Source organism: Apteryx mantelli, chromosome 19, assembly GCF_036417845.1.
Source record: "Apteryx mantelli isolate bAptMan1 chromosome 19, bAptMan1.hap1, whole genome shotgun sequence".
Lineage (NCBI taxonomy): Eukaryota > Metazoa > Chordata > Aves > Apterygiformes > Apterygidae > Apteryx > Apteryx mantelli.
Window position 1 is genome coordinate 10,248,610 of NC_089996.1, and position 110,919 is coordinate 10,359,528.

The 110,919-nt window shown below is 51.3% G+C and overlaps 9 protein-coding genes and 2 long non-coding RNA genes across 14 annotated transcripts; 6 read left to right on the forward strand and 5 right to left on the reverse strand.

The window, feature by feature from the left end:
• Nucleotides 1-498: 498 nt before the first annotated feature.
• On the reverse strand, nucleotides 499-1,511 carry LOC136993686 (uncharacterized). Its single transcript, XR_010886087.1, has 3 exons — nucleotides 1,401-1,511; nucleotides 711-928; nucleotides 499-626 (listed from the first exon to the last, which is right to left on the reverse strand). It is a non-coding gene; the product is annotated as an uncharacterized lncRNA (long non-coding RNA).
• A 2,259-nt stretch (nucleotides 1,512-3,770) lies between these two features.
• Nucleotides 3,771-20,175, forward strand: XYLT2 (xylosyltransferase 2). The gene is made up of 11 exons (XM_067308445.1): nucleotides 3,771-3,945; nucleotides 11,898-12,369; nucleotides 12,860-13,035; nucleotides 14,066-14,268; nucleotides 14,748-14,828; nucleotides 15,097-15,313; nucleotides 15,841-16,017; nucleotides 16,921-17,183; nucleotides 17,296-17,491; nucleotides 17,959-18,292; nucleotides 18,653-20,175. The coding sequence occupies exons 1-11, from the start codon at nucleotides 3,811-3,813 to the stop codon at nucleotides 18,973-18,975; spliced, it is 2,577 nt and encodes an 858-aa protein (XP_067164546.1). The 5' UTR covers nucleotides 3,771-3,810; the 3' UTR covers nucleotides 18,976-20,175.
• A 1,909-nt stretch (nucleotides 20,176-22,084) lies between these two features.
• On the forward strand, nucleotides 22,085-29,448 carry LOC106500041 (uncharacterized). Its single transcript, XM_067308375.1, has 6 exons — nucleotides 22,085-22,188; nucleotides 23,091-23,212; nucleotides 26,160-26,258; nucleotides 26,727-26,891; nucleotides 28,349-28,491; nucleotides 28,572-29,448. The coding sequence occupies exons 1-6, from the start codon at nucleotides 22,101-22,103 to the stop codon at nucleotides 28,717-28,719; spliced, it is 765 nt and encodes a 254-aa protein (XP_067164476.1). The 5' UTR covers nucleotides 22,085-22,100; the 3' UTR covers nucleotides 28,720-29,448.
• Nucleotides 29,449-29,983: 535 nt separating this feature from the next.
• MRPL27 (mitochondrial ribosomal protein L27) lies at nucleotides 29,984-33,800 on the reverse strand. Its single transcript, XM_013961721.2, has 4 exons — nucleotides 33,759-33,800; nucleotides 31,742-31,864; nucleotides 30,885-30,952; nucleotides 29,984-30,409 (listed from the first exon to the last, which is right to left on the reverse strand). The coding sequence occupies exons 1-4, from the start codon at nucleotides 33,778-33,780 to the stop codon at nucleotides 30,203-30,205; spliced, it is 420 nt and encodes a 139-aa protein (XP_013817175.1). The 5' UTR covers nucleotides 33,781-33,800; the 3' UTR covers nucleotides 29,984-30,202.
• A 59-nt stretch (nucleotides 33,801-33,859) lies between these two features.
• On the forward strand, nucleotides 33,860-39,419 carry EME1 (essential meiotic structure-specific endonuclease 1). The gene is made up of 8 exons (XM_067308489.1): nucleotides 33,860-34,706; nucleotides 34,789-34,916; nucleotides 35,106-35,198; nucleotides 35,992-36,113; nucleotides 36,567-36,702; nucleotides 37,254-37,369; nucleotides 38,258-38,447; nucleotides 38,946-39,419. The coding sequence occupies exons 1-8, from the start codon at nucleotides 33,929-33,931 to the stop codon at nucleotides 39,120-39,122; spliced, it is 1,740 nt and encodes a 579-aa protein (XP_067164590.1). The 5' UTR covers nucleotides 33,860-33,928; the 3' UTR covers nucleotides 39,123-39,419.
• A 1,665-nt stretch (nucleotides 39,420-41,084) lies between these two features.
• On the reverse strand, nucleotides 41,085-45,825 carry LRRC59 (leucine rich repeat containing 59). Its single transcript, XM_013961712.2, has 7 exons — nucleotides 45,639-45,825; nucleotides 45,098-45,157; nucleotides 44,387-44,545; nucleotides 43,948-44,052; nucleotides 43,133-43,205; nucleotides 42,533-42,706; nucleotides 41,085-41,907 (listed from the first exon to the last, which is right to left on the reverse strand). The coding sequence occupies exons 1-7, from the start codon at nucleotides 45,750-45,752 to the stop codon at nucleotides 41,663-41,665; spliced, it is 930 nt and encodes a 309-aa protein (XP_013817166.2). The 5' UTR covers nucleotides 45,753-45,825; the 3' UTR covers nucleotides 41,085-41,662.
• Nucleotides 45,826-48,345: 2,520 nt separating this feature from the next.
• Nucleotides 48,346-89,058, forward strand: ACSF2 (acyl-CoA synthetase family member 2). Of its 2 annotated transcripts, XM_067308465.1 has the most exons (16): nucleotides 48,346-48,430; nucleotides 55,717-55,912; nucleotides 57,356-57,484; nucleotides 58,542-58,595; nucleotides 61,595-61,713; nucleotides 62,414-62,576; nucleotides 62,985-63,080; nucleotides 64,212-64,360; nucleotides 64,957-65,048; nucleotides 66,216-66,292; nucleotides 85,823-85,930; nucleotides 86,071-86,222; nucleotides 86,767-86,908; nucleotides 88,328-88,438; nucleotides 88,660-88,728; nucleotides 88,828-89,058. In XM_067308465.1, the coding sequence occupies exons 1-16, from the start codon at nucleotides 48,348-48,350 to the stop codon at nucleotides 88,876-88,878; spliced, it is 1,791 nt and encodes a 596-aa protein (XP_067164566.1). In that variant the 5' UTR covers nucleotides 48,346-48,347; the 3' UTR covers nucleotides 88,879-89,058. The 2 variants fall into 2 exon arrangements, with proteins under 2 accessions (XP_067164566.1, XP_067164567.1); XM_067308466.1 differs by lacking the exons at nucleotides 64,212-64,360; nucleotides 64,957-65,048; nucleotides 66,216-66,292.
• CHAD (chondroadherin) lies at nucleotides 70,945-76,484 on the reverse strand. Its single transcript, XM_013961723.1, has 3 exons — nucleotides 75,705-76,484; nucleotides 71,313-71,476; nucleotides 70,945-71,086 (listed from the first exon to the last, which is right to left on the reverse strand). Exons 1-3 carry the CDS (start codon nucleotides 76,482-76,484, stop codon nucleotides 70,945-70,947), a joined length of 1,086 nt encoding a protein of 361 aa, XP_013817177.1.
• Nucleotides 89,059-89,541: 483 nt separating the features above from the next.
• Nucleotides 89,542-91,509, reverse strand: LOC106500039 (uncharacterized). The gene is made up of 3 exons (XR_001295308.2): nucleotides 91,276-91,509; nucleotides 90,512-90,586; nucleotides 89,542-90,010 (listed from the first exon to the last, which is right to left on the reverse strand). It is a non-coding gene; the product is annotated as an uncharacterized lncRNA (long non-coding RNA).
• A 2,886-nt stretch (nucleotides 91,510-94,395) lies between these two features.
• On the forward strand, nucleotides 94,396-97,313 carry RSAD1 (radical S-adenosyl methionine domain containing 1). The gene is made up of 9 exons (XM_067308195.1): nucleotides 94,396-94,539; nucleotides 95,336-95,469; nucleotides 95,564-95,768; nucleotides 95,843-96,202; nucleotides 96,285-96,348; nucleotides 96,438-96,585; nucleotides 96,698-96,752; nucleotides 96,860-96,963; nucleotides 97,053-97,313. The coding sequence occupies exons 1-9, from the start codon at nucleotides 94,411-94,413 to the stop codon at nucleotides 97,165-97,167; spliced, it is 1,314 nt and encodes a 437-aa protein (XP_067164296.1). The 5' UTR covers nucleotides 94,396-94,410; the 3' UTR covers nucleotides 97,168-97,313.
• A 1,288-nt stretch (nucleotides 97,314-98,601) lies between these two features.
• On the forward strand, nucleotides 98,602-110,611 carry MYCBPAP (MYCBP associated protein). 3 transcript variants are annotated; one of them, XM_067308366.1, is made up of 19 exons: nucleotides 98,602-98,741; nucleotides 99,571-99,698; nucleotides 100,280-100,439; nucleotides 100,527-100,630; nucleotides 101,133-101,304; nucleotides 101,628-101,743; nucleotides 102,483-102,633; nucleotides 103,004-103,119; nucleotides 103,837-103,937; nucleotides 104,593-104,704; nucleotides 105,050-105,236; nucleotides 105,730-105,917; nucleotides 106,495-106,641; nucleotides 106,825-107,112; nucleotides 107,980-108,101; nucleotides 108,872-108,987; nucleotides 109,478-109,608; nucleotides 109,789-109,968; nucleotides 110,454-110,611. In XM_067308366.1, exons 1-19 carry the CDS (start codon nucleotides 98,618-98,620, stop codon nucleotides 110,562-110,564), a joined length of 2,754 nt encoding a protein of 917 aa, XP_067164467.1. In that variant the 5' UTR covers nucleotides 98,602-98,617; the 3' UTR covers nucleotides 110,565-110,611. The 3 variants fall into 3 exon arrangements, with proteins under 3 accessions (XP_067164467.1, XP_067164468.1, XP_067164469.1); XM_067308367.1 differs by having other exon boundaries at nucleotides 104,596-104,704; XM_067308368.1 differs by lacking the exons at nucleotides 109,789-109,968; nucleotides 110,454-110,611 and having other exon boundaries at nucleotides 108,872-108,905; nucleotides 109,478-109,586.
• The last annotated feature ends 308 nt before the right edge of the window (nucleotides 110,612-110,919 follow it).

A 110,919-nucleotide genomic window follows, 5' to 3' on the forward strand; every position in this document is an offset into this window, starting at 1 on the left:
AGCTGGGGCAACGGGAGGCAAAATGCGTTTGCATTGACCCTGCTGCTGCAAAACCCCGGCTCGATCCCACTGCGAACAGCGGAGCCTGGACAGCCCGGTTCAGACAGTACCCGATTTCTCTTGGGTTTGAAGACCCCCCCCCAGGCTCTGTTTCCCTCTGATCTAAAGCAATGAAGTTCTGTGCTGCAAAGAAGCAGAAAACTCAGTCTGCGTCCCACCTGAGGGCAGATTTTTGGGGCAAAAGGCTGGAGTTTGTGCTGCACCTTCCCCTGCTCGCTTTGGCCTGTGTCTCCTGCTTCACAACGTCCATCAGCCCGAGGAGCCAGAACCCCCAATCTGCCCCTATGAGGCCTCCCCTTCCTTATTCATGGAAACGCATGCACAGCCCATACGGCTCTCCCCGGCAGGCCACGTACCACACTTACTACTCTTCCAAGAAGAAAAGCAAAATCCATAGCAGAAATTTTAATTTCCTCTGCTTTTAATTCCTCTGCTGCCACTCCACACCAGGTCCCTGCTGCCGAGAGCCCCCCTGAGCTGCCGGCAGGATTCCGGAGGCCGGGGGTCCCTGTCGCCTCCCAGCTCCAGGGGGTTTCTCCAGGCTTGGCCAGGCTTTCGCACGCTCCCTGCAGGGAGGAGGATAAAGCGGAGCGGTGAGCGGCTGCGCAGGGACGAAGCCGTCCGGCCCCGAGCACCGCGGAGCATCCTACCCGCCGAGAGCCTCATCCACCGGACGCGGGAGCTGCGGGTCCTCTGGCAGGTGCCTCCCGCTGGCTCCGAGCTCGGACAGTGTCCTGGCGATCTACCTTGGGAAGCAGAGGGATGGCAGGGGCTCGGCTCGCGCTCGCCCCGCGGGAGCGGGATCCCGGAGGCCGGAGAGCCTGTGCCACCGCCTGTGCGCAGCTGGGGGAACTCAGCGCTGCGATTTCTGGGGGTTTAGAGGAGGAAAAGTGACTTATCAGCGAAACCACAGCCTGCTTTCGGACCAGGTGATGCTTCGCTTGCAGTTGCCCGTCGAGAGGGCGAGCGGCGGCGCGGCCCCGGCTTTGCCAGCAGCGCCTCGGCGTGCAGCCGCTCCCGCAGCGCCGCCTGCGCCTCGCGCTCCCGCCGCCCCCGGCCGAGGGACTCGCGCCCCGGCAGCCGCAGCAGGTTGGAGCGTCGGCGCGGGCGCGCAGGGCGCCGCCGAGCGCCAGCAGCAAGTCCGCGCTCTGCGCGGGGCCTCCGTCCCGCAGGCGCCCGAGCAGCTCCTCCGCCACCGCCGCCTCCAGGCAGCCTGCGCCGGGGCCGGGGACACCGTGAGGGATAACGCGCCTCGGCCGGCGGAGCCCCCCGGCGCGGGGACCGTGTGGGACGGGACGGGACGGGACGGGACGGGACGGGACAGGACGGGACGGGCTCACCCAGGCGGACGAGGCTCCGGGTGACTTCGTACCGCACCGGCGCTCTGCTGCATCCGCGCAGCTGGAACAGAAACCAACCGGCAGAGCCCGGCGGCACCCAAGCGCCCCGCACTCGGCGGCTCTGCTGCCGCCCCCCGCGCCGCCCCCTTTCCCCCGTAACCCAGCTGCGGGCTGATCCCGCACCCCGGGGTCTCCGCCGGCACCAAGCAGGCGGAACCCCCCCGAAAGCACGTCGGGGCCCGGTGCTGCCGCCAGCGCTACGTACGTGCTCAGGAGAGCGGCCAGGAAGGGCTCCTCCGTGCTCCCGAGGCAGCCGAGGGCCTGGGGGGCAGAGCCTGCAAGAGGGGGGTCGGAGCGGGGCAGGAGGGCGCCGCGGGGCCGGTGCAAAAAGCAAAGCCCGGGCCGGGGCGCCCGGCCGGGGCGGCAGCGGGCGAAGCCCTTCCCTCCTCCCTGTCCCGGCTGCAGAGCGGGGCAGCGCGACCGGGATCTCGCCGCCCCCCGCGATGCTCCGCCGTCCCCTCACCTGCGCCGCGCAGACCTGCGCCTGCTGCGCCGGCGAAGCCAGGCCCTCGGCGAGCTCCTGCGAGGCACAAATTCGCCGGCAGGGACTGGGGGTCCCGGCCAGGCAAAGGGGGCGGCGAAGGCATCGCACCCGACCGAGGACACCCCCCCCCCCGGCTTTAAACCACCCTTCGGGGCGCTCGACCTTCAGCCGCCGCCGCTGCCGCCTCTCGCTTTCGGGCTGCAGCAGGTCGCGACGCGCGGGGGGCTGGCGCCGGGGTCGCCCCGCCGGACGCGGGCCTGGGCCCGGGCAGGGGGAGACGGGCCGCCTTAGCCCCCCGCTAGCCGGGGAAAGAGCCCGCCGGCGGCTCCGCACCTGGTCACCCGCGCCTCCTCTCCGGCGCCTTCCCGCAGCATCCCCGGCGGCGGGACGGGCACCGGCGGCGGCTGCGCGGCGGCGCCCCGGGGGGCAGGTTTCCGCCCCGTGGGGTCTGAAAGGGGAGAAAAGAGCCCAGTAAAATCCCGAGCGGCTGCGGGCAGCGGCGGGGCGCCGGCCCCGGGGTGCGTCGCGGGGGCCGGCCGGCGTTTCGGGCTCCCGCCCCGTGCCGGGGAGCCCGGGGGCTCCGGGCAGCGCTCGGCGGGCAGCACCTCGAGGTGCCGCTGCGCCCTGAGGCGCGCCCCGGCGCGGAAGCCGGGAGCAGAACCGGGCTGACGTCAGAAGGAGCGGCTATGATGATGTCAGAACCCCGATGACATCGTGTTCCCCCTCAGCAGGAGCGGAGGGAGGCAGGGTCCCCGGTGCACCCAGGGAGCGCGCCGAGCCCCGCACGCCGCCCCGGCGGCCCCACGCGCAACGCGTGTGCCCGTGTATCGCCCCCATGCACACACGCACGTGCCCAGGCCCCCCCACACCAATGCACGTGCACAAACACCAGTTCGCACGTAGTCCCGCACCCCAGCGCACACGTCCATGTACCTGCTCATGCACACACCCACCCCTGTGCATGTGCTTATGTGCACATGCACACACACACACTCCAGCGCACACAGGCATGTGCACGGCCCCCTCTGTGCACACACGCATGTGCACACACGCATGCCAGTGCATACATGCACACCCCTATGCACATATAGACATGCCTGCTCGCATCCCACACACCCCCAGTGCACACGTGCATGCACATACGTACACGGTGCACACATCCACATACGTATGCACGTGCACACCCCTGCGCACATGTGCACCCCAGCACACACATGCACATGAAAGCATACGCTGCAATGCACACATGTACAGGCACACGCACGCACCAGCACACATGTGCACCCTAGCACACATGTGCACATGCACATGCAGGCTCACGCCCCAGTATGCACAAGCACATGCACAGCCCAGCACACACATGCAGCAAATGCACATGCCAGTGCACACATGCACACGAACATGCACACCCCAGCAGACACAGGCACATACAAAACACAGCACACACATGCTCCCACCCCAGCACACATATACACATGCATGCATGCACAGACACTCCAGTGCACACATGCACATGCACACACACACGCACACCCCATCATGCATTTGCACACACACACACTCTGGTGCACACATGCACACGCCTGCATATAACACAGCACACACATGCACACACACGCACACCCCAGCACACACATGCACATGCACTTGCACACACGCAGCTCAGCACACACACACACACACGCACACACGCGCACACGCGCGCCGCCCCCCCGGCGGGTCTCGGCCCCGCCCCGCCCCGCCTCGCCCCGCCCCGCGCGTGCGCGCGCGCCCCCGCCCCGCCCCGCGCCGCCGCCGCCGCCGCCGCCGCGCGCGCCCCCCGCGCGCCCCCCGCGCGCCCCGCCCGGCGGCGCTGCGGCCGTGACGATGGTGGCGAGCGCGCGGGTGCGGAAGCTGGCGCGGCGGTACCGGCTGGCCGTGGCCACGGCCCTCGCCATCCTGCTGCTGCAGGGGCTCGTGCTCTGGAGCTCCGCCGGCCTCGACGAGGAGGGCCCGGCCGAGGTGCGCCGGGGGGCGGCGAGGGGGCGCCGGGCCTGGGCCCGGGGGGCGGCGGGGGGGGCTGATGAGGGGCCTGGGGGGCTGTGGGGCGGCAGGGGCTCCTGGGGGTGCGGGGTGGCGGTGAGGGTCCTGGGCGTGGGGGGTGCTGAGGGGCCTAGGGGGAGGTGTGGGGTCCTGGGGGGCGGGGGGCAGTGAGGGGGCCCGGGGGGGGTCGGGGGGGTGGGATGAGGGGCGTCCGAGGAGACCGTGGGGGCCCTGAGGGGGTCTGGGGTCTTAGGGGTGTGGAATGAAGGTAATGGGCCTGGGGGCGTGATGAGGGGGGCTGGGCAGGAGGGTCCTAGGGGAGCGTGGGGGTGGCGAGGGGCTCCCAGAGGGAGTGGGGGGTCCTTGGGGTGGGGGTGAGGGTCCTGGGGGTCCCAAGGGAGTGCAGGTCTCTAGGGAGTTAGGGTGAGGGGGTCCTGGGGGTGGCGGGGGGGGGCTGGAGGTGTGGGGTGCTGCTGGGGGGGTCCGAGGGGGGTGGGAGTGATACGTTACACCGGGATGGGGTCCCAGGGAGGGAGGTGGGACCTGCGGACACCCAGCTGTGGGGTGTGCGGTCTGGGGAGGGGAAGGGCAGCACCGGGATCGGGATCGGGCTGTTGGGGAAACGATGGCTGTGGGATGGGCAGCGGGACGTGTGGGGGCTTCCACTGCAGTGTTTTAGGACCACGGCATGTGAGAAGGGGGTTTCGTGCCCCAGGAGGTATTGGTTGGGGCCTGGTATGGGGTTGGGTCCTGGGGGTCTCAGCCTTCTCTGTGGTTTGGGAAACGTTGCAAGAAGTTGAAGATACCTGAGGTAGAGAAATATTTAAGCATACTGCAATTCAGAGGGCTTGTGAGAGCGCGCGCACCAGCGTTCAGGAAGCTCGGGGAGACTCCTGTTCGGCTGGTCCCATCTGGGATACCTATGTAAAGCGCAAGGGTAGAAGGACTTTCTGCAGTTGTGCGTTGTCTTCTGTGTTGAAATGCTTTGCTAAGGCAAAAGATGCCACCTCTTTTCTTTTACCTTTGGGGCAACTGAGTCATGGGCTGGTGACAGTATTTGTCCAAGGTCACGGACAGAGTAGGTATTGAGGAGGACCTGGGTCTTTGGACCATAGTGCTTCCACCTTCAAGCGAAGCTCTTGACCTCTGGGTTGCTTCTTTGAATGTATTTATTTGTTATGAGCTGCTTGGACTGCATCCAGGCCTGCTGCATCTGGGCGAACCAGTGGCTGAAACTCGTTTCTCCCAGAGCGCTGGCTCCCCTGGTGAAAGTCTGCACAGCGCCACGACTCCTCTTCTCGGGCAGGATGCCCAAACTCCAGGGACCGTGGAGAGCTGCTCGCCCTCCCTGAGCTGTGCAGGGCCACAGACCCGAGGCTCAGGCATGTTTATGTGTCAGTCCGAGGGATCCTGGTGCTTCTGCAGCTCCTGTGGAGCTGGGCGGAGGGAAGCTGTGTCTGTCCATCCTTGACAAACCCAAGGTGATGAGGAACGCGGGTTTGGCAGGAAGGGAGACGGTGTGCACCGAGAGCTGGGAAGAGCACATGGAGGAGCTGTGTGGGTGCGGATCTGAGCTGCCGAGTGGGGTGAGCGAGGTACGTGCGGCATCCCAAAGCTGCAGGTCATGCTGTGAGAAGTGGGGATCTCTGGAGGGGTCGGGGCTCCGCTTTCGCTTTGTGGGGTGCCTCTCTGGATCACCTCTTGTTGCTAAGGGTGGTCTAGCAGTCGGCAGGTCTTTTCTTGGGGCTAGAAAGTTTCCCCCCAAAGCAAAGAGGTAAGAACAGGAACTGGGAGGCCCCTTGCGAGGAAGCATTTGGAAGGTCTCTAAGGTGATCACTCACTCAGCACATTAATCCCCAAGCCCAGGCCTCCTGGGGACGGGGACAGGCAGTGAGGTTCTGCACCCTCGTCCACTGCTGCCATACAGCCAGCAGGAAAAAGCCAAGGAATACGTGTAGCAAGGAGAGGGGGTGCAGAGTCACCCCGGATCGTAAGACCTTGGGAGTGGGAGAGCAGGGAGAGATCTGGGAGCCAGGAGTGCCTAACTCTGCCCCTTCCGCTTTTCCGTGACCTTGATGAGATCACTTCACCAGCCTCTGCTTCCCCTTCCCTCGCTGCACAGTCCAGCACCGCTCGTGTGCTGTTAACGCTCAGGATCACAACCTCTGGTGTTACCGCCGTCTCTTCTAGCCACTCTTCTCTATCCCTTCCTTGTGCAGCCCCCTCATTCTGTGCTAGTCCTCACCTGATTCCTCATGTCCCTTCCTAAAACTGAACTGGGCAGCTGACAGGTTTGGCTGTGAAATGTCCCCCCTCATCTGGAGGTGGGGATGTTTCACCACCTGCGGTCCCTGCTTCTCTCTGGGGCTTGGGAATGAACTAGCCTCATCAAAGAAGGCAGGAATCATCCTGAGCTTTACTGACAGCCCAGACACATTAGCAAGCTGGGAAAAGTCCAGTTAACTTTTCTTTCTTAAAACACAGCAAAGCTCTTCATTTCCATGCCCTTCTGCAGTTCCTGATTTTGCCCAGACCTGGAGAAGCCACCATTCCCCAGGATATTTGTGGTAAAGCTGAGGGCAGGAGAACTTTCCTGGGAGAAGCCGACCTTGCAGGCTTGGAATAATTTGGGAAATCTTGGAATCTCCTAATTGCTTGAGTAAATGGCTCCTTCCTGCTATTGGACACTGTTCTAACCAGGCTCGTCCCCACCACAAACCAGCTGTGACTTTCCATAGAGAGCACAAAGGAGACGTGAGTCCTCCAAATGCCTTGGAGCATCTGGAGTCGGGCGAGCCCTCCAGATCAGCCCGTTGGGCTGTGGCATCTGCAGAGCTCAGAGGTTGCTCTGCAGCTGCGGGTCAGAGCTGTGAGCCCCAGCAGCCCGGGTCGCCCAGCACTCGCCTTGCTTTGTGCCCTGGGCCGGCAGCCGCAGCTGCCTGTGCTGCTTAGGCGCTCCCAGAAGAGCTGCTCTGGTCTCCTTTTCTTGCTGGTCAGTTCTTGAAATTCTGCTGATTTTCTTTTCTTTCCTTGTCTTCGTAGGAAGCGGCCCAGAGAACAGAGCAGGCCAGACACTGAGGTGATGGGGTGTCCGGCCGGGGAGCGCACACCCAGGCTGAGCTGGGCCGGGGTGCTGGCGGAGGGAGGCAGTTGCAGCTGTGCAGGAGCAAGGGAAGGAGGGTAGTACTGACCTCAGCAGGGCCTGTACAAGACAGAAGAGGCCCGTGTAGCTTCTCGTGAGGCGCATCACATCCATCTCCAGGAGTGACAGGTTGGGAACAGCTCTGTGGTGCCTGTGTCTTGCTGGCTGATAGGACAGCCGGCTCCGTTTTTATGTACCACTTTGCTTGGCAGGCTCCATCCCAGTGGCTTCCCGCTCTGAGCTTAGCAGAGGCTGAGTGAGGATTTGCTGAACTTTGGGCTTTGCCCCTTCATGTGAGCACATTATAAAATCATCTCACACCAGCTGCACCTGCTCTCTGCCCCGTAAGAGGCCTGAGCACAGCTGAGCCACCACCCCAGCCCCCTTGAGACGTGCTGCTTGGATCGTTTCGCTTCTCTTTGCAAACCTGCACGTTCAGGATGGCTCATTTTCTTGGCCTTTGAGCCCATCCACACAGCTGCCCTGGATCTGCCTGTCCCACTGTTTGCCTGGGGTTAGTTGCATTTGTGGATGGTGCTGATTTCAGAGTCCTAAAGGCTCCCTTTTTTTTTTTTTTTTTTTACTGAGCAGATGTTTTATGGTGTACAGAACAGAAGTTGGATCAGTCTCCATCCACCCAGGTCAGCACTAAGCTTTGTGGTACCCCTGCAATGGCAGTTGGTGTGCTGGGAACTTGTCCTACCTCCAAGAAGCCAAACTGCTTTGATTCCACCAGGATTAAATAACACGATCTCTATCCAGACTGAGAGCTTGGAGAGGAAAGTCCCTCATCTGTATCTAGCCCTTTGCGAGCTCCTGGTGTTTATTCGCATCCCACACTGATAGCATCCCTATTGCAGACACTCTGAGCTTCTCTGGGTAATGGCATAAAGGTGGGAGCTGTGGATGCTTCAGTCCGAGTTGGTCAGAATGATCCTGCGTCCATCAGTCATGGTGGCACCGACTGCTGCTGAACGAGTGCACGAGCTTCGCGAGGTGTTTGGGGGGGGGGGGTGTATGTGCAGGTCTGTGGTGGAGTTTGGCTCCCTGAGCAGCGCAGACTGGAACATGCAAACTGCAGAACATCCTTGTGGGTGGAGGAGAGGATCTGCCACTTGGGAAAAGTGTTTTAGCCCAGTCACGTCTTTATTCTCCCACTTCGTCTTCTATCTTCCTCCTTCCAAGCAGAAGGAGGCAACTCTGAGGGCCTGTATGTTGGTACGGTCCGTGTGCAGCAGTCTCTAGAGACGCTTCCTACAAAACAGTCTCTTCCAGCCTTGCTGAGAATGCTTGAATGTTTTTCCCCAAATAACTTATCTTTAGGGGGATATGACTGAGTCCATTTTAAATGTGAGATTTAAGGATGAATTAATGGCAACTGAGTGTCTGGATTCCTCTGGTGACTTTGGAACGTTTTGACGTTGGTGTTGCCTGATGAGAGCTTGTGTTTGGCAGACACCAAAGTCAACCAACCACAGGACAGAATCTTGTAGGACGCCAGATGTCATTAGTTCCACTCATCACAATAGTCTCCTCTCTCTTTCTCCACTGATATTTTTGTTTCCCGATTTGTATTTGAACTTCCTCCACAGCATCCATGTCCCAAAGGCGGGGGCCCAGGTGGATGTGCCCTCTCTGTTCTGCACAGACAGGAAGAGCTAGAGAGGGGGTGGTTGTGCTGGGGACTGTCTTTACAGGTTCACCTGCCAGTCTCTAAAAGTGTCTCAGGGCAGCCTCTCTCCCTCCCCTTTCCCAGGAGTTTGGAGTACAAGCGTGTGAGATGGACAGAGGGAGGAGGGAGAGATGGGGTTCACATGGGTCAGAGAAGCATCCTAGTGTCGTTCTGGAGGAGAGGAGGGAAGGTCCCCTGGGGACAATTGCCATGTCACTCTGGATTTCAGGTGTGACGCTTCAGTCCCGAGGTGGCAGGCAGCTTGGAGATGTGTCGGAGGGCAGGGGCAGCGGTTGAACTTGTGCTGGGGATAGGATGCAGATAGGGGCCTGGCCCACAGCTCCATGGCCTTGCGGGGGCTGTGGCACGGCATCAGGCAGAGGAGAGACAAGGCTGGAGAAGTGACCTCCAGCAGGCGCCGGGAGTCATCTGCGCATTTCGGGAGAAGGGGGGCGGGCAGCCGCTGGCTCTCCTGGGAATCTTGCCAAAAGTCCTGCACACAAGTCTTAAATACAGCAGAGCAACGTGGCCGGAGTTGTTCCCTGCCTGACTGGGGTGGAGGGATTGCTCTGCTTTGGTGCAGTAATTAGAAGCCATTGAGTTCATTAACTGGCAGCTCTGGAAAGGCTGCCGATGTTTCTAATGATTTTCCCTGTTGAGAAGGGCAGCTGGGTGTGCTTGCGAGCTGTGGCCGGGAACCAGCCTCCTTCCAAGGAGACAAATAGGACTGCAACCAAGCGGGGGCATCGCACGGGGCTGCGCTGCGAGCCAGGCGTGTTGCAGGAGCAGAGGGTGTAAAAGGAGGCCAGTGGGTCTCGCCTCCTCGCGGGGAGGGGGCTGAGCCCATGGAAGAGACTCGCTCTTCGCTTGTCAGTCACCTCCCGGCTCCCTGCTCCGTGACGCTGTACGGAGAAAACAGGTTTATAACTCTCCGAACAGATGGTCCTGCGTGGTGACTAATGAACTGTTCGCTGCCTGTCTCGGGCTCTCTGCGACGCCTGTCTGGGTGGAAGAGGGCTCGTCTGATCCTTGCTGATGCCAGCCGCTCGGAAGTAAAGCAGTTGCTCAGCCCCTTCTCGGGTGACCGTGGGTTGCAGGCCATGGGGAGGCTGTCTCACCCCAGCATGGGTAGTTCGGGGACGCTTTGCCGGCTCTGCCTTTCGGCTGCTACACGGGGTGGCTGGACGAGGCAGATCTTGCCAGATGCTTTCCAGCCTTTGCACAGCATGGTTTCTGCTGGCTGTGACCTTCCCAGCAGCTACGCCCACGGGGAAGCTTGTTCAGGGAGTTAATTCGGTCCCTCCATCCTCCTGAGGCATCCGTGTGTCCTCGGAGGATGCTGCCGCCCATGGAGAGCACCTGACACATCTTGCTCCGTGTCCCGGGGTGGCTGCGCAGCGGCGGCCAGGCACGTTTCTTGAGTGCATTATGGGAGAGCCCTGGGAGGCCTGGCCGAAACTGGGGCAGCTGCTGCGCTTGCTGCCTGTCCCTTGGCTGGGAGCGCGGCCAGGCGCACGTACTCCTCGTGGTGGGGTGGGGACGGGGGGCCTCGGCCGGCCCCTCACGCACGACTCGCTGGCAGAGTGTGAGTGCGGCTCTCGCAGCACGTATGAAGGGAGCGTTTGATGGCTCCAGCCGCAGTCCGACAGCCCCCCGCACTAAGCAGTGCCCTTGGGAAGGAAGCAGTTCCTTCCCTCTCTCTTGGCATCTTCCGCCTTTGTTTTACCAGTCAGGTCAGTTCGGCTGTTTGTGGCACCGCCAGCCGAAGCCCTTCCCCAGCCCCAGGCATCCCTGGCTGTACCTCTAGCTGTCCAGCTCGGTGGCACGTTGTTCAGGTCTGCTTCTCCCGACGCATTTGCGCGGGATCGCTCTGAGCAGAGCAGCCCTCGGGGCTCGTGTCCTGTCTCTGATAGCAGTCCGTCCCGCAAAGCTGAGGGGCTGCGACCCGCTCAGCGACTCGGCCCCGCGGCTTCCTCCCCCGTTCCTGCCATCCAAACTTCCCGTGTGTCCGAGAACAACCCTCTGCTCCCCCCAAGGCTAACTCATTTCTGCTAATCAGCCAGCCTGGCAGAGGTAACGAAGCGTAATTAACTGCTCCCTTTACACACAAACTTGGCTCTGTGGGAGGGTTTGTTAAAGGGATTTCTAGAGAAGCTGGCGATTGCAGTGCCTGTTCCAGACCAGTGCTGGGAGCCAGAGTCTAGGGAAGGGAGCACAGGCAGGTTGGGCAGTATCCTGCCCAAAGCCTGGTGGCCTCAGAGAGTGCAGCTGCCGCTGTCTGGGGCCCCATCTCTGAGAAAGATGTGCCTGGCCTCAGCGCCGGCTTGGGCTCCCAGCATGATCGCGACGGTGAGAAACTGCTCCATTTGCCTGCGGGTGAAACTACTACCCACAGCCAGAACAGTCCCGTGTCCGTCCCCGCCGTGCTGTGATGCCCTGGCCCATGTGGGACTGTGGAGGGTGGCTGGAGGGCAGGCAGGGAGGGCTGCCTGGGTGCAGGGACAGCTGACCCTGGCCTTTCAGTCTCGCTGTGAGCCAGGGAGCAGTGAGCAATGTCCCCCTTGTGCGTCTTGGGTGCTGTGACTGCAGGTCTGCAAAGCGGGGTCTCCCCGTGGTGGCTCAGAGGGGGCTGGAGGCTCTCGCCGTGCGAGGGGCGCAGAGCAGTGCAGGGAGGTGCTTTGGGGTCTGAGTCAGCAGAGGGCTGGTCTGACACCCTCCTTTGCTGCGCGACTGCTGCTCCCGAGTGGACGTGCAACTCCTGACACGCTGCAGCCCTCGGCTGTCGTGCTTGTGGCTAATTCAAACCCGTTCGGAGCAGGAGCTTCAAATTCATTGCTCCTCTGGGCTCGGTGCTGACTTGCTGCTCTGGGGAGACTGATTGCAGGGAAGGATGCAGCAGCCAAGGCTGCCGTGCCTCAGTTTCCCCTGAGATTGGCAGAGAAGAGTGTTGATCAGTGAGCTCCATGGGGACACAGGCATCAAGTGCTCCTGGGTGGCCAGGAACAGGGTCTAGGAACAAGGATGCTCCAAGGAGTGTGTCTGTAGGGACAGGAGTGGGAGCAGGCCCAACTTAATGCTGTCTGTCCTCTCTTCTGTGTCCGTCTGGAACTGGGGAAGGAGCGGCAGAAAAAAGCCAGGTTGCTCGAGAACAGCGATGGCTCCAAGGACTCGGACAGCTCTGCAGGACGCCGGGGCAGCGCAAGCCGGAAGCACGGGCGATGGCGGGGACGGCCGGACAGCCCTGGCGTGCTGGTGTCCAAGGTGGTGAGAGCCGTCACAGCGAAACACAAAGCGGGGCGGAGGCTGCCGGCTGCGCCGGACTCCTCCAGCCGGAGGAACCTGACGGAGCGGCGTGGGGACGCCCAGCTGGCCGTCTTCCAGCAGGGCGACACGGGCAGCGTGGAGGGAGCCCCCCAGCCCACGGAGAACAGCTTCACCCCCAAGTGCGAGATCACGGGCAAAGATGCTCTCTCAGCGCTGGCGCGGGCCAGCAGCAAACAGTGCCAACAGGAGATCGCCAATGTGGTGTGTCTGCACCGGGCCGGCAACCTCATGCCACAGGCTGTGCCCCGCCACTGCCAGCTTTCGGGTGAGTCCTGCTGGGGTGCCGGGCACGTGGGCCACCCACCTTGTGTGACCAAACTCTTCCACCTTGCAAAAAACTGCCTCAGTCTGTCACTGATTCCCAGATTATGGCAGCCTCTGTAATTCAATCAAAGCTGTGCTGGCCTCCTTTAAGCTGGGCTGCTTCATCCGGCCCAGCCCAGTGAGGGCTGCAGGGATCAGAGCCAAGCGCAGCTGCACCCTTCTGTTTCGAGGGGCTGGAGGGGGCATCCCCCCCCTTCCCAACGTGTCCCTGTCGACGTGGAAGCAATTGCAAAGGGCTGCGTGCGCCGCCGTGCCCTGCCCCGTGTGCCCTGGCTGTGTGATGAGGTTTGCCCTGGCCATGCTGGGCCCTGTGATCCCACCTTGATCAGATCCCCCCAGTTTATCGGGAGCTGTGTGCGGTGGGGCGGTGGGGTGCCCCGTGGTGTCCCGAGGCCGGCGGGGGGCTGATGGCCGTGTCCCTCCCCACGCAGGGAAGGTCAGCCCTGTGATCCAGTGGGACGAGAGCCGGCTGCAGCAGGCACCCCCCAGCAAGCCGGTGCGCATCGCGTACATGCTGGTCGTGCACGGCAGGGCCATTCGCCAGCTGAAGCGGCTCATCAAGGCGGTGTACCACCAGCAGCACTTCTTCTACATCCACGTCGACAAGGTCTGCGGGAGGGGTGGTCGCTCCCAGCTGGCTGGCAAGAGGGGAGGGGATGCTAAGGGTGCCCGGTTTAATAACCCAGACGGGCAGTGAGTGAAGTCAGCATCCCCTGCGGGGCCTCAGTGCTGGAGGAAGAGGCTGGGTAGGACTTGCCTGGGAGCTGTGTCCCTCCCTGGATGGGGGCAGCTGCGATCTATCCCCCCTGCCCAGAGCAGTCTTGTCTCGCTGCTCTCCTCCCTGCAGAGGCGGCTGTGCGAGCTGGAGCTTAGCCCCTTGGGCACGTCCCCCTGCACAAGCAGCAAACGGAGCCTCCCCTCAACGCTGCTGCTTTCTCATTTGGGCAGGGCTCAGGCTGTTTGCCCTCCCCCAGCCCACGGAGTGTAACATCTGCATTCTGCTGCTTCTGCACCCCGCTCCTCCTTGTTTCTGTGTGCTGGCAGCAGCCAAGAAAGAGCCCAAAGGCTTGGCTAGCAGCCAAACACCACCCATCCCAAAGATCACAAGATCCCAGAGAGATGTGTGGATCTGTCTGGCAGAGCTCATTGGAAGGAAAAGAGTGGCTGGGTCAGATACTCTGCTCTGTCCTGGTTGCCTGCTTTTTCTCTCAGCCACATGAGTTGCCCTGAGCAGGCAGAGGCAGGTTGTAGGATTGCTACCGCATGGAGCTGCCTCTGCTGCTCCTCGGGGCCCCTTCGGAGATGGGCTGGGGTGTCTGGCCAGCCTGCAGGCTGGCTGGAAGCACGGCAAAGTGGGACCCAGTGGGCATGGAGGGATGTCTCAGCCGTTCCGGGCAATGGACAGAGCCTGGCTGCATTATCGCCCTTCCACAGCTCCGGTTCAGCCCATGACAGCAGCGGCCCGAGGTTTACCTCCAGCGCAGGCTCGGTAGCTGACACTACCCAGCAAGGCAGGCAGGGAAATAAGAAAGACAGCGAGGCACACGCAGAGCAGGGCTGACTCAGAGCAGGTAGCGAGGAAGGCAGGACCCCGGGAAGATGACTCCCTGCTGATCAAGAGTCTCATTCCCTGGCAGCGCTCCAACTACCTCCATCGGGAGGCATTGGAGCTGGCCCAGCACTACCCCAACATCCGCGTGACGCCCTGGCGCATGGTGACCATCTGGGGAGGCGCCAGCCTGCTGAAGATGTACCTGCGTAGCATGAAGGACCTGCTGGAGCTGGCCGAGTGGCCCTGGGACTTCTTCATCAACCTGAGTGCCACCGATTACCCCACGAGGTGAGGACCCTGCTGGGTCAGGGGAGGACGATGGAGGGGTGAGGGCTGCTTGGTGCCGCAGCAGCCCTGGGAGCAACGCTGCTGGGAAGTGTAAGGAGGAGCAGGGAGCTCAGGGCAGATGGGGTTGGAGATTGCACCCACGTGCTGGTGATGATGCTCCAGGGCCAGGCTGGTCCCATCTCTGCTGGGGATCCCAGCCAGTACCTCGGAGGCTGTTTTTTCCTGTGGTCTGGGTGCTGCAGGGCGAATGCACGTGTGAGTACATGTGAATGCACAGGCGTGCACCACCTCACACACCCTTACCAGGCGCCAGACAGCAGAGGGGCCGAGTCTGTGTCTCCCCAGCAATGTGATAAGGATTTGAGTCAGTGCCTATGAAGCAGCTTAGGCTCCCTGTGTTTGGTGGCTGTTTGCAGCTTGAATATTTTCTGGGCTGCTTTACTTCAGGGGTTATTAACCCTTTCTATTTTGCATCTCAGGACCAATGAGGAGCTGGTGATGTTCCTGTCCAAATACCGAGATAAGAACTTCCTGAAGTCTCATGGCAGAGACAACGCCAGGTAACTGTGACTGGGGGCAGGGCCGAGCTGCACGAACAGAAAGGGGAGGATTTCTGAGAACTAAAAGAGTCAGGGCCGGGGGCTGTTCTGGCTGTGGCTGCCAGGAGCATAGCGGTGCTGGTGTGGGGCCAGGTCTTTCCCGGGTGTCACCCCATTGGCTTTACGCTGTTGGAGATCCACCCTGTGTCCCAGCAGAGCGGGTGGCACCCTTAGCTCCGCTTGCAGCTGTAGGAGGACTCTCATACTCAGCCCTTGTCCCCATGCCCAGGTTTATCAAGAAGCAGGGCCTGGACCGCCTGTTCCACGAGTGCGACTCCCACATGTGGCGGCTGGGCGAGCGCCACATCCCCGACGGCATTGTGGTGGATGGGGGCTCTGACTGGTTCTCGCTGACACGCAGCTTCGTGGAGTACGTGGTCTATGCGAACGACCAGCTGGTGTCCCAGCTGCGGCAGTTCTACACCTACACGCTCCTGCCTGCCGAGGTGGGTGCTGGGTGAGGGGAACAGGCAAGGACAGCTCAGAGCCACCTTCGTTGTGAGTGCTGGTGTGTTCCCATCTTGGCTGTATTCGTTTTCCCTAAGACACAAAAAGAATGATGCTGGATCTTCTTCCTGCTGCACTTAATGTTTCTGTCCCAATTCATCCATGCCCCGGATAGCTGTTAAGGGCAGTGCAAAACATTCCTGTTCTGCTCTGGCAGCTTTGTGCCTCTGCTTTGCCCAGGCCTGGGAGAGAGGGGCAGATGGGCCAAGGGTCGTGTTTGTATCCAGCCTGCTTTAGCTCCAGACACCCCTCTGGGCTGGATAAGGACCAATCTGGGTACACAGCCTGTTCCGTTACGGGTTACCCTGTGCTGGGAACTGGGATGGATTTACATTCAGGATCTATCGCAGATTTTTGCTCATTTATTTAAACTTCCTGTTGCTGTGTGAGTGAGGACCGGGGGGCTACGTTAGCTTCCCAGCCTCCATCCCCACTGGGCCTCATGTCTGTTCTCTGCCGTGCACAGTCCTTCTTCCACACGGTCCTGGAGAACAGTCATGCCTGCGAGACACTGGTCGATAACAACCTCCGAGTGACCAACTGGAACCGGAAGCTGGGCTGTAAGTGCCAATATAAACACATAGTCGACTGGTGCGGATGCTCCCCAAATGACTTCAAACCCCAGGACTTCCTACGGCTACAGGTGAAAAAGATCCTCCTTTCTCCTCCTGCTCTCTCCCCTCCTCTCTGTCTCTCTCCCCGGTGCTCTCCCCTCTGAGCTCCCTTGCGGACGTGTCCCTGGGTACAGTGCCAGCTGGTCTGCACGTCTGCAGGGCTGGCTGTCCGGCTGTGGTGGGGCTCAGCACAGAGCTGTCTGTAAATGTTTGGGCCGTGGGATTGCACTGAGTATCCTGCCCCGCAGCCAGGCTTCTGCTTGCAATGTTGTTCCCCTTCCCAGACTTTCTCTCCTGTTCTCCTGCTCTCTCCCTGCAGACTTATGACTTAGGGCAAATGTCTTCTCAGTAAAACCACTTCAGAGAGCTGTCCTCCCTGGCAAGTCAAAATGCCTTGTGATGAACCGTCTTTTTATAACCATGCTCTAGCGAGCAGAGGCTTGGCCTGAGCGAGGCAGGTTTGGGAAAAGATGCCTCCAGCCCCAAAAAGTGAAGTTTGCAGGATTTCCTTGCCAGAGGCTACAGTCTTGGGCTTATATAGTGCAGGGCCCTGATTCTGCAAGCTGCGCTGTATAGCCAGGCCCTGTGCTCTGCAGAGGCTCTGGGAGGGTGGGGGCCTGTCTATATAGAGATTCCAGCTAAGGAGCTGGATGACACATGGCTGCTTCTGAGCACAGAAAGGGGGAGGCAGTGGGAGAGATGGGAACCTGACTGCGTTACCAGTAACCATGCTGTGTGCTACCACTGATCCTGCCATAGAGGATCCCACGTAGAAGCTGTTTGTGCTTTGCTGCTCCCTGGCCTGTGCCATCGAAGGGGACAGGATGGGTCCCAGCATGTTTCCCAGTCTGTCTCATCCCCAGCTTTCATGTTGAGGCGGGAGGGCAGAACGGGTGTAACCAACACTGTTAGAAACACCTTTGCTTTTCCAGCAACTCTCCAGACCCACCTTCTTCGCCCGCAAGTTTGAGTCAACAGTGAATCAGGAAGTGCTGGAGATCCTGGACACGCACCTCTATGGCAACTACCCCCCCAACACACCGGCTCTCAAGGCGTACTGGGAGAACGTCTACGACCGCATCGATGGGCTCAGCGGCCTCAGCGATGTCACCCTGACCTTCTACACGGCCTTCTCCAGGCTGGGGCTCCGCAAAGCCGCATCTGCACCAGCACTGAAGGCAGAGAAGCTCTGCAGGTGGGACGTTCACTGCAGCTCCATCCAAGCTCCGAGTGTGACCTGCATCTTGCACTGGGAGGATGCTGAGGGTCACATGTGCAACCTCTCTCGCTCTTCTCTGTCTCTCCAGATTTGAGCCCCGGGGTTTCCCATCCAGTGTGCACTTATATTTCTATGACGACCGTTTCCAGGGTTATCTGGTGATGCAGGAGGTGCAGAACTCAGCAACCGGGCAAGCAGAGTCCCTGGAGGTGTGGATGATGCCCCAAGGAGCTTTGAAGCTGGCAGGTCACGGAGGGCAGACAAATAGGTTACAAAACCTTGAGGTAAATGGGGAAAGTTCCCCTCACAACACCCACTTTCCTCCACTGCTTCTCCAGACCACCCTGCCCTTCCTCCTCTCCCCCGCTTGCGCATTGAGAGGGACAGAGAGATGTGGTCCCTTCATTATGTCTGAGGACAAACCTTTGTCCAGGACGTTTGCTCTGATTTCTACATGCGGGGAGGTGTTACAGGGTGGGATATGGAGTCGGTTGGTGGGGAGAAAGCCTGAATGGATCTTGGGGAAGAGCTGAGGCTGTTGATGCCATGGCTGCCTGTGGCAGCAGTAGACATCAAACACAGCTGGATTGGTACTGGCGGGCAGGCAGGAGAGCAGCGGAGGGGGGGTGTGCATTGCACTGGGATGAGAGTTCAGACCCTGCCCAGCTCGGGGGGGGGTGAAACACAACACCAGATCTGGTAGCATCTCCCAGCCCAGTGTCCCACTGCTGTGCACCTCCTGTTCTTGCAGGTGGGCACAGAGTGGGATCCCAAGGAAAGGCTCTTCCGCAATTTTGGAGGCCTGATGGGGCCTTTCGACGAGCCAGTGGCCATGCAGAAGTGGTCGCGGGGGCCCAACCTGACAGCCACAGTGGTGTGGATTGACCCCACGTACATCATTGCCACTTCCTACGACATCACGGTGGACGCCGAGGCAGAGTTCACCCAGTACAAGCCTCCCCTCAACCGGCCCCTGCGCCCCGGCATCTGGACCATCCGCCTCCTCCAGTTCTGGGAGCCCCTGGGGGAGAGCCAGTTCCTGGTGGTGCCGCAGACCTTCAACCGCAAGCAGCCTCTCAGGAAGGGTGAGGATGCTCTGGAGATCGGGGCTGGGCCTCTCCCTGCAGGCGGTCCCAAGCACTTGCCCCGGTGCTGGCCTCCCCGGGCTGCAGCTGATGACAAAACGGGAGCCACCCTTCCCGGTGGTGTCCCCTTGCCCACATGAGTCCTCAAACCAGGCCACTGGGCAGCCATGGATGGCCCATTCGCAGGTCAATTAGATCCCTTCTCCCTCCATCCGACGGCAGCATCCCCATTCCTGGGTGCGGGCTGGGGGCTGCGAGGGAACAGGATGCTGAGCCCCGCTGGGAGGGTGGCGGTAGGAAGAGCAGGGAGCTGGGACGTTGCCGCGGTGCTGACACCCTCTCTCTCCCCGTCCTGCCCAGACGATAGCGGCTGGCTGCACGGCGGGCCCCCCCGCAACGAGTACATGGAGCAGAGCTTCCAGGGCCTGGGGGGGATCTTGAACTTGCCGCACGCGGACGAGGCGGAGAAGGACGCGGTGCGGAAGACGCAGCTGACGGGCAGAGCGCTGGACGACTGGGCAGACGGCACCATCAGCACCTTCTGGTCCGTGGCGGACGTCTGCGTGAGCAGCCCCTCTGCCTGCTCCGCCCTGGAAACCTGCAGCAAAACCTCCTGGAGCTCGCTGTCCCCAGACCCCAAATCAGAACTGGGACCCGTCAAACCCGACGGGCGGCTGAGGTAGCAGGACCAGCCGGGGGGCGGCGCTGGGAGCAAGGAGCATCCTCCGTCACTGGCGTGGTGGGGGGGTTCTCTGGACTACATCACCCCGTGAGATTTACACTGTAGTCGCTCGGGGAGGAGAGTGTGGGAACCTCCGGGCCGGGGAAAACCTTCTCCTGTGGGTTTTTTTGGGGGTGGAGGGGAAGGTGCAAGCCTGGGACCTTGCCCACCTTGCCCAGGAACGGGCACTCGCTGGCCAGAGGAGAGCGTGCGGGGGCGCCCGTCGCCATGGGGCGCGATGGCATCGGCGGCTGGGGAGAGCAGTGTATTTATTGCTCCGGGCCTTGGAGCCTCGGGAAGGGGTGATGGGGGAGGGAAGAGAAGGGAGGCTGGCAGGCGGGTAGGCTCTGGGCCGGCTCAGCACCCTGCCCAGCCCCGGGCTGGGTCTCTGCAGGATCAGGCCCTGTGCCACTGGCCGTTCCCCTGGGAGAGCTGGCAAAGGGCTCTGGGGACAGGGCGCACAGGGACGGGCAGGAGCAGAACGGGTCAACGCCTGCTGTGCGCATGGAGCTGCTGCTGGCCCAAGGCCTGCATCTCATCCCCTCCACCCCAGCCCTTTAGTTTGTATTTTTATAAATATAGAAATATATATGATGCAAAGTGCAATAGAGACGAGACCCCCGCATTGGCCGGGAAGTCCTTGTGTCTCCGTCTCCCCTCAGACTGTAACAGAACTTGTTCTCTTGGGTGTCCTGGAGCTACAGGACAGGGTGCTGGGTCATTGTGGTTTCTGTTTTGTTTTGTTTTTTATTGTTTTGCTGTTTCCCTGTTTCCTGCTGGGGGAATCGTATCCTGCTGCCTCTCGGGTAGGGCTGCCCTGCGGTCGCAGGGTGCTGCCCGCCCTCCGGGGCGGCTGCCCGACCGTGCCAAATGTTTGGACCTGCTGCTGTTTCTTGTGCAACAGCCACAGCTGGGCAATTCGGGGGAGCACTTCTCTATTCACCGTTGGAGATCAATAAGCCGCTGTGGACTCTGCATCCCCTGTCTTCACTTTAGGGGAGGCTTTGGGAACTGAGCACCAGGACACCTGAGTCCCCTGCCAAAATGCCACCCGCATGGCTGATTTCTTGGTCCGAGTGAGACAGCAGTTTCCCTTGCTGGAGGGCTGCCTTGTGCCACGGCTGGTCGGCACAGCCTTTTCTTTTCTCCTGGGTCAGCAGAAGCTCTCGGCATCTAGTGTACTTCCCTGGCCAAAAGCCAAGAGGTGAGACAAGGTCTGGCCAGCTCTGTCCCTTCTCCACTGTTTTTGCTTCCCCCCTTTTCTGGAGGGAACGGATGCCACCTCCTCCAGGGAAGGGGTGTAGCGGAGCACCCTCCTCCCGCCCGTCCCCCCAGGCCTTGGGGGCTCCCTGCAGTTTTCCTTCTCTGCACGGAGAAGTCCGAGTTTGTTTTTTCCACCCCGGGAAGATGTTTTGCGTGCCATACTGAACTGCAGCGGGACCGCGGGCCCAGCCTGGGAGCGGCTACGGCCAGCGCAGAGGGGCTGCCGGGGCCGGGACCGGTGCCAGGCTCCAGGGAGGGTGGGGATGGATCTCACGGACCCCTGCTCAAGGTGAGGGCAGCCGGAGCAGCTTGCTCAGGGTCATGTGCAGTCGGGTTTTGAATATCTCCAAGGATCTGTGCCGTCCTTCACGTCTCTCCAAAGCCCAGGGCTTTCCTGGCTGACAGCGCTGCGCTCGGGCTGCCTTTTGGTTTGCGCTCACAGTCTCCTTTTCTGGTTTAAGGACACTGGTGCTGAAGGAGCTGGTGTTGTAAAATCAGCTCTTCTGCACACTAAGGGGGGATGGAGACCTTAGTGGGCAGGGGCAGCTACCTGCTGGCACCCGAGCCCGCTCCCTCCTTGCTAGCCGGGTGCCCGAGGGGCTGGGGCTGGGGAGGACGTGGGGTGAGAAGTGCTCGGTGCTCTCAGACACGCTGTGCAGGGCCTGGCCCCGGGCCAGGGGAGGACGCCAAAACTCTGTGTCAGAAGCATTATGTAAAGTTGTCTTAAATATGCAACATCACCACAAATATATCTATATCTCTACAGTGCGGTGTGTCGGGTTTTTGCCACGTATGCTGGAAATGCGGGGGGAGGAGGGGGGAGCAGCTCTGTGTTTCAAAAGGAAACGCTAGAGAGGGGCTTTGCTGCTGCAAATCCTATGGCGAAGGGGCAAACCTGACCCAGATGCCGCTGCTACGAGTGTCCCTGCGGAGCGTGGAGTCTTGGGACCTTCTGGGCATGCTTTGCCCCAGCTAAGCTGTGGGGCTTCCCGAATGCATCTGCGTCCCCTGGGCACCAAAATGGGCCGAGAAAACTGTTTGGGGAGGGATGTTTGGGGGGGGGGGCTCAGTCCGGTGGTTTTTGTGAGACTCACATTGCAGAAAGCAAGTTACTACTATTATTTTCCCTTAGCCTGTGGCCAGAGGGCGGAGAGCTCGGGTCTCCGGGCAGGTTAAGGTAACGCGTTTTAGCTTCCTGACGAACGGGCCCGGCCCGGGGCTCTCGCGGTGCTGGAGGAGGTCAGGCCGGGGGAAGCCCGTGGGCGCCGCCTGATCGGATTACTGAGCGTTTAGATTGCGTTTAGCGTTCAAATGCTAATTAACTAATTAGCGGCACGTCCTGTCGCGGCCCCGGGGGGCTGCTCGCTGCGCGGGGGCTCCGCTCCGCTCGGCGGGGCCGGGGCTGCGGCTGCCCCGGGGCGGCGGCGGCGCGCGCTACGGCCGCGGGGCCGCGCGCGGCTCCTCTCCCCCCCCCCCCGCCCCCCCGTCCCGAGCGCGCCACCCCCGCGCCACGTGCGCGTCGCCGCGGCAACCGCCGGCGCCGCGTTCCGCCGGCGCATGTGGCCACCCCGCCTCCCCCGCCTGCGGACCAATGGGGGGCGGCGGGGGGCGGGGCGGCGGCCAATGAGGGGCGGCGGCGCGGACGCCGGCGGCGGCGGCGCGGGGCCGCCCGGTGTTGCCGAGCGCCGCCGGGCCGCGGGGCAGGGGCAGGGCGGCGCTCGCCGCGCCCGGGAGCGGATCGCACCGCAGCGCAGCGCTCCGGCGGAGTCCGCACCAGTCCGGCGCGGCGAGGCGAGCGGGGGCGGGCGGCGAGGCAGCGCCGGGATGGCGCAGGCCGGCGAGGCGCTGACGCGCGCCCCGGCCGCCGGCGCGGCCATGGACAGCAACGTCTTGGCCATCGTGGTGGCGGCGAGTGAGTGGCGGGGCCCGGGCGGGCGGCGCGGGGCGCGGGGAGGCGCGGGCAGGTTGCGCCGCTCGGCGCCCGGGCGCGGGGCTGGGGGCGGCCGCTCCGGTCGCTGGAGACCTGGCGCTGGAGACCCTCGGAGGGGCCGCGCAGTGCGGGGCTCTTGCCGTAACCCCGTCGCGTAGCTTTGGGAGGCAGCGAACGGTGGTCGAGGGGGGAACCAAGGGCGAGAGGTTCTCCGCAGCGCTCCAGCCGAGTCCCTAAACGAGGGCTTTACCCGCAAGGAGCGCGAAGGCTTGCAGGTTCTTCTGAAAACGTGGTGCCCTAAGCGCAAGGGAAACGCAAGGCTTTGTGCTCTGAGCGTGGGGTTTGCTTCTCGCTGCCTGCCCTCAGCAGATCTTCGCTTCTGCCTTTCCCTGCGTGGCAGTGCCGAGCTGGATAACGAGCAGAGGCTTTGCAGAGCAGAGCGTGGCCTGACTAGGAGTCAAAAGTTCCTCGTATACAAAAGGACTTGCAAATAAGACCCTGTCTTGAGGTGCTGGGAGTCTGAGCAGAGTGCTTTGCAAGCCCAAATGGGAAGGCACTTGCTTGTTGGAGGTCCCGATCAGTGCTAGGGCCGGTCCCAGTGCGCTTGCTTAACTTGTACGGGGTTTGCTTTGGATTCAGGATTGGCTGGAACCCCTGTGGCTTTGTGGTTTGTTCCTGATCTTTTTAGGGAGAGAGAGATGTCAGGGGCAATGGGGCTTTCAGCGTCCTTGGGATGGAGAGCAGGGGAGCCAGTCTGTCTGTGCTTGTCTAAGCCTGCTCTTTCCTTAGAGACCCAGGGGGATGAAGGGAGGAGGTTGCTGGAAGGCTCTGCCAGGCACAGCAGGCTACTGGCTCCATTCATTTCTTCTCCCTTCTCCTGGCAGCGGTGTCCACGTCTGTGTTCATCGTGGCGATTCTGGTCCTGCTGCTGCTCTTGTATCACCGGGACCCCATGTGTTGCCAGTTTCTCTGCTCGTGCCGCTTCTTCCAGAGTCCTAGCCAGTATGTGAGTATCCTCCCCTCGCTTCTGCCTGCCGGCAAGTCCCACACCATCAAAGCTGCTGGTCACATCCCTCGTTTCTTTGTGCTGTGGTCTCCGGGGTCGGATCACAGGTCGCAAGCTGAAGAGCAGCCTGGCTCCCCTTTTGCACGGGGGCAGCGCGTGACGCTGCTCGCCCACCGACACAGAGCGGCTCTGTCTCCCATCCCTCACGCTTCCCTCCTTGGTGTTCCCACTCTATCCAAGAGGTCCGTCCACCCAAACGCGCCTGGCTGTAGAGGCGGGGGTCGAAAGCAGGCTGTTGGGGGCAATATCCTCCAGGCCCGAGACGAGCAGGTTCCCCTGGCTCCACCGGCAGCATGCAGGGGGGTCTCCTCCCCCAGCACGTGCGTGTTCAGAGCAGGCTCCTCCATGCCGCCCTGCTTTCCAGGAAAGGGGCACAGCGGGGAAGGGGGCTGGAAAGCTCAGTGCAAGGCAGACAATGCCGCTCTCCAGCGCCTGCATCCCGGCAACTAGCTCTGTTGTGCGCAGATCCCGGGCGCGGAGCAGCGCGACACAAAGCCCTTTCACTTGCGTCTGCAATTTCCTGGGGCTTTCGAGTGGGGAAGCTGGTGAGGGGAAAAGAGCAGTATGTTCAGCCAGCGCAGCCTTTGTGGTAGCTTCTGCCTGGGGAAAGTTTGGCCTCCACAGGCCACGGTGACGGTGGTTCGGGAGGAGGATCGAGAGTCCCCTGGAGCAGAGGGGACGCTCACCTTCAGCCTCAGCTAGCAGGGGAGGGAGAACTTTGTTCAGTGAAAGGCAAATCTAATAGTCCCGCTGGTACCCCAGGCTGAGAAACCCCCAGCAGAAATCACAGCGGAAACAGGCTGCCCTGCTGGTGTCCCCTGCACGCTTCGCTGGATCTGCTCCTTTCCCCCCCTTGCTCTCTGCAGCCTGCTTGTCCGTGGCACGCGCAAGGGAGAGAGCTCTCACTGCTCGGCTGCACTTCTCGCTCTGCAGAGCTGCTCTCGGAGGCCGTGCAAAGTCCTCACTTCTGGCCACCCACCCCTTTCCCCCCTCGTAGGGGCTGGGGACGTGTAGTTGTCCCCCAAAGGGGGCATCTTGGCTCTAGGGCCGTTTGCTCGGGTGAGGTGCTCGCGTTTGGTGAGGAAGGGGGCTGGAGCAGGTGACTGGGCAGGTCGGTTGAGAGCGTGATCTGGGCGCTGGCCCGGCTTGTGTCGCGTGAGCACTGTCCCCTGCCTGGTGGCGGTGCTGGTTTGGGGTAACTGTGCTGCTGCGCCAGCCCCAGAGAAACCGCAGTGAGCTACAGAGCCTTTGCAGTGGTCGGGCTTGGCTCTTGGGTGGGTGGTAAAGGAGAAGGCATCTTGCCTTTAGCAAGGGGGAGTGTGGATAGAGGGATGTGGATGTGAATAGATATATATGGGACAAGGAATATATATAGATAGATAGGTCTTTTCCCGTAGGAGTAAGACTGGATCCTCTTGGGGGGAGGGGCTGGTAACTACTTCTGCTGTTTCAGCTGTCTGCAGGGTCCCTGTCAGTACGTGCCCGTACATAGGATGCATTTCTGTAAGAAAAAGTGAAGCAGCTGTACTGGTGTGAGGCAGCTTTCAAGCTGGTATAGCTGCACTGGTTGTACTGGTTTTGCTAATCAATATTAAAACAAAGAACAATTATACGCACGGCCAACCTATTTTTCCCTATGGCTTCTGTAACTGTGCGGTAGGGCTGAGACAAATGTTTCCTAAGCTGTTAATAGCAAAAGCAAATCTTTCGTTTGTAGTTCACACTTCAGATCCCTGGTTGCTCTTGAAGGGCCCCCAGTTAGGGAGGGGAGTGCAAAGAGGAGCTGGGTGGGATTTGCTCTGAAGCCAGAGAGACAACAAGAGCCCGCTTGGGCCTAAACTGCTTCCGCAGGCTGAGCCTCCGGCTGCCGAGAGGTATAAGCTTGCCGATGCCACGGGGGCAGAACTAGACCAGCTGGAACATAAAACCCTCTGTGCCTGAGAAAGGCGCACGTGGATTTTTGCGCTCATGGGCACTAGACGTGACTGTCCTGACCGAGCCCCGGATGGCAATCTGCCACCTCACTTTCTCTGCAGATAACATGGTGATGCTGGGCTATTTACTGCTGGCAGAAGTGGGGCTTTTGGGGAACAAAGAAGTTCCTAGAACTTGAGTCCTGGCTCTCACACGAGGGACTCCTCCCCACAAGAGGGGTCTCTGCTTGCTGTTGCTCAGCACCTTGGCAGGGAACTCAGTTTAACTGGGGCAAGTCTATTCACTCAGGAACAGAACGGCTACTGTTCTTTGAATTTGCTTGCCACATTATCCTGAAATGACTTCCTTTAGATAAGCATTTACAAATTCTGTCACCTTGAGCATATGACTGAGCTCTTATCTTTATTAGTGGAATAGTTGGGCGGTTGTTGTCCTCCATCCCCCAGACGATGATGATTCTGCTGAGCTTGAGTGAAGCTCTGCCTTTGGGGCCAGGCTGCTCTCTGCTCGCTGTGCCAGGCGGAGGTGTCGGTGGCTCCGGGGCTCGGAGGGCCCTGCGCTCCATGGTGAGGAGGTGCCCATAGCAGTCGGCATCGGTAACTGGTCAGGCCGCAGGCTGGCTGCCAGGGGTGGGAGCCTTGTGTGCCAGGCAGGCAGAGCTAGCGGCTCTCCACCCAGAGCTAAAGCAGCACGGCGGGGGGCTGCCAAAGCCGAGCACAGCGAGGAAACCGAAGGGAGAGCACTGAGCCCTGCTAGGGTGACGAATGCACCCGTTGGGTGCGAAGAGCAGCCGAGCAGGCTCGTTTCCAGGTGCTCTCACCAGCGGCGAGCCACTCCAGCTCGCGCTTCCCGGGCTGTCCCGTGCAGGCTGCCTGAGCGCTGCTTGCTGTCGGGCAGGATGTTGGGGATTTCTGCTTGCACTCACGTTCTCCTCCCTAACCCCTTGTTACAGGACTGCCCCCCTCCATACTTCAGCAGCAGCCAGCGGCTGGTGGGACCCCAGCATGGAGCGTCGCGACTGGAGAGCGCTGCCGAGAATCCTGGCATGCAGGTGACGTTGGCTGACACCGTCTTCCCTAACAGGAGCCGGGGGCGGGGGAAATGGTAGCAAAGATCCTGATGAACTTGGGAAGGGGCTTTGGTTATGGGTGCCTGGGAGGCTCTTGGGTACTACAGTATCTAGAGCAACTTTGAGAAGTGCTGTCTGCATGTTATAGCCCTTTGAGGAGGGCCACAGGGTGCTACATCCCCCTGCCATGAGATGTTTTGGCATTTAGTGCCAGGCAGATCCCTCTTGGCCTGGGATCTTGCAAAGCAGGTCTGCATCATGAGACTGTGGTGTAATTACCTCCAAGATCAGGCTCCAGGGAGGGTTTGCAGATTTCCTCCTTCAGGATCCAAGGAAGGGCACTCATGACTCCACACTCTGAAGTAACTTGAGGTGACACCAGGCCATGAACTTCCAACTAAGACAGAGACCAGTGCACTGAGGTTTCTCTTCTGGGCTGGGTATTTCTAGGGAGATGAGCTATTCTGCGTTGGAACCCCGAGCAGCTACCAACTCCCTTCCTGGGAACAGTCTCACTTGCCAAGCTATGAGAGCGTGCGGAAGAAAGATCGCCAGCGGGAAATCCATCAGATGATTGCCGAGAGGTTTGGGCTGTGGGCAGACCCTTCCCAGGAGGTAAGCTGTCCTGTGCACAAGGCTGTTCTCAGCTGGCAGGGGCCCAGGAGCAGTCTTCCTCCGCTCTGTATCTAGGTCTTGCTTCAGCAATTTGCAGTAGCAAAGGACTCTGTTCTCTGCAATTGTCTTTCTCTGATAGCCTTTATCTCTGGCAAAGGCACACAGCGTTCCAGGAGGCTCCGGCTGTGTACATCTGTGCCGGTTAATGATTGATCTCGCCTGGTGCATTTGCAGCAATGCCTGTGCAGGGAGGAAGGGCAGAGCTGCTGATGAAAGGGCAGGCCCTCTGGATCATCTGCTCGGTAGAAGTCCAAGCTGGGAATGTTATTTTTAGATCTGTAAGGCTTCCAAGGTCTCTCGCTCCCTTCTCCCTACGGGGCATCTCTGACAGGCCCCTCACTGTTATCTTGAAATGCTTATGGCTTATTTATGAGCTGGAGGTTTTTGCTTGTTAGGATGTTTAAGACTTGCACCTCCCCCAACAGAACAAAGAAAAGCAAGTGCGTCTGCCAAGAGACTCCTGTAGGACAAAAAGGCCTTATTGACTAAAGCAGAATAGAAACATTTGAAACCTGTAGTAGGGCACTAAAAGGCTCAGTCGTTTACCTGGATTTTGAGCTCTTAAAGCTGCATCAAAAAGTTTGCCATGGTCAGCACTCCGCTAACTTGGCACTTGCCCCCTTTGGCACTCAGTGTTTGGAGTCATAACTAATGATACCTGCCCTGAAAACCAGAGCGCTAAAGGCACGGGAGAGTAAGGCCCAGACTCCCCAAGGATGATGAGCCGGGCACTTAAAATTTCTTGATCCAAGCCCAGGTGACTTGCCCAGAAGAGGGGGGCAGGGTAATGCCATTTACAGTTAGGAGGGGTGATCACAGCACTCGCTGGTATTAGCACAGCTAGCTTCAGCAGCCATGGCAGCAGTGAGTACCACGCGCTGCAGTGGGAGCTCTTCAACAACATCCCCTGTGCCACTGCTGTCATTCTCTGTGGGAAGAGAGAAAGCTAGCCCAGCTCTGCCAAAACATAAAGTAACTACAGCTCAGAATTCCCCTGTTGCCGCTATGCAGTGAGACTCCCTATCAAAATCTGGATAAAGTCTGGTTTCTAGGTGCTTATATAAACAACTGTACAGCAATTTATACTTGGTCAAAAGCAAGCAAGCAACAACCCTCTTTCAACAAAAGGGAAGAACAGCAGTTTGGCACAGAGAGTGTGTGAAGCGGGAGCAGGTGGAATATACGGTAGCTGCTCCAGTAGACTTCTGCCCTCCATGTTACAAACTGGTGCTATGCGCTGATCTTCCAGGTGTTCATCTAGCCAGCAGCATGTTAAGGATTACAGGAATTTAATTTCAGGGATGTGGTGGCTGTGAGTCTTGTGTTGCATGCTCTAGGAAGAAGTGGGATAATCTCTGTTATTTCTGATCAGCTGTAATACTCTTTCTCTTTTATAGATGCCACCTCCCTACGAGCATGCTCTAAGGCATCCTCCAGCTTTCTCAGGAACAGTAGTAAGCTCAGAGACCTTGGACAGACATGGCATGCCAGACCCTTTCCAGGCCCCTGTCAGCTACCAAACTCAGAGGAACACAGCAGTGTAAGGACTCAACCTCAAGATACTCCATCTTCCTGTGGTGTCAATGATGGAAGTGCCTGTGACATTGTTCTTGTCTGCAGGGAACAGCCAAACCTGAGACCTTCACCCAGATTTGCAATCAGCCGAGAAACACACAGGCAAGTCGGACCCAGCCAGTGGAGACTTCCATCCTGCAGCACAAGGATAAAAGCAGAGCCACCACCAAATATTGCTCTTTCTCCAGAATAACCAGGGATGTCTGCTTGCTCTGCTCTCTGCCAAATGTACTGTTACCAGAGGCGAGCTACTTTGTTCTACACAGGGAGCAAAGCAAAGGTCTGCTCAGCCAGAGCCTGTTGAGGCAGCTGAGCGTAACATACCTCTGTGAGGCTGTGGCAAGTACTGCCAAGCATACCAAGTATTAGACCTCAGAAGGTGGTCATCTTCTACTACTTCACTTATTTCTTAGGTTATAAAATGGCTTTCTTTATCAGCATATCAGGTACCAGGTGGGAATCCTGACCTGAGAGTAACAGAATGAATCTGCATCAGAGCATCACTATGTGCTCTCACAGCAACATTCCTCTGGGATTTAGAGCAATTTTGTACGAACTTGAGATAAAGATTCAGGTGTCCAGGAGATTCCAGATTCAAGATCCAGGAGTTTGTGTTACTTGAAGTGCTGAATGCAAATAGAGACCAACAAGACAAACTGAGCGACTGGACATGCAGCTGGGAAAGGATAGAAGCATGGAGGGAATAGCTGGTGGTCTCTATGAAGGACATAAAGAAGCAAATGTGGAAATATGTGGTTAACCCAGTTTACTTAGTCTTCTTTTGCAGAGCAGACAATCTAGTAATGTCAAGCCTGGTGTCATTACACCACCAATTTTGATACCATTTTCTACTGCAAAACAATTGTTTTAAAAATTGTTTACAAAGCTGTAGATAAAGTGAGATCAGTTTGGCCACCAGGCATTTGGGCTCCTGTCTCTTTGAGCAACATAAGCAACCATGGAATGACTCAGAAAAAATAAAAGGATAGTCTGGATTATGGCTTTATGATACACCTCATGGCCTCCAGCAGCTGAGTTTCAAATACCATCCCAGACTTGTGCACTCCCAGGCACTCTAAAATTAGTCATGAGTTAGTCTTAGGAATGTAAACTTACCTCACATGGCTAGTAAATGGAACACTTTCAGGGATAGTATTGGAGTTAATCAGTGAGATGAGTTAGTTATTAAGAAAAAAAACTAGCTTCCTGGGATGCAGAGTTAGGTGCTAGTGGAAGAGGATCTGTCCTCTTCTGCAGTATCTAGAATTAATACACAAATATAACAGTAATGTCTAAAGATGATTAAAACTTGACAGGAAATTATTAGTGGGAAAAGAACTGATGTAAGAGTGATTCTGAAGTTAACTAATCCAAGGAAACAGTGGAACAGGTTCTCCAGAGAGAGACAGCTGCATAAATGAGCATAAGCACCATATATTCTGTGAACAGTCAAGACACTCAAGAAACCCATAGCATTTATTAAACCCTCTTATAAATGCCAGCAGGTGATTCCAGTGTCCAAGTACCAACCATATGTGCTTTAGAAGCAAGAAGAGTCCTACGCAAATATCTTCAGAGCTAGAATATTCTTCCAGGCACACGGCATCCTAGGATGCCAGACCAGCTATAGTGATCTGTCCCAGCAGTTCCTGCTGCTCCTACATGATGTAGGAAGCTCAAAGCATGTTGACCAGTTTGAAGCTTCCTACTTCCGTGGTAGGGATAACACTGATGAAGGTTTTGTAAAGAATTGCTCCTTTCGGTAGTTGACAGATCACCTCCCTGCTCTCACTGCTGCGGGGCGGAGGTACGTAGACCTCTTTGGTGTATCTCACAATCCCATCCTCCAGAGCGTAAAGTGTCTTGTTACGGCCTATCCCCACCTGGAAGAGGACAAGCACACTGTTAGAAAGGAAAGGTTGGAAGTACACCACTAAAGCAGATCTGATCATCAGTCTGCCTTGTTTGATATCCTGGCTTCAAAAGCAGCTGCTGTTTTGTATTTTAGAATGAAAAAAACCCCACATTACTTGCTTCCAGCAAACAGTATGTAATGTTTTTCATTACAAGGGAGGAGATACTAATTCCACCCTGAAGTACAAGAGCCCAGTTAGGTTACAGAAGTCTTTCAGGATATTCATAACTCTCAGTACTTTCCCAAGTCACATGGGAACAGATAATTCTAAGCAGGCTTTGTGACTAAGAAATAGCAGGTAATGAAACCAAATTTCAGGATTATATGGAATACTGGGGAAGAAATTAAGAAACAGCTTGTAAGAGAAGAGGCATTGACTGTGGGACCCTGTTGTGGGCTGCTGTTCTCTTGAGAACTGAAGAAGAGATGGAAAAGCAACTTACATGAGCCCCTGGATGCCAGCGTATCAACCGCTGTGTAGCCAAAATGTTGCCTGCGTGCACAAATGTACCTGCAACAGAGTTACACAGTCAGACTGCAGAGGAATGGAGGTCCCTCAAGCCCTAGAGCTGGCAGAATACGGACAGTTCTAGGACTTACAAAACCAGCTTTCTGTGAGATTTTGTAAGGAAAAATGACTTCAAATTCTAAAAGCATCTAAACACAAATGCTATTGGCAAGAAATAGAGGGCAATTGATGCACAATGGCAAAAAGCAATTCTAATCTTTGAAAAGATTACTTGCAGGGTACAGGGCATTTTCTGTTTGCTAACGGCATTTGTTTTATTACCTTTTTACATTGATTTGTTTTCATCAGCAAACCTACTAATTATTAAGCACTCAACTGCATGAATCTGTACTTTGGCTTCTGCTAAGCCTCATAATTCTCCCCTTTGTAAACATCTAAGATGCCCAGCTTTTGAAAACAGCATGGGGTGAAAGTGCATTTGAGTTATCAGGTGCCCCAGAGTGTACCCCTCCTCCCAGACTCTCCAGAGAGAGGTAAAGTTAGACCTCAAAGCATGTTTTCTATAGGTAATTTCAGCTGGCTGCATGGAGGCCCATCTGAGAGGGAGGCTGACTCACCCTGCCCTCCTGCTGGTGACTGGTGTGACTGTTGATGGTGAGGTTTTGCTGAACCTCCTGTTTCCTTTCTCTTGAAAGTGAGCCCAGGCCACCCCCTTCCGAAACACTCGGCAGTTAAAATCTAACACCCGTAGCAGGGGATAACCTGTGGAGTTGCAACACAGTACACACCCTGCAACACAGATAAGACTACTAAACAGATGCCTTTACTTACCATCTACTTTTTTTGCTCCATAGCGTTTCCCAGGGCTGCGACCACCTAAATTTTTTGAGCTGCCCCCAGCTTTCTTAGAAGCACATCTCACAGCAACCAGGCTTGTTCGCGGAGCAGCTAGAACTAGATTCGGAGTGAGAACAACAACAAAAAAAATCTCGGCTGAAAAAAAAATTAATACTCTTCCTTTAAACTTGAAAAAAAGACTATCAGTCAATATAAATTTTAAAGGTAAAGACAAAAGAAAGCCCTGAGGAAAAATATTACTACAAAATTAAATCATGGTTAGACCACTGTGGACCAAATCTTCTGCAAAGAGGCCACATCTCAAGAACTGCTGCTACCCAGGGGAGAATAAAATTCTCAGCAATGGTGTTAAGGTACATATACAAATTCATATTTCAGTAACACCTTGAAAATCTATGAGCTACTTAAGCTACTGGTTGCTATGTATTGGCCTAATATAGCTTTGAGAAAAGACAAATTGTGATCTGTGTTTTGGTCTCCCCTTCAACTGAATTGGATTTATTTAAATAGTCTCATCTGTAAGACTACAAAATGTTAAGACTTCCATTCAGGAAAGTATAAAAGCGCAGATATAATTACCACCCTGAACAAAAACTAATTTAAGCATTTTATGCAGCTCCTTGAGTTACAATCAGGACAAGTCAAGGAAAAAGAAAGCAGTTATTACAGTAACCGATGTCTCTGGAACACAAAATATCATTCACACCACAAAGTTCTTTCTTCAGAAAAGAAAAGACACTTTGAGTGAATACACTGATTTTCTTATCAAGAAAGCTGACTCTTCAGTGAACTTCTCTCTGTAAAAAAATGACTGAGATATAATTACTTCTTTTTACAAATCTCTTTAGTTCTTTTTTTGTGCAGTCAGCAGCCATACCCAATTTTTTCTAAATCGAGGGATTTAACCTCTTTAGCATTTAACCTCTTCAGCAGCAAGTTAGTAAAGAAGAGTGGCTATCATAACATTCTTGTTTCCTTATTCAAAGTAGAAGCACTGAGTTACTTTAATCTTAATTAAATTATCATAGATACTCAGTGAGCTAAAATATCATAGAGAGGAGGGAAGCAGCTCTACAAAGAATGGTCAACTTCAATGTTTGATACTCTTTAAGTATAAAAAGGGAGCTGAGACTTAACAAACTACAGAGAAACGAAGAAAGATGAATGGGGTTTACAAAGTTTCATATACACAAATTCTACTAAGTTAGAATCTAGTTAACTTTTACCCAAGAAAAGAACTGCTGCTGATTCCAAAGTTATATTTTGTGTTGTATGAAAAAAGCTGGCTAACAAAAAGTAAACTTCAATGCATCAAATATGGGGGAAAAGCAGTCTATCTGTAGAGTGAAATACCAAGAGACAGAATTTGCAATTTGATAGAAGTCACACTAAATATCAATGCTAAAACTTCAAAACGCTGACCTCCATGCAGAAATTATGGCAATATTCCCGAATATAACACTTCCGGATAACAAAAGGGATTTTTAGGCCTCCTAGCTATTGCATTGAACAGGGACAGAGCGCCCCCGCCTTGCTGTTTGATCTCTATGTAATGCACATGAAGAGTGTTTTTCCAAAATTGACTTTTTTTTCCCTTGAGCACAGTCAAGCAGTGGAACAAGCTGCCTAGAGAAGCTCGTGCAAGTCTCCATCGTGAAGGGGGTTTGAGACAGAACGATAAAGCCCTGAGCAACGTGGTCCGAGCTCAGAGTTGGCCTTACTTTGAGCAGGGCAGACCAGAGACCTCCCGAGGTCCTCAATCACCGGGGAGGATCACTCCGTGACGGGGCAGCCGCACGGCTCCAGAGACTCGGGCCCGACACCCTCCCCTGTCAGCGCCGGCGGCCTGAGGAGAGGCGAGGCCTCAGGACCGGCGGCGCCGAGCCGCGAGAACGGGCCTACCCTCGGGCAAACCCCCTTCCCTTCCCTTCCCTCCTCTCCCCGCCCGGGCGCAGGTTCCCGCCCGCGGCCGCCTCAGCGCCTCACTCACGCAGCTGCCTCAGCGCCGCCATCTTCCCCCGGCGTTGCGTCGCCTCCGCTTCCGGCGCGCGCGGGTGGCGGTTGGTCCGAACGCGCGCGCACGCGCGCGTTCGGCCAACCGCCACCCGCGCGCGCACGAGCGTTCGGACCAACCGCCACCCGGAGGGAAGGCCGCTGAGGATGGCGGCGGAGAGCGACGAGGAGGTGCTGCCCACCTTCGCCTTCCTGCAGCAGCCGCCTCCAGGGCGGGCGCAGCGGGCCGTGGTGGCCTGTAGCTCGGACTCCGAGCGCTCCTCGCTCCCTTCCCCGAGGCGCCGAAGGGCTCCCGGCAGCCAGGCTGCCAGCCCGGGCGTGGAAGCGGTTGTGATGCTGAGCAGTGACAGCGAGAGTGAGGTAGAGATCGTCCCGCTGTCGGAGAGGCTAAAGGGGAAACTGCACGACAGCGGGCTCTGCAAAACGAGCGTTGTGCCTTTCGAGGCCCCCCAGCCGGGCAGCGGGGATGCTGCAAGCAGAGCTGGGGGGACTGGGCTCTGCCAGAGCACTGACCAGTTGGCTCCTGACAGCAGAGGACAGTCTCTTCCAAAGTCTTCCGAGGTCCCGAGAGCCCTGGCACCGTCTGGAGAAGTGTCTTGTAGTAGCCAAAACGATGACGTGTGCAGTTCTGGGAGACCACCTTTGTGCCCGCTGCCAGACTGTTCGTCTGATTCTGCAGCCCGAAGTAGCAGGTTCTTGGGAAAAGAAGCAAGTCTGGAAACATCTCCCCCTCCAAAGAAGTCAAAATATAGTCAGAAAGAAAGGGAGACGGTCTCTCAGGCTGCATGGCAGAGGAGGAAGGAGCGCGAAGCACGGAAGAGGCAACAGGAGCAGGAAAAAGAAAGGAAGAAGGCTCTTGCCAATATGTTGAAAGCTCAGCGACCAGGGGAATGCCAGAAATACATAACGGTGGTGCTAGATCCAGGTACTTTTCCTCACATCCTGCATCTGCCTTATATTAATTATCAGCTCTTGCTATGGAAGCCTGACCCTTGCACCAATTTCAGTTCTCTTACAGGTAGAAGGTGGTGGACAGGTCCTCAGTGCTTTGCAGTCCGGGAATTATTCCTGTGTGATTGAGAGTCAGACTGTTCCCTGCAGCATCACTTGGAGAAGAAGGGCTGTGTCATCTCAGGTGTGGGAGCAAAATCTTGATATTCTTGCCTTTTTCTTCCTCTCCTATTTGCACTAGATAGCAGTAGTCATTAGCAACCCAAGTAACTGTCTTCTAAACTTCTTCCTACCCCAGAGCTCTGAGTGGGAGCACCAGTTTGAGTGAGTTGTTAGACTATTGGTTTGTTTTTTTGTTTTTGTATCTGGGCAGATTGAAGAAGAAAGTGGATGGACAGAAGAACCAAATGTTCTGGTTCTGCTTCGCTTGGAGGAGTTTTTGTCCATGGTTCACAACTACAAACAAGTGAGACTGCTTATGACTTTTTTGTACTCTCTGAATATGCCTTGCTGAAAGGGTGGTATTTGTCATCTCTTTTCATGGCAGGAAGGTTTTAATGTGAGAAGGAAGTGATGGTTCCAGTAAACTAAAACTCTGGTTTTAGAAGCCAGTACTGGATCAAAAACAAGGTCGTATAATGCAAAGCTATTATCTGGTACAAGCTGTCTCTTCATAGATTTTTGAAGAGGTAACATTGTCCTAGTAGATGTTGACAGATCAAGGGTGGTCTTTGCTGCTGTAGCTTTATACTAGATCAGCTATTGTCTGTGTACAACCAATATACAGCCAGTATAAACACAACTTTGTGTACTTTTGTTAATGAGACAGGTATGCATTTTTGTGCTCATGCTTGTTCTCAAATTAAATTTGTTTTTCAAGAATATCAGATAGTACACAGATATGATACTGATAACGATGGAATCTAGAGCTCAGTACAAAGAGAAAAACCCTAATTCAAAACTCTATAAATATCCAGCATTGACAATCTTTTCGAATTGACATGAATAGAACTCCTTTTCTGCTGTGTTGGAAGGAGGCTTGAGACACACACAAGCTTCTTTGCTTATTGGCAGGCTCGGTGTCCTTTCAGAGTAGGAAACTAAACCTTAGTCCAGCAGGAGGAGATATGTGAGCAGACCTTTTCTTCTGCAAAGATCCAGTTGCAGAATTGGGGCCGTAGGTTGTTCTGTCCTAGAGCTGGGCTGCCCTGTATAACTCAAATTGTTTAACTCCTTTTTTTTTCTGTTGATCTTTGCAGGAAGTCCAGGGCTGCACAGAAGGACAGAAGGAGACATTACAGAGCTTTGTTGCTCGTGTGATAGAGAAAATGCCTGGGAAGATTCTAGCACTGGCAGTAGTTGAAGTAGAAAATTATTTCAGGTTAGGCTTTTTTCCCTGCAAAGGTTTTTATGTTGTCTCTGGCATTGAAAAATATCATAGGTATTTACATTAATTCCTTCTAGCAAAGACTGGAACATAAAACATATTCCTACCAGAACTACTCTACTATTTGTTATATAAAAACAGAAACAAAGGTCCATCTAGCCTATCACCATGAGTGACCAACACCAAATATCTAGGACAGAGCATGAGAAGAGGCAGAAAGTTTAGGATACTTTCTTTGAACACTTTCCTAGTTCCCCCAAATTTGCTGCTGAGGAATTTTCATAATCAGATGTAATGTTTTTGTATTTAATAGTCCTTGACAGTTTCTTCTATTTGGCATCTCCTAGTAGGGGTGTTGGTACTGAATCGTTAGGCACTTCACAGCAGCCTGGTCTTCTGTGCTATTTGTGCTGACGTGAACTCCTGATCTTATTTTCTTCTTCTTAGATCTCTCAGAGCTCAGTCAAAAAAGAGACTGCAACAGGCAGTAGTGAATGGAGACCAAGCAGAGGAACAGGGAAAACGGCGAAAAAAGAAAGCTAAGGATTCTGGCCCAGATGTGTCCAGACTGGATGTGGAAGACGTGAGTACCTTTAGAACAGGCATGCAGCAGTTGCCTCTGTTCCTGTCTGCCATTGATTGAGCATTTGACCCAGTCATGCTTTTTCTTAGGTGGGGGAATTCAATTTTTGTTAGTCTGTGGGTAGAGCTCTTTGGATTTAGTTCTCCACTATTCAGTTACATATCTGCTCCCCCAGGGACTGACATGTCTCATTCATCTTGATTCCCAACAGTGAAATATGAATCTCTGAGTTAATATCTCTCACCCTTCATAGCCCACTAGTTAAACGTGCAAATCAGCACTGTCCTGGAATGGGTGGCTGGCATGTAACAAGAGCCTTCCACTGAGGAGCTGTCAGCTGAAGTGGCACTAAGCTGCTATTCCGCAAGCTGGAGACAGGCTGCCCCTGCGCACCTGAGTGCCTCAAGCCAGCCGTTCGCATAACAGGGAGAGCGTGGGTGGTTTTGTCCTATTGCAGATGTGATGAACCCTTTTCTGTTTCAGACAGGAGCAGAGTTTGATGGGATAAGAGGATGAATTGTTCCATTTATTGTTTCCACTGCTGTTTACAGGCATTAGTGGATCTGCAGCTGCAAACGCAAGTCCAAGTCAGACTTGCTGAGAGCTGGGAGGAGCTTGGAGAGTTTGTCAGTATGTTCACTAAAGCAGTAGCTGAAGCACCATACAAGTGAGTAAGCAGATGAGATTTTTTTTAATATCTTCTTGGGAGAGGCTTTACTTTCAAGATTACTGGGAGGGAATAACAGGTATACAGCTGTACTGAAGTGCGACACGGTATAATGCATCTTAAAGGAGCAGGCAATGCAGAGCAACTGTTGATGCCACTTCTTCAAAATAGGGTTAGTTCTTAGAAACTGATGTCATGCCTGGGGAGGGTTGAGGACAGACCTTGATTTCAAGTTGGACTCTCACTTCATGTCAAGTAAAGGTCCTGTTTTGAGTCTGCATTCAGGAGTGGGAAGGGAATGCAAATAAGGTTGGGCTCTTACAGCACCAGTTTTTATTCTTCAATATGTAACCAAGACAGACACTACTGAGAATGAACCATTTATCTGCTTCCATTGATAAGGACAGCAGCATGTTATGCAGTGCTAGCTTGGAAAGCCATCTTGTGTGGTCTTATGCAATCCTAGCATTCCTGTCACAGCAGCTGTAGTATTTTATGTCTCAGACATGAAAAGAGATGTCTTTAAAAATGGCATGTAAAAGCATTCTATTATCTTTGACAGCCTGAAAGTGAATTCTTTTTCCCACTTTGTATACACATTGGTTTGTATCAGGATTGCTTCCAAATACAGGACTGGTTCTTTTCCTTTTTCAACAGGCCAGATTGTCTGGGCTTTTTCATCCTTATACAAGAAATTGGTAATATATATAGAGAAAATATGGTCACATTTTTAGCATTTACTTCAACACCAATGGTATCTATAACAGTGCAGAGTGAGAAATGGTTCTCTATCTTTCTCTCTCTGGCCATATGACAAGAGATGCAAGAATCGGATTTTTTTCATAGCTTCATCGTCTCATTCATCTTCCCATCCTTTGTTGTCCATAGGCGAGAGCGGGAAAAGACAGGATTCTCTTTCTACTTAGAGAATGAGTGGTGCAGAGGTGTGAAAGTGGATCCTTCTGGAAAGGGTCTCTTAGAAGTTTGGAAAAGGCAGATACAACAGTTTAATCGGGTCAGCTTGGAGATGGCTGAAGCCATTGTGTCTGCGTACCCTTCTCCTCAGCTTCTGGATCAGGTAAGGATACCTCGCAAATACTGAGCACTGTGCATACAGCCAACTAACGTAAGGACTGGAAGAAATCATTTAATTGGTATTAATTCTGACACATCAATTCCGTATGAACTGTTTAATAAGGTACTGAAGAAACTGATTTATTTGCACCCATTGCTTTGGTTTTACAGAGCAGGTTACTGAGGAGCTTAAGGGTTTCCCTTCAGTAAGAAAAGCCAACAGAGTCTACCATTGTACTGCAGTAACACAGCCCAAGTTGACATGTTCACTCCTTTCTATTGCAGCTGCATGCCTAGCAATCTTAAGTGAGTCTGTTCTGTTTTAATGAAGCAGTATGGGTTCTGCATCTGCCTCTAATCTCACATTTGAAATTTGAAGAGAGACCAGGTGAAAAATGAGTGCAAATTGTGAAAGAGAGCAGTCACAAGTGCATAGCTTTGATGTTTTTTTGAACAGTGGATGCAAGTGGATGATACCGTCATTCTTTTGTACTGCTTTTAGGCCTACTGTAAATGTTCCTCAGAGGAGGAGCGGGAAAACATGCTGGCTAATATCCTTGTGCGCCGTGGCGATGGTGTGACAGCCACCTCCCGGCGGATTGGACCAGAACTCTCCAGACGAGTCTACCTGCAGATGACTTCCCACGATCCTGATCTCTGTTTGGATTTCACTGAATAACCCAAGGGAATGAGGATTTTTCTGGTTGCCTGGATTAAATATTCATCTTCCTTCTGGGAAGAAGCGCTTCAATAACAAATGGAGTCATGACTCCTAGTTTAAAGACTTAAAAACTCAGTCTTTATCATGGTAAAAGAAAGTTGGATAAAATTGCTAATTGGCTAGAGTTTACACAAGAAAGATGGTGAACATCTTCCATGGGAGCATGATTTTGACATGGCTACGGCACTGATAGTACCTTCCTATTTGTAAAAAGCTGCTTTCTCTTCCTAGGAAATAAATTGTCTTGTATAATAACATTCACTACTTCTTAACATGCAGTCTTGACTAAAGACAGATATGTCTTCTAAAGAAATGATATTTTTCCACTTGTATCCTAAACTGAAAGTAGTTACCTTTGCTCTCCAGTGTGAAAAATGTTAATGCAAGAAGCAACATGCTGCTGCCCCATCATCCACTATGTTAAGATGGAAGAACTTTATCTCACGAAATAACCTTGTTTCTATTTTCCACTGTGGCAGATGGGAATGAGTAAGACTAATTTTCAGATATAAATTTAGACTGTCCTGATTCAGTCTCCAGACAGATTAATCTATAGAGGGTCTTGAAATCTGATTATATGGGCTGGAATTATGAGGTCTAAACAGTTGGCAGAAAAATCTTTCTTTTAATTAGACTGGGGAACATGCTTGACTGTCCCTGAAGCCATCAGCACTTATGTGCATACAGAAGAACAGCTGAGGTCTTTCACTACAAAAGTACTTATTGAGATGAGTGCTGAGAGTAAATTAAACTGCATACAATGCATGGAATTTACCCACTGGCATTGTCCTAACTCCGATGAAAAAAATATCCAACAGATATGCTAGCTTCACACATTCAGCAGGTGTCTTTGCCTTGCCATGCTTTTGACCTGAATTAATAAGTCTTATTACATTGGCATTTGCTAACTTTGCTGACTTAAGCAGTACTGTCTCCTAGATGGCACACAAAGCGGAAGATTCTTGCCAGGCAGCGTTTCTGCCGAGAGGAAATGTTGCTTTGAATGTTGTTTGCCATATTTTCAAACACTTCTGGATAATAAGCAAGAACCTTTTTAAGGATGTGGTAAGTTAGATACCAAAAGCAAAGACTACAGCTGTTTCAGGGAAACTTACAAAGAAATATGTACATCTAAGCCAAAGGGATGCACAGTTATTCCTTCCCTTTATCTTAAATTCTTGCTGTTGCTTTTCTCTGTAAGGTAGTCCAGGAGCCACTGCTTTATCATTAGACTATGCAAGGGTGAAGGCTTACTGCTTCTATGATGGCCTTGATATAAAATGATATAGATTATTCAATCATGGCATTGCTCTTACCAGCAATAATCAGGAGCAATTCTGATGACTAATGTATGCACGTCTCAGTGGAGTCTGCAGTGTGGTTATTCTCTGGAACCTGCACTTAGACCATTACATGTACAAATACTTCCAATTCGTTTTAGTGTTCAATTCTTCCAAGGCTATGAAAAGCTTCCATTTGTTTTTCTCGGCAGGTAAACTGTAAATAATTCATAGGTCTTTGCCCACTGTTTTCTTCTCTAGCTACAAAAGGCCACACTTCCCAGCCCTTCCAAAAGTCCCAAGGTGAAGCCCATTTCTACCAGACTGCCTTAGTATGTGATGCTTCAACAGTGCCACCCAGTGTTGTATACTGCTGCTACAACCAGAAGCCAGGAACAGGCAGTCACTCACCCACCACCATCTTTCTGCAATCTCTCAGACCTCCTCTTTTTACACACAAAAAACCAGTCTGTAGAATTAGAAGTCCTTCTTAAGCTGTAGCTGCCTTGTTGGCACTGGCTGGCTAAAGTGAATAGTTACTGTATTTAGCCAGGAAGTGTTTTATAGTGGTTTCCTTTAAAAAAAATAAAATAAAATAAAATTGAAGCAAGGTAAGCATGTTCCACATTAGCAACATAAGCATCCAGTCAAGACAAATTGCTGCGAAAATTGTTGTATTGAAAATTTTCATCTCCTTTCAATAGTACATCAGCTTCTTCACTCCAACATATGGATGCACAGCCATCCTACAAACTTGTAACTGGTCCTGGAGTAGGCCTACATATATTATCCCCATACAGCCATACCACCAATTTTAGCATGAATAGAAATGGCAGGAAGAAATGGATATGCATTAAAAAAAACCTTCTACCTCCCTTATAGAGCTATAGCTATGTAGATAAATGAAGGATTTTTTTTTTCCCCCCACTCCTGTAAATTGGCAGCTTGCTATATATTATGATCTAGGTAAAAATCCCTTGGAGGTAAGAAGTGTTAACAAGTTTAAGTTAATGTGGGCAAACAATGGGAATTACAGGCCAGCTGAGAAACATGCACAGCAAAGATGATCTGAACAATAATTCTGCTCTGTGCAGAGTGGACCAGCAAATCAGTGCTGACTGATTAAAAGCAGTTTCATCAGAACACAATTCCATAGGAATTCTGGCTGCGTAGATGGTGGAAGGAGATGCTGACAAAGCAAGTGCCCATCCAGGAGAATCACTGCTGTGAGTTCTGGTGAAGCATATTTTGCAGGGTTTTGTGGTTTTGCAGAGCAGCTACCACATCCTCATAGAGAGTGTTCACACTGATGCACAGAGGTTGATGTTGCAGCTCTGTCAGCTTGCAGACAGCCAAAGTACAGAGAACGCACAGCAGCATGAAGAGCAGGAGCCTCAACACTGACCGGGACCAGGAGTGCTTGTGCCTCGGTGGTTGAGGTGGACGAGAGTTGGAGGAGGGCTCTGCAACAAGAACAATTCCATGACAGATGTGAGGAATGAATCAGAAATACCTTTGAACAGTCTATATTGAGAAAATAGAAGCCCAGGTAAGATACTATAGCTTGTGCTATAGCTGTCTTTTGTCATGAATTCTCATCCCTTACACTGGTCAATAAATAGATGCAGAGGATCTATCCATCTAGGATGAAAGTTTCAGATTTATTTTTTCAGGCAGCAATGAACAGGATGTAAGGCATCTCTCTTACACAAGTTCGGTTTTTGCACATATATCGCAGTACCTTCAAAAGGAATTGAATGGAGGGAAGTTCTGCTTAGGAACAGCTGAAGAATTTTCTGAATCTTGTAGTTCAGCAATCTGTCAGGAACAAAGATGCTGAAATTTTGTTTTTCTCTCCTACAGCTGTCCAACCGTTAGATTTCTAATAAATTCTACTACTGTGCTGTTTCCCCGCCATTCTGACCATCCCCTACCATAAAAATCTGATGAAGGTTGATGCAGTCTCTAGGGCAGTGGTCTTGTTCCTTCTCTTCCACTTATTTTTCCTATGCTGCGCTCAAGTCACAGATTAAAATATTACATTATTGTCTCTAGAGTATACCTGGACCCACTGTGGATGCAACTTACTTCGAGTCTGAACAGTTTCTTTTTTAGTTTGCTTTTCCATCTCCTGTTTTGCAGCTCTCAGAGCATCATACTCTCGTCTTCTGCGTTCCTTTTCTTCTGCCTTCTCTCGCTTCCGCAGTTCCCTCTCTTGAGCCTCCCTTGCTCGCTGTTCTGCTTCACGTTTCTTCTCCATTTCTGAGGATTAATACAAGTTTTTTTTCCCTTTATGTTATCATTGCCTTGTTCCTTATTACATGCTTACCTGTTCCCCACTGGAATAGGGAAACAATCAAATAAGTACCCTGGATTATTCTTCTAAAATATTACATACCTTCCATCTTGCTCCCTCAGGTTTAGGCTTCCCTTAAAATAAATCCTATGTACTTCCTTCATACTATACCTATAGCACATTTCATCTAGGGATCTGACTGTTTTCCAGGCAAGAAACCACATAGTTATCCCAAGCTATCTTTCTCCCTCCTTCCCAAGTACTCCTTGGGTCCTCAGAACTGTGATGGTTACAGATATTTGTTAGATGGCAATCAGTGCATTTGGATATATAATCAAAAGAGATCAGGAACAGTCCTCAGCAGAGAGCGCGTGAGGGCTCTTTGTGCCTACCTCGCTCTGCTTGGAGCTTCCGTTGCCTTTCTCGATCCTGCTCAGATTGGATTGCTCTCATATGCTGCAGTACCTTCAAGGTCCAAGAAAACAATATGGGACGAATGCAGAAGGTTCTTTGCATAGTCATTTCAAAACAGAACAGTTAGAGCAGAGCTGAAGACTGGCAGAAGACAGTCAGCAGGGACTGATTACTAATCCGATAAATTTGCACACAGCTGATTTAGCCTTACAGGTATGGCTCCAAAGAGAACTCTCTGACTTTCCTGTTTTAATCTTTGCAGTTAAGAAAAAGATATTTTCATTAAAAAACAAACAAGGCAAACTGGTGCTAGCTAATACAGAGGATCACAGAACACTTGTTCTTTTATGAGACTGAATTCTTTCAAGTAATAGCATGACAAGGCAGCAACACAGACCCAGACTTTAACTATTCTTGCTCCACAGCTCCCAGCAACAACTATTCAAGTGAGCTTATAGTTTGCCAGAACTTTGTGAGAGATTTTTGCACTCTGGAGTGTAAGCCTGGACATGGATTATTTTGCCTAAACACACCTCCACTTTCCTAGCAACCAGCATTTAATACTCTTAACTCCATTAATGAAAAAGAATCCTGCTTAGCTCAGTCTTTGCTCACTACAGGCATGGAAGCAATGAAGTCACTGCATGTTTACCAATGAACCAGCTCCTCACTGACTGAAGAAATTTCAAATTGCTGCAGTAGCAGCCCAGCCTGCTAAGCAATAGGAGAAAAAACAGCAACCAGCAAATCCAAGAATGGAAAAAAAGAAAAAAATAGCAAGTAAATTCCTTACCTTGACAGCAGCCTGTTTACACTGCTTCTCATCCAGACAGTCTCCTGCTACTTTAGCAAGAACAGGATCCAGGGGATTGTCCTTCAGATCCAGCCACTTCAGATTCTGCAGAAAAGAACGATAAAAGGGGGGCTGAAAGAGCGCACACACAGAGCACGGTAGTCTTGTGATTATTCAAGAGATACAAAGCAGTAGCAAAGAGCTACTTAATTTTCACATAAATGAAGCAGGTACAAAAGACAAGTAGAAAGCTCAGGCAGAAGTTGCTTCAATAGAAATGAGATAATTTCCACTGAGCTGTGGTGCAGAGCCCAGATGAATTTTGAAACGGGTAGCCAGCAGGACCGATGCTTTACCAGAGAAAACAACTTGAGAAGAATCACAAGACCCTGGACTGCCTCCCAAGGCTTTACGTAACTGCCTAGCAAATGGGTTTTACCTTGAGCTGTGCAAAGCTGACTGGCAGGGTGACTAAACGGTTGTTCAGAAGGTCCAGGTGCTGCAGATTGACCAGGCGGCCAAAGTCCAAGGGCAGTTGTTGAAGCCGATTTTTACTCAAATCCAGTTTCACCAGATGCATCAAACTACAGAAGTCCGACTAAAACCCAGACACAAAAAAAAAAAAGCAGAAGCAGCTTGGCAGCATCTTTACAAAGGGAGTATGTTTACGGCTGGGAGTATGTTGAAATATCCTTCACATTATGTGATAAAGCCACAATCTTTAACACAAAACTGCTTGTGTGGTGGAGGAAAATCACCCTCTTCCTCTGCCTTGGAAGACAGAGGTAGAAAACAGTGGACACCCCTGTTGCGTAGACAAGGTGATATGCAGCAATATATTTGAAACAAAACTGAGCCTCTATTGCTGATGAAAGTGGTTTGTAAAGTTGCAGGGATCCTTTGGCAGGGAAGATGCTACAATCTTCACTGAGTACAAACCTTTCCTCTCTTACTGCATTATGCCTGCCTCAATAAAAACTGCCATTAGTACTACCCCTTAATTGATAGCATTGTCATTCAGCCAACCCAAGAATGAGAGAAGTGCTAGTTCCAAACCTCCTACTGAATCTCTGTTGAGGGACCTGTTATTTGTTCTAAATATTTCCTAACAGACTGGCCTCATATCCACAAAGGATCTCTAGCACCTTACCGGCAGAGAAATGAGGTTATTACAGGACAAATCCAATATAGTAGCTTTCGGAAGGGCAGCCTGAAAGAGAAACAAAGAACTAAATCAACCTATATATATACACACACACGCACACATATACATATGCATACATACATACATACATATAGAGACACACACACACACCACCAACAACGTTCTACTGTGCTGGTTTTGTTTTAGTCGCTTTGTTCCGTGCCAGTTTGTGAATTCCTCAGCAGTTGCCACCGAGATTACATTTTATCTTAATCGAGCTCTGATTCCAAATTCTGGTTTTAAAGATACTGCTTCTTCTGAAACAGAGCAGACGCTGCTGCTACGCATCCAGCTCACAGAGCACGAACATCCTCGTCTCAGGTATTTTAAACGCCTGCAGTCCAGGTGACAACTCCTGCTGACGTACGCATGTTTTTTCGCTAAGGCAGGAGACGCTCAGAGCGCATCTTCAGGCGCAGGGCGGCACAAAGCGGCGGGCAGGCAGGGGGGCAGGCAGGGAGGCGGCGCGGGCCGCGCGGGTGCTCACCAGCTCGCGCACCGGCACCTCGCTGAGGTCGCACAGGCTCAGGTCCAGCTCGTTGCCGTCCAGCTTGTCCTTCAGGTTCACCCCCCTGCCGCCGCCGCCGCCGCCGCGCGCCATGGCCTCGCGGCACCGCCCTCGGCGGCGACAGGGCCCGGGCAGGCGGCTGCTGGCGGCTGCTGGCGGCGCGGCCCCCGCCAGCCACTTCCGCGTCCACGTCCGCGCTCGGCCCGCCAGCGCCGCCGAGCCGCCCCGCAGCGCGCCCCCTGCCGGCCCGGAGCGCCCCCGCCGCGGCACCGGCCTCCGCCCGCCCGCGCCGCCGGCCCGGGCCCGTCGCGCCTCCGGAGCGTCCCCCCGCGGGGCGCGCAGCCGCTTCGCCTCTCCCGGTTCCTGCCCCGCTCACTGGGTGACTGAAAGGGCTTCGTCTGCCCGGCGGCCCTCAGCTGGAAACCTTCCTGTGAAGAGAACAAGGCGTCTCGCTCCTACCCCGCAGGCCCGCCAGATGTACACCCTGTCATGTCACTGTTCACGCAGCGTCCCATGAAAAACTAACCCTTTAACGAGCAGTAATCCCAGTATGAGCACAGAAACCAAGTCATGCATACTGTCTTTACAAATACTAGATATTGTTGCTTCTTTCTCCTCATAGCCTCCATAATTACTGAGTGCGGAATTCACTTTTCGTTGGGTTATACCAACATGTCTCTCTTTACCAGGAGGAATTCGCAGTTAATGTTCCTGCTTTGATCTGGAAGCTCCAATACTGCACAATCGAAATGTTCTTTCACCTTGACTGACCCACTGTTGAGAAAGGCAGTGAAAGAGAAAAGAAGGCTGGGACAAAGCCAAATTAGTATTATCCAGTAATGGGATTACAGCGAATGCTAACCTTGAATTTTTTGGCCCCTATGCAAAATGTGATGCACTGGGCCTTACAAAGACGTTTCTAACAACTTCAGCACAAAGTACCCCATGGGTACTTTTGAATAGGGTATTTAAGCTGTTGCTAGGTGTCTTAACAACACTGAGATAATCAAGAGCTCTGGAGTCTCTGAGCAAAGGCACCACAAAACAGCAAACAAGGATGTGCCTCAGAGAGAGTATAATAAAGGCTGCCTAAGATCAATGCACTCTCATTCAGGAGATTAAAGAAGTTGCTAGGAGCAGATTATTCTGCCTCCCACTGGTGACTGAAATTACAAAACCCACATTTGAGAAAAGCAAGGTCTAGTTATGCAAGAACATCTCCATCTCTCAGCTTTTCACAGCAAGATTTGAAGGGCTGGAGGAAGATCTGAGCCAGGGACAGATGAGGAAATCTCCCATTTCCAGATCTCCCACTGTGGACAACCAAACAAGGCAGTCAATTGCCTGACCTCCATGTTAGCTATAGTCAACGTGTGACTCACATGTCTCCTGCTCCCTTCTCAACCTGATAGGCACCATGGCCATCTTGGCAGGGGCATGTACAGTCCTGCTCCTGAGGGCAAAACTCACAGGTGCTTTGAGGAGACCTGATGCAGATCTTGTACCTGTATGGAGAATGTGCAATGTATGTGCAATGCTGCAGATGACTGGGAATGTCTGAAATCTGGACCCTTGCAACTTCTGCATCATTCTTGGTTTAATATGTAACCAGGATTCACCCCATAGGCTAATCATCTATATGTGGGAAGATCAAACTGAAACTCAGCTTTATTTTTGTTTATTAAAGGTGATTTTTTTGGATCACTTTTTTTTTTTCTCTGTGGTTATACAACACTGAGCACACTTTGATGCTGTTGCAATACAAATAAATATAACTGTGCTGTGCTTCGCTGAAATAGTGAAAGGATGACTTTTGGCCATGAATGTCATACGGCCTTACATCATGTACACAAATCCATAAACTGTCCTGTCTATTGATTTTAGTGGGACTGGCACACGTGAAAACAGTTAGTTACCCGTGCATGTCTAAAAAGACTTGGAACCTAAATGAGACAGAGAAATCAGGACATATTTGTTCACTTTGCAAGAGGAAGGATAGAGGGACATTTAACAAGAAGAAGGGAGAGGAATTGCTGGATGAAGCTGAATGAATACTACCAATCTAATTCTGATCTGATGATCCTTATTATTGGCCCTGAGTGCATGAGCAAGACACACCAGATAGGGACTGGATACACCAGTTCTGAGGCCAAAATTGATGTCCTTGTTCATTAGCTCCAGTTAGTGATTCACAGGGCTCAGGCATCAGGCAGTAAAGGTGAAGGAAAGCAGAGGCGACGGTGTTGGTTGCCTTGACACGGAGCCCATTCCATTCCTCACACCAAAGTCCATGTCACCCGGGGTGACGGGGTTCATTTGGGCCGCACGGAAAGGCCGTGGTTGGGGTGCAGCATTTGGGGTTGGGCAGAAGCAGGCTGATGGGGCGGCGTGGAAAGAAAGCGAAGCGGGGACAGGCGGTGGGGCGCAGGCGAGGTGCGCAGGGGGCCGGCAGCGGCTCTGCGCGGCCCCGCCGTGAGGGCCCCCCGCCCCCTCCCGCCGCGGCCGGGGCCGGGGCCGGGGCCGGGGCCGGGGCCGAGCCCGGGCCGGGGCGGGCCGCGGAGCGCACCGCCCCCGCCGCGCCGTATAGGGCGGTGCGGAAGCCGGCCGGGCCCCGCCGCCGCCGCCGCCGCCGCCGCCGCCGCCGCTGCACCCGCTGCCGCCGCTGCACCCGCTGCCGCCGCCGCACGCATGGCCGCCGCGGCGCGGCTCGCTGCGCTGCCCCGCCGCCGGCTGCCCCTGCTGCGCGGGCCGCGGGGAGCCCGGCCCGGCAGGTAGGGCGGGGGCTGCGGGCACGGCGGCTATAGGGCACGGGGAGCGTGGGCGCAGGGGATGGGCGGCCCTGGGGGTGGGGGTCTATAGGGAGTGGAGGCCGTATGTGATGGGACGGGGGGCTCTAGGGGAGGGGGTCTATGGGGGACAGGGGCTGTGGGAGCAGGGATGGGGGGCTATAGGGAGGGGAGGCTGTGTGTGGTGGGGTGGAAGGCCGTGGGTAACCGTGAATGGGGGGCGATAGGGGACAGAGGCTGTGGGAACAGGGGGTGGGGGGCTCCGGGGTCAGGGGTTGGGGGACTATGGGGAACAGAGGCTATGTGTGATGGGATGGAGGGCTGTGGGGACAGGAGATAGAGGGCTGTGGGGGACTGGGGATGGGGAGCTATAGGGCATATGGGTCTACAGGGCAGGTTCAGAGTGATGTGGGTGCCCAGCCATGTGGGTGCCAGGTGCAAACAGGCCAAAATCAGCTCAGGGGTGCTAGAGGCTTTGCTCTTTGCATGTGTTGCTGCCCCTTGGCTCCCATAAAATCCCTCCAAAGTGGTAGGAGACAGGCTGCATCCCTTGGTCTGACCCCTGGTCTGGTGGGGCAGGGACCAGGATTGGGGACAATTCCTGTGTAACACACAGAGGGGACGCAAACGTGTGCCCCAGGCTGAACTTTCCTTGTGTGACAGCTTCATCCCAACTGCAGTCATGTGAAGCATACTGAATAGCTTTTCCTCCTCCCTTTGCCGCTCTGACTTGTGGGCTTCTTCTGGCATTGTCACTGTCCTCGCTGTGGCCATGCAGAGGCTCCCTGGGGTGCAGCTGGCTGTCAGGTGATGCAGGTCACTGGGGTGGGAGCAGGTCTTGGGTGCTGAGGAGCCGCAGAGCTCTTGGGTTCGTTGGTTCCAGCCAGCTCTTTGCCTTGCCTTTGTTCAACGTGGCCTCTTGGGAGAAGCTGGTGGGAAAGGACAGTAATAGAAAAATGCCTAGGTTGGGATGGGAGAGGCTTTGGAGGATTAACTGGCACTCCGAGGTTGCTCCGTACAGGGAGGTATGGTTTCCAGGGAGTAACTCTGCAAAAACTGTAAGGAGCAAATCCTGTTTTTCAGATGCAACATCTAGGTGCTTATTTTCAGCTGGGGTTGAGATGAGGAGTGAGGTGGTTGGTGCCCATGTGGAGCCAAGACTGTGGGCCCAAAATCTGTTCTTATGAAACTGTATCAAGAAGCAAGATGTTAAATTCATTGTAGTTTGGACTCCAGGCCAGAACTGTAAGAAACTGAGGAGCAGAACACATAGCATTTGCATTAAAAAATCAAATGGGGGGAGGGGGAACGCTAAACTCTTGCTCTTTCTAATAACAAAAAAGTTTTTTAAATTCTGCTCTTAGCAGCAAGCAGCTTATCATTTTGGCAGGAGGAGTGCAGAAGGGAAAGGGGCATAGTGGAAAATAAAACCAAAAAGTCAGGGGAATCCAGCATCTGAAAGCTCTGTTAAAGCTCTGGGAAATCTACTATTCCTCAAACCAAAGCAAAGAAAACCAAACTAGTAATTAAAATCTGGTTAACACTTTACTACAAAGGGTTGTTTTAAAGAGTAAAAAAAAGGTAGAGATAGAGCTGAGCAGGGTTAATTTCTGCCACCCTTTTATTGCAGTTGTGTTATATGAAAGACCCAAAGCTTGTTGCTTTAGGGAGATAAGGTCCTGGTAAACTTCCCTGAACAAAGGGAACTGGTGGAGGAGTGCGTGAGCCTCTCCTAATAGGAACTTTGTAGTCAGGCTTGTTCCCAAGCCATGGCTGGGCAGGGCCTTTTACACATGTGAACTGGGGATGGCACAGGTCAGGGCCTTTTACACATGTGAAGAGGGGATGGCACAGGTCAGGTCAATGTCCTTCACAGTTGCCAAGCAGGAGCCTTCTTGTGTGCTCACTGTAGGGGCACAGAAGGTTACACCGATGCCTTGCTTCTGAGCAGCCTGGGGCACTGCCCTGTGCTCTTCTCCCTTCCCTTGTGATAATTTCTGTAGAGACAGGTGCAAAATTAAAGGTGGAAAATAAAGCTAGCTATCTTAAATCCACAACTATAAAATGGTAGCTGAGGCTATTCAGAGATAAATACACATAGCTCCTAGGATTGGTCAAGAGTGCTTGTTAAGTCTGGTGGTTTCTGCTTGTCACAATCAGGCAGGAGAGATTTCTGGGCCTTTGAGGATCCAGCTGCCTTCCTTTCACAGGAGACAAGGAGAGGATTGCTTTTTCCCCCCCAGGTCTCTGATGTTTCTCCGTTCAGTTACGCTGCTAAACTCTAAGGTGTGAAAGTTTTGCAGGAGAGGTGAGCGATGGGGTTGGCTTGTTTGCAGGCACTGCAGACTGTTTTGCTGCTGGAATGCGTTGCTAAGAGAAAGCAAATGCTCTCAGGGAGAGTTACATTTAATGGTCTACACTGATATCCAAGGGTGAGTATAGTTTTATTTGCTATCCTCTAGCTGAAGCAGGAAAATAAGAACTGTCATAAGATCAGACCAGGGGGTCACCAGTTTTGTTCCACCTCCAGCAGTACTGATACTGTAACAAAGATGACCAAACAAATTGTTTCCCAATATTATGGACCCTTTCTTTGCAGAGGTCTCTTGAAACATTCTTTCAGGTCAGGTATACTTGCTGTTGGCTAGAGGCAGGAGCGAGACAGACCGTACATTATTTTCAGCATGCTGTTACTGATAACGCATGCTTTATGTGTCTGCTTAGTTCCTTCCGTGCTAGACTCTCAAAGTGCTTCCAAGACAGTTTTGTTTTTTCCTACAACTTACATTTTTACCATGGCTAGGAAATGTGATACAGAAAGGCTGAACCGCATGCAAGCACAAGACTAGAATTCAGGGAGGTCTAGTTTGATGACAGCTGTGAATTCTGCTTCCTTAATGTATTTGAGGAAACCATGTGAGGAAGCACTTTGAGAAGAGTTAGTGCATGAGATGTCTTAGGCCCTAATTTCAAAGATGCTGATGTCCTCATTTAGAGGTGTGAATGCTTGGGACTTTTGATAGTAAGCTATGCATGTTTTTGTGCAAGGGGGGGTAACCATCAGTCCTTTCACAGAGGTGTTGGGGTGCAGCATTACAGGGCTTCTTAAAGAAATATTTCACTGTTCTTTGTTGTTCTTTCATTCCCATATTTGGGGATAGGGAGGGAGCCATTGCCATGAAGACAGGAGGAGGAACTATCATTTGGCTCTGGATTTGCATGTGCTGAGTGAGGATCAGGCCCTTACACTTTCCTGCAGGAGAGACTTTGTTTAGGACCATGTGAAGAACTCTTGTGTTGTCAAATAAAAAGCCCTCATGCATTTACTGTGAAATTCTGACTCCTCTGAGGTCAGTGAAACCCTTTGGCTCTTCAGGCCTGGAAAATATTGAGAGAGTAAGACTAGAAAGCATGAACAGTCTAGCTGCTTTGCCAAGTTGTGACTGTCAAATATCGCCCCTTTCATTGGCAGTGGTAGCCAACTCTTGAGAGGAAGAAGATTGAGTGCAGGGTGTTGGCAGAGAGCAGCAGTCTGGTTTAACTGGACAGTCTGGATTTTGATTGAATTATCTCACAATTTTTCCTCCTCTCTGCAGTGTCCTCTTGTTTTTTGCAGCCACATAGTGGGGAAATGTGTCAGACCAAATTTTTTACCCATTAGTAGCGGTTCCCCTGGGCGTGAGTCCCCAGAGAAACTGTGCAGGACATGAAATGCTTCTGTTTCCTTGCTTCTGATGCAGCAAAGCACTGAGCCTGCTCAGCTCTCGGTGACCTCAGAGAGTGGCACTCGGGGAAAGTGCTCTTGTGCAACTAGGTCAGCAGTTGCTCTCTGACTGCTCCAGCCTTTTCTTCCCTTCTCAAGCCCTGCAGTGAACTCAGCGTGGGAAGAAGCAGAGGCTTTTTTTCTCTTTCTAAGTTGGTTGATGGGGAGAAATGTGCAGTATTTAGGGACAGATTCTGCTTCCACTGAAACTGGTGGTGACTTGGCCTTTGCTTTGGAGGGGTGAGAATGTGCCACTCTCTGCTGACCATCTTTGCAAAGTTGGTGGCATTGCCAGTTTCCTCACCTGCCTTGGCGCTGAGTGCCAATGTGAGTGACTGGAACTGCTTCTTCAGAGCCACCCTACAGCCTTCTGACAGCGACTTGTCTGGTCACAATTTCAAACAGTGTAGGGCCATGTCAGTGCAAGACTGCACTGGTTTTTGTTGCTTTCCTGGGGTCATTCTTCCTTCCCTCAGGTCAGGGAGAGCTTTTTCAACCTTCATAAAAGACTTTTCTTCTGCAGAGCGTTGTTTCATCTCCTAGTTTATTTATGTGCCCTGCCCAGAAACTTTCAAACAATAAAAGATAATTCTGTTTAACGCTTGTCTGATTTTTGTCCTCTCTCCTCCTTCTCTGGCAATACTTCCAACCTCAGTGTAAATTACCCCACAGACTGATATAATAAGTGACTGCATGAATAGAATGAGTGGGAGTTGCACAGCCCTCTGCCATCTGCTGAAAAGGAGTGGGGAAAGAAGGTCTGGTCATCTGCTCAGTTCTTTGAGTAAAACTCCCTCTCAGCAGGTAAAAGCTTGTTTTATGTTTATCACAAGGAAGAACTTGGCCCTTTAGAGCAGGAAGCAACTTGATGCTAGTTTTTGTTTCTTACTGGCAGGACAACAAGTCTTTTGTGATAAATGTCACAAAGATTTTGCAGAATATTAATCCCCTAATGAATGGGAAAAAATTAAGCTCAGGCTGATCTGTTTTTTCTCCCTGGGGGCATGGATCCCCTTCTGTTATACAATGGATCTGCACACAACAAGTTGTCTTCTGAGCTAACGCACCTCAGAAATGATGCTTAACCCTGCCCTTCTTGGTCGTTTCTTAAGTCAAGAATGGAGAGTCTGAGGACGTGGAGGAAAGTGGGGAGAAAGCAGAGGCCTGCAGTCTAGCAGTGCTGGCTGGCTGCTTGAGCAGAGAAGGGATCAGGGGAGGCACAAGTGAAGAGAGAAACTGGGGAGAAGAACTGCGGCACTATGACCATTGAGAGCTGTGATCTGAGGGGAGGTTGCAGCTCTTCCACTGAGTGAGATATCTGATGGTCAGACTTCAGTGAAAGCTTTAATGATTTTAAAATGTTCTTCCCCACTTCTCTGCCCACATCCTCTCCTTGCTACCTCTCTTAACTGCGTACTTCCTCTCCAGTTTGGCCTCAGATGCAATTTCTTTGAGCTCCTTTCAAGTGCTCTTGTGGTGCCATTTCTGCCTAGGTTGTTCACCCTCCTGAAATGTCTCTCCTGCTCTCCTTCTTCCGTTGTGTCTCAATGCGTGCAGTAGGTGTAGCCTCCTACTCCACCTTGTAAGCCTGCTTTATTGGCTCTGCACTTCTCTCCCTCATCTCTCTGGTAGCTCCTCATTTTACTGTTGCTGTCTTCAGTGCTATAAACTCTTTGCGGTCTAACTTACAGAGATAGTAAAGCATGTACTGCACGCTTAGTGTTGTATGCACAGACCATTACTTTGCAAATGCATCTCAATTGCAGCTCAACTTCTTTGAACTCTCTTCTTAACAGTTTTTACTCTGCAAGATTAGAACCTCCTATTCCCTGCAGACCTACTTAGAGACAGATAAAATGACAGAACTCTGGCTTTATTTTAACTTTCTTTTTCTGTGTCCCAGTCATCTAATCTTTCCAGTACAGAGAAGCCAATCTAGGGAATTTCCCTAGAAACTGTTTTTATTGTGTACCTTCCAAGCTATTTGCACCTTCTAGCATTGCAGAAAGATCAGAAACTATTACAGTCTCACAGACTGCAAAGTCCATGATCTGTCCAAACAGCCAGAAATATTTGAGGTAGTTTTCACACCAGATGAGTGACTGCAGCGCAGGAAACATTAGGTCTTGCTGGTCCCTTGGGGCTGGTGTGGACTCCTTTACCATCAGTGAGCAGAGCTTGGATTTTGAGGGAAGTGATGGAGGCTTGGCACCCTCTGGATCCACCCGTGCTGCCAGGTAATGTGGACATGTCCAAGTGGGTCAAGTGCTGGGGCTGCTTTGGGGTTATCGAGGAAGTCTATCTGCCCCAGGGCCCTCTGGGCCATAGTAGGTGCTTTCAAAGTGCTTTTGGAGGTCTTTCTGATCTTGTCCTACTGAGGTGGCTGCCTGTGGTTCCCACTAGTGTACTTGAGTCCTGCTGAAGCTCGCTGATGTTGTCTTGGTTTGTTATCAGGCTTCCTGGCAGAGCAGTGTTTGTAGTAAAGTGTCCCTGACATGCAGAGGTAAACGAGAGCACACATGTCTGTCCCTGTGTGTGTCCTTGGTTCTTTCAGGTAGCGTCTATTCTCTCGAAATCTAGAAAAGATGATACCAGCTCTGATGTCTGTGAGCCCTGGAGGGTAGGTCCTGTCCCAAATAGGATGCATTGAGCCATCTTCCTCAGTTTAATGCAGTGTCCCATAGGAAGAGTGGTCATGCTCCATTGTAGTCATGTTTCTGTGGATACAGTTTGTAGGAGGACTTCAGCTCTGTGGTGAGTGTGGCAGATCTCAGCGACTCCTCTTCCCCTGGGTATGGTCCCTTTCTTCAGGGTGTGCCAAGAGGGAGGTGGTAACATGGTATGCTAAGGGCTGCTGGTGGGGAGTGCCAAGTCGGGTGACTCAGCACTGTTTGAAGTGCAGGCTGTTCGTTTGTGTTGGTTTTTGGTTGTACTATCTGACTGCTGAAACACTCGTTGCACTGATGCAAAGCAAGAGCTCTGCTGACTTCAGGCGGGCTGCTCTGCTTACGCCTGCTGGGAGCGAGCCCTTTGATTCCTGAGGGAAACCCCCTCCGCCTTTGTTTGGCCCGTTCAGCTTGCCATTTTACAGCGCAGTCTTAATTCTGGTTAGAGCTCAAGACAGAGGATTTCAGACTAGAACAGCTTAAGGAGAGGCTACAAGGATGACCCAGGGTTGAATTGTCAAGAATTTCAAATCACATGCATTATTCCTGGTACTATAGGCCGATTGATAATCCCTCCTGGGATTATTAGGCTGGAAGGATTGTATTGGTGGGTTATATTAAAAATATACTGTCTTGTAACCAGACTCCTGATCTGAACCTCGTGGCTTGGGTTTGGCATTTGGATCTTACATTACAGTGCAGCAAAGTCAGTGAGGTAAGGTAGGATGACATCCTAAATAAGGATTCAAAATAAAGTGGGATGGTCACCTGAGGAGTGGGTCTGGGACAGCAGAGAGAACCCTTCCGGCATCTGTCTCACAGCTTATTCTTTTCTTTTACAGTGCCCTACACACGAGGATATCCTCTACGACCCCTAGAGTGACCAACAGCTATGTCCAAGGCACCTTAGACGTCCCACTTCTCACCAAAACTGTGGGCCAGTGCCTGGATGAGACAGTCCAGCGGTTTCCCGACCGTGATGCCTTGGTGTTCTCCCGGGACGGGGTTCGGAAAACGTTTGCTCAGCTCAAAGAGGAAGTGAGTGCCAAGTTTGTCTGTCAGACAATGCATGCCAATAGGTAATAGCAGTAACAGGCATAACTGAGAAGTCCGACGTGACTTCATCAGTCAGCTGAGCAAACACTTAAGCTTGTCCTATCCGGATCTTCATCCTGGTTCTGAGCGCCTCGAGTAAACGTCTAATGAGTGTGTGCTATGCTTGTCTTCCTTATGAGTCGTGAGGTCAGAGGGAGAAGACAGAGTATATGCAACATGCTTGCTGCATATCACAGGTTGAACTCTCATACTTAATAAATCAGATAGTGGTGATAATTTTATGAGAGTGGAGTCATGATGTTTTTTCAGCTGGGGTCAGCTCTAGCTCTTGTATTAGTCAAGACTTTGACTTGAGAAAACCTGAGCATGTAAAAGTTTCTAGTTCTGGTGCAAGTGAAACTGTAAGCAAAGTCAGGGATTTGATCTCAATACACAGCGTGTGGGTATATCTGTGCGTATGTCTGTATGTGTTCGTGTACATACAAATGCATGTTTATATGCATTCTGAATGGAGGGACAAATTTGCAAAGATAACCAGATGGAAAGTTTCTATTAAATATATAATATGATCTTGAATAGGAAGAATTGGTTTGTGTTTTTTGTTTTTGTTTTTAGATTTACTAGCCTTTTGTTTAAATCCATGCAGATAGATAAAATTAGCAAAGTTCACCGTAATTTAGAAAAGTAAACTATAACTCAAAACTAAGCTGGAGAATAGCTATTCCTTGAATTCATACCTCCTGCAAGGTAGATTTCATAATGATAATTTCATAAATTCATTTGAAAACATCATGAGAAAATATAAGAACTATCCTGAATACCTCGGAATGTTTATATACGTGCACACACACCTGAAACATACTTGCCATCTTGCAAAATAAAGTAGTGATATTAATGTAGTGGCTGAATTCAAATTCATGGGGATAGGAACTCAAATACAGGCTGGTCAAAAGTCTCTTGATACTATTCCCTTCATCTGAGTTGTTTTAGAAGTAAGCAATATTTGCAGAATGGAGGCAGATCCATCTTTGTACGTGGGCCCAGCACACAAATAAAGCTTAGTCCTGTTTCAAGTTTAACGAGAAGCTAGACATTAAATAGCCTTTGACTGGGCAAGAATTAATTTGCAAATACTTGTAGATATTTGCCTATTGTGGATTCCTTCCTGCTTTTCTTTATTGTTCCAAGTTTGCTACTTTTATGCTTTCAGTCAACTTGCTGAATAGGGGCTGATCTGTCCTCTGTCGCTCAGAAGCACTGCAGCAATAAGCTGACAGACTGTGCTGTAGAGGTACATTCTGTCTGATTTCAGTTGTTAAGATTATGCTTTTCTCCCAGAAAGTATTGCTGGAAATGTATATCCCCTGATGGAGACTGTCTGTGATCTTCCTACCAAGCCCCAGGCATTTGTCTTGTATTTTACAGGTAGACCAAGCAGCAGCTGGACTTCTGGCTCTTGGCCTGAAGAAAGGAGACCGGTTAGGAATGTGGGGTCCCAATAAATACGAGTGGGCTCTCATGCAGTTTGCAACTGCTCAGGCAGGAATCATCCTGGTAAGGAACTTGCTGTGTCTGAGTGTCTGGGTCTTTAGCTGTGGCCTGGGAAAGGAGATGTAAACAAAGATATAAATGGAGATCTCAGAGAATAAAATTTGTTTGACTCTTTTTCCACCATAATGTTACTGAGGTCAGTATTTAAACAAGACCTATGTAGCCCTCTGAGTCTTTATCCTGCAGTACCTAGGAAGGCAGACTGCAGAGCTAAGATGAAGGAGCAGCAAGAAATGGATTGCTGTGAAATGTCTTTCAGCCACTGATGATAGATGGAAACATCCTAGCCTACAGGCTAGGGTCATTTTTGTGTAACATGCTGCTGTCCTAAACAGTTGTTATCAGTTATTTAGCTCCCTCCTCAATATGATCCCAATTGCTTCATGATGCAAAATGCTCTTTTAATAACCTGTTCCAAGCTGCATATTCCAGAAAGCCATTTTTCCTGTGATAGTATCACCTAGCAATTCACTGAAATGTATCTTGTTTAGACAGTGTCCTGTGGGAAGGACTGTGCTGTACCTTCCAGGATATTTTCTTCATCATTTTTCATCCCAGTGTCTGACAAGGGACAGTGACAGAGTGGATGAGCATGGCTCAATATAAACCTGATAGTTTAACTCAGCTCCTGTGGCCAAAACTGCTTCTGCTGAGAGCTGTGCTGGAGGAAGCTGGTATTTTGCTTGTTGTCCATTAGGAAACCTAGCTTGCCCTTGAGTTTTGAATGTCTTCAGTTTCATTGATTGAATGTCTGCCTGGGAAAAAGGAGGCCTGGTTTCTGTTCCCATGTTCCCACCTCTCTTGTGGCTCTCTGTCTCATGCAAATCTCTTCCCTTTTTTGCTTTTTTTTTTTTTTTTTTTTTTTTTGCAGTCTTTTGTGCAAAAATGGGAGTTAGAGAACATTTCTTGTGGTGGTGACCTTAGTTCTGCATGTCAGACAGTGAGAGGTTTTGAATACAGCTCGTCCCCGGGAGAACTTTTCACCTGGAATGTGTGTTAGGAGAGAGAGTTTTCAAGGCAGCATCAACTCTGATTAACCCTCTTGTTTCTCTCTATTTAGGTATCTGTGAATCCAGCGTATCAGGCCCGTGAGCTGGAGTTTGTGATCAGGAAGGTTTGTATGGCAGTCTGTTTATGCTACTTGATTTCTTGTGAGAACCCTTAAAAGCAGCAGTCTGCTAAAGGCAGAGGATAGTTGGGGCATGATACAGAGAGATGAACTTCTGCTTGAACACTTGGGTGCATCACAGAGGTGGGGAGAGATGGCTGGAGAGCAAGGACTGGTGGTGACCATATAACGGGAACACCACCACACAGTGACCGTGTGTGCGAAACTACAGTTAAATGGTCACTAGTTGCTGTTTCCAGTGGCTGCCACTCCACCATTTGACAGAGAGGCTTCTCCATCCTTCACATTCCTCTCTCTCTCTCCCTCTCTCTCTGCCAAACATCATTTACTGCCAATATTATGCCAATAATAATAATAATCATACATGCCGGTAATCATTTACTAGGGAAAGAGGAAAACCACAGGAGCTAAATATCTAACGCAGGGACCTTTCTACCCAAGAAGCTGCCGGTCAGGATAGCAGAGGCTATGTAGTAACACAGTATGACTGCAATCTCTTGGGGCAGCATCTATTTTAGATCAGTTCTAACTTGTCCACACCCATACCCTGACTCCAGCTGTGCTTTGTCTGTTCTGGAGCGAGAACACAAGCTGACCCCGAGGGAACCAGGTGGGGCCATCCTGCCTTCCCTGAAGTCTGGAACAGATATCACAGTCTGCGATTTTACTCTTAAAAGTGCAAAGGAGGAAGGCTCACAAAGTACCGGCCTACTGGCAGCTAGATTTCTCCTCCCCAGCTATGTCCTAGGTTTTGTTGGCCTGGTATGAGTCTTACATTTTTGTCACTGTTTGACATCTTGCTGCTGTCTGATTGTCACTGCCTCTGCTACTCTCGTATACCTGCCTGGGTTTCAGAGTTCGGTGGCAATGTGCAGAGCACCAATCAATTTGAACCATTACAGAATTTTTAGCTCCAGTAATGAGGAATTCAGGCTATTAAACATTTAACCCCAGGGTTAATTTTTAGTCAAATTAAGAGGCTAACCTGCACTTGTCTGGCTTGTTCAGCTTTAAATCAAAAGTCAATATTAAAGAGCTGGGACCACATCTGGGTCCTTCAGCACCATCCTTATTTGTGCCTTATTTGAGCTAAACAGAAGTGCAAAGTTTCTAGCAACTAAGAGATTTTTCTCTTGCGTCAGGGCCTCTGGAATTTGGTTGTTGGGCTGCAGTTTGAACTCCCATTTCATCCTTCATTTAATCCTCCTATTGCAGCCTCACCATTGTCCCTCCTGTTTTCATGCATTAAAACTGGACATGCTGTGGTGAACCGCTTTCTCTTCCTGTCATGGTGTCTCCCTGCTTCTCATACGAGGTGGAAATGTAGGCTCAGATGTCACAGAGTCAAAGTGAAGGTGGTAACATCTACCTGCGTCTAGGATAGCTGACAATGGACAGTTTTCATAATGACATTGCACTTCCTGTTTGTATTTGGAATACAAGTCTTTCCCGTCTCTGTTCATGACTTTCATTCTGTACATCACTCTTGAGACAACAGTAGTTTGCTTTTCTTCCAGTGGGACTTGGCTTTTGTTTTCATTTCCACATTTTTATGTCAGATTTTGCTCTGATTTTCTGCTCTAGTGTAAACGTAGAGTGACCCCACCAGAGCTGCTGCTTACTGATGGAGTACAAGCTAAGAACAGAATGTGCTTCAGCTTCTTTGGGAATTACACGTAGCTCACCCTCCCTGGTTCTCTAGTGTTCTCGAATTCCCTTGTACCTTTGGCACTGGGATCTCTTTTTTTCCCTCATCCCTCCCTAATTCTTTTTCTCAGATGATCATATTTGCCTATCACACAACTAAAACCCTGCAGACTTCAGGGCTTTGCCTGTTGGAACCTGTCAGCCTGGCCAGTCCCTTTTCTGCCACAGCAGCTTGCCTTCCTCCACTGTATACAGCAGTAAATACTGAATATTCATTCTTCCTCCATTTCTGCTGTTGTATTTCCAGGGCTTTGTAAAAGCAAACTGATCGTGACTTTTGTATTACAGGTCCTTTGAAGAAGGGTCTACTGCCAATCAGGTTGACACAATATAGAAAATGCCTGGCTAGAGAACCTTTTCTCATGTAGCATCTGCCTTGCAAACTCCTCTCCTCACGTAGCATCTGTTTTGCAAAGCTAGTTAAATAAGAATTGTAGTTTGAGGTGACTAACAGTGAAAAGTTACAAAGCCCCAAATAGCCCAGAACAGACATGGTCCCCTGGGTTCCTGGCATACTGTTCCAGAAAACAGAGCAAATGTTTGTCTTCCCTTCTGACAAACCCCAGAGAGTACTTAAAAATAATTTATTGTTGCAGCCTTGGACTCCTTATTTCATGGACTCTGGGAAAATAAAGAAAACATACGAGTAAATCATTTCTGTAAATAGTTAATGTGACAAGAATGCACTTTTAGAAGATGAAAGCAATTTGCAAATCTGGATCAAATTCAGCCTATCGGCTCTGCTGAAAAGTATAAAGAAATCCTTGGAAAAATTAACATGCTTTGTTTCAGTATTATGTAAATGAAAAGTTGAATGAAAAATGTTTTACTTTTCAGAATTGCAACACTTTTAAAAGAGGTGGAAAAAGCTTAGGAAATTGTACTACAGAAGGCTTGGTTTGTCATGAGAGGCAGTCTTTAGGTTATTATGCTGAGGTTCCTCAAACATTCTCATTTCAGATTAACTCAAATTAAAACTTTTTCATATTTTTTTACTGGCCTTTGTGTTAGTGGTGAGGATCTTTGAACTGCTGTGCACCATGGCTCCTGCAAGACAGGTGTTAAAAAGCTTAGCCGGGAGAGAGGTCATTGTATCAGGTGTTCACAGAAACAGGTCATGGAGAAAATTCCCCTGAAGCGTTAGTGGCTAACCCTTGGTGTGTGGGGTCACAGGGCTGCACGCATTCCTGTGTCAGCAATGACATGACTGCTAGTGCCGGAGAATCCTGAGCATCAACCCAGTGTGACTTCTGATGAATTTCTGTCTCCCTTCACAGGTTGGCTGTAAGGCACTGGTGTTTCCCACTCAATTTAAAACACAGAAATACTATGATATCCTAAAGCAGGCATGTCCTGAGCTAGAGAAATCCAGTCCGGGGGGAATAAAGAGCAAAAGGTGAGTTAGGAACATCTGGTTATCTTTTCACTGATCTCACGGCTGGGTCCTGCCTCACGTCCCCTCAGCTGCATATCTCAGGCTAGTCGATTCTAGTGAAGGAGGGACCCACACAGATACCTCTGTATGTAGGATTTTATTCCCTGACGAGGGAAGCTTGCAGTCACTTTGTGGACCTTAGACAGGGCCAAGAAGGATGCAGGTAACATCTCCTCAAACCCATGATCTACTGCAGATACTTTATCAGGCAGTGCTAATGCAGTTCCTAGAGCTCCTAGTAAATCCAGCTCCTCCTGCTACTGCAGCAGAGTGCCAGCTGAGCACCTGGAGACACCCCAAGCTGCTGCCTGATAACATCTGGGCATCACTGCTCTTTCCCTGCTTGGGATTCAGCCATCACCCCCTTCAACTAAAGGGGCCTTCATGGATGTTCAGCTCAGCTGAACATTTTGGATAAAAGCACACAATTCCCCTGCTGTAACGTGGATTCCAGATTTGGAAACAGAGGTAAGACGAATCCTTGGATGTGTGTGCCCTGTGTAAACTGTCATAATCTACTTTTTCTTGTGCTTAGGTAGTTGGGTCTCATCTGAGGAGAACAGGTTTGCTGTCCTGGAGGTTTGCCCTGACCAGTGCACAGCTATCCAGGCAAGTTCTCTGCTTGCACTGTTATTGCTGATGGTATTTTTCTTCCTACCAGGCTACCTGACTTATCCATTGTCATTATGGTGGACTCCAAGCTGCCTGGCACCTTCCACATGAGCGAGGTGATGCAGGCTGGGGACAGCAGCCATATCAAGCAGCTAAGAGCCCTGCAGCAGACCCTGTCCTGCAATGAGCCCATCAACATCCAGTTCACTTCAGTAGGTGCTCCTGCCTGCTCCGGGCCTTGGGGTTGGGTCCCTCACAGTGGGTGCAGGGTAGGACAGCAGTGCAGAGCATCCCTTTCCCTTTGCCTTCTGCCTTCTGAGACCAAATCCTGGTTCTATCCTCTTTCAGCCTTCTGGTGTAGGATGGAGAAAGTGTTTTAGGATTTCTCCCTTACTTTTTCCCTTCTTTCTGCTCAGCCCTTTGTCAAGGGCTGATGAAGATGAGAGGCTGTTATGTGGAGGGGAGGGAAAAAAAAAAAAAAAGACTAAGACTCCCAGGTCTGAAGGGAGAATTAAGCACAAGATTGCACCAAAATCTTTGCCTGGGAAATTGTGCCAAAGAACCGTGTACCTCATCCTCTGAAAGGATGGCGTTATCCCAGAATGGCCTGTGTCTTGCAGGGGACAACAGGAAGCCCTAAAGGAGCCACCCTCTCTCATAGAAACATTGTGAATAATGCCAATCTGATCGGCCTGAGACTGGGGATCTCGGAGCAGGTGGGTCTTTCGGTGAGAACCCGGGGCTGGGGTAGTCTCTCTAGCGCCTCAGTGAGACCAAATATTTGGAGAAAGCTGATGCTTGCTCAGTGGAAAGGCAGGATGTTTTGCTGCAAATGGTATGGAGGGATACTGAGTGCATTAAAGAGGAGCTGTGTGAATGTAGAGAAACAGGAACTCTCAGGAGGCTGAGGTTGGTTGGTTGGGTTTTTTTGTACCAAACAGCTCGAGCCTTGCAAGTAGCAAATTTCTCCAGATCAACACTTCCATAGCCTACAGATGGCAGGACCTCTAGTCCAAAAGTTTCTCTGTGTCTTCCATCATAATGTTTTTATTTTTACTGAAACTGAAGTGTTTTGAATAAAAAAAATAAAAACCTCATTTATGATACCTTTTTATGGGAAAAAGATTGTGGATCACTTTCCATTTTGGTGAATATTCATTTCAGACAGTTATGGGACTCTAAAGGTTAGCTTTGAATTCTATTGAATGAAGTTTTAAAATTTATTTTGCATAACTTCATTTCATGTCATGTACGCAGTCTTGTTAATCTTATCAGGATATATATGACCTAGTTGCTGAAGTTTTCTATTTTTAGTTCCTTTTAAAAATCATTAGGAGCAAATATTTTCTTTTGAAGTTTCAGAGTAGTTTATTATAACACAACTGCCTTGATCCAGAAAAAAACATGGGTTGTTTCAATCAGTCTTCAGAGCCTTTAGTGTTTTTTTTTTTTTAAAACAAAGTAATATCAATAGCATGTGTCAGGTCCTGCATGGTATATATTTCATACCTGTTGTAGCATTGCTGCTCTTCTCTTCTGGCATGTCATGAAATAATGTGGAAGTAAAATCAGACTGAAAAGTCCAACATGGAAATGAAATTGCAGAATTCCAGAATGAAATTTTGACATGAAAAATTTCCTAAGCTGGTTTTTACTAAATGCAAGAATTGCCAGCAGTAGTGTTTCCACCTAATGGGAACAAAGACGAATGTCAAATTTCCAGCAGGTTTTAAATGAAACAGGGAAACTGCTCTGTTCAGATCTGTGTGCTCCAGCTGTGAGGTGTACTAGCCATGGACTGGAAGATCTCATCTCCTCACTATTGTCTTTGTTTGGCTTGATCCCAGGACTATCGTGTTGGCCTCCCTGCACCCCTCTATCATTGTCTGGGGTCTGTAGGAGGCTGCATGGTGACGGCTCTGCATGGCTCCTCCACCATCTTCTCATCTCCAAGTTTTGAGGGAAAGGCTGCACTGGAGGCAGTGTCGAGAGAGAAGTGAGCATTTTTGTGTCTTCTTGCTGTAGAAGAATTCAACATCACGTGGTGGTGCTTTCTTACCTTGTCTCAGCTGGCAGGCCATTGCTCACATCCTCTTCCTTCCCACTATGGCAGAGGCATGTTGTCTGGGATATATTTGCAAAGGCACTTTAGGAGCCTAAGTCACTTCTCTGAGTCCTGTCTTCTCCAACTATGCTTAGGAGTTTGTTATACTTCTCTTTTCCCAAGAATAAAGGGATCCTTCTGGTCCCTGCTAAAGGTAGGGACTTGCCTGGGATGCATAGCGTCTTCTTAGTCTTCCTGTTATGGCTGGTGTCTTTTACATCTAGCCGCCTGCCCTCTTCCTCTAAATCTAGTTCTGATGCTGAAGTAGCTGCATTTCCAGGTTGCTCTCCACATGTAGCTTGTAAAACAAAGGTGCTACAGTTGTGTATGCACACACGCACGCATATATTGATGAGCAACACCTCTGTTACCCCTGCCTCTGTGCCCCTGCCTCGGTGGCACCAAGTACAGTGAGAAGCAGGGTATTAAGTCGTTACTGAACCAGGTTCTAACTCTTCAGCTTTGCCTTTTCTCTTCCCTTCTTTAAGATGCTCCTTTTTGCATGGCACTCCAACCATGTTTATAGACATGCTCTCCCAGCCAGACTTTGACTCCTACGACCTGTCATCCCTCCGGGGAGGTAAGTCTGACAACCCAAAGAGAAAATGGCAAAACCCTGAGCAATTGGATATTACTGGCTCCCCGCTGGGAGGGAGGTCAGCAGTGGGTTGTTCATTCATTAAGCTTTGTGAGCAAATCCCTCTTCCGGAGGGAAGAGTTATGTTGCATGAACTTTGTGTTTCTCTATTAATTTGATGCCACATTTCCTTTCCTTGGGGTTTTTTGATTAATTCCATATTTTTAACACTCTTCTCTGTCTTGAGGCAGTCTGGAGAAGGACCCTTCTGTTTTATTTGCTAGAGGGTGCTGGGAAGCCTGCTTTTGCTCGACTCCTATACCACCAGCAACCACCATGTGGCAGCAGGCACCTTGTGTGCTTTAGGGAATGCACACAGCCTAAAGCAGAGCTGTGCTGTGATGGGCAGCAGAGTGCCCTGACCTAAAGTGTCCTGCCTGTTTTTAAAATCATTCATATAAGTGATTGAAAACGTGTGATAAAGTGTGCTGGAGCTTTCTCTCTTATCTTGGACAGCCTCAGATATAGCTGAGCACAACAGCTGAAGCAGGGAGACCCCTTGCCCTTTTGAGGCATCAGCAGCACTGAGAAAGATGGTGCTGGAACACAAAGAAGCACCTAGACAGATTATCTGATCATCTCTGTTATGTGAGAAATGATCCTGTCTTCTCTCATTCCTCAGAAAAGCCTGTTTAGCACTCTGCTGTCTTCCTCTGTCATCCTAGGTCATATTTGAACAGGGGAAAATGTGTTCTGGCCTTTCCCTAAAGGACTGGTCTCCTCAAGGTAGAGGGAAAGCTTTTTATTTCTGTGGTGGTGATGGTCTGTGGGAGTGTTTTTGTCCTGCTAAGAGTCTGTGCCTGTTTCTGCTCTGAATCTTTCCTTTTCTGGAACTGCAGCTTGGACTGGGTTTGTGCTATAGAGTTTATTTTCCTGACGAGTGAACTCTGCCAACCCTTAATTCATACAGGCAAACTGGCCTTACTGCTGCAGTGTTTGCTTCTAGAATAACTAGGACCTGTATCCATAAAAATAGAAAGTATTTTGACAGGAACCGGTGTATCCCAAAGGTCTTGCCAGCATTTAGATCTGGGAGTGCAGAACCTCCTGAAGGAGTGCTTCTGTGGATAGATGGTCTCCAAGACAGTCATCTTTCCCTCTTTCTTCCAGGAATCATTGCAGGTTCCCCTGTTCCTCCCGAGATCATGAAGATGATTATGACGAAGATGCACATGCCAGAGCTTGTGGTGAGTCACAGTTGCTGTGACTAGAGCTACCTGTGTTGTTTGTCATGCTGAGACCCTGCATTTGTGCACTTCTGCACCACAGTGGTGCCAAACATTTCCTGAGCTGCAATGTTCAGGGATGGTGGGAACATGGGCTTGAGGCTGGGCTGAGCAGGTGAAGATGGAGTAAAGCTGGAAGGACGAAGTGGGATTGCTTGGTAGCTGGTGGGGTGTCTGGAGAGGAAGCCTTATAAGAAGGGAAGATGCTGCATTCAGTGTTGTAAGCTGAGCTTCTGCTGATGTATTTCAAAGTTTGTAAACCCTTCTGTTTCCTCATTGTACATGCTGCAAGGATGAATTATTATGGAAGAGGCATTTCTGGTCTGTATTGGTGTGGGTGGATGCACACGCTCGTTTTGCTGCGGAACTGGCAGGTTTCTTTCACCATCTTGGATTGCACGCAGATGTTAAACCTTGTGCACGTTACGCATCTGAGACCCTGAGCATGAGAACAGTAAGAGCATCACCAACCCTTGCGTTGTCATAGCTGCAGTGTGTGCCAGAGCCGGAGTGCTTGTACTCCATGGCATGTCTGTGCACCCTCAACCCTGGGCATGTCCTGCATGTGGCGGGGGGACAGGACATCAGTGAGCAGGTCCCTGGGACTCTGGGTGACACATTTTGTAGGGAGGTGCAGAAGAGCTGGAGTGTGTCACAGATGCCTGCTCATTTGATGTCTGACAAACAGATTTTACTCTTAAGGAGCGTGTGAGTGTGTGTCTGTGCGAGCGTGTGCCTGTGCATGAATGAGCAAGCCAAAAACGGCTTTTTTGTTTCGCTTTAAAGGAAATAACTTCTGCCTCAGTGCCATGCTGTTTGTGAATGCTGAGGAAGCAGACTGTTGTGATGGATAAACACATGGCGCTAGGAGTCAGATTACGCCTGTTATTGTTGGCAGATCTGGACCTTGCCAGTACCAGGAGTTTTCCAAGGATGACTGTGTGCTGTGGAATGGACTGGGGCAGTCCAGGGCATCTGTGCTGGAGCAGTCTCAGGGACAGCCAGGGGTTTTTCCTAGACATGAAGCACTTGATGCTGATTTCAAAACACCAGGGACAGCCCTGGTACCATTCCCTGGACTCAGTCAGATGACAGCCACCTATTTTTATAGTAGGCCTAAGTTTGGCCTCACAAAATATTTTCAGACATTACTACAGTGGCCAGGATTCATTAGGTGTCTCACATGTTCCTGCTTTGCAGAAGGCAAAATAACAACTCTCCTCTCCCAAGCAATCACCCTGCCTGTAGGATAAAGGAGAATAAGTCTATATTTGTACCACCACTCTCACGTTACTTCTGATCCACCAGCCATCAGACAGAGTCATGGAGACTTGTTGAATTCATCTTTGCAGCAAGAGCTTTATACAGAAGATGTACATAAGAAAATATACAATTTGATTTCTATATAGGAGACAGAGGAGTTTTCATCCTCTTAAAGGTCATTTACACTCAGTTACAGAGGAATAAATATATATATATTTATATAACTCTTTAGGATAAAAAACGCAGTTAAGTTGCAACTGTGGTATTGTAATAGCCATGACAATAAACCACAGTCATCCTGGTGTGTCCTGCTAGATCCTCTGGAGTATGGGCAGAGAGAGGAGGAGGGGTGCACAAGCAAGGCCACATGGTGCACACCTTCTCCTCTTGGACATCTATGCATCTTGGTGGACCCACATCGAGTGGGAAGGGAATCCAATCTTCAGATCGCTTCCGTTTCAGGGTTTCCCAGTACTGCTTCACTTAAAGATTTCTGGCTGACCGAGAGAGATTGCTCCCTTTTGGAACAAAAGGGCAGCTCTCTCTCAGGGCCACTGTTTCTTGGACATTGCTTCGCCTATCATCCTCAGCCCTGACCTGCAAGGATCCCCTCCGTGGGTAGGCAGAGGAGTCTCTTTGCATGGGTTGAGACTGGTTTTCCTGATCAAGCAGCTGGGGTTGAGCTGTGGGGGAATGCTCTTACCTTCCTACTTGCTTCCACTCCGTTGGAAGGGGAGAGAGAGACAAACGGGCTGATCAGGGATGCGGGTTAGGTTGCCTCTGGGAAAGATGACTGTGTTTTACCGGCATTCTCTAGGTTAGCTTGTCTTAGTATGGTCATGCATAGTTTAGTTTTAAAAAATGCCTCTTTTAAAATATATAGATGTCGAAAAAGATTGAAAAGGTGGATTCCATCCTGCAATCAGCAGAGAAGCGGGGATTCGGAGGAGGCTGGAGGTGTTTGGATATATCAGAAATGTATCCTGACATGTAGGAGAAGCTTAAGGAAGGACTCAGAAGAAGTCAGTAGTTTTCTGATGGTTGAAGTGACCGGTCACCAGGACAGGCCATACCAGGACCTGCTAGGAAAAAAGATCACATTTAACATGTTTAAGGTTTGTTGGGGGTTTTTTTACCCCCAAGGAGATAGTAGACACTTTTTTTAACTCTGGGTGAATGAATGAAGCCCAGGATTGAAAGTGAAGAGTTAGGGAGTCATTAAGAGTTCCCATTGTAAAGGAGATGGGTAAGTTCTGTCTCTGACCTCTTCTGCCATCTTGCTGTGTGACTCTTGCGTGTCTTATGCAAAGTGTTCACAATCAGTTACCTAAAGGAAGGAACCCAAGAGCTACATTTTCCAGAGCAGTGAATTGTTTTGGTGCCCAGGTTCTAAAACTCCAGAGCGGGTAGATTTCAGAAACTGCCAAACAGCCTTTCACCTAAAAGGTGGTCCCTGTACGGTGACCCAAGTCACTGGTTGTCCCTGAAATACATATCCCAATAACTGACATCTGAGAAAACTGCCTGGCTCTGAGATGCCTGAGTGAAGTTAGAGAGGCCAGAGGTACTTCATATTCCTTAGAATCGTGTCACTGCACTGGAGTGGGTTTCCATGCCTGCATTTTGGTACTCACACCTGAAGGTACTTAGCTTTGCCTTCTGTAAAATGAATAGTTTACTGTTTCATTAAAATTTGTAAACTTATTTGAGAGTGTTGCATGGAAGGTGCTATAGGAAAGCCAGGGTTTTTTTGTTGTTGTTTTTACTCTCATAATGGAGGAGTGAACTGGGATTGAGTTTAGGCAGGGACAGAAGAAAGTTAAGAAGGGCCAGGGCTGTAAATAAAATATATTTAAGTATTGTGGTTTAGAAGATTGAAGTTTTTCCATCGTTAGTGCGGAACTTTACCCGCCCTGTATGTAATGACTGGTATTTCCATTTCTAATCCATAAAACCTCTGGCACTACAAGAGAAATAACCACTTTAGGAAGACGCACAGCAGCTGGCATCATCCCTGACATTTTGGGCATAAATTTACTTTCTCCATCCTGTTATGCATATTCTTAATGAATTGGGGAGCAAATGGCCATAAATGGACTTCAGGCTTCTGTCTAGTCCTTTCTATTAGGAAATTGCATAGTGACAACTCTTGTTCATACAGTGCAAATGCAGGGTCATTGCACTTTGCCTTACCAATAAGCAAAGGTCCCTTTCCCAAGAGCATACAAGCTTAGAGGCTCATCCCAAGCTCTCTGGAATACATGCAAGCTTCAGATCTAGTTCTGGGATGGGAAAAAGCAAAATGCTTGGAGTAGAGTGAAGGCAGTTGTGGGCTTCTTGCTATTCAGTGTTCTGGATTTAATACTCCTAGTAGCTTTCAGTTGTTGAAGGTGTTTGTGTGGTATTCTTGCACAGCTGGTGTCTGGACTGAGAGATGTCAGCAAGCTCATCGCTCAGAGGAGAGTCAGCCCTTTCTCCTGAATTGCCTTCTGGCCCAGAACACCTTATTCAAATAGTATTTGCTGTCTCAAACCTCCCTCTTCTGGGACACTCATTTCAAGGCACCAGCCCTTGTTTTTAAATACCTGAGTGTCTTGGATGGGAACTTGTAGTTGTTGACAGGTAGGTGCTGGACTGAGAACGGCTCCTTATGGAAGACATCTATTTTCATATGGAAGGTACGGCCTGCAGCCAGATTTCCCTGCTGTGTCCTGCCCTGGATTTCAGGCCAGACCTGGGAGGACCTTTACAAGGGCCCAAGAGCATCCTAAGCACTGCAGCCTAAGCTCTTCCTGGCCAGGACTGGTGTTGATGCCCCCTTCCCTGGAAACAGAGCTGTGGCCATCAGTTTCTGCAGACGGCCGGCTGTACTCTGGCATGGCAGGTGTCTTTTGGTCATTATGGCCTGCACCAGGTTTAAATGAGGGGCAAAAGACTGAACATCTCCAATTTGTTAGAAAATTGTGTGTGTGATCCCAGCTCAGGATAGGAGTGGGCCAAATCCACCCTTGTTTTGACATCTAATTACAAGTTGCACCCTTACTTGCTGCCCAAGGCTTGTCTTTCATTCTGTGTTTGTTTTATGGGATTGACTTCATCCCTCTTGCTCCAGGCAGATTCTCTGCCTGCAAGCCTGTGGTGTTATCCACCATTGCCAAGGAGACGGAGCAGCTCTGAGTGAAGGCCTCAGCAGGTAAACGGATGGACTGTTTTGAGCCAAACCCTAGTGTCACTGAAGTCCGAGACAAAAGTCCCGCTAACTTAGGTGACATCAGGGTTTGCTATAGGTGTGTGTAAAAAGTGACTGAAAGCTATTGCTAGGAAGCGGTTCTGTGAACCATCTTACATGTTTAATGGCGGCTTCCCTTCTTGGACCTCTTGGTGGGGAGCTTGCAGGTGCGGAGTGCAGGGGTGTCTCTGATCGACTGCCCCCGGTACTGCGCTGGTGTGGAGCAGGTCTCCTCAGTGCGGGTGCGGTTGCCTTTCAGCCACCTGGGACACAGGGAGAAAGAAGGTCGAGAGCTTACAAGGGGTGCAAACTACCAGAGACGGCACTCGTGCTGCAAGCAGAGAGAGCAGACTGGAGAGGGAATTGCTGAGCGCGGGTGCAGTTTTCAAGGGTCTCCTCTTGCCCACTCGGCTCAAGGGGGCCTCCCTTGAGTGGGCCCCAAGGGAGACCCTGAGCAAGAAGGAGGGATAGGTGTGAGAGGTCTCTTACTTGCGCAGATGTGCTAGCTGGCAGTTGCAGTGCCAGGCGTTTTTGGAGAGCGTCAGAGTCTCCATTTTGTCGAAGGGGAAGTTGCGGGGCAGCTGGCTGAGCCGGTTGTTCTCGAGGTGAGCAGTCTTCAGTGCAGTCACACCAGCAAATGCGTTGTCTGCAAACTAAAGCACGAAGGTTTATGGCTGAGCAACACTGAATTAGGGAAGGGGAGATGTTTTCCCAGGTTAAAAACTTTGGTTCCTCTGCTCAAGACTTTTAGTGACATAAATGTGGAGAGAGCAAGAGAGAATGAAAAGGGAAGGGGAAGTCCTGGTCCCTGGAAGCTCTGAGACAGTGATGGAGATCAGACAGGTGGATTCTTGGGTGGCGGAGTCTCTTATCTGAGGAGATCTACATACCAAAACCATGCAGGATTGTTCTTTGCAACGACATCCCTAAATAAAGTGAAGTCTGGCAGCCCTCTTTGTTTGTGAACCATACTTCTCCTTTCTAAATGAGGATATTTTATAGGTATAATCCTTTCCAGGGCTGGAGCTCCTCCCAGTGCCTGTTGCTTTCTCTCTCCTGGAACTGTTGAAGGAGGGAATGTTTGTGGCGTCTGAAGGGCCTGTAGATTTTGGCAATGCCCAGTGGGCTCTGAGCGGAAAGTTACGCTTGGCGTCAGAGTGAGGTAGAAATAGCAAGGCAGGTTTCCAGCGCCTCAACCTCTCCATTCTCCCTCTTTCCTTCCCTGTGATTTTTGGGTTGTATGCTGCAAGATCTGTTTTTTCACAGTTAATGGGTAGGTTTTAAGGGAGAGCCTCTCCTGCTTCACGCACTCAGAACAGAACCTTTGTGCACCAAAGAAAGAAAATTGGCTGTAAGCCCTACTTTGTAGCCCTCTGCTCTCTTCCTTAGGCCTCATATCTAGCATTTCTCGGTCAATAGTTGCTTAGGTTGGAAAGTCTCCTCTTGAAAGCATCAACACAAACTTCCTTGGATGTGATGAATTAGAGAGAGGGTTGTTGACAAAACACAAGCTTCTCTTGGCCATGGCAAACCATTCCTCCCCCTTCTCAAAGCGGGGGAAAGCTTTCTCAACATTGTAGAGAGGAGATTCACTAGATCTACCAGAAAACCCTCTGAGTAAGAACCTGCATTTTCATTTCTGGCCAGAAGCTCACACATTCAATCACACTTCAGACATGACCATCAGGGTGTGTTCAGGCTCTTTTTAAGCTAAAAAGCTTGACAGAGGAAATGTACTATTTTAAGCTGTGAACTTCTGTGATCTTCCAAATTAAGCAATGTTGGATAGGATTATAGCTTTTTTAAGAGACTCCCAGAGTACTCTACAGTTACTGTTGGAAAGGGAGCAGTGCTGTCCTCTGTGGTCCAAATCTAAGCTGACCTTGGTAGGTTTTACTGTGCTGATAGTGGAGCTGCCTCTTAAATGAGATATGAGTCTTGTCTTATCCTTGGCTGCCTACATTGTCCAGGGAGACCCTGCCACTTCTTACAAGGGTGTTAGCCTGAACACCCTGGCCACGTTCTGGTTTGGATAGTGGCATACTGTCTCAGCTTCTTCTACCTCCCCCATCTCATGAGAAGAGTTGGTATCTGCTGGTAACAGCTGCAGTGCTTCTTCCCAGAGTATGTATTTATAAAGAATGTGGGGAATTTCCCAAGTGAAAATCACTATTTAAATGGAGGATTACTGTTGTTCTTTGCTTTCTCTGGCAAAGCCTGAATTTCTTTTGCAGCAGATGTGTAGTGAGGGATGTACTTGCAACTTCCAAGGACTTAATTTCCTTGTTTCCTGTTGATTTACACAGTGGGTCTTGCTCCATGAGAGGTACTCCTATAGGTGACTAGTACAAGTCTGTGATGCTAACAGGGAAGATTGTGCATGAGGGAAACTATGTAGTTCTGGAGTTGCAGAATGGCCTAAGAACTCTTCTTGTTCTGCATGAGTGTGATTTAAACTGGGATAGCTTCATGTGGAATAGTTCTGTACTTGATCAGCTCTAAAATCTTGCAGCCATATAGGGAACAGCTAAGGACCAGATTTTTATGAAGGAAAAATAGCTGCAGTCAAGATATCAGCAGCATTTAGAGTATTCAATAGTGATTTCCTAGGTCATACGGCTTCTATGATTATGTGTCTTCTAGCAGTGCAAAGTTCACTTATTGGTCATTTGGATACGAGACCTTCTGAAGATTTGAAGAGAAAACTGAGCTGGTATGGGAGCTTTTTTTTTCTGTGGGAGAAAAAAAAAAAAGTAAGCCCTAAAGCTGTAAAGGCCACCTCTGTCAGAGTTGATCCAGTAAACTGGTGTCTTACTGAGCTATAGGGGAGGAAAGGAGGTTCCCAGCTGCAGAAGAGCCTTTAAAGGCCCCATCTATAGGTAGTCACCATAGAGAAGGCAGCCTTTTTTTCTGGCTAGAATTGTTAACACTAGCTTTTTGACCAATCCTTATAAATCTCTATGCAAACCCCTGCAGTTTTGTTGGGGTATTAGGATCCTTTCCACTGTCTCATACAGAGAAACACTTAACTGGCTGCCTTTTAATGTTGTGTTGAGTTCCTCAAACTCTGATGATCCTGGAGTTTATTTCGGATTAGAAGATTAGGAAAGAAGAAAGGTATTTTGCTTGACTGGGCAGAAGCTGCATACACCATCAAAAAGAATCGTGTACATCTAGCTAGAAGTCTTGATGTACAGAATAAGGATTGATAGATACTAATGCAGTACCTCAAACTCTGTTCTTATATGAATGTGGGAGATCTTCTAGTTGACCAGATCATTCCTACCTAAGACTGGATTCAGAGATGTCAAGTCTTTGAGGTGCTTCTTTAATGGAATTAAGGACACTTCTCTGGAGCATCCCAGCATCACAGATTAGTCAAATTTCTTCAACACAAGATGTGGGACTCTGATGCCTCTACATCTTGTACCACATTTAAACTGTAAACTTCTGACTTGTGTGTGATGTGAGTGCCTAAAAGCTGAGTCTCACAAAAGTGATGTGATATCATGTCTAAGTATCCAATGTATAAAGGTCTTCCTTAGGGAGGTCAGCACGTAGTTTATAAATATTGAATTTGGCTATTCCAATCCTGAAGAGGATATTGCTGAGAATGGACAAGGGCTCAAGTATTGACTGGGTTGTACCAGACTGTTTTAGATAGTATCATTCTACACCTGGGCTGCGGAGCCGTAATTCTGGTTTCTGAGCCTGGCATTTTGGGATGCTGCGTTCCCCTCGAAAATGCCATGCTCTGTTACTGGCATTTTTCAACAGGTCTGTCCTTTTCTTTACAGGTGCTCTGCTTATCCCTGTGAGGTCTTCTGAGTTGCTCTTTGTTGCTAAGAAATTCCCTTTTCATCACATCTTCCTGGCCCATGGTGGGTTTTGCTTTGCTGTGAAGTGCTATCCTGCCTTACCTGGATGTGCTTCGTCTCTGCACTTTTAGCAAAGGATCATCCCAGGGAGAACTGTTCTACTTCACCTGTGAAAGCACCCTCCTTTTCCAGCCCCGTAGGGTACATGTAGGACATGAGGCTGCCATAAGATGTTGCCCTTCTTGTACTGCACTTGTTTCTGTGCTTGCACTGCTGCCTAGTATTTCAGGGGTCCTACTTCAAGTGGCTCTCTGAGCGTGATGTTCCTGCCTGTGGATCATGCTTTCTCCCAGAAAAAGAAGGGGGTTGTTTTGCCAGGATACCTGAATGTCCCTCCTCCTCTCTGGTAGGAACAGGGCCCCTTTGTAAGATGCTGCAAGAGTTCCTCTTGAGAGAGCATCAATAAACAAACCTTTCTTTATAATGTGTAAAGTTGGAAGGCATGGGGGAGGTGAAGGTTCATATGCCTACCTGTCTGAAAGGCATGAGTAAGAAACTGCTGCTATTCATAGTCCCTCCAGAGGAATCTCTTCCTCCTAACTAGCAACAGGTACCAAGGCTGAATTAAGGAGGAAGAACAGTTCAGCTCTGCAAGGTGGCAGTGCCCTTCAACGCCTTATGTACAAAGCAGATGCTTGCCTCTCATCCCATGTCATGTGCGTGGGATGCTGGAAGGTTGCTAATTGTCCTGGAGCACCCCAAATACCTTTTTCAATGACTGGTGTAACCTCAGCTTGGGAGGGAACCTGGTGCTTTCCAAGGAGTTTGATCAGCCCCAGATAATTTGGTTTTGCATAAAGCAACCCAGCTGAAGGGTGGAGTACCTCTCTCTCTCATCCCTCACTTGGACCCTGTCAGAGGTTATCAGCTGGCTAGTGAGGCCAACCGGCAGGCCTGGATCCCCTCTTCTCCTCTTGGGGAGGAACAGTGAACTGAGGGCTCTGTAAAGGAGAAGAAAATCAAGCCCTGTGTTACTTATCTGAAACAAAGGGAAAGGACTCACCTTTTGCAGTTTCATGTTGTCCAGGTTGAGTGTCTGCAGGTAACGCCCAAAGGACTGGAAGGCATTGTCAGGGATGACCTCAATCGGGTTATGAGAAAGCTTCAGTTCCTCCAGCACTCTCAGCTTACTCATTGCGTTCACAGGGTAGCTGCTCAGCTGGTTCTTGTCCAGGTGGAGGACAGCGAGGTTTTCTACATCTTCCAGCGCCCCAGGCAGGAGGTTGGTGAGGGAGTTGTCGGAGAGGAAGAGCCAGCGCAGGTCTTTAGCACCACTGAAGACCCCTGGTTTCAGCTCCTGGATTTTATTGCTGCCTAAGTGCAGGATGAAAAGGTTGACCAGAGGGGAGAGGAGCCCTTTGGGCAAGTCTGGGATCTTGTTCTGGTCCAGGTACAGGTAGGTGAGCTCAGACAGGTCATCAAAGGCTCCTGGCTTTATGACACTGATCTGGTTGTCAGTGAGATAGAGGTAGACCAGGTTCTTGAGCCCCCGGAAGGCTCCAGTTGAGATCTCCTTGATACGCGAGCTCTGGAGGTGAAGGGACACCAGCTTTTTCAACTCCCGGAAGCCATTGGTTGGCAGGACGGGGAAGTTGTTCTTCTGCAGGTTGAGAAGCCGCGTTTGCTCAGGCACCTTGGGGATCTTCCGCAGCCCAGCATTGTCGCAGATGACATGCTGCAGGTCTCCGCCGTGACAGTGGCAGCTTGGGGGACATGCCTGCAGGATAGAGGCAAGGCATGCCAGTAGGCTGAGGATACTGAGGAAGAAACCTGACCGATGCATGGTCAGATCTGGAATTAGTGTGGCAGGAAGAGAAGAAGCAGGAGGAGGAGGGAGATGGTTGGGAGAGAGAGAGTGACTGGGTTTGCAGCATGCTGAACACAGCCCTATTTATAATGTTATTAAAAAACAAAATCCCTTCCCACAAACCGCAGGCAGCAGCCAGTTGGAAGCAACTGACTTTGGGAACTTACTGTGAGCTTAACCCCTTGGCACCAGGCAGTGGAGTGTCCTCGGTCCTGCCTGGCCCTGCTGCAGAAGTGGCTGTGCAAGGGTACTTTTCCTCTCTACAGCAAGGATGTAAATGGTCAGGAAGAAGAAATGCAAACTTGCTCTTTGGGGAATCTCTTCAATGCCTGCTGAGCAGAGTGTGCCCAGATTTATCAGTGAGGATGGAAGAGCCTGTTCCTCTTGAATGGCAGCCTTGGGATGGCATAGCAGGGACCACTGCTGCACTTCCCAGCTACCTTGTGCCGAAGCTTTTGGCAGGCTCCTGGGCTGTACGTTACCCTAGGTTTGGGAGAAGCATCTCTTCCTGTTTTCAGAGGAACGGTTCCTGGGGGCTCTGTCTCTTGCTGGCTTTGAAGGAGTTTGCCTGAGCAGGGACTGGGGAGGATGGGAGCAATATGGGGTCATGCCAATGGTTGCCAGCACCGTAGCTGTTCTTGCAATGCAAAATCATAGCTGAAGTTTTCCAGATCTGGATTGTACCTAGGAGTTGACCAAGAAAATGCAAAGATATTCTTAATTTTTATTGTGCCTTTCCTATGAACAGTAGATGGTGAGACATCTGGAGCTGGCCACAGGCTGGGGACCTGTGGGTGGGGAGAGTTCCTAGGCCGAAGAGGAGAGACTGTATGCAAGGCCCGTCTGTGTGAGGGAGCTCTTCTCAGCCCATGGCGCTACGGAGCAGTGGCCGCTGCCTTGGACGGTGGCATGGGCAATGGCAGAGCCTGCAGGGATGCGATGGGGCACAGGCTGGTGGATGCACGGCTGGGGGAAGAGCAGCCGGGAGGACAGTGGTGCACTGCTTCATGCCTGGCTCAGATGTGGTGGCTGGTAATGCCTGTGGCTCCCGGGGTGAGGCTGGGGACGGGGAAAGGCATGGGCGTTGGTAGCAAAGCAATGAAATCGCTGTCAGAGAGGGGACTGGGGCCTGCGCTGGTGCCTGTCTCAGAGCAGCAGTTGCCGGAGTCATTATGCAGAGGCGAGTTAACCGCAGGGGTGTCCCTTGCTCTCCCCATAGCAATGGATAAAGCAAAGCAGTTAATAGCCTGGGTGCCCACTTTTGTGAGCGTGAAGGGAGCGATCCAGGAGGAGTTGTGGGGTGGGGTTTGGAAGTGGAACATTTTGAACTGGTTTCCAGCCAGTTCCTGGCTGCAGCAACAGCTGAGAGCCGAGCACATAACTGTGAGCTTGTTGAATTTTCTGCTCCTGAGGCTGGCTACAAAGCCCCAGTGGAGCTTTTGCAGAGGCGAGACAGTCTCAAGAAAGGGAGGAAATCCAAGGGCTGACTTAGGACACAGACTGACTTATTCACAGAGATTTCTGGGTTTTTCCATTGTTGCAAGGAGGAATTAGCCAGCGCCACTGAGCATGCTCCAGACGGTGTTATGCAAACTGCCTGGCAGCCCATGCGCCTCGGCAGATGTCGGTTTGAATGGTCTCCTTATTGCATGACTAATTTGGGGGAGAGAGGGCTTCTGGGGTGTGAATTTAGGTTCTGATGAGCCTGTGGGGCAGATGGGATTGGCTGAATGATGATGTAATGCGGGACCTTGGTGCAAACCAGGCCATGTCAGTCCTCCAATATTTGTCAGTCCTGACATGCAACGCCCTGCTAGTGAACAGCTGGGGCTTCGCCGCTCACTTCAGCATGAAGTGATCCTCCCTGCCTTGTCTCCTGAGACGTACTGTTACTGTAGGACCTACAGGCTCATCCTGTATGGACCTGCTGCAGCGCTTACTACTGTCGTTACTGTAGTCTTCAAAACTCTTTGGTCAAAATAATGCTGCCAGACATTTTTGCTTATGCCTGACCAATAGATTCAGCAGCCACCCCAATGGTCAGGTGTGGTGGCTCCCAAACCTCCCTGTTTTCCTTCTTTGTCACTCCAGGCTGATCAGGACTCAGTGCCCTGTCAGTGTAGATTGTTAGTAAGACTCAGACCAGCAGCTGGGTGAATGACGGGAAAAGAAAAAACAAAATCATCCCCCCAAATCATCTTTTTCTTTCCACTGACTGATTTTTCTTGAGCAGGTTTGACTGCCTTAGTCTCGCTCAAAATCATCTGTTGAGCAATTCCTGAAAGTTATCTGAGAGCCGTACTTGTGCAGGAGTAATGCATTGGTAAGATTTAAAAGTCAGCCTGTTTTTGTTGGACACTGAATCTAGGTAGCATATCTGTGCTCCCTCGCTGAGTGCGCTTGATGCTTGATACTCTGATACTTGCTTTTGCCATCCCCATATAAAAAGTATTGGCTAACAGCTTACTATTTCTGCAGAGATTTCTTCCAGTGTGAGTCAGAGTGGAGCAAAAAGGTAGTGAGGGCCTTGCAGACTCCATCCATAAATAGATCTAATAGACCGCGTGTGTTTCTGGAACAAGACCCCTTTTGGAGTTAAACTGTACAAACTTCAAACCATCCTCTCTCCTTTCATTCTCTAAGGATGTGCTTCCCTTTCCTCCACCCTTTATATGATTGCTGGCTGAGATTGCAGGTTTTGGGGGACAGGGACCATCCCCCTGCATGGATATGGTGTGGCCGGAGTAGTCACGCTCTGAACTCGGGTAAGGCCTGTACTTTTTGGGTGAAGATGCTGTGATTTAGTTGCTACAACGCTCTGCTAGTGCAAGGTGGGAAGATGTGTTTCTGCCCTGGAGGGCTCCCAGCCAGCCTGTTCGGTGCAGCACAGGTTAAGTGGATGCTGTGTCATTTTTGGTCCTGCTGTGCGATGGCAGCAGGGCAGTGCTCCTGAGCTACTGAGTGTCTGCTTTTCAGCTCCGTTCCTCCAGGCACAAATGTTTAATAAAAGGAAGTTCTTTCTCCTAATGTTTTTGATTTCTATGCCTCGGTGAGCACATTCCTGTGGCAGGAGCCAGTTGGCACCTTCCACAACTGGCACCTCGCCTGGCTCTGGGAGAGGCCCCTGGGCTCCCAGCTGTTTGTGTTTTGAGCCACTCGCTGGCAGGGTCTGGCATTCCCTCCCCGGGTTTCGCAGGCCTTGACTGGGGATGAGTAAGGCTGGCCAGCAAACGCGCAGCGATCCTCAAAAGTTCCCAGCGTGCCTGGTCCCTGCTCATGTCTCGTGGGTGGCTTGCAGTCCGGTGGTGACAATGGGAGCAGTGTCGGTGTTCCCTCTGCCGGGGCAGGAGACCACAGCGAGCTGAGCCCCGGCCAGCCCGTCGCCTCGCACACCCCCCGGGAGCAGAGCTGCTGGGACATCTCAGAAGAGGCAGGATTATCCTACGATCCTCTCTTTCTTAATTGATTAACAGTTCTGCAAACATTCACGGTGCCTAGTAATTTGCAAATGCTTGGCTCCCCTCCTCTCCTTCTCGGAGGCCCTTGTGGGCTAAGCAAATAAATACACTGTTTTTAAAAAAAACAGTATGAATATAGATTTGGGGTGTTGCTTTGGTGCTGCAGGTCAGAGCTGTTTTGATACAACACTGGAGATGGTCTTTTCCATGTTTCGTCTTTATTTTTGTTAGTATTAGCAATTCTGTTGCATGAAGACAGCAGCACATGAAATATTCCATGTTTGAAATATTCCATTGTCCACTCAAGCCTAATTTTGTAATTTTGCGGGGAATCGAGATCTGGTCTGTAGGTCAGCGCACACTGGCAATGACCTCACTGAAGCCAGCGGAGCAACGCTAGTGTAGCTGGCCTTGGGGACCAGGCCTTTTTGTTGCCTGGCGGAGAGGGCTCAGACCAGCTTGGGGAGGTGCCCTGGGCGCCCATGGCATCCCGCTCGGGACGAGCCCTTGCAGAACGGAGGTTCTGCCGCTCCCTGGCACCGGGTGGTGGGGAGGGAGCAGGACAGGGAGAGGCGCAAGCGAGGCCACGTGGCCCTGAGTGTCCCAGGAGGGCTGTTTGTGGTGCAGAGAACCCTCCAGACAGTGTTTGGGGGGCCCTGGTGAGCAACAGGGAGCCCCAGAGGGAGTCCAGGGTCCCCCTTCTTCCAGACAGTACCTGAGAAATCCCTGGCCTTCAGCAACCTGCAAGCATCCCAGCAGTTGTGTTTGGGGCTCTGAGCTCAGACGCGGCTTACCGTTTCTTTTTCACATGCTTGAAGGGTGCCTTGCACTGAGCAGCGAGGGCGCAGGCTGTCTGCAGCGCGTGGCGAGGTGGTGGTGGGTGCACCTCCTTCCTTTCGACTGCTTTCTTCCAGGGCAGCATGGCCTGGGCCCAGTGACATGGTGCCACTTTGGCTCCCCGTTGATGTCTGCCCGCTCTGCTCCCACCCCCTTTCTGATCCCTGGGAGACTTCTGACTTTCCCAAATGCCCCCAGCCATGAGTCCTCTCTCTTCCCAAAATGGAAAATCAGCCCCACTCGGTGACAGCTTCCCTACTTATCCTTAGCCAAAGTGAGACCTACCCATCCCATCTCATTGCTAGGTAGGCTCTGATGAGGAGGTGGTTTCACTAGCTGCACAAGCTATGGGAACATGCTATGAAAACATTTAAAATGGTAGTTTATCATACAGCATGGAAACATCAAGATACTGGACTTTTAGACATGTCTGCAGTGGGGGCTGAGCTCTCCAAGTCTGTGGGAATACTACCTTTGTGCCTAGGGTTTTGCCGGGTTTCCTTCTCCAGCAGCTTGGAGCTTTCAGATGCCCCAAACCAGTATTTTTCCACCTTTCCAAAGCACTCTGTCGCTGCAAATTCCCTCTCTCTTTTTGCTTTTTATTCTACTTCTCCCAAACATATTGCCACCCCAGTACCAGGGAGAATAATTGCAGAGCAAAAAACATTTATCAAGCTGCTGATAAAATAGCAAGTAACTGCACATGCCTTTGCTGGTTGCCACTGGGCAGCATTTCTGAAATGTTGGCAGGGCTGGGCAAATACTTGCGAGCCTCAAGACAGCTACTCAGCCTGGAAAGAAGAGAGGCAGCTTTAATTCCGGGCCATGAGGAGCAGTTTGTCCTGGCTGTACAGTAACAGGAGGCCAGTTTTCAGCAGCAGTCTTCTGGACTGGGCAGGCTGGGTTGCCATTTTCGCAGCGGCCTCCTCCCGAGGCAAAGCCATTGCGTGTTACAACACAAAGACAGTGCTTTGGGCACCTGATATTTTTGGGAACATTTTAAGCCCCATCCAAACTGGGACTGTCTGGCAGCTCTCCGCATGGGGAGAAATGCCAGCAGGGTGGCCGCCCTTGGAGGTTTGTCCTACAAAACCTGCTTGTTTGTGTCCTGATGTTTTGACACAAAGATGGTACTGTTGCTGTAGAAGGAAATGAAATCGCAGTGTGACATAGGGCTAGTGTGATCAGAAGTTGTTTTTGCAGCAGTAAAGATGACCTGAGGGTTCAGGAATATTCCAATACAATTTGGGCTAGCAGAACAGCTCCAAAGCAACAAGACACATCCCCAGAGGACAGGAAAACTTGGGGTGATCTTTGTAGTGAATGATTGAATGAGGAAGGATCATTGCTGAGCTAAGAACAATTTGGAGCTGGCTGCCAAGGGAAGGGCTGGAATTGACTTCAGTGGAGATATTTGAGGCAGACAAAACACTCAGCATGGGCTTAGAGATAATTAAATCCATCCGACATGTTACAGTGAGAGGGGTTCAAAGAGCCAGCTAGAGGTCCCTTAGCACATCTCTTGGGTTGCTTGTCTGCTTTCTGTTGTTCATTACACCCTCTTTGAAGTCTGAAAATCCCTATTATTTCACAGTCAATTTGCGTCTCTTCTCCGAGGCCAGTATTGTCTTCAGTGAAGCTCAGTTTCTCTACATTTTAGTTTGGTGGTTCAAATCTTGGCATCATTCTCCAGTGCAACAGAACCAGAGGGGGGTGAAGAGGGGCATCCCTGCCCACCATTTGCGGCTGGTGGGTTTTCCTCTAAGGATCTCATGCCCTTCTGTGGACCTGATCTTCCACTCCAACTCTACCCCATGTAACCCTACATGGCGTAATGTAGTTCTAAAGTCAGCCTTTTCATTGCAACCTCCTAATAGCAGTTGAATGCAGAGAGAAATTAATGTTTTTATTGCCATTGAACAGTTGGGAAAACAGGAACACAGAGCTGATGTGACTTGTTCCAAGTGATGCAGTAAATAAGTGGCGCAGGTGGGGAAGAACCCAGGGTCTTCAGAATCCCAGTTCTACCCACCAGATCAGGCTGCTTCCCAAATGTTTACCAAAGAGGCTGGAGTCTCATTGTTTTTACTTTATTTTTAATTTTTAGACGCTGCCTTCTTCAAGCTGTTTTGCCTGTTCCACAGTGGCCGGTGTTTAAACAGCATTAGCAGGAAATGTTTTTAAAATGTGCTTTAAAAAACACACAGTTCTATTAAGATGTTCTTTTTATTTCCAGCTTAGACAGAGGCTTAGGATTCACAAAGAATGAAACTCTTGTCACCAGGAATAAGTTAGGAAGCAGTTTGTTTTGGAGCTATCCTTGTCATCCCTGATGGCAGGACTGATCAACTTGCTGGGCATTGGTAGGTCATTTGTGGCCCTCATAGTGAAAGAGGACTTACAGTCAGTTATATTCTGTACTCTCCATAGCTCCTCTCAAAGCCAAGAGTCCTAGCTGGACTCCTTGCCTCTTAAAATCTTTGCCTTGACACTAGATATGGCTCCAGTGGAAATTATGGATCTGATGCAGAAATTACTGGGTGAGGCTCTTTGGACTGAATTATACAGGATGACAAGACTAGATGATCCAAAATGTCCCTTTGGGTCTTGAAAACTATGAATCTTCATGGATATCTCCAACCTTAAATTGGTGCATGGGGTTTTGTGCAAGCATTGTTTCATCCCGTGCTGACTTGAGCTGTGGCTGGGCTGGAAAGCAGGAGCTATTACAGAAAACGCCACGTGTCAGATGAGGGAAAAGAAAGGACAGCATAACTGACACGATGCTTGCCTTAGCCACTGCCTAGATCCAAAGCACGCAAGTGAGGAAAATAATATCTAAAGAGAGAAGAAATCCTATGCTGGAAAAATCAGGAGCAACATCCTAGTTGCTGGCTGTAGGGAGGACGGCTGGCCCCAGGCAGCCGAGGAGGGGCAGGCAGAGCTCGGGCAGCAGTCCCCACGGGAGGCTAAAGGTGAGAGGTTCGGACCTCGTTGCTCTTTGGGCTGAGCTGGGAAGCACTGGTTTCGCTGAGGTTGTTCAAACTATGCCGCTCGCAGTGCTTCGACGTGGTGCTTCTGGCAACCCTGGCCATGCTATCTCTCTTACTGAGGGTGTTTATGGGACATCTAGTGCTCGAGGTATGCAGCTGAGCTTGTGGTACACAGCATGTTACCAGGTGTCTGGGGGAGACTGGTGTGCCACAGCACCCACAGCAACATCCTGCAGCGGAGCTGCGTACTGCTGCGTCCAATTAAACTGCTAGAGCAATTTGGAGAGACAGAAAGGATTGACTCAGGATTTGGCCAGGATCCTGGGACTGATACTCCAGTTCCTCCACCAGAATAAAACAAAAAAACACATGCATTGGGATTTTTTAAATATGTGTTTAAGACCTTGGATTTGTGTCTCATCAGTCATTTGATCCAGCCACAGGACTCTTATTAGCAGGTGGGAAAGAAATCCTTTCTGAGCATTAAACACTGTAGGTTTCCTCCCCGACTGCTAAGCTATCATTATGTCTGGCTGGAGAAGCCTGTTTACAGTCGCTACTTTGGGTTGCCAGGCTACTAGTAGCATAGTTTTTCACCAGATGGTCCCTGCAGCACCCTGGAGACAATCTCCTCCAGATCCCTGGCTAGGAAGAGGCTCCCCCAAATCACCCGTTCAGATTCAGGCTGACCCCAGTGTAGTCAAACAAGAGCACCAAAAGTTACAACAGACCCTGTGCCCAACATGAGATCCTTCTGCTGCTGCAGGCTGCTGAAAGCTCTGAGCCCTCCCACCAGTCCCCAGGCCTGCTCAGGATGCCTCAGCATGGTCCTTTGCAAAGTTTGCTTCTAAAGGCAGAAGCCGGATCTGTGTGCCAAGGCTGTAGGAAGATGGTCAACCTCTGTCTGATTTGACGGTTCACAGAGACTCATGTATCTGTCTTTGAAGATGCAGAGGAGAAAGGAGCAAATACTTCCTGCTTCGGTCCCTTCCCAGCCATGCTCCCCCAGCAAAGCAGCCACTAGTGACAGCACGTGGTGTACTGAGAGGACTGCAGAGATCAGAAAAGCACTCTGGCATGTCCCAGTACTGGAATGCAGCTCCCAGGAATGGGAGATGAAGCAGCTGTTGCAGGAACAGCACTGTGAACCGCAGCCCAGAGCTTCCCAGAGCACCTCATTCCTGGCTTCTGGTGTCTCTGACTTGGTGAACTCGGCAGACCACTGAGTTGGGCTTAAAGAGCTGGAATTTTCCTCCGAGGAGAAGTGACCTTCAGCTGAAGTAACTCAGAGCCTGCTGTTGGGATTAGCAGTGAAAGAGTTTTAGCAGTGAGAAGCCTTTGTCCTGCTGTGATGCTTTTGGTTCGTAAAAGTAGCTGCACTGAGCACTGTGCAGCCTCGTGATGCCTTTACAAGGGTTACAGGAGCTGATGTCTGCACAAAGGGAATTGGAGCAAACAGCCCTGTGGTGGGGGACTTGTCTCCCACAGGAGCCCGCTACTGGCTCCAGGATTTTTTCCAAGGTTGATGTCCAATGTACCCCAAGCTATAGAAGATGCAAGGTGAACTGAGCACAGCTTGAGTAGATGGCTGCAAGGGCATAAAGGCAGAACCAATATCTGGCAGAGATGGTAGGGAGTAAACAGGAGAGGGCTCGGGGAGATGTGCAGAGGTAAAAAAAGAGTAGGGCAAACCCTGGGGTTCTCTAGGAAAAGCAGGTGGGTTATCAAGAGTAAATGACACCCAAAGTGCCTTGGATGGTGGGAGGTCGGAGAGCAAAGCTGTGCCATTCAGGCGCTTGAGCCTCCTGTCTGCCTGACAAGTTTTTCATGCTGGTAGGAGTATCTGGAAATCCCCTTTAGAGGGCCAAGAGAGCAAAGTGTTTGCCTGTGATGTGAATGACTTGTGGAAACATCCTCCTTCCACCCCAGTTCTCACTTGTGCTCATCGCTAGCTTCATCTTTCCCAGACCTAGATCTGTGCTGTCTCCTTTCCCCTTGAGGAATGTTTCTCTTCTTGTATTTGCAGGTTGCCTATGGGACCACAGAAAACAGCCCTGTCACCTTCATGGGATTCCCCAATGACAGCTTTGCCAGAAGAACTGAGACTGTGGGATGCATCTTCCCCCACACAGAGGTGAACGTGACCCTCCCACCTGCTCCACATTCTCTGCTCACAGCAGACCTCAGCTCATCCTCCCTTTCTGCTGCTGGAGCTGGTCTGTGTCATAACGCTTGGCTTAGCTTCCTGAAGGCCCTGGCTCTCTTCCATTGCAGGCAAAGATTGAGGATTCAGCAACAGGGGAGTCTGTACCTCTAAACACTCCTGGGGAACTTCAGATCCGCGGCTACTGCGTCATGCTGGGGTACTGGGATGACCCTGCCAAAACAAGTGAAGTGGTCTCTGATGATAGGTGGTACAAGACTGGGTGAGTCTGGAAACATCCCTTCTCTTCTAAGCCTGTCCTGTAGGGTGTCAATGGATGGGGACATATACGTACATGAGTGGTTTGGCAGTGATTTCCGAAGTAGGGAAAATAGAACAAATTTAGCTCTCTGATCCATCAGTCCATCTCCATGAACTTCAGAAGAGCCTTTAGCACATAGCCCTCAGTGTGAACTGCCTCTGGAGATGGGGATATTTGCTTCACTGTTGGTGCAATTGTGCCCTTCCTCTGAGAGGGGAAGGACTGCGGGGATATATGCTGGAGATAGGGTCGACCATGGAAGGAATCCTCTTCCCCAAACCAGATGTTTTGCTGCTGATGACAGTGTCTGGCTGTAACAGAAACTCTCTGATCTCCACAGGAGTTTTCTTTTCAGGGTTCAGAAAGCACAGTACATCCATGGGCAGGGGACATCTCAGCTTTCCCCTCCAGATGCTCTGACCTGGCCTTCAGATCAGACTGGCTGGGTGGATCAGTCATTCTTCCACCTAGCTGGGATAGGAGCAGGATTGTGGTGTTGTTGCAGGGACCTTGCGAGTTTGGATGAGCACGGCTACTGCAAAATTATAGGTCGCTGCAAGGACATGATTATTCGGGGAGGAGAGAACATCTACCCAGCGGAAATTGAGCAGTTTCTCCACACTCATCCCAAAGTTGAGGAGGTCCAGGTGAGTGGGAGGGAGGGCGGTGGGCAAGCAGCGATGGTTAATGCAGTGGAAAACCTGTACACAAAGCCACCCGTGATGGCTGCTTGGGACCTGCTTGTCTTCACCTGTTTTCAGCTTCTCCTTTCTTGTAATCTTAGTTGGTAACCAGGAGGGAAAGGCTCATGGCATGGAAAGGGCAAGCAGAGCTCCTGGGTCTGTTCCTATATTTGGCATAGGGCACATAGACATGGGCAAACTCCTGGTGCATCAGCTTCACACCTGCGAAGTGGCAGCCATCACTCTGCTTTGATTTTTTGATTCCCCATCCACTTTCATAACTCTCTCTAAAATTCTTATCTAGAAAGCACTCTAAAAGGACAGTTTTTACTGATAATTAATTACTGAGCTCTGAAATCAAAAAAGACTCCTCCAATGAGCCCCTGAAGATGAGGAGTTAGACTTAGTTTCATCTGTTCACAAGAAAGAAATGATTTGTGGCATTTAGCAGCTGCTCCCAATCTGCTGGGATTGTTCTCCTCCAGGTTTTGTGCCAGACAAGTCTCCCCATAAATAAACCAGTTATTAAATAAGTGTTGCGCCTGCGCCAGGCTAGCATCTCTCCTTGGAATATTCCCAGTGCAGATGGGTTGCAAACCAGACCTGTTTATGTAGTTTCTAGGGCTTTATGTCACTGCCCTGGATTCAAAAGGACTGACGTGTCTCTAGGATTTTGAGATACCAGTTCAAGGCGGGGAATGACAGTAGAGGACTCTTGAGAAATTGTGCAAGCAAACTTGAGAGAGATCAGGCTTGGGAAGCCTGACTCCCGCATCAAATGATCTGATCTCCTGATAACACAGGGAAAGATCCACTAAGATCTGCCATTAGAAGGGTTATTCTACTTCATCCCTCTCCTGCAATTTCCTCTGGAGATCTCAAAGTATTTTGAATAAGCTTCCCAGGTCGTCTTGTCAGCCGTGAAACCTATTGCCCCATTTTTACAGTTGGAGAAGCAAAGTCACAAAGAAAGATGACGACAGGCCCACGTTATACCTGAGATGACATCATGCCTAGCTGGTCTGACTCAGCCCTCACTCCAGTGACTAATCCACAGTGATTTTGCAGAGAAAAGAAAGATGCTACAGTCTGTGGGAGAGAGCAGCCCTGAATGCCCACACTGCTCTGCCATGTATCTTCTGACAAGCAGTAGGGAGGTCCTCCTGGGAGGAAGGTGTCACGTGGAAAGCTCCCGTGAGATGATGAAGCAGCTCAGACTGCCTTTACAGCAGTGCAGCCCCATCCCAAGCCACAGAGCTCCTACATCCAGCGACGCGGGTCAGGGCCTGTGCCGTGGGCCAGTGCGGGTGCCCTGCAGGCACAGCCAGCGTGTGCGAGGAGATGGGTGTCTCCTAGGGCTCACCGTCCTTCTGTCCCAACCAGGTGGTTGGCGTGAAGGATTCGCGGATGGGAGAAGAGATCTGTGCCTGCATCCGAGTGAGGGTTGGGCAGAAATGCACGGAGGAAGACATTAAAGCGTTCTGCAAAGGGAAGGTAGGTCTTCCACTCGTGTGCCCAGTAATTCAGTACCCTGCCGGACCAGCCCACCCAGCAGCTGCTGTAAATTTGCAGAGGAAATTGCCGTGGTTTAGAGCAGCTTGGGATCCAGCCCTCATAGCCCTGGCTCAGCACCGAGCGGTAGGTACCGCAAGCAGCATATGTGCTGGATGTGCTGTTCCTTGCAGGCTGTGGAGCTGTTGTTTTTCTCTTTCCAGATCTCTCATTTCAAGATCCCCCGGTACGTTGTGTTTGTGAATCAGTATCCGCTCACAGTCTCAGGCAAGGTATGAGACAGGCTGGGGCAGGGCAGGCATGATGGGCAGAATTTGTTTTTGCTGTCTCTTCTCTGATTCTCTCCTCCTTTTCTCTGCACTTTGTTCCAGATTCAGAAATACAAGTTGAGAGAGCAGATGGAGAAGCATCTTGAGCTCTGAGCTCAGGAAGACAGAACCAAGAGAGGGATAAATTGGACCCACCCCAGCCAGGTTTGCATCTCCTTTTCACCTGTGCCAAGCAGCGGAGAAGGTCTCTCTCTGACACAGTGCTTATGGCACTTTTAGTTATTAAAAGTTATTAGTTATTTAAATCTATTAAAACAAAGAGACTTTGTTTCACCACTTGGGTTTGTTTCTTTGCCAGAAGAAATACTGGGGTATGAGGAAGGGATGCTTATTTCTAGAATTCTGTCCTGTTACTCTAAGAGCTTATGAAAGTTTTAAAATCTTTTGTCTATTTAACCAGTTTGGCTGCAGCCATTTCAGAGGACTTTGTGGCCCTGAAAAGACACTCCAGAAGAGCACAACTGACATTTTAAGTCATAATAGCCTTGCCTGGCTTCCCAAGATAGGGGAAGTCTTCTCTGCTTGGATTCTCAGGTCTCTTAGGTCATATAAAACAGCCCAGTGAAGTGACACAGCTGATATGAAACTCTTGAAATAAAGAGCAGGAGCTTTACAGCATGAGGCTTTGAATGGGAAATGGCTCCCAGCAGCTGTCTGGAAAAAGGTAGCGCTGTTCCCAGGGCTCTCATAGGCGTTCTGAACCGCAAAAAGAAACTTTTCCAAAATATATTTAGCGTTCTTTATTTTGTTGTTTTGGACAAGATAAGACAGCAAGCATATTACAGGAATACCAAACTTCCTGTCCCATCAGAAGTATAAAGCAGAACATACCTGGGACAGTGTTTTTACGGGAGTTATTTGGTACCTCCCAACCATGAAACACTGCATCGAGAAGGTGAGGAGCAGAGCTCCCTTGCCTGCCCGGCTGCAGTGTCCCACTCCAGCTGGAGAGCGGATAACATTGCTGCTCATGCTGTGTCACGGACTCTCCCGTCTGTCTCCCCTGCTGCTTTCTTGTTCTCAACGCTTCCCAAGCACTGCTAGCAGCTGGGCCTTGACATTCAGGGTGGTGCTTTCTTCAGTAAACGGGGAGAAATGGTGTAAAAGGGAGAGAGACAAAGTGTCAGCAAGGCCGCTGCTGATATCAGGTCTTCCAGCTGGGCCGTGGGCTCTACCCATGGAAGCAGACCAGTTGGGAAAAAGACCCATGGCTCGTGTTTGGATTCTGAAAGAAAAAAACATGAGACTGTTAGCGTCAGACCCTGAAGATTTGGGCCCACCCTGAAGTGCTGTCGCCTTTTCGTAGCGTCTTTCCAGATAGTACCTCCACCTTGCCCAAACTGCTGTTGGGGCTGGTGTCAGCATGTGCACTGGCTTCTTTCTGCCCTGCGGGGCATCACCTTGGGGGTAAGTCTGATGTATGCAAGCAAAACTTGAGTCTACTCACTGCCCTGGTTTTAGGATTCCTTTTAAATCTTCCTTTTTAGAGGAAGAACTGTTGTGCTGGATTACAGTAATTGCAGTCAGTGATCTCCTTGGAGATGCAATGGATCTCTAGTCCTGATGTCTAAGAAAGGACTTTTTACCTTCCTTTGGCTCTCACAGTATGAACCCCTGTGTGGGATAGGATGTCTTTCAGTAAGGGGAGTTTCTCCTCTGGTTCCTATCTGATACCTTTATCCTTTGTACAGTCTTTGCGTTCTCCGGAAGTGCGCTGTGTACTCACTCGAATTTGGAGTCCCTGCAGCTCGCATGTAGGAAGCGAAGGTGAAGTCTGCTCTAGTTTGCATCGGTAGACACACTGCCAATGAACACACCAAGAACTGGGTTACAAACAGCACCCCGAGATACAGACACACCGCTCAGCCCCCGTCTGCGCTGCTGCAGCTCCCAGCCGTGCAGCCCAGCTGAAGACTCGCTCAGGAGGAGTTGCTCTGCGTGTGCTTTTCGGCCAAAACCAAAATCCAGGAGCCCCGCTCCTTAGAGCAGAGCGTTTCTCCCGGAGGTGGTACTGTACTGTCCGCAGTTACAAGCCACAGCAGAACGTCTTTGCCAAAGAAGTGCCCTGCAAGCCGAGGGGCTCGGCGCCGGCGCTCTCCCTCTCCGCAAAACGGTCGGCAGCTGAACCCCTTTCCCCGCGCCATCCCCATGCTGCTGCTCTGCTGCCCTGGACTCATTCAGCCCTTGCCTACCAGGAGGCCTTTCACGAAGGCTCATGGCCATGTTGGAGGCTTTTTGAGATAGATGTGCTCCAGGAAACTGAAAGCTCTAGCCATCCTTGCCCTCCCATCGTGCGTGGCAAGGTAGCAGCGTCCTGTTGCTAATTCCCTAACCCTGATGCGAAGCAGTAAGCTAAACGCTCTATTACCATCCTATTGCCAGGGTCCTGAGCTCTCCTCCCCATCAAGCACTTTGAAGGAGAAGCTTGACTACTGAAACCCCAGTGGGATGTTGTCCTCCCCAGCAGCCCAGCTCTCTGCAAATACTCACAGGGAGTGAAAGGATGAGCATCGCAGCTAGCAGCATAGCCTCAGGGTGCGAGGCCATGTGCAGGCTCCAGGACTACGGTTCCCCAGACCTGCATCTCGCTCTTATAGAGCTCGCTGCAAGCTCGGAAACTACCGGCGGACGGGGTGGGATCTTCCAGGCAGGCAAAGCAAGGAGAGGGTGACGTCAGAGGTGCCTTCTAGTCACCCATGCTCCAGCCTGGAAACAGGAAGCTGCGGCATGGGTTTCTCCCTCCCTTTGTCGTAGATAGTTTTCACTTCTCCATTTACATTAATAGAGCAAATAATAAAAAAAAAAATCTTTGAATGCCAATACCGGCTTTGCAGAACCCTGAGCTGAGCTGAGGCGCGACTGTGGCTCTGTTCTCAGAAACGCCGAGCAGGCAATACCCTGGAAAACCCTCCTCCCGCACCAACCCTTGAGAAAGAGCCAGATTTCCTGGGGGCAGGCGGGAACTGCTATGCCAGTGAGTAACCGTGGGATCCCGGGGCTGCGGGGGCTGCAGTGCCCTTCGCCCCGCACCCAGCAGTGCCAGGAGTCACTTTGGGGCAAGGCAGGTGGGGACAGCGGTCAGGAAAGGACGTTGTCCCCAGGATCTAGCATCCTCACAGTGACTTGGGGCATGTCCAGCCCAGCAGAGCCACCGGCATGGCAAAGGGACGACGTTTGGGCTTTTCCCTCACTGCACCCCAGCGCGGGCCCGGCGAACGGAGAGCACCACGTGTAGGCACGCACAGGAGATGGAGATGGAATCAAATGTAGGAGGCGATCCTGGAAGTGCCCAGTGCAATTGTGATGGGCTGCCAAGTGGGTATTCCCCCGGCACGCTGCTTGTGGACAAGGAGCACGTGCAAAACCTCCTTCCCGGGGCACCAGGAGCAAATAGCACTTTCCTTTCTTGCTCTCCTCTTTTCCTTTCTCTTCCTTTCCCAATTGCCACCCTGTCCCCTAGCACTGCCGTATCTCCCCGGCCCTGCTCGCACCCACCACCCTGCCAAGCACCCAGTTTAGCCCTGACCGCCTTTGGGGACAGTTGGCTCTGCGGTGGTTTCTCCCTCCGGAAGGGGAGCTAATTGCTCCGGCTTGCTGACGCCGGGCGAGGGCTGGGGACGCTCCCCTCGGCCGCGGAGGCTGCCGCTGCGGAGGCGGCTGGGAACCCTTGTTTCCTGCCCCGGACCTGCGGTGCTGCTGCCACGAGCAGAGACGCTCTCAGCGAGAGGTGGAAACGCTTCATACATTTAGGAGAGCACTTTGGGATGAAAGACACCATATAAATTTAAGTTCTTAATAAGAACAACCTGGAGCAGCTCCAAATTTAGCTTAAAGCAGGAGAGAAGATTCCCCCAGCAAAGGAAACCCAGGACGACACAGCTGCGGTCATGCCAGGACGTGCTGGCTCCTGTACCAGCATCAGGCCAAACGCGGTGCTGCATGTGGCCTTCCTCCCCAAACCCACCGGCTTCAGCTAAGCTGCCGAGAAAATGGGATTTTAAAGGGCAGGAGGCTGAGGCTTTGCTGCACCAAGCTCCGCTTTCCAGCCAAAGCCCGGCTCCAGAGGCCAAATCGAGGCGTTCAGCACGTGCAGCCCAGCCCAGTCCCAAAGGACTCGAGCGGCCGCAGCAAACGCCGCTGCGCTGGCGAGAGCTGGGAGCAGCCGTGGGCTGCGTGGCGCGAGGAGCAGTGCCAGGAGCAGGATCCTGCCGCCCTGCACCCCGGGGTGGCCCCGGGGCCAAGCAGCACTGGCTGCTTGCACTGAAAAACACACCTGGGACCAGTGGGCTCCGGCGCAGCCGCGCTCGCACCCAGTGCACGGGGCCTGCGCACACGAGTGCCTTTGAGCACCACCCCTGCCCCATGCTAGCCGGGGTGTCACTGCCGGGGGTGCACGAGGGCCACGGGTGCAGGGTGCAAGGAGCCAGTGCAGGGCTGGGTGCAGGGTACACAGAGGGTCCAGGGCTGGGTGCACACAGGGGTACAGGGACAGGCACAGGATGCACAGAGGGTGCAGGGCTGGGTGCACGCAGAGGCCATGGATGCAGGGCTGGGTGCACGCAGGGGTTATGGGTGCAGGGCTGGGTGCACGCAGGGGTGCACGGAGGGTGCAGGGTGCACGCAGGGGTTATGGGTGCAGGGCTGGGTGCACACAGGGGTGCACAGAGGGTGCAGGGCTGGGTGCAGGGTGCACGCAGGGGTTATGGGTGCAGAGCTGCATGCACACGGGTTATGGGTGCAGGGCTGGGTGCACGCAGGGGTGCACAGAGGGTGCAGGGCTGGGTGCAAGGTGCGCACAGGGGTTATGGGTGCAGGGCTGGGTGCACAGAGGGGTGCACAGAGGGTGCAGGGCTGGGTGCAAGGTGCACGCAGGGGTTATGGGTGCAGGGCTGGGTGCACAGAGGGGTGCACAGAGGGTGCAGGGCTGGGTGCAGGGTGCACGCAGAGGCCATGGATGCAGGGCTGGGTGCACGCAGGGGTTATGGGTGCAGGGCTGGGTGCACGCAGGGGTGCACGGAGGGTGCAGGGTGCACGCAGGGGTTATGGGTGCAGGGCTGGGTGCACGCAGGGGTGCACAGAGGGTGCAGGGCTGGGTGCAAGGTGCGCACAGGGGTTATCGGTACAGGGCTGGGTGCAAGGTGCACGCAGGGGTTATGGGTGCAGGGCTGGGTGCACAGAGGGGTGCACAGAGGGTGCAGGGCTGGGTGCAGGGTGCACGCAGAGGCCATGGATGCAGGGCTGGGTGCACGCAGGGGTTATGGGTGCAGGGCTGGGTGCACGCAGGGGTGCACGGAGGGTGCAGGGTGCACGCAGGGGTTATGGGTGCAGGGCTGGGTGCACGCAGGGGTGCACAGAGGGTGCAGGGCTGGGTGCAAGGTGCGCACAGGGGTTATCGGTACAGGGCTGGGTGCAAGGTGCACGCAGGGGTTATGGGTGCAGGGCTGGGTGCACAGAGGGGTGCACAGAGGGTGCAGGGCTGGGTGCAGGGTGCACGCAGAGGTCATGGTGCAGGGCTGGGCGCAGCGCAGGGAGGCGGCGCGGGGGCGGGACACCGGCCGGGGCGGAGCGGAGCGGAGCGCGGTCGGTGCCGGTGCCGGTGCCGCCCCCCCGTGTCCGCGGTGCCCCATGGCGGCGCGGGGCTGGCGCTGGCCGGCGGCGGCGCTCGCTGCGGCCCGGCCCGGCGGGGAGACCCCGGCGCCCCCGGCCCCGGCCCCGGCCCCGGCGGAGCCCACGGCGGCCGCGGTCTACGTGCACGTGAGCGGGGCCGAGCCGCGCCCGCGGGGCCCGGGGCTTGCACACGCGCGGGGGGTTGCACGTGGGGAGAGCACACGTGGGGGGGGTGCTCCTGCCTTGCACACGTGGGGGGGGGTGCACGTGGGGAGAGCACACGTGGGGGGGCTGCTCCTGCCTTGCACACGTGGGGGGGGTGCACGTGGGAGCCCCCGTGCCTTGCGCACGTGGAGGGAGCACACGCGGGGTCCCTGTCTCCTACACTGGTGTTGAGGTTGCACATGGGAGTCCCCGTGCCTTGCACAGCTGGGGGGGGCACGCGTGGGGTTCCCCGGGCCTTGCACATGTTAGGGGGGTGCACGAGGAGCCCCTGGGCCTTGCGAAAGCCTGGGGAGTGCATGTGGGGCCCCGGGGCCTTGCACACGTGTGGGGGATTTAGGTGGGGCCCCGGGGCCTTGCACACGTGTCGGGGGCACAGGTAGGGGGCCCTGGGGCCTTGCACGTGCAGGGGGTGCAGGTGGGGGCCCTGCCTTGCACACGTGGGGGGAGTGCACATGGGCTTCGCCGGGCCTTGCACATGTTAGAGGGCTGCACGAGGAGCCCCTGAGCATTGCACACGGGTGGGGGGGTGCAGGCGGGGGCCCTGGGGCCTTGCACACGGGTGTGGGGCACAGATGGGGACCGAGGGCCATGCACATGCGTGCGGGGGGCGCAGGCGGGGGACCTGCCTCGCCCACACGGTCACCCTGATGCCGGGGCGCCCCGGGGAGCGGGGGCACGTCCGCTGCCCAGGGGGCTCCGCCGCTCCTCCGCCCCGCAGTGGCCCTACTGCCGGAAGCTCTGCACCTACTGCAACTTCAACAAGTACGTGCCGCGGGCCGTGGACGAGGCGGCCGTGCGGGCCTGCCTGGAGCGCGAGGCCCGCACCCTGCTCCGCCTGGGCCAGGTGCAGAGGTGGGTGCGCGCTGCGCCGGGACAGCACGGCACGGCACGGCGCAGGGGTCTGGCCTCCGCGGCTGCCTGAAGCTCCCCATCCTCCGCCCGGCAGCGTCACCTCCGTCTTCTTCGGCGGCGGCACCCCCAGCCTGGCCAGCGCCGGCACCGTGGCCGCCGTGCTGGAGGCCATCGCCGGGGCGGCCCACCTGCCCGCCGACGCCGAGGTCACCCTGGAGGCCAACCCCAGCTCCGCCGGCGCCCGCCGCCTCGCCGCCTTCAAGGCGGCCGGCGTCAACCGCCTCTCGCTGGGCGTGCAGGTGAGAGCGGCCCCGGCGCCCCGCGGCCCCGCGCCCCGCACCCCACTCCCTCCCTCTCCGCCGCTTCCCCGCAGTCGCTGGACGACGCCGAGCTGCGGCTCCTGGGCCGGGACCACACGGCGGCCGAGGCGCGGGCGGCCCTGGCGGCGGCCCGCGGGCTCTTCCCCGGCCGCACCTCGCTGGACCTCATCTTCGGGCTGCCGCGGCAGAGCCCGGCGGGCTGGGCCCGGCGGCTGGCGGCGGCGCTGGAGCTCTGCGACGACCACGTGGCGCTGTACCAGCTGACGCTGGAGCCCGGCACGCCGCTGCGGGCCCGGGTGCGCCGCGGCCTGCTGCCCGCGCCCCGCCGCCTGGCCGCCATGTACGAGGCCGCCCGGGCGGCCATGGCGGCCGCCGGCTTCCGCCACTACGAGGTCTCCAACTTCGCCCGCCAGGTGAGGCCGGCGCCGCTCGGCCCCGCGGCCGGCCCTGCGCCCACCTCGCCCCCACGCCGCCGTCTTTCCTCCCCGCGCGCAGGGCGCCCTCAGCACCCACAACCTCTCCTACTGGCGGGCCCGGCCCTACGTGGGCGTGGGGCCAGGTAAGCGGCGGCGTGACACGGCATGGCGGCGCGGTGCGGCACGGCGTGGCACGGCGGGAGGCCGACGCAGCCCGCCCTGCCGCCCGCAGGGGCCCACGGGCGGTTCGTGCCGCGGGCCGAGGGCCGCACGCAGCGGGAGGCCAGGACGCAGACGCCGGAGCCGGACGCCTGGATGCGGGAGGTGCGGGCGGCGGGGCACGGCACCCGGCGGCGGGCGCCGCTGAGCCCGCTCCAGCTGTGAGTACGGCGGCGGCGGCGGCGGCGGGGATGGCGGCGGCGGGGATGGCGGTGGCGGCGGCGGGGGGCGCCCGGCCCTCGCCGCCCCCCTCCAGCCTCTCCTGCCTCGCAGCCTGGAGGAGGTGCTCATCCTGGGGCTGCGCACCGACGTGGGCATCACGCACCAGGTGAGGACCCCGCGCCGCCCGCGACTCTGCACACGCCGCGTCTCGTTTATTTATTTATCTTTAAAAAATTTTAAATTTTTAAAATTTTTTATATTTTTTCCGGGCAGCACTGGCAGGAGTTCTCCCCGCACCTGAGCCTCTGGGACGTGTTCGGGGCGCCGGGGGAGGCGAGGGAGCTGGCGGAGCAGGGCTGGCTCGTCCTGGACGGCAGGTGAGCGGGGCAGTGGGGCCGGGATCCCCCGCGCGGCGCTGCCGGCACTGCCGCCGCCACCGCTGGGGGCTGAGCCGTCTCGTCCGCAGCGGCCTGCGGTGCTCCTGGGAAGGGCTGGCCGTGCTGGACTCGCTGCTGCCGGCCCTGCTGTGCCAGCTGCAGCGGCGCTGGGCCTGCAACGCCACCCCGGCACCCCCGTCCTAGTGGTGACGGCGGGACCCGGCCCCCAAGGAGGCGATGGAGGCGCCAGCTCTCGAGGTCGATCCCCGGGGCCGGCCAGGCGCGGGTGCACGAGCAGCGTTTGCAGGCCTGCAGAGAAGAAAAAGCAAATAAACTGTTTTAGCATTGCAGCGGATGTCGGTGCGTGCCCGCGGTGCATGAATTGGTTTTAACGTTAATTGGTTTTAACATCAGCTCCTCGTCGGAGCGGTGCGGCTCTGCTCTGCCAGCGCCGGACGCATCTCTCCCTATTCCTAATGCGGGCAAAAAGCCCTTTTCAGAGCATCGCCGCCCAGCCGGGGGTCGCGCGGCCGAGATGTGTCAGCTCCTGGGCTCAGCCCGGCCGTTTTGCCCAGCTCTGCAGGACGCTGCTGCCCACGGCCGCCCGCCGCAGTGAACCCTGCCGCACGGGCCTATGTCAGCCAGGGACCTGCCGCAGGTTGCACAGCAGAAGGGATTTTGGGGTATTTTGGAAAGCACTGGGCCATGCACCCACGAGTTTGCAGCATCTTTCCAGGCGCCTCTTTAAGAGGATTTTGGGAACTTGGGTGTGTGCCTGCTCCTGGGGTGGGGGACTGGCGGTGCTGGGGCAGCCTGCGGCTAGGGCCCCCCGCGACCGCACCGACGCTGGGGAGCATGGGGACAGTGTGGCGCTAGCAGAGCTGCTGCCGCTTGCTGCATGCCGCCGGGGATGGGGGTACCGAAACGCTCTCTGATAGGAGTCTGCATTGCAGGTCCTTGCAACACGATGGAGGGAGGGATGAGGCAGCGCAGCAACAGGGACCAGTTGAAGGATCCAAAACCCCGAAATGGCTTAACTTGTCCTTGGGGTTTCCCATTGCTCCGGAAATTCAACGTGGCCAATCCTTTGGGCTGAACCAACAGCAACATGCTGGTGTGTGGGTGGTACAGGAGCTGTGCGCTAGGCCCAGGGAAACGAACCTCAGTGAGGGACTGTCCAGGGCATTGCACAGTCCTGCCCCACGCATTGCACAACCGTCCCCTGTGCGTTGCACAAGTTTCTGCTGTGCATTGCACAGCCCTGCCTTGTTTATTGCACAGCCTCCCCCGTGCATTGCACGCCCCTGTCCCTTGCATTGCACAGCCCTGCCTCACACATTGCACAGCCTTCCCCTGTGCATTGCATAACCGTTCCCGTGCGTTGCACGGCCCTGCCCCGTGCAGGGTGCTACAGCGCCCAGCGCTCGGCGCTGCAGGCACGGCCCGGCGCCCTTTCGCACTGCGCACGCGCAGGACATAAAGTCTTGGGGCGGGGCTTGCTGTCGGCCGGGCGGCGGGCGCATGCGTGCAGCGGGGGCCCTGCTACCGCCCTCCGGAAGTGGTAGCATAGAGTCCGGGCGGCGACTCTCTAGTCGCGCGGCGGTGTCTCGGTGGTGTCCTGCCGCCGTTGCCATGGCGCCCGGCGGCCTGCGGGATGCTGCTGCCGCCAGGCCGCGGCCCGAGGAAGGAGGCGCGGGGCCTCCGGGCGCTCTCGGCCGCCTCGGCCTCCGACTCGGCCCAGCCGAACAAGAAGGAGCCTCGCGTCAGAACCCCCCCGGGTAGGGGCCGGCCGGGCCCGGGGGCTGCGCCGCGGGGAGGCCCTGGGGCGCCGCGAGCCCGGGTCGGGCCGGGCCGCCGCGGCTGAGGCCCAGCCCCGACCCCGCCGTGGGGTGGCCGCGCCCGGCCCGGGGGCGCCCACCGGGCCGCAGGACTAACTCGGTGGTCCCTGCCGTTCCGAACACATGCACCATATGTATCAAAGACAGTTATAAGTAGCCACTTATCAGCACGGTCGGCATTCTCTTACTTATTTATGTTTTAACTGTAAAGACTACGTGTTGTGTCTCTCAAAAAGGTGGTCCTAGCTGGAAGGATCTACAGGTTTAGAGTTATGGGAGAAACAAAACTGATACAAGATTGCCTCCAGCCCGTTCCCTGAGTTGTGGTTGTCCATGCTGATGGCAATCACTAAATGGTTCTGAAGGTCTTTTCGCTATTTAGGGTATACTGAAGAGCTGGTTGTTTTTTATATGTAACTGGGTTTTGCTTAGTGACCATAATGTAGTACAACTCTGCACTGAAGCTGTGTGCTTGCATTTGCAACCAGAGTAGGAAATTTTGGAATTCATTCTGCTCCACATAGCTGTACTGGTTGCATCTAATTCATTGCCTCTTATCTAGACATAAGACAGCTGAATCCCAGTGACTCACTTTGGTTCTTGTAGCGTCTCAGAATCTGATTTTCTAAGTAAAAGGGATGCTGAATCTGATTGTTCCACGAAACCTTGAAAAAGTAGTTCAGCTGAAAATGACTTGAAGCCAGACTGAAAGAGGAAGATTGGGTTTCCTTGGGAGACTGAGGAAGAGGTCCTTTCACTTGTATTTCAGACAAGAAAAAGGTGAAAACATTTGAAGTGTCCTCTCCAACAATTGCAGAGGAGCCTGAGCCTGTTCCGTGTGTTCTGCAAGGAGATGAAATCCAAGCGCTTGCAATTAAGGTGGAGGACCTGGAGAAAGTATGTATTTTTACTGATAGAAACAGCTACCTTCACTGAAACTTTCCTTTTGTTGTGTGTAACAGAGAATCCTGAACATTCATTTGAACCAAAAAGAACGCTTGGAGTTCATTCCATTTTGTCTGTCCTGCTTTTTATGACTTGTCAGATCATCAAGCTCAGTTCTTAAGCATAAAGGAATACTAAATGATCTTTTAAAAGGGAAGAACAAGTTGCCTGTCCCTTCAAAATTACATTTCCAGTGTTCTTATCTCATGAGAAGCATATGTTGTTTAGTAACTATCACCTGTGTGAGTAGACACATTTGACACCAAGAGATACAGCAGAAAATCCTTGAGAAAGCCATTTAAAACTCTTTTCCCTGCCCCCATTTTACAGCAGTCAGGAGGATTAAGATAGTAACTGAATTGGTATCTATACAGTCCGTAGCACATCTCTTTGAGGAGGAACAAAGTGTACAGATAGGGCTCCCCAGATCATGTGTGAGTCATGTAGTTTCTGTGCTTATCCCCAAAAGATCTGAAGGAATGGAGATGGGTCAGTGTATGCCTAATTACACTGTGATTGTTTATTCTCTGTAGCTCCATCCTCCACGCCTTCCCTGTGATGATGAGAGAATTCCAGTTAGCAGGAAATTCCTTGTTCGAAAACATCAACCCAAAGACACAAAGAAGAAGATGCAACTCCTAGTAGCATATCCTGCTATTCCAGAGGCTTCTGGGGAACCACTGAGTTTTTTTGGTAGGATTAAGCTTCATGTCTTACCTTTGACTTTTGGTTTTGTCAAACCTACCTTTAGCGACCTGAGTCTGGCTTTTTATTTTGTAGGACCAGGACTATTTGGTGATGGCTATGAAGAGCTTCTCCCTCATCACATTTTAGGAAGTCTCCAGGAGTTCAAGAGGGAAGCCTTAGCCAGAGGAAACACTCAGGTTGGTTTGTCAAGTGATGAAAATGCTGCCATGCAACACTTTTCTAGAGGTGGAGTGCAGTGTGTACAGTACCTTTTGATTTAATTCAGCACCTGTCAGGAACAGGTCAGGCCTGAGAGGTGGTTTTCCCAACCTCGTTATGCCACGTGGGGAGCGCTTGCTTCAGAGAAACTGCACCAGCAGGTTTAGAAGCCCTGTGTGCAGAAGGAGGTCATGGAAGAAAGAGTTACAGAAGCTTCCTCTTCCTTTTGTGCTTCTGCTGACAGCGTCAGGCTAGCGTGGGAAGAACTGGTGATGCAGCAACACCATTGCCTGAGTCCAGTTACTCAGACAGACTTCCACTGTCTGTGTGTGCTCATAATGCGCTATTTCTGTTCCCCTTAGAGTGATTAGGTAAAGGTACTGTCAGTCTGAAGAATTCTTTTCTCCTTCCCTCTCCCATTTTTATCGTGGTGGTAGTGTGTGCTTCGGGAGGTTAATCTAACGTTTCCTTTCTCTTCAGATAGCAGAATTTATTGAGGATTCTCCTCAAGATGTTATAGCAGTAGCTTTGAAAGAGAAATGGGGAGGAGAGAAGAAAAAGGTTCATCAGACCCCACCATCACAGCACAAAGCTCTCCGAAATTGGCATCGTCATATGGAAATCAGGAAAAAGCAGGAGAAATATCTGGGAAGTGAGTAAAGCTGAGACCTTGTTGTATGAAATTTTGTGTGGAAATGGGGGAGCTAGATGGCATCACAACAAGTTGTAATGGTCATAGCAGACTGGGGTTGATGCTGTTGCAGTCTACCCCCATGTTCCCAGAGCTCCCTGTGCTGCTAGTGCCTCTAGAGAGTCTTGGAGGCTGCGGGGACGTGAGCTGGTGGCTCTGGCTGCGGGTAGGACAGTAGATTTGGTGAGGGTGGTTCTAGGGAGGTTACAAGGGAACAATAGTAATGGCAAGGGGTGCCTCCAGGAGAGGGGCAGCGCTGATGATTTGGCTTTCCTTTTTTTTAGAAATTCTGCAGAAGCCAGAGAATGAGTTGTTGATGAACATCTCAGATGATTACAGGCAAATCCAGGAAGAACGTGAGCTCATTGACCGTAGTCTCCCTGCCCTGCTTCCTGGGAAGGTGAGAGCCTCGCTTCCCCTGGGTCCTGCTTACGTTGCCCTTGTGAAATGGCTAAGCTATTAGTGCTGTGAATAACATCTCTGAAGAGCTGTCATTAGATATTTATCAAAGTCACTCTAAGTCTTTCAGCCTAGAATGTAAGTAAAGCTTTCAATGATTTTAAAAATAAAAACATTAACTGTGCTGTATCTATTAGTCGAGGAAAGCAATGCTGTGTTTTGGCTCCTTACTAATGAACTGCAGTTTGTGGGCAAGTGCCATGTCTTGATTCTTACCATGGGCTGACATGCACCAGAGAGATGGCATGGGGATGTGCTGGAATTACTATTCCAGGGCCAGAAAGATCTGACGGCTTCAGGCTTGAATTTTAGGGATGCTCATTGAGAAAGGTGTGGGGGTAAGTCAGGAGGATTATGGGCATATACTATGGTTAAATTTTTATATTTATAGCACTTTCAGAGGATCTGCATCTATGTGATGCATTATTTTATATCATTAGGCCTTCATTTAGCCAATATTTCCCTTGTACTAGGTAGGAGGAGGTCTTATTTTGTCTTTGACAGCAGCCTAACAGAAATTTTGGCTTATTCTGCAGAAAGTGATTAATTTATGGACTTTTAAAATATCCCTATAAACAGAGTGAGACACTTTCTGCTTTTTAGCATCCAGTCCCTGGGAAACTAACAGGCAGGCTGTGTGTATCTGAAAGCATCAGTAGGAGGCTTGTTTTGCACACTAGGGCTACCGAAGGGGGAGCGAGTTCTGGAGCCAACCTGAGCGTATTGGAGATGAACTCACTGGCCTGATGATGACGCTGCCTCAAAGAGAACGTGGCTACCCGGAGCCAATCACTCGTGTGGGGAAACCTCAGACTGTCCGGATGGAAACAAGTAAGGGAATGTCAGAGTGGTGATACCACAGAAATGGGGTATGAGTGTGGAACAACAGAATGACATAGTGGCTCCTACTAGCACAGAAGCTCGCGTTACCGTTTCCCTTTTGATAGCTGCAGCACAAGGTACTTCCCAGTCATCCTCAGTTGGGCCCCCAGTCACTACAGGGGTAGACTTACTTCATGGAAGACTGTATTACTGTAACTTCTGCAACTTGCCCAGGGTATTGCTACAGTAAAGTTCATAAAAGTTCAGGCTAATGGGGCTGAATCTTTAAAGCACTGTGAGACCAAAGTTATGGCAGAGGATGAAATAAACAGGTGTTTGGGGGTGTAGACAGTGAACTCTTGTATGGGTATTTCCACAGGTTTGAAGTCTCCAAAGAAGGCCCCTTTCCGTCTAACCTGGGATAAGAGTCTTTTCTTGAAACATCGACGGCAAGAGCTAAAATCCATCCTAGAGGAGCTGGATTTTTATGAGCCGGTAAGACTGGAGGAGCAAGCACATTTTATCGCTCTTCTCATGTCACAGGCTATAGAGTAACATAAAATTGACGAGGGACTGGATCTGAAAAAAGATTAAAAATCTAGAACTTAGCCATGCAGTACTTATCTTGGAAGCCCTCACATTCCAGAGGGGAATCACAGCCATGAAAAGGGATGTTTAGCCTCCCAAAGTGATGCATGGAATGGGCTAGGTGCCTCAGAATAGGACCCCAAACCAGCAGTATGCAGCTGCCAAGACCTAGGCAATAAAAAATATACTGAACACTGGTATAGGACTTTGATTTAGTGCCTCAAGCAGAAGGAAGACATCTTTACCCACCTGAAAGACTCTCATCCAAAATCTTCTCTCCTGAAGACAGGTAGCCCCTCCTCTTAAAAAAAAAGAGCAAGCCTCATCTTTTCTTTCTGAAACCTGGTGGTGGGGATGAGAACGATGTGGAGAAGGGAGCTTTTCCATGCTGGCAGCATTTGTAGTGGGGAATGCAGTCATCTATGATTCTCAGAAGACCCAGAATTGATTCCTTCCTCTGTCTCTTAAACATTCATTGTCTACATCTAGAAACAGTTCTAGGAGCAAGACACCTGAACTTCACTTTACTTGTTCTTGATTGAATTGGTATATTAGTCTAATATTCTAACTTTCTTTCTGTATAAAAAGGAAAATTGTGAGTTGGTCATTTTTCTTTATGTCCAGGATTTGGATGGACTGGAGGTGATTGGTAAAGGCCAGCCTTTCACATCTGTCTCAACACAGCCTTTTCCACATTCCACCACCTCTGAAGAGTCTGAGAACCTGTAAGTTGTATTTCATAATAGAAATAAGGAATTTTGGATATGCACCATCAGTCTGTAAGGGTGTCCTTAGCTTTCCTTATCTGGAATGGAGAGGAGTCTCAACTGGGGCCTGATAAAAGGCATGTTTTAACTTTAAAATCACCAGATTTAGGGATAAAGCAGTTTCTTTGTGCCTTGGGGCCTAGCAATTAAAGAGCAAGAATCAGAGAAAAGGTTGTTTTTTTTTTTTTAAGGCTGTTCTTCCAGTCTTTTCTCTGTGTGGCTCCAGAGCTTATTTTAGACAGGATGGAGATTCTGCTCCAAATTGTCTCCATCTGGTCGTCTTTTTCCAGCCTTCCACATCCATGCCCCCCCACCACAGTACAACCCTAGGGCCATTTCTCCTTATTCAGTCATGTGCCCTCAGCCTTCCTGAGGCAGGTATCGTTCTTCTTTGTATTGTTCTGGCTGTCCTGTCCTCCTTGATGGTGACAAGTCTCTAACGGGAGTTTGTTTACCTATGGGGAACCCGATCTGCAGGGCTCTGTCCATAAAGAGAGGACTGGGCAGAAGCACTAGTCAGGCGGTTATTTCTTACACAGCAACAGCCCTTTGATTCTTCCCTATATTAAAATGAATTTTTGCTCCACAAAACACTGGCTATTATTTTGTTTAGCAGAGACCCCTTTACAGACTATCCCGATGTGGTTCCAGAATCAGTCCTGGGTCCATCTTTAGATTTCTGTGGCCAGCCTGCTCGTTGGATCAACAGCACCACTTCTTACAGGGTAAACATGCACTTTTTATTGTCTAGTCAAGTTAAACCTGCTTTAGTTCCCAAGTCACAGCTGTACAATGAGTATCACTCCCAGGGCAGAGAATGAGCGATTTATTCTGAGCGTAATAGAGTATCTCTACGTTTGCTCTGGAGGGATCTCAAAGCAGAAGCAGTTGCTGTGTCTGTGGTGTGAAGCTCAGACTCCCAGGCTCTATATAATGACCACTTGCCTGGACCTGCCTTACAGGTTCTCCTACCAAGGTTCAACCCTACATCTGTGATATTACTTCAGGCAAGATAAATCCTGCCAAATAGAGTAGAAATTGTTATCTTTGTCCTTTCCTCTTCCTTGTAGGATGAAATTGGCATTGCTGCCCGGCTCACCTTTGAGATTGTGGCTGGTGAAAGAGCTGAAAGCTCCCTGACAGTGAGCAATGATGGCACGGCTGCCATCTGGTATAGCTGGAGGAGGCTTCCCCAGCAAATTCCCTTCAGAGAAACAAAGAAGGGGATACAGTATTTTTACTTTAATACCAGACCAGGTAGGAGAACTGCTGATCTCTGAGACCTTTGTACATATACCAGAGAGCACATGCATTCAGGAGTTGCTGAGTCTGACTAATGGCAGAGCCAGCCTGCTGGTGCTTCTCCTTAGAAAGCTACCCTGGGCCTTAGAGCTAATGCCAAAAAGGTGTGTGAGGCAGATCCCTTTCATGGGATTTAAAGAAAAGGATTTTGGTCCTACTCTGAATGTAAATGGGTGGAATGTCTAAAAGTGAATCATTTTCTGATTGCAAACTGCATAATCTGCCAGTGAGAGTGCTGAGCTCACTGTAAAAGGAGCGTGCAGTGGAAAAAATACCAGCTCAGTAACATGGCAAGTGGGAGTAAATCTGGAAGGAGCAATAGATGGATGAAGTGTGATAAACAGCAAAGCTATGGGGAAACTGTCAAAAAGAGATGAAAAGACTCATCAGGGTGTTTGGAAAACAATTGGGTTTCTTACAGACTGATACCCTTTCTCTGTTATTGCAGGTATAATTTTGCCTGGAGAAACTAGGAAGTTTTCAGTTTTTTTCAAGTCAGAGAAAGCAGGAATTTTCAGTGAGTCCTGGGAATTTAGGACACATCCTCTGTTATTAGGAGGAGCTCTGCTGCAGGTGTCCCTTTGGGGAATTGCTGTGTATGAAGATAAATTGGCTGACCTCAGAGAGAAACTGGAGGTAACCAAGCATGCAACTGGGTAACTGTGAGCTTTGAACTTACTATGCAAATAGAGGATAAGGGAGGGAGTGGATGACATGGTATTTTTATTGCTATGCAATTAGGACCAAGAGTGAGATGATTTATTTATTTACTGAACATCTGTACATACTTAATCAGGTTTACTTGATAAAGTGGAAGAACAACTCCACAGTCTATTGTAGTGTTGTTAATAAAGATGTGATTGTGTCTCCTAAATTGCTCACATTGGTCCTTTTAAAAAATGAATTTTCCTTTGGTAATGAATTTCATTAGTTACTAGCGGGGATGGGACTGTGTGTCGTACAATACAATATCTGTTAAGGTACAAATTGAAAATTACACCATGCTTTGGAAAGTATAGTTTTGTTGGAGGATTTTTGTGGGATTTCTTTGGAAAGCTATTATAAGTATTGCTTTGTTTAGTGGGGTTTGCAGTTATTCTTGTTGTTGTAACCCTGTATAATGTATATATGTTTTTACTAACATGGGAGTTTGTTCATGCGTTTGTATATGGAATGGGAACTCAGACATGTTGTGCTTGTTGTGGTGCCTCAGACTGACCTGGCTGCTCGAGAGGGTGCTGTTATAGTGGAAGAGAGTCTGAAGGAACTTCTTGACCAGATTCGGACCCCAGAGCGCACCCCATCTCCTGTGGATGCCTACCTCACAGAGGAAGAGTTATTTCACAAGAAGAATCCAGAGGTGAAGTTTCGTATTTGATGGGCTACACAGCTGAAATAGCAGGGAAGGAAGACTTGCAGGGCTGGTGCATCCGTGGGTTTCTGGAGGCTGGCATAGTCAGCCATGGTGGCTTTAAGAATTAAACTTGCGGAGGAAAGGCATAACTCATTTCTCTATTTACCTTCTTCCCTCATGTTTTCAAAGTTGCATTATCAGCATCAAGTGGTAAAAGAACTCCATAAACTGTGGAGACAGCACATGGCTGTTCCTTCAGCCTTTGAGGAGGAAGTGCCCTCAGGCCAGAAGAGCACTGCGAAGGACATGACATATGAGAAGAGTATCTCAGAGGCTCTCCCTGCCCAAAAGAGCTCCACAGAGGAGGTCCTAGGTCAGAAGAACATTCTGGAGGCAATTCCGAGTCAGATGATGAACGTGAAGGAAGAAGAACCAAACCAGTCAGGATGGAACCTTTCCTTCAAGGACTTTAAGGAGGTGATTGCCCCTGTTCCCTCTAGCTCTATGATAAGTTAATGGTGTTTTCATTTTCCTCACAAATAGCCTGACACTCTCCAGTGTGAGCCCACCCAAAGGTCTACTTCCAAGTGCTTTGTGTTAGAGATGATTTATTATGTGTCGCAAAAAAGTATTTTGTCTCTGCTGACCACACCCTCGGTGCTCTTGTAAAGAGATTCCCAGGAGAGACTTTGAGGGCTGTTGTGTGAAGAAGAAAAGAGAACCAGACAATGTAATAGATATTTTAAGCTCGTCCCCTGTTAGCTTTCTGTCATCCTAGAACTGAATGTGGGGAGGAGGGAGCAGGCTAATCCTGCAGCCTCCTGTGACTTCTCCAAAGGCTCTTCTCCTTGGAGAGTCCTTCCTATTCATCAGAGTACTAAGGGGGCACTCATGACAGGCTGTGGATAAAATACAGACCTCCCTAGATTAAAGCAAGGGTGGTTTGGACTCTGTCAGCACAGTTGTTCTGCAGTGCTCTCTTGGAAACTTCTCAGCTGCCTTTATAAGTAATCCTTACTTTGAGCCCTTTTAATTCACTAGAATCCTTATTCTCCAGCACAAGGACTAACTGTACCTCTGAAGTTGCAATGGGGCTTCCTGTGGGTAAATCTATCTCTGGGCGATCTGGGATTGCTTCCCAGATCTTGGATCACGTATGCACATTGGCCAAATCCCAGCTGTACAGCAGGCCACACCTGGGTGTGTAAGTGTCCTGCAGGCCCTGGTGTCCAGGCTGGTGTCCAGGAATACAGCCACGGTGTGCTCCAGTGAGTTCAGGGTCTGTATGACTGGGAACGAGGACTGCGAAATGTTTCATGGACCCTGTGTTTTCTGTTACATCAGGCTATACGGGCAATCCCTGAGGAGGAGCAGCGAGAAGCAGCACTGATCCAGCTCAATAAGGCAGCACTAGAGCTATGTGTTGAACAGAGGCCAACTCAGTCAGATCTTTTGTATCAAACCTGGTGCGTTACCTTTGCAAGATAAACCTTGTACACGCCTTCTATGATCAACAGCCTTAGCCAGCTCCATTGCAAGCTTTGTGATTCAGAGAGCAGATAATTATATGTGGTCTAGAAATCTTCTCTATGCTGTGTTTTTATACATTAATTGTAGCAGCTGTCTAGGTCCCAGATGCCACTTTATTCTGGAGATAAGTCTCAAATATTAAATTCCTGTAATTTTGGGAAGTATACGAGATTATTTGTGGCAAGAATATTCTAGACTATATTTATAAAACCATTGGGTAATTTTCTCTACCATTATGCTCAGATTACAGTATTCTTGTACAGTCTGTCTGTTTTTTGCTCAAGCTTTAACACTGTAACCATAACAGTCTCTAGTCCTTTCTGTATGAGGAGGCACGTACATCTTGGTATATATAGAGAGCAGATTGCTGCAGATTCACCAACATGTGTGTGTCATGTTGAAGAGAAGGAGACCTAGTTTCACAGTAATATTTATGGGTGAATATAAGCCCATTGACTTGCAAGACATTGAGACCGTGGAGGTTCTAACCTCAGGAAAGTAATTTAGCCTCCCTTTACACAGCTTTTTAAATGTTGGATGCTATTTTATTGGGTTAGTTGGGCAGAGCAGTAGCTCTTCTTAGCTGTAAGATGCCTTCATTCATGGGCACTGGGTAAAATAAGATGGCCCTGCCTCTCCCTTTCAACCCCACAATGGACTTTTGCTGTGTCGTCCCCCTTCTGATTCTGATACTTTTGTTTCTCAGTCTCCAGTTGTGGCGTGAAACGATTGATGGTCTGGTAAGTCGCTCTGTAATGCTGAGGTGCCTGCTGGGCATGCCTGAAAAGGACGCCTGTGCAGACATCGTTCCAGAAGAAACAGGTAAATGGTAGTTTTAGCGTGGCAACTGGTTTCTATGGACTGTTTGAAATCCAGAAAACTTGGTGAATTTCAGCTGAAATGGCAACTTTAGCAGTTCGCCCCTCAAAGCCTTTATCAGAAATGCATCAGAAGAAATGATATATTGCATGATGCTAACTGTGATCTGTGGTATGGTGTCATAAAAACAAATATGCCTTTTAATTTAGCTAGATTTAGCCCTAGTTCTTGCACAAAACTAAACCAAAAACCCCTATCTCATTGTTAGCTGTTTTACAAGCTTGTTCTGCTATATGCTTTAGACCTGTTCAATCCTTATTTGAACAAAGTACTTTTCAGTGTCATGGTTTTGTCAGTGCATTATGGCTCAAATTAATAAAAATAGGAAAATACGTTGCTAAAATAATGTACTTACATTGCATGGATGTAGTGGGTTTGTCTTTCTAAATATGAAAACGTTGCTTTTGGATTATTGGAATTCTTTCTTTTGTAGTGGAAATACAGCAACCTGTAAAAGGAGACAAGGAAGACAAAATAACCACTAAGAAAGAAGAGAGAAGGTTAGTTGGTGGTAGGGATAAAGAAGACAAAAAAAGAACAAAGACATCAGGGAAAGAGAAAGAGGTATGTGTTAGGATGTATATTGAAAACAACGCCTTGGGTTCTGGGGACAGCGTGATATCTTCCGAGACTGTGTATTCTGAATTTGAGCTCACTTCCTGTCCTTTGAAAGAGGTGCTGTTTCTGAGGGGCATCTTGCTGTACTTTCGTTTTTCTCTTTTTTTTTTTCCCATCTCTGAATAGGAACGTCCAAACAGCAGAAAGTTAAAAGATGGGAAAAAGCTAAAATCTTCCAGTGTATCCCAGGAGGTGAAAGAGGTACCACAACCTGTGGAAACTGTAGCTGCAGATGCAGTAGAACCTCATGAGGACCCAGTGGACCCTGTTTTGTTTGGGAAATACCAGGAAAAACTTTATATTGAAGTGAGTCTGGCCAAAGCTTATATCTGTCTTCATTTCTTGTTCTTTGCTTGTAAGCTTATGATGAAGCTAGGTGGAAAAGTAAGCATTTTGTTAACTTCAGAAAACTGGCAAACATATGCCCATGATTCTGTAGCAAGGTAAGTGCGAAATACAAGGTAAGATGTCCTTTATTCCAGCCTGAAATCTGTTAACATAAATCCAGCCACGTGCGGGATTTCTATCTGGGATGTCTTTAACATGCTTGCAGACTCTTGAGGGATCAGCAGAATTAATTGTATCTCAGATAATGTTAAACACACTTCATAGCCAGAAAAGTTATTACTAGAGCTAAGATCTTTAGCAAGCAGCAACTTTTATGTGACTGCGTGTGCCTGTATGTATATGTGCTCCCATGTGAGAAGCCATGTCTCTGTTCTGTCAGTCTTGTCATCAAGATTTCTTGGTGCTTTTTCACTGTAACTATCTTCTGTTAATTTCTGCTGCAGGTTTATGGGCTGCTGGATTCAATGGTGAGCAAAATGGTTATTTTATTTGAGGATCTAAAGAAAAAAGGTGCTCTAAAGCAGGAAAGTGAAGCATTTTCTATCTGGAAATAAATTGTTACTTTTCTTTTTAAAGAAATAAATACCCCTGTTTATGCAGATTAAGTGGAGATTCTTCTTTATGACCTGACAAAGTGATTACAAATACTGGGGTGCCTCTTTTCTGATATGTTGTGATGGGAGACTGTTTCTAGATCATCTATTAATTCTACAGAAGATCACTTGCCAGGAAGAAACCAAGGCGTGACATACTGCAGCCTCAGAAACAATTAAGACTAGAGAATGCTAGTTATTTCTGCTAAGGGAGGAGAATTTAAAAGTACCAGTCAACAAGAGACATGTTTTATTCTTTTTTTCTTTTTTTTTTCCCCTCCCCTCAATCTTGTTTGGCCAGCAGGTGAGTGAGCAG

Coding starts and splice junctions, on each gene's coding strand:
- LRRC59 (XM_013961712.2), bottom strand. CDS start 45,752: ATGGCGCGCGGCGGCGGCGGCGGCGGCAGGGGGGTGAACCTGAAGGAC. Junction 43,206..43,947: donor GTAAACAGGCTGCTGTCAAG/GTAAGGAATTTA, acceptor TGGACCTTGAAG/GTACTGCAGCATATGAGAGC. Junction 42,707..43,132: donor GAAGCTCCAAGCAGAGCGAG/GTAGGCACAAAG, acceptor ATTAATCCTCAG/AAATGGAGAAGAAACGTGAA.
- EME1 (XM_067308489.1), top strand. CDS start 33,929: ATGGCGGCGGAGAGCGACGAGGAGGTGCTGCCCACCTTCGCCTTCCTG. Junction 34,917..35,105: donor GAAGGGCTGTGTCATCTCAG/GTGTGGGAGCAA, acceptor GTATCTGGGCAG/ATTGAAGAAGAAAGTGGATG. Junction 36,703..37,253: donor CCAGACTGGATGTGGAAGAC/GTGAGTACCTTT, acceptor TGCTGTTTACAG/GCATTAGTGGATCTGCAGCT.
- CHAD (XM_013961723.1), bottom strand. CDS start 76,484: ATGCATCGGTCAGGTTTCTTCCTCAGTATCCTCAGCCTACTGGCATGC. Junction 71,477..75,704: donor ACAACATGAAACTGCAAAAG/GTGAGTCCTTTC, acceptor TTCGTGCTTTAG/TTTGCAGACAACGCATTTGC. Junction 71,087..71,312: donor CAGCTAGCACATCTGCGCAA/GTAAGAGACCTC, acceptor CCTGTGTCCCAG/GTGGCTGAAAGGCAACCGCA.
- LOC106500041 (XM_067308375.1), top strand. CDS start 22,101: ATGGCGCAGGCCGGCGAGGCGCTGACGCGCGCCCCGGCCGCCGGCGCG. Junction 22,189..23,090: donor GGCCATCGTGGTGGCGGCGA/GTGAGTGGCGGG, acceptor TTCTCCTGGCAG/CGGTGTCCACGTCTGTGTTC. Junction 26,259..26,726: donor CCGAGAATCCTGGCATGCAG/GTGACGTTGGCT, acceptor GGGTATTTCTAG/GGAGATGAGCTATTCTGCGT.
- RSAD1 (XM_067308195.1), top strand. CDS start 94,411: ATGGCGGCGCGGGGCTGGCGCTGGCCGGCGGCGGCGCTCGCTGCGGCC. Junction 94,540..95,335: donor CGGCCGCGGTCTACGTGCAC/GTGAGCGGGGCC, acceptor TCCGCCCCGCAG/TGGCCCTACTGCCGGAAGCT. Junction 96,753..96,859: donor ACGTGGGCATCACGCACCAG/GTGAGGACCCCG, acceptor TTTTCCGGGCAG/CACTGGCAGGAGTTCTCCCC.
- MRPL27 (XM_013961721.2), bottom strand. CDS start 33,780: ATGGCGGCGCTGAGGCAGCTGC. Junction 31,865..33,758: donor GGCGGCGCTGAGGCAGCTGC/GTGAGTGAGGCG, acceptor CTCCGAATCTAG/TTCTAGCTGCTCCGCGAACA. Junction 30,410..30,884: donor GCTGGCATCCAGGGGCTCAT/GTAAGTTGCTTT, acceptor GTCCTCTTCCAG/GTGGGGATAGGCCGTAACAA.
- ACSF2 (XM_067308465.1), top strand. CDS start 48,348: ATGGCCGCCGCGGCGCGGCTCGCTGCGCTGCCCCGCCGCCGGCTGCCC. Junction 85,931..86,070: donor GCATCTTCCCCCACACAGAG/GTGAACGTGACC, acceptor CTTCCATTGCAG/GCAAAGATTGAGGATTCAGC. Junction 86,909..88,327: donor CCAAAGTTGAGGAGGTCCAG/GTGAGTGGGAGG, acceptor TGTCCCAACCAG/GTGGTTGGCGTGAAGGATTC.
- MYCBPAP (XM_067308366.1), top strand. CDS start 98,618: ATGCTGCTGCCGCCAGGCCGCGGCCCGAGGAAGGAGGCGCGGGGCCTC. Junction 104,705..105,049: donor ACAGCACCACTTCTTACAGG/GTAAACATGCAC, acceptor TCTTCCTTGTAG/GATGAAATTGGCATTGCTGC. Junction 105,918..106,494: donor ACCTCAGAGAGAAACTGGAG/GTAACCAAGCAT, acceptor GTGGTGCCTCAG/ACTGACCTGGCTGCTCGAGA.
- XYLT2 (XM_067308445.1), top strand. CDS start 3,811: ATGGTGGCGAGCGCGCGGGTGCGGAAGCTGGCGCGGCGGTACCGGCTG. Junction 3,946..11,897: donor ACGAGGAGGGCCCGGCCGAG/GTGCGCCGGGGG, acceptor GAACTGGGGAAG/GAGCGGCAGAAAAAAGCCAG. Junction 15,314..15,840: donor ACACGCTCCTGCCTGCCGAG/GTGGGTGCTGGG, acceptor TGCCGTGCACAG/TCCTTCTTCCACACGGTCCT.